At 47.2% G+C, this 142,753-nt stretch overlaps 2 protein-coding genes and 1 gene segment (V, D, J or C); 2 read left to right on the forward strand and 1 right to left on the reverse strand.

The window, feature by feature from the left end:
- The first annotated feature begins 3,685 nt into the window (after positions 1–3,685).
- Positions 3,686–49,371, forward strand: DGCR2 (DiGeorge syndrome critical region gene 2). Its single transcript, XM_059484947.1, has 10 exons — positions 3,686–3,978; positions 23,828–23,950; positions 32,133–32,258; positions 33,300–33,507; positions 34,437–34,516; positions 36,380–36,556; positions 37,916–38,119; positions 42,845–42,997; positions 43,435–43,671; positions 44,453–49,371. The coding sequence occupies exons 1-10, from the start codon at positions 3,900–3,902 to the stop codon at positions 44,692–44,694; spliced, it is 1,629 nt and encodes a 542-aa protein (XP_059340930.1). The 5' UTR covers positions 3,686–3,899; the 3' UTR covers positions 44,695–49,371.
- Positions 49,372–53,236: 3,865 nt separating this feature from the next.
- On the forward strand, positions 53,237–60,000 carry LOC132081517 (carbonic anhydrase 15-like). Its single transcript, XM_059485301.1, has 8 exons — positions 53,237–53,456; positions 55,005–55,040; positions 56,923–57,093; positions 57,298–57,458; positions 58,110–58,202; positions 58,485–58,551; positions 58,758–58,924; positions 59,560–60,000. The coding sequence occupies exons 1-8, from the start codon at positions 53,390–53,392 to the stop codon at positions 59,770–59,772; spliced, it is 975 nt and encodes a 324-aa protein (XP_059341284.1). The 5' UTR covers positions 53,237–53,389; the 3' UTR covers positions 59,773–60,000.
- A 9,272-nt stretch (positions 60,001–69,272) lies between these two features.
- Positions 69,273–90,536, reverse strand: LOC132081621 (Ig lambda chain C region-like). The segment is given in 2 exon segments: positions 69,273–69,808; positions 90,285–90,536. Coding segments are annotated over 2 exon segments (597 nt in total).
- Positions 90,537–142,753: the final 52,217 nt, after the last annotated feature.

Genomic DNA, 142,753 nt, shown 5'->3' on the forward strand with positions numbered 1-142,753 from the left:
AGCAGACCAGGAATGTGGGATTCCGCCCATTGGTGGGTGCAGAAGCTCCTCTGAGTGTGGGATGCACAGAAAGGCTGAGCAGCATTCGAGGGGCTGCAGATGGGACTCCTGACACGTGGATCAGGAGTGGGATGTGGCATCTCTGCCACAGCATTTCAAACTGGCTGTGCTCATACCAAGGAGCAGCTGGAATAATAGGGAAATGTGATATCTGAGCGTGGTTAGCTCCACATTGTGCAGTTCATGCTTAAAAGCAGATTGCATTAAATATTCTGTGGATGGTGTTGGTTTTGTGTTTGCCCTCAAGTGAAATAACCTGGACAGCCACACTAAAATCATAGTCTTGGTTCTGCCACTGATGGCCCTTCACATGTTTGTTGGAAATGGAACTTATTTTCAGTTACATGCTGTAAAACTGGGTCTGTTGAAAGGGCTGGAGTGCTCTTCAGATTGGCTGTTCCTCTAATGCCTGCTGTAATATCTGTTTTCTGCTTCCTGCTGCAGTTCAGCCCCTGCTAGCTGTAATTAGCAAATCACTAAATTCTTCATTGCCAGATATTTTTGCTGCTGTAGCAGTGGCAGATCAAGTTCCTTACAGGGCCAAATCCAGTGTGAAAGAACCTCTTGGTTCTTGATGACTGGTGATTTCTTTTTCTCCCATTTTCAGCACATTATTTTTCTTTTGCTGTTGCAATATATCTCCATTTTCCTATGTGCAAGACCCAAGCACACTTGCTGCCTCAGCCATAAGAGCATGTGGAGCTCTCCTGATGCTGCAGAAGGAGCTGGCAGTGAGCAGTGGTGGCCCCAGGGTGGCCAGGCTGGCTGTGGTGAGTTACTGGATGCTTGGAAGTCCTGGTAAACCTATGTCCATGTGGTGTGAACACCATCACATCCAAGGGCTGCTGGGGCTTGCTCTGTGCAGCCTGGGCCTTGGCTCCTTCCCCCAGGCAGGAAAGACAATGGGAGACCACAGGAGATTGTTGTAAATCTAATCCCTGAGCCCCAAGCTGCTTCTCTGAGCTCTTCACCTTCAGGGCCAGGAGCGTCTCCCTGGCCCAGGGGTAACCTGCTCTGCCCTGGTGCAGGGGCTGCAGCTTCTCACCCTTCCAAAAGCAGGTTCCAGTAAGTGAACTGATTCTTTAGGTCAAAAGGGAAGCTGTGGTTGGAGATTATTTGTTGTTTTGGAGGATTGGGCTATTTCTCTGCAAAAATAAAGGAAATGGGTCCACTCACTCAGGGGAGAGGGAAATGGAGCAATTCTCAGTTCCTCATACTTGCACGTGTTGCCTCAATCCCAGGTCACGGCTGCTGGATTACAGCAGCTGGTTATGGGCCCTGGGTCAGGCCAGGGCCAGGGATGGGTTCAACACCCCTGAGCCCCTTTCCCCACCTCTCCCTGCCCCAGCAGCTGCCCTGGCACAATCTGGGGCACTGGGCACTTGTCACCCTTCACTTTGGTGCTGCTAGACCATTGCCTGTTTGCTCAGGGGTGCTGAGGGCTGCTGGGCACAGGGGTGTGCTCTGGGCCCCCCCTCTTCAGAGCTGGGGTGCTGTGGGACATGACAAGGGGAAACGAGGCCTGCCTTGCCTTGGGACAAAAGCCAGGGGTCAGCACTCTGCTCTCATGGTGGAGGCATCAAAATATATTTATTTATGCATCACCCTGTGTGGTGTAATGCCCTGGCCCTGGGGTGGGTAAGGATACCCTGATCAGGCCTGTGAGGCTGTGCTGCACAAACCAGGCTCAGAACAGTCTGTGCCCACAGCATCCCATGGCAGGGGCAAAGCTGGGCAGTTTGATGCTCACACTTTGTGCTGGAGGATGTTGTCATGTTTCAGGTCCCCACAGGCTCTTGGGTCATGGCATATTTGGCAGCACATGAGAGCTGGGAAAGTGGGTTTTGGCCTGAATGTTCAGGCAGTGCCCTGCTGCTTGTGTCGCACTCCAGCGGGTCCCCAGGCATGTTCCTGGGCACTCAGTGCTCCTGAGCCCCAGGGCTCACAGCTCCAGGCTCCTGCTTGCTGCTCCCCAGCTCTGAGGAGCTCTTGACAGGCACCAATTTCCCCTCCCATGTTAAACTGCACGTTTAGGTTTGAAGGAAGCACCTCCCTGGAGCTACAGACCTGAGCACAGCAACAGCTCCTGGGGGGACAGAGGCAGGGAATGCTCGAGAAATCCCACAGAAACCCCCATTCCCTGCCTGCAGGCTGGCAGCTGGCCCGTGGGGCAGTCAGTGACTGAGGGGGAGCAGGAGCCATGGATGTGGAGCAGGTAGCTCCACATCCATCTGGAAAACACTTGAGAAAAGTTTGCTGCTGGGTATAGTGAGTAATTGGTATTAACTGGGAAACGGGGAGTGGGTAAATTGGGTCAAAATGCACCTTATTGGAATTGCAATGTTTTGTTTGAGAACTATTAGTTGTAGCAAAAGAGTAGAAAACACTTCACTGTAAATATTAAAAATATATAAACATTTCCAAGGCAGCTCCCCAGGTTTTGACTTTGAATAGGTTGTACTAAAAAGCTGGAATTCCCTGCAGAGGAACATGACAGCTCTCTGCTGACCGTGGGCCAGCCATTGTGTCTGGCCCCTGGCTGAGCCTATGTCCTAGTCAGTGAAAATTTCAGATCAATTTGGAAAGTGGATGTTATCTAAAATTGGCTTTTGATCCCAAATGCCACATGGGCTGACCTCCATGCCAGAGAGTTGTGGCATCGGGCCACTGTCTGCGGCCAGGGACAGCCACCACCCTGCCCGGCTGGCAACACCCAGGGTCAAATTCCTACAGGCACCTGTCACTTGTAGGGCCACCAGCAATGACCTGAGCACACGATTAGTTCTCTTTATGCATTTCCTCTCTGACTGGGCCGGGAACTGGGAAGGCAATGTTTCCAGGAGCTGTGGAAACACCTGGCGGGCTGTGGCAATGTCCAGCCCCGGGTGCTGCTTGTCCTTGTCACCCTGCAGACATGAGAACAGGGACTGTCTCATCCACTGTGGGCAGGGGTGACCAGAGTAATGAAGAAGCAAAAGCTGATCAACCTGGGAGCGTGCTGGGCTGGGAAAGGCCAGAGCTCTTTCTGTGCCTCTGCTGCGGGCAGGCACGGTGGTGGCACTGGGGAGTCCCTGCAGGGGCAGGGAAAGGCCATGGCAGCAGAGACGGAGGGGACCTGGAAAGGCTGTCCCGGGGTACAGGGGACACTGGTTGGGGCTGTTCCAGCAGGAATGGGAAAGGCTGTGAGGGAGTGACGGATATGAGCAGGAAAGGACAGGGAAACGCTGTTCTGGAGAGAAGAGGGGACTGACAGAGGCTGCCCGGGGGAGATAGAGCCAACTGAGCAAGACCATCCTGTGGGTAATGGGGTTTCCATTCTGGTGAGGGCGGAGGGGCTGACAGAGGCGGTGCTGGGGGACTGTGGTGCCATCAGCGCCATCCCGGGCACTGAGGGCTCGGGGCGCACTCCGGGGGCCGCCCCGCCACCGCCCCCTGCCGGCGGCCCCGCCCACCGCCGTAAATGGGCGGGGCGTGCACTGATCCGCGCGCTCGGCCCCGCCCCCCTGAGCGCCGATTGGGCGGGCGGCGCGCGGCGGGAGGGGGCGTGGCGGCGCGGGCACGGCGGCGGGGAGGTGCGGCCGCCATCTTGTGCGCCGGCGGAGCCCTGCGAGCCGCCCCAGCGCGGCCGCCCGACCCGCGCCGCTCCCGCCGCTCCCGCCGCAGCCTGGGCCGCCGGCTCCGCCCGGGGCGGCGGCGAACGGCGGAGGGAGGGCAGGGGAAAAGCTCCGTGCGGACCGGGGCCCCCCGCGGGCCCGGCGGCGGCCCCTCCTCCCGCCGCTCCGCGCGTCCCTCCCCGCGGGTTTGTGGCGCTGTGCTGGGGGAGGATGAACGGAGGATAAATGGTGCCCAAGGCGGACAGCGGCACCTTCCTCCTCCTCTTCCTCCTGGTGCTGAGCATCACCGAGCCGCTGCGGCCAGGTAGGGGCGGCGGCGGGGCCGAGGGTGCCGGGCCCGGGCACACGGCAGGGAGAGCCCCGGGGTCAGCCCGGACCGGGGGCCGGAGCGGCCGGAGCCGGGTCCGGGCTGTGCCGCTGCTTTGTGCCTTTGAACAGAGCCGGGACGCGGCCGAGCATCGGTCCCCTGTGCCGGCTGCCGGGATCCGAGAGAGCCTGGATTTACCCTGGGGCTCGGGGTAAAACCTTGGTGCCAAAGTGTGAAAGCTTGGCTAGAAATCTGCAGAACCCTGCGGGTCATGAGCGCAGAAAATGTGGTGCCGAAGTTTTCAGGTGCTTGTTGCTTACCTGTTCCTATGTTGTGGGCCTTGGATGCCTACGCGGCCAGACAAAATGCTTGCTTCGAAGTGCCGTTTAATCCTGCCAGGAAGAGAGAAAAAAAACCTGCCGCACCTGGTCCATCTGTCTGGTTCTGTTTGTGCTTCTTTTAGGGAGATAATTCAGGGATGGAGTTTGTGTGCTAGCTGCTAGGCATGGTGCTTAAAATCCTAAGATGATTAACTTAGGAGAAATGGTTGGTGTTTGCGGGGAGAAAACTACAGTTTTTCTAGGTATATCGCTCAGCTGGAGTTTGTTTTTGGGTGTTGAACTCTCTTGGAGCTTGGCAAAGCCGTCGGCTATCATGGGCACCTCTTGCCAAAGAGCATCCGTAGCAAAAGCATGAGCGTGGCTTTGCAGGTTTGGGAATCGCCCTCTCATCGCACCAGGGGACTGTTCCTGGATGATACGTGCTCTTCGTAAATAGGAGAGTAAGAATCATGGTGTTCTTTGAAACCCCCTTGTTCTGTCTCTTCGAAATAACTTTCATGACCCAGACTAATAAAACGTAACAGTATTAATGAACTGCGTCTAAGTGAGTTCCCAGCAGAGCTGAAAGACAATTGGGTCAGTGTAGGCAGAGTTATTGAAATAACTAACTTGGGTGTTGAAACGTCTCTGTGTCTGCCTTGTTTTGTTTTACCTTGTTTTTTTGGCAGTGCAGTATGTACAGGGCTTATGATATGCACTTCAGTAGCCAAAAAGTCCCCGTTGTGTTGGTAGCCTGGTATTATTACAGCTAGACAGAGGCTTTTATGGCTGAGAATGTACTATGTAAAACTGATTTCAGGCAGCTCCTTTTTGCTGGCACTAAGTGCTACAGGCTGCTGCATTGCTGGGTGAAAAGGTTCAGCTTATTCAGAGCTGTCTTTGTGCTTTTATAGGTGGGTAGACTTGACCCTGAACTCTGCTGGTGTTGAGCTTTGTAGCCTCCTAGAAATTCAAAAATGGCCTTTTTCATATTGTGTCACATTTGTCATTCCAGTTTGATAATGTACCTCTGTCAACAGCTGATGCTTGATGGATGAACACAAGTTTTTCACTTAGATTTACTTTGTTAAGATGAATGATGTTTTCCCTGGTGCTGTACCTGTAATGTGCCTGCTTTAGAGATTTGTGGTGCTGTAGCCTCACTGGCAGAAGTGTCCTTGTGAGCAAACCTTTACTAATCTACTCAGGTTCTACACCACTGGCTTTGAAACTTGGAGTGTTAGAATTCCCCTGTGGCAGCTCCATAAGCATTCCATGACTTTTGCTCAAACCATATGTATTCCTGAGCCCGAGGTGATGCATCTGGATGTGGTGTTGCAGCTGGAATTCCTTGCTGTGTGAGGAGTTTGAGTTCCATGTGGAATAGACTCATCCATCCTGTTTACGTGGTGGCTGAGCTGTCCATGGTGATGCCTCTCCCTCCTCCTCAGAGCAGAGTCCATCACTTCTGGGTGGCCTCAGCTCTCTGCCGATGTCACCTGGCTTGTTTGGTTTGCATAATTTATATCTTGAATCTGCTGTCTCTAACAAATCACCCATTTGATAGATTAGGAGCACATGGTTTGATCCTGAAACCCTGAGGTGCAAGTAGGGAAAACCTGGCTCACACAAGTACAGAGGACACACAGAACCAAATTTACCACTTTAATCACTGGTGAAGAAGTCTCCCATGTCTGCTCTGGGGAGAGACAGCAGAAAGGGAAGAGTTCTTGGACTTAGAATTTATTTCCCAGGTGGTGTTTGCTTTCCTTTTCACTTCTTTAAACCTCTGTGTTGTAGCAACTGTCTTTTTGGTTTAGGAAGGACGCCTGCAGCTTGCTTAGCTTAAATCTGTACTTGGAACTATCAGATGAGTGCTGCAGAGCCCTGGGAGGTTTTATGTACTCAGAGATGAATGCGTAGTCCCTTCACAATTCAGTCCTGGCAGATCAGGCATCTCTTTGTATTTCCATGTTAATTTGACACTAGCTTTGTATCCATGTTCTTGCTGTGCTCTTCAGATAAATAAACCCTTCTTTTAAGCCTCCTCAACTGTAGTATCTTTTCATGCAATCTGAAAGGCAGTGATTTTACATGGATCTTTTTTTTTCTGCATTTAGGGTGAGGTGGGCTTTAGTAAATTAGGAAGAAATTAATTAAAACTTACTTTTTTTTCCTTAGTTTTTTCTCTCTTGGTTACATGAGCCTGTTTTGTGCTACTGCCATCACTAACAGCACAAGGTACTTCCAACATACCATGATAGTGGCCCCAGCTGTGCAGCCTTGGGTTCCTGAAGGACTGTGGGCAGTTGGATTTTTCTGAACCTGTGAACTTGTAATGGTAATTTTGAGCCCCTGAGAATTGCCTCTTAGATTTTTTTTCCAGTGTTTCCATCTTTCCCATTCAGTTTTGACCATATCATTCTTGGTTTGACTAGTTGCTTGCTTTATAGTGCATTTTTGAAAGTGTTCTTTTTTTTCAAAGTAGGGCATTTCTCCTTGAGTTGTGTTACTCGCTGTTTTTGGAATCTGCTAATGTGAATTGAAGCTGAATGTATCCAACTCTTCCAACTGTATGGGTGTAGAGTGAAAGACTAACTTATTGTTTCCTTTAAACACTTGCTGAGTTTACTTGGTCTGTTGCTTTTTGGGGATATTTACCACACTAGGGTTGAATTTAATAAAATCTTTTCCAGGACAACTCAAACCCATCTGCTCCAGGTTATCTGACTAGCTGGCTGAGATAGCTGATGTCTTTGTGTGAAGAAATATTTCGGTGGTGTGTTAAGTGAGTTGCAATAATCTGTTCTAGTGCTAGCTTGGATTTTGCCCGAGTTTCTGAACCAGTGCATTTCTGTTGGTTGTTGGAAGAGCATCAGAGGTGTAAGTTGTTATAAATTCAGTCTTCCACAGTTTGAGAATATTTATAAGTTTCTTTTTCTGTTAACACCCCAGTGCATCCCACTGAGGAGGTTTTGGTGTCTTTCTGTAGTGTTGGGAGCTTAAGCAGTCTGGAATGACCACGCTGACACGTTTCAGAATACTATTTAGAGGATTAATTAAGATCATCATCACTAAAGACAATAACATGTTTTCATATTTCTCTAACAAGATACTGCTGCTTGCTAATGGAAAACACTTAAACATGGTCAGGCTTTATATTGGATTTTGTAATAGTGGTTTAGTGCAGAGCCTTGTGAATGTAGGTCATTGGGCTTTCTTATTAGAGCATTTGCCAGGCAGCTAAAAGCCAATTGAGTTCTTGTTCTTGCAGCATTTCTTCTCCACTTCAAAGCCAGCTAGAGGAAGTAATTTTATTACCCAAGTTCTGTTTCAAAAAAATATTGCACAACGTACTTAATCTGCAGTGCTTAGAAAGACTTGCCAGTGCAAGTGGTCTGGTTAAAACCCCACATCCAGCTCCCAGCTGGAACATCCCATACGCTTTGGAGCCTGCTGGCAGCTGTGGTTGTGCTCTTACAGGTCAGGTGTTGGTGTTTTGACACAGTACAATTGACAAATGTGCTCAAATTGCTAACCCTTCCTTGTCTTTCAGTCAAGGGCTGTTGGTCTTGCATGCAAGGCAGAATTCATCAGAGTAGAGGTCTAAGCAAACCCACGATCATCACAGTTTCAAGGTGATCCACTGGTGTGCTGTGACTGGATGGGTCTGGTTTTGTCCAGTTGAAGTGTATTGATTAATTCAAATGGAGACCCAAATATACGAGTCATAAAATTTGAGGATTTTATGGCCATTGTTCCTCTGCTCTGGAGATGCTTTGTTGGTAGGCAAACATGAACCCTTATTTTGCTCTTTGTTCACTGTCTCCACGTCAGTGAGAGCTGTGGTGAGTGATATTTATTCAGGTTCATGTCGTTGCTAGCTGCAGTTCCTGTCTGTGTATTTAGGTGAATTCCCAAGAGGAAGGTTCTAGGAGTGAGGGGTAGAAGGGTTTTTATCACACCTCCTCAGTTAATTTTGCTAAACGTAGGGCTTGCCCTGTCTTCCAGTCTGGTGTATTTCCCCCTCATCCTTTTGCTTCTTAATCTACTGGTTTTAAGTTTTATTTTTCTTCCTACTGTTACCGTTATTGAGTTTTGTTCTGATGTTCCTTGCTCTGCTGTTTGTTGTTTTTACAGGTGCAGAGCGAGGCTGACGGATGCAAAAAATCTTTTTTGTGGCTGATCTCGGTGTAGCAGGGAGACAAAGCAGAAGGTATCAGACCTTATTAGCAGGTCTGATACTTTAAGACTGGTAATTCCTGATAAAGCAAAATTTTTGAGGTGCGAGTGGATTTGCTGCTAGCTGTGGCTACAAAGTAAAGGAGAAAAAAGGAGTCAGTAGGCAGGGCTGTTTGCACTGCTTTGGCTCTGAGAAGTGATAAACCAGAGGGGCACCTTGGGGGTTTGCAGATACATGACTCCTGTGTCTTACAGTAGGTCTGGGGGCAGGGGAAGGTTGGTCCAGAAGAACAGAAGTAATGGAGGATGAAGCACTGTCACAGCCTCTCTCTGCAGCAGGAGAGAGCAGCTGTGCTTCTTTCTTGGTATGTGAGGGAAAAGGCACAGCTAGACTGAAGAGAGGAATTTCAGATACCAAGTATGAAAGATGTAAAATCCCCTGGTGAATGTCAGAAAACCAGTCAAGACTTCAATGAATCATTCTGTCTCCTGGCATTACCTTTTTTAGGGCTGGTGTTGATGTTGAATTGTAATGTAAGAGTAGTAGGTACCTCTGTGGTCCATCTTTGAGTAATGCCTGGGTCTCTGGGTTTTTACCTGGTGATTTCTTGCAGCTTTTATAAGTTCTTGTTTGATGCTGTGAGGTGCATGTGAATAACTTCTTTTGTGATCAGCAGAACTTCCCATTGTGCAGTGCAGGCCTGTGTACCCTGAGTGCAGCTTCTGATACCTGAAGGTTCTGTCTGGAGCAGAGCCTGGAAGGAATTGAGTGGAATCACAGCTCCTGCCCTTCAAGCCTTAATGTGTGTGCTCAGGATTGTTCTGTATTTTGAAGTGGGGAAGTGCATTGGGTTCTTGCAGTGATAGCTGGACATGGAATAGCTTAGATAAAAAGGGAACAGAGCACAGCTAATGAGAGGCTCTGCAGATCTTTGTGTGATCTGAAGGGTTAACCTGTGATGGGAAGAGCCTTGCTAATCTTTTATTCTGTGTAGGCTGATAGAAAGTTATGGCTGGAAGGAGTGTAAGAGATGGGGTCGTCTGTCCTGTCCCAAAAGAAAACCTGGCAAACCCAGGCAACTGCTGAAGGTGTTTGTCAAGCACATTGTTAATGATTTCCTGTGATAAACTCCAAAGCCAGATTCTTTTGGTAACTCTAGTGACCAGTTTGTTTGTCCTGCAGGTATAGCTCATTATTTGTATAAATGCAGTCTAATGCACAGGTCCCTCATAAGCTGCAGCTTTAAGGAACAGATTCACAGTTTTCCAGGACAGTTCAGGTGCCAGTTTTTCTGCAGCACTGAGTGTGGTGGGTGCCTGCAGTGCCCAGTTCTTCCTGGCTCTCCACACCCTCAAGGGTTTCTGCTTCATGCTGGATCCCTCCATGGCAGGCACAGAGGTGGTTTTGTGGAGGATCCTGAGTCCAAGAGGAAACATGGATTGGGTGGTGAAGTTGTTGATTTGCTGCAGCAGGACTCGAGCAATTTATTTGCTTAAAACCATGAGTTTGGGATTAACCTTTAATCCATATACCCTGAACTGTGAAATCCTCTGGCATCTTGTGGTTTCCTGTGAAACTTTTCCTTTGTGTTAAAGGGTCAGCCTGCTAATTCTGGGTTTCATGAACAGGGTTTACATGGTACTTGCTAAATGGATCTCCTAAGAAAGTTATTTGTAGTATTTTCCTGCCATTCACAGAATTTAGTAATATGGTTTTAAGTTTAATAGCAATTGATAGTTACTTCATTGTCTACAACTAAACTAAGTAACATTCAGCTTCTACTTAAATAAAATTAAAATTGGTTGTCTGACATTATATTTAGCTTCTGTTCTGTTTATTGATTATTGTGCTTGAGAATCATCAGCCAGCTTAGGGGGGAAATGTAGAAGTAGCTTTTGGTGGCTGCTCTTGGGATATTCCCTGCTCTTTTGTCCTTTAACTGATTTTTCTTTGTCATATTTTCATTTGTGTAATTCTTTTTTCCTGTGTTGTCTTTTCTTTCATACACTGCTTCTGTTGTGCTCCCTCATGCCTTTCCCACTATAGGACCAGTTACTTGGGGTGCCCAGTGGATTTATTTGAAAGTCAAAGCTAATAGAAAAATGGGATTAAGTGCCATTTGTAGTAGAATGATGCTGAGTGTTCTGGGCTGGCTGCAGAACTGGGTTGGTGTTGTCCCTTAGCACTTCTGTGTTTGGTTTGTGTTAATATTTCTTTAGCAACATAAATAAAAAGATTTATTCTGACTTAAAAGTAATTTACCATCTTTTATACACTTTAGAAGAAAATAACCCTGCTTCTGACACCTGCTGGGTTTGAGTTTGTGCATGAGTAGTATTTTGCTTTTTTAAGCCTTTAAAACTTACTGGAGCTTGTTTCAGTCTAGGGATGGTTAAAACTGCATTTGTGTTTTGTCTCTGTTGGATTTGTGGGAATTTGATACACTTAAATGACCCTTCACTGGTTAAAATCTGTGACATAAGAGTAGTCTATTAATGAGTTCTGGGAAAATCTGCATGAAATGTTGGGAATCTTGCAGGAGGGAGCTCAGAGATTTAAGTAGGAGCATCATGCCACCTCAATTCTGGCAGTAAGCAGGTTGGAGGAAATGATTCAAGAATGCTGTAGTGCCCATCTTTGTCTTTCTGAGCACTGATGAAATTGAATGTAGTTTTTCTATTGAGGTGGCAGCTAAAAAATGACAAAGATGAAGTTTTGTAGCATAGTACCTGGCACGTGGGAATAACAGATACTGAAGAGTGCTGGCAGTACTTGAGTTGTTAGAAGGTGTGGGGGGTGAGAAAACTGCTCTGAGAGAGTTCTGTGCCTTTTTGCAGCTGGGTTGGATCTGTATTTGCTGACTTCTGGTGGAACTGTTAAACTTAGGAGTTCAATGCGTGGAATTTCTCCTCAGGTGTTTGTTTTGCTGGAGAAGAGGCAAGCACAGGATCTCATCCAGTGTGGACAGACAGAGCTGTGGCTGACACTGGCCACATTCCTGCTGTGTTGGGCTTCAGTGGAGCAGGGGAATGCTATTCAAAGCATGAGCCATTTGCTCCAGCACAGACAGCCACTGCACCAGCTCCTGTGCAAGGATAAAACTGGGTTTCTGTATTTGAGGTCATAATATTTCTGTGTATTGAATTTTTGCTCTAGGTGCTGGCTCATCGAGTCTTGTACAAGATGTGAACAAAAGTGAAACAGGAGCAAAAGCTTTTTTTAGTGTGACCTGCATTTGAATAGTGCTCAGGCACAGCTTTCCTATCTCCCTGAATTGCTAGATTCTTGTTTAAGACCTTTAACTTTCTTAGGGCTCTGTAGAGAACGTCTTCCATGTTCATTTGGTTTTCAAATTAAAAAATTATGTTAGTTTTTGGAGAGTGGTGTAGTTAAAAATACCTGATTTCATAGGTAGAACTTTGTCAGCTATTTGCTTTCAAGACTACTGCAATTCCTCATGTTTTAGTTCAGGAAAGTTTTTAAAGTACATACTTAGCTTTAAGTTGTATATTTTCATTTGATTTGTTAGGATTGCTCATGTGCTGAAAGTTTAAGGAATATGCTTAAATACTGCTGAATCGTGTACTAAAAAAGAAAAAGATGAGATAGGAACTTTTTTTGTTTTCCTGCAAAGACGGAACATGTGTTGTCTTGCTGAAAGTAAATGGGCTTGCTAAGTAATACTGCTGAAATCTGGCAATTCCTACTTTCAGGCTACAAATTAGCCTTGATTGCTCTGACAGTTCCTGAATTGCTGTTATCATGTTTCATCTGGGTCCTCTTCTTGTTGAAATGTGATCTAAAGGCAGTACTAATTCAGTTCATGTAAAATTTTGGATTTGAATTTTTCCTCTGAGGAAAATATGTTTCTGTAGAGTATTTGCTAGCTTTTAGTTGTTTGGTTGGTTTTTTTTTTTTGGGTTTTTTTTTTTTGTGTGTTTTTTTTTTTTTTTTTTTTTTTTTTTTTTGTGGGCTTGGGGTTCATGTTAGTTCTGTTTATTTGTTTGGGGATTTTTTGTTTTTTTTTTTTTTTTTTGTACACCTATAGTTTATTTGGTCAAAGGGAATACAGCCTCCTCCTCTACTGATTCTTGGTGAAACTGTTTTGTATATGAACAAATACTGATCCAAACTGACTTGGTGAGATGTATTAATCTTGAGAATACAGGGAGAGGAGAGGAACCATCTCGCATGCCTGGATTTTTTTGGGAATAGTTCTGGGTGGGCAGCTACCAGGTAACAGCTTCAGATACAGAAGTACTTTGAGCTGTGGAACCCAGGTAGCTGAAGGATTTGTGGTGTGTGTGGGATAATCCATCTGCCCTGACCTGGTGTTTGGATTCTAGGGAGAAAGCACTGCTGTTGTTGGTGCCCTTTTCTGGACACAGCTGATGACTTGCTGAGTATATCAGTGCTGATGTTGTTCTTAATGGACTTTTTCTTTGTTCCTTCATTTCTTGGGAGAATTGGTGTGTTGTGTGTGTGGCTGTATTTAAATTCTGTGTAAGGAATAAAGCTGTTTACCTAGCACTATTTCCTGTGAGCGTGTTTCATAGGCAGTGGGGCTTAATGAAACCTGGACTCCAGTGGGCTTCTCTCTGTCCCTGTGTCCCTCCTGTGCTGCAGCACCCTTGCTTGGCACTGATTTCATAAGGCCTGTGTCCCTCTGCCTGCCCACAGTGTGCTCTCTGGCATGAACAAGCTGGGGTCCTGCAGGGTCTCTTGCAAAGGTTCAGTTACCCCAACTCACCACTTCCTCTGCTGCCAGCTGGGAAACCACCCTGGTGGTGACAGTGTGACACCAGGTGTGCTGGCAGGCTGGCACCTGCTGAGCAGTGCAGCCAGCTGGGGGTTTCCTGCCCTCTGAAGCTCAGGAAGGTCAGAATTTGCTTCTCTTGTGCAAGCTTTCGAAAGACATATGCTGTTTTCCTGGTTTTGACTTCTCTCAAGCTTGCTTGAAATTGTTGAGTGAATTTGTGAGGTGTGATTGGCACTTTCACTGATCAGCTTTCTTTAGGGAAAGGGTTAAAAGTTTGGTGCTGCAGAGGTGTAAGTCACTTGTCACTGTTGTACTAAAACACTGAAATCCTGCCTGAGGCTGTACAAAACACTGGAGGTCCTGAACAAGGTTGTTAGACAGTGGGCTTGAATTTTGAGCCATATTAGAGGCTTCTGGAGTACCAATGGCTTGGGTTTTGTTTGTACTGACTGCTCTTTGTGCCTGTGCTGTATTTTGCTTTTCCCTTCTGCCTCTTTACTTATTATCATAATATAACAGTTTCTTGGGGGGAGAAGTGCAAGGCTGTTGCTTAGCCTGGTATTCTCACTATGAAAATAAACTGGTTTTCAGTCTGGAATGCTTCATTGCCTAATTCACAGTATTCTTTCAGCCTAGTCCAAGTAGCAAGTTTTGTTTTCTCTTTGGTATTAGCAGTGCTGGAGAATTGGGAAATACTTTTTTTCTGTTTCAGTCTTAGGAATAAGTGCCCACTTTCACGGAGCTCAGTCTGTATTTTCTGTCTTAAAAAATTATAGCCAGGATTCCCATTCAAGAAGCTCTAATGTTGTTGCTTTGGCTGAATGCTGTGTCTGTTCCCTGCCTGTGCTTTTTAATTTTTTTGTAGTTATTTTGATTTCTCTTTCTCTTTTCCTTCCTTCCTGGCCTTGAGTTTGCCCTCCAGGCAAAGAGCAGACAATGAATTGCAGTGAATGACACTTGTGAGCAAGGAAAAACTGGGTCAGTTCCAAGCTCGTGCAGGGTGTAGGTATAATAAATACAGAATCATAGGATCACTTCAGTTGGAAAAGACCTTTGAGACTATCTAGTCCAACCATTAACCCAGCACTGCCAAGTCCACTAGCAAAACATGTCCCAAAGTCACATCAACACCTCTTTTACATTCCTCTAGGGATCCTGACTCTCTTTCTATGGACAGCCTGTTCCAATGCTTGGCAACCTTCTTGGTAATGTCCAGTCTAAACCTCCTCTGATGCAATTTAAGGCCAATTGCTCTTGTCCAGCTGCTTCTTACTTGGGAGAAGAGGCTGAGCCCACCTTGCTGTCACCTTCCAGATGGTTCTAGAGGATGGTGAGGTCTCCCTTGGCCTCACTGTCTGAAGGTTTTTTACTGAGTCAAGAGTTTACCCTCTGAACCAGGAGCAGCCAGTGAGAATGCTGCAGCAAGTGCTGTTAAAGATTTACTAAAATCTACCAGGGAAATGAGATCCACAGCCTTTCCCTGGACCACTAAGTGGGTCACCTTGTCCTAGGAGGAGATCAGGTTAGTCAGGCAGGACTTGCCTTTCACAAACCCACGCTGGCTGGGCCGAGCACCTGCCTGTCCTGTGCGTGCCATTCATGGAGGATGATCTGCTCCTCAACCTTCCCTGGCCCTGAGGTCAGGCTGACCAGCCTGAAATTCCCCATATCCACCTTATGACCCTTCTTACAGCAGCTGGCTGTCATTCTTGCTGATTTGCAGGCAGCTGGGACCAGCTGAGCTGGCCAGGACTGCTGTAAATGATAGAAGTGGCTCAGTGAGTGCTTCAGCAGCTCCCTCAGGATCCTTGGGTGGATCCTGTCCAGCCCCATAGCCCTGTGTGTGTCTGAGTGGCCATAGCAGGTCACTGAACGTCTCCCCTTGGATTGTGGGGGCCTCATTCTGCTCCCTGTCCCCAGCTCTGGGGAGTGGGTACCTGCAGAACAAACGAGGGGAAGGGGACTGCTACCATTCCTTACTGTGCTGTAAAATCTTGTGATGGATGTTGAGGTGATGTAGCATAACTTACTATGACAGAACACTGAGTAATACTGAATGTTGATGAGTGTTACTCATTAAGGATTTACAGTTTTCAGCTGGAATGCTGTCACAATTTTAATTACTCCATGGAACAGCATGCTGAGGTTATGAAGAAAATGCCAGTGCCTCTAACATGTATTATTTATTTATTTTTGGAACTGATGCATTCCTATTAGATGGGATTTTAGCTTCAGAATCTCCAATTTTTGGAGCTGGAATTAGATTTGAGAATAAGTGTGGGCTGTGTTTTGGCTATGACATATCCCATGGCCTTTTTTTCCCTCCAGGCTTTGTGCTGTTAGGTGCTGTTGTGCTTTCATACTCTCCTGCACATACTCAGGCCATGATGAACCCACATGCTCTAAGGGTACTTCCTAAGCATGTTTGCAGTATCATGGGTGAATCACCAAGCATTTTATCTTCTATGGAATTGGACATGAAAATGGAATGCTGTTTTTCTTTAGCTTTTATTTTTTCTGAAGGTTTTTAATTTTAATTATTCTGTAGGCTTTTAATTTGAAGAACAGTAAGTAGAACCAGAAATGAATAAACTATCTGTGAAATGGGTAACTGATGGTGACACATTAGCTTCATAAATTGTTTTATTCTCTGGAAAAGATCAGTGTTGTAGTCTGCTTTCCTCCTACCGTGACTTTGTTATAAAGTGCTGTATTTATTTATTCTGCTACACTGAATGCAGCAGTGGGGGGTGTAATGATAAACTCAAAAATACGGAATTGGTGTGAGATTCACCGAGTGACACAAGGACCTGCTGGGAAATGAGTGGTTAGTGGGGACTTCTCTGGAGCTGAGGGAAATACCATTTATGTATGGCTTCTCTTCCCTGAGAGCAGAGCCCTTGTAAGGACTGGGGGTACCTCAGAGACAGGTTAAAGACAAGAGAGCCTCTTTAGGACTGAGTCAGAGCATCCTCAGGTGTGGTTTGCTGTGAGCTGCTCTGTCCCCAAGAGCCAGCAGCTGGCATTGGCCACTGAGAGCAGAGTGGGGCAGCACAGCCCTGCTCCTTCAGGCTGGCAGGGATTTTGTGAGATGTACGCTGTACCTGCTCCAGTGACCTTCACCTGTGGGCTTGGGACACATCCAGGTTAGGGAAACTGCTTTTTAAATACAGATGATTACCTTAAGGACAGTTTTTTCACATATCTGCTGAAGACTACATTATGATAACCACCATTATGTTGTGTTGGAAGTATTAAGAGTATTTTAAAGTTTATGTTACTGCAGTAAATACCAGTGTAGAGCAATATTGATTGTGTTGTGCTTCCTCTTGAACATAAATATTAGATATAGAGTGGTGTGTGTTTGTTTGATGGTGGTGGGTGTGGTGTTCCTTCTGCTGTTTTGTCTCTGGTGCTTGTTTGTAGGCATTTGGTGAGCACTGGTGTTCAACACAATCTCCAGGAGTGAAGGACTTATTGAATTGGGCTTTTTGCTGGCAGAGACTGGGATCTGACCATACTCATGCAGTGTAGCATGGCTCAGGTTATATAGAAACAGTGATTTAAGAAAAAAAAATAATTTTAGTAAACTTATTCCTAAATGTGTTAAAATATGAAAGGATAATGCAACATGTAGGTACAGGTCTTAAGTATGTAGGTTGAGTATTACAAAACATAAGAAAGACCTGTTGGACAAGTTAAAATCTGAATAAGAAGAGTTACTGGTCTAAGCACTTGTAGTTAGAGTTTTTGTTAATGCTTAATCAGCTTTTGATGGCTGTAATTGCCTCTTGAAATCTGAACAGAATATTCCCTTACAGGTTGGTTCAGCTGCTCTGGGACAATGAGTGACTTACACTGGGAAAGGAGGAAGTATTTTTGTCCTTTGTTTTCCTTTGATCTGTAAATAAAAATGATGCCAGAGGATCTACCATGCCCAACCTTGAGAAATGTGATCAAAATAAGCAAAGCAAGTTTGATGTACACAGAAACCTGCCATTGTTCATTGAAAGCTTACGTATAAAACCAACCCATGTACTTCAAGCTTATCTCTTCCAGTACATGAATTTCAGAGTAATAGCTTATAATTGAAATAACATTAAATGCTGAGTGTACATTTAATCAAATCTCAATTTTCATACAAGTGAAGCTCAGCAGACAAGAACAATTAGTGTAGCAAATAAAAAATTACATTTCTTTGTGTTAAAAACTGAAGTAGATTAAAATCTATATTTGCTGTGTAAACAGGAACACCTAGTGCATCTCTAGTCAGCTACTAAAAGACTATCTTATAATGTATCAGACTTTACTAACTTGTGAATCCTTTAATAAAGAAAAGTTCAGTAATTGCAGCCAGAAGTACCCAAACTTCTATAATCAGTGATTGTAGTCACTGAGTTTAATTTCTGTATCAAAGCACTTTGCTGAATTGAGAGTAATATTCTGGAGGTTTTAGTTTCAGCCTCTGGTTTCTCATCTGTACCTCTGAATTTGTGAATTGCTGTGATATCAAGGTTTTTATACTGCAGGAGAGTTTATATTTTAGGGCTAGGAACATAGGTGAGGGGAGTGTTCTGTTTGTCAGGGATGCATTTCTACTTTAGGATCTATTGCTCCTTTTTCCGCAGGTTTCTGTAGTGTTAATCTTTGTTGTCTTGAAAATACAAGGTTGAAATTTAGATTTTGAGAACTTGGATGTGTTCACCTAATGCTTTTCAGCAGCTGTTTATTACACGTGCCTTAGATAGGGCCTCATCATTTTTATTGCATCTAACATTTCTTCCAGCTGAATTTCTCCTGTATCTCTGTCTTCAATTGAAGCAGGATAGATAATCCTGCTAAAACAGTATCAAAGTTTGCCCATTTGCCCAGCAGTTTATCTTTGCAGGAAATGTTTCCAGCTGCTGGCTTTTGCTCATTGCCAGGAGCTGTTTGCACCCCTGCTCCTTGTGTCACCCCAGTGGTGTGGCCTGGGACCAGCCTTTTGTGCCTCAGAGCTGTGACCCTGCTCCTCACCCCAGGCTTTTCTGCTGCTGTGGAGGTGAAGGTCCCAACTGTTTCAGTGTTTGTTGTTAGAACAAATATTTAAAACAACAGACACATTGGGAGATGTTCTGTCTTTGGTGGCAGACAACTGTTATGGTGCCCCAATTCCACATGAATGTTACTGGATTTGTACAGCCTTATTTCTGCTGAGTTAGCTGGAGCATGGAATCTTTCTGATTGCAAGGGGACAAACCAGAGCTGATCTGACTTAATGTGGACAGACAGTAGCTAATTTGATCTAAAGCTTGCTGTTTCAAAGCCAACTGATCACATTCATTCAGGAAACTGAACCAGCAAGGTGAACTTGTTTAGAATCAACATTTTGTCTCATGTGTCTGTTACAGCCTTGCTTTGGTGTTGGAAGCTCTAAAATGAGTTGTACTGTGTTGAAAAAGTAGTTTCACATACTAGATATGGATCCTCGCTACCTGTCTTTAAAATAAAACAATTGTTTTGAGTAACCATTTATCCCTTAGGTCTTGCATAAAAACAGGGAAGATTAATAAAAAATTAGTTGCAGTTTAGATGTGAGCAGGAGGTGTCTTAGTCCAAATGAACTTCAAAAGTCTTTAAAAATGATGCAGAAAATTCAAGTTTCAGGACGTGTAATGCTCAGGGCAGCTCAGTGACCAGAGTGCATCTGCTCAGGAAGGATGCGCTGCAGCTCTCAGTGCTTGGGCTCCAGGAGGAAAATGTTCTCAATTACACAGAGGGAGTGCATGAGGTTGTTAAACCTGAAAGGGCTTCCTGGATCATTCTCTAGTGGTCAAAATCTGTTTGTTTTGTGAAACAGATGAAGCTGGCTGGAAATTAGAGGGAGCATGTGTGTGTGTGTGTTTTATTATCTATCATGAAGTCCTTCCTGTGGATAATGCTTCTTGTAAATGTGTTTGGTTTTTTTTTTTTTTTTTTTTTTGAGTACTTTGCAGAAAATCAGGAAACTATCCTGCTGTAAAGAAAATTCAAAAGCTAGTTGACCCCTGTGTTGAAATACACAATGAGTTCTGTGAAACACCTAGCATTCATGCAGTGGGCAAAATCTTCAGAACAAAAGCTCTCTGTGAGCATGTAAGCAACCAAAAGATGAGGTTTTTCCTGTATGAAACCTCAGTTTTTCTGTTAGTCAAAAATCTTGTTGGTTTTGCTGCTGGCTAACTTAGAAAAATATGTGACAGCTAAAGCAGATGAAGGCCTCTTGTTTGTATGGCAGTGTTTAAATTGATTTATAATCTTGTCATTTCTGGTTTGATGAAATAAATTTCCAACTGTTTCGTAAGTTTTCTTTTAAATTTTGAATTATAAGTCCACAACTAGCCTTGGTAAGACTTCTTTCAGATGAGTGACTTGTGGAGTTATATTATCTAATAACACGTCCAAGCAAGTTGGTATACGTTTTTTTTGGCCATCATTTGACAGTAAGTTTTATCTTGGGTTATATATTTAGCTTGTAGAATTGATGGTCTGAATCTGATTTTCATTTTTTCTTCTCTTTTTATATCAAGTTAAGGAATTTCTTGTTTTCTGTATCCAGTTTATAGTAGAGAAACAGGTGAAGTGTTACCAGAGAACACACTGTTGTTACTTAATATTTCTGGCAGACATTTGTTCAGGTGCAGGTTGCTTGGGGTCCAGGGAATAAACCCAGTGTCATCATGAAAGCACAGAGGCAGCAGTCAGGACAGCTGGCTTCCTGCAGCTTCATCTTGTCTGGAGCCTTTGGCAAACCCTTGAATTGTTCTGTGCTTTGTTGTAACTGTGCCATGAGGATGCACTGGTTGGTTGAGGGTTAATGTTGTAGGAGTGCTCTGAGGTAGTGAAATGAAGAGACTATCATGACACCTCACTGCTTCAAGTGCTTTCATGTTCTCACACTGCCTGAACTTTGTGATGTTTTGTAAGTTTATAATCTGTATAGTGCAAAAACTACAATTGCTGCTATTTTCAGTGTTGTAGTTGTCTCCTTTCTTCCCAGCAGATGCCAGATAAATTTAATTGTTCTGCAGTAAGGTTTCAGTGTACTAAATTTCATCTTGTAACATAGCAAAGACTGCATTTGATACTGAAAAGAAAAAGCAGCCTTTTATGTTAGAATTGCACATGTGAATCATTATAGTGCTGATGTCACTCATCACATCATATGTGAGTGCTGGGGGAGGTTGCATTTCCACATTTTCACCTCGAGGCAATTGTTGATGCCCTTGGCTTAATGTTGTTTTGTGCTTCTGCTCCAACAGCTGCTTGCTCTTAGCTGAACTTGTGCCATTGCATATTTACTAATGATTTTGAAAATATGAAATGTTCCTGCATTTTACAGCTGGTAGAAAGTATGGTTTTAGTGCTGTGTGGAGGTGATAGTTTAAGGTACATTCTTCATCCTTTCTTGCTGTGAGTTACCATCAACAGCGGTGAACTGTGAGGGATATCTGGCTTTAAGGACAGAAATGTACTGATATTTTTGAAATCTTTGCTGTTCTTCAAAAGAACTGAAAATATATGGGTGAAAAAACAGTTTTTATTTACCACACTCCTGGAAAGTACAGAGTCTGACCATGTGTTAAGTGATTACTTGCATTCCAGGAAAGATGGATGGTCACATAATGTTGTACTATTCAGTACTGCTCATCCATCTTCCTGACTCTTGTCCTGCTGCTGGCAGTGTGACTTCCCTTTTCTGTGGTGGAGATGGGCTTGAGATGTTTTCATTTATCTGCTGTTTTAACTGAAAAATAGGCTCCTGACATGAAATGTTTCACAGGGTTCTGGAGACCAGCACGTACCCTGTGCATCCTTGCCTCTCCCAAATATCTCCATTCCTGGGCTAAGTATCTTACAGCTTGGTTGTAGACTTCCATCTATTTTTATGTCTGTATCTTACTGCTGATGACTATTGGTTGGGATGGCTTAGGAGGGCTTATTGACAGAGATTTTAATTTCACAGTGTTTCTTTGTGTCACATTTCCCCCCTCTGCAGCAGAATTGCTTAGCAGTTCATGTTCCTTGGTCTGAAATAATTAGTGCATCTGACAGCGTGATCTCCATTGGGAACAATGGTACAGCTGGTCTGAAAGGTGCTTTACTAGAAATGTTTTGTACTCTTCCATGTATCCACATTCTTCAGAGAGGAGTGTCTCTAGCACAGGAAGTCATGACATTACAGCATGTAGCTGGCATTTTTTTAATGCCCATAATGCTGAGATGGAGTCATCCTTTTATCTGAACCAGTCATATGTAATTGTACATAAAATACTATGTATGAAATTGCAGACAGACAGAAGTATTCTTGACTGTTTCTCCCTTGTGCAGGTTAGCATTCCTGGTGGATGCTGCCTGTGAAGCCAGAAGGCTGCAGAATAACTTTGTTCACAGGGTGTATGTGTGAATTCCATTGAAAATAAGCAGTAAAAGAAAAAGGTTTATTTTAAAGTACTGAATTTTGTCATAACTATGGGTGGATGCAGTGCAAACCTGGAGCTGGGCTGAGAATGGTCTTTGATGTGTTAAAAGATCTCCCACAGGCCCTGGTGTAAATTCTGTACTTGAAACTGTAGTAGCAAGACTTTCTAAGGAACCTCCCACTGTGTGCTGACCTTGTGCAAAAGTGGTGAAAGAAGCTGCAATCATTTACCAAATGGTGTTTTCTGTGGGCTTGGAATCTGAGTGCTTTCCATTTCAGCTTGAGGTTTTGTATTTGTTTGATTTGGTGGTTTCTGTGTTGTGGGGTTTTCCCTCTAAGTTTAGAAGGAGATTTAATTAACTCATAGATATTAGATTTGAAATTATTTAGCTTAAAGATAGATTTTAAATTTTCTCTCTTGCTATATTGGGTGAGTGAAGCTTTTCCTGTTATTTTTTACACAGCTCCCCCCCGCCCCCAACCATTTAATTCCTCTTTCTCTCGTCAGGCTAAATAAATTATGCAATTTTTTTGTCTGAGGGGGAAGTCATTATGACTGGTTATTTTGTTTTTTCTGTTTGGGCTGAGTAAAGCTCTAAATGGGTGAGAACACTCGTTTTGCTGTCAGGTCTGTTGTTGCCCTCGGTAGTCTGGCAGGTCCGTGTGAGTTCTTAGCATCTTGTGACCTGAATGTTTGCTCTGAGTAGGTGGTTGCTAAGAGGATGTGCCTGCTTTTATTTTTCTAGAAGAGCAGGTCTGTGCTTTACAGAGGAACCAGTGGTGGGACTGGATTTTAGTCTAGCATGGAATTAGAAGCCTGTTATCAATATGTTATACCAATTACCAGGTGTATGTGAACAGCTTTTATTCAGAGTGCCTGGTGACTGGGTTATTACACCCAGTCATGTTGTTTGAACATTAGATGTGACCTCTGTCTTGATTTAGCTTAGGCATGTGTTTCAAGAAGAAACAATTGCAATTACAGTCTGCTCTTATGTTGTAAACTGTGGATGAGAGAATGCACACCTGTAGTTTAAATTCTCTTTTAGTGATTTCCTTCTGCAAGACAGTTGCCTACTAGATCCATTCAAAATCAGTGTGTTTTGCATATAAACATTTTTTTTTCTGTTTAAAAAGCTACTTATTCTCTAGACATAAATTACCTGGGATTAGTGCAGCTCACTGAGAGGAAAATGTGCTAAATTGCTCAAAAACAATGGTTGGTAAATTGACAATCACTGTGGAGAAGAAAGATGGACAATGATGGTTAGGTGCAAAAGTGAGCCTATGCATGGTGCTGGCACTGACAGAATGGCTGTGAACAAGCTTAGAATTGTTCAGTTTTGCAGACAGACCTTTTTATTCCCTGCAAAATGTTTTGAGGGACATAAAATGAAGTTGAGTTATTAGGTTCTGGCATTTGATAGATGAAATTGAAAAGAAAAGGTTTTAAAAAAGTTGTACTTTTTATAATGCTAATTAGGTGTGACAGTGTAGTGATGGCAAGTAGGCAGTGAACTCACAGAAGCAGGAGCAACATGTTTGCAGATAGTGACAGTTTCTAGTAAAGGATATATTCACATGGAGAAATTCTACAAAAGAGCCGAAGCTAGAAAGTGAAAACAGGTTCATGGATATAGATATTGTGTTACAAGTAGTTCTGTGAAATGTCTCTAAATCAGATTGGGCATTTGTGCAAGTCTGGTGGGTTCTGGCATACACAGTGATTGGAATGGAAATAGGATTCTGAGGCTGTTGCATAATGCAGTGCTCACCTATCGAAGCATATTTGTGTTGAACTTCAGCTCTGGGAAAATGGAGCAGGCACTCCTCAGTGCCACACAAGAAGCAAATGGGTAATGCTATGGTAATAGCTGCTCACAGGCTATCTTTATCAGGAAGGTTTTACCACAGATGTCTTGAGAGAATGATTTCCCATCCCCTCCTGTCTGTTAAAACCACAAACATGCAGTTTAAGGCATGAAGTGATCTGAGCTGAAGGAGTTTTTAACAGGCTGAGTTAACCAGAGATTTTATCTGTTATGCTTCAGTGATCCATGACATGACAGATGATTAGTATATGTATAAATTTGCAAGAATAGATAGCATTTCAAACACAGCACCATTTTTTCTCTCCTTGCCAGAGCTGCGCTGCACCCCGGGGCAGTTTGCGTGTCGGAGTGGGACCATTCAGTGCATCCCCTCAGACTGGAAGTGTGATGGGCGCCCCACCTGCGAGGATGAGAGTGATGAAGTGGACTGTACAGGTAGGTAAATCTAAGAGACTGCTCAGCCCCGTACCAGCTTACTGTGCAGCAGTACTTTGCCTCTTTCAGGTTGAGAGGAGTAGTGGATTTGTCTTTACAAACAAGCTGTGGGTCTGCTGGTAGATAAAACTAGCACTGGGAGATAAAAGAAATATGGAGAAGGATTCCACTGATTGATGAATGGAAAAAGATATTTGCTTTTGCAAATCAACTTTAGGTTTGCTGATAAATGAAATAAGACATTGAAAGATGAAAGAAACAACGGGGAAGAAAAACCCCTAAATTGAGTAAGAATTAAAAATTAAAAGGAAGGGGTATACATTAGAGGGAAATCTTCTGTATCAGGTGTATTGGGAAGCATGTACCTCTCAAGTACCTCAGCCAATGGGGAAGGAGAGAAGGGAAATGTGGCTGGGAAATTTGGATAAAAAGGAGGCTGCATCCTCCAAAAATCCGAGAGATCCCAGGGGAATGCCCCGTGGCCTCTCCTTTTATTTGAATAAAGCCTGAAAGGACTCCTCTGTCTTCTTTTTGGACATAAACCTCTGGTGTTTGTGGATTAATTTTCCTAACAAGGTTGTTTGGTTCTTTTTATTTGAAACTGGTGATTGCTGGGTAGAACTGTACCCATTATTAACAAAGACTGAGTTGGCTTCTCTTCATCTTGAGCAGCTAATACTGCAAACAGTTTTTTGCTTGTCTGAATTATCCTTCCATTCTTATGGTCAGAGCAGGTATCCTGAAGATGAGGAGAGTTTGTGGTCTAAAAAGAGACTCTCCTGACAAGGAAAAAATGTTGCAGTTAAACTGAAATGACACATAAGCCTGTGGTTAAATTTGGAATTACTGATTTGGTTGTGTATCACTCAGACAGTGCTGGGTGACATTGCTGGACTTGGGTAGAGAGTTGTTTTATTGCTCCCTGTTCTGATTATGCTTCTTGTGCTTAAGTGGAGAACTTTGTTCTGCCAGACAAGCTGGTGTATTTGCACTTCATAAGCTCCTATGACTGGATGCTTTGAGGAGCCTGTCACCAGCAGTGGATCTCTGCTAAAGCTACTGGATACTGAGCTGTGCTGAAAAAGAAGCAAAGAAATATTGTGACTGTACAATCACAATTTGGAATGTTTGCTGTTGTTCTTGAAAAACAGGCTAGTGCAGCTCTTTCTGTGTATGTTAAAAGTGAATTGACCTGTAATTTTTTTTCGGTTAAGAACAATGAGACAGGTATCTGAAAGCATGAATTCAACTGTGGCATGATTGAAAATTTTTTATCTTTACAGCGTGACTAAATTACATTCAAAAACTGTTTTAAGAAGTTCTTTTCCAGTGAACTACTATGTTTTCTTGGCAGAGAATCATGTGAACTCTGTGGCATTGCCATAACAGCATTCATCATTCTGAGTTCTCAGCTGTTTCAGAGTGGTGCTACAAAATAGTAACATTGATGTTTTACAGCAACAAACTGTTTTAAATATCCATATTATTTAAAGGAATTAGAGAAATAAATCTAACATTCAAACTTTGAAACTGTGCTAGAGTTAGCCATCTCCCCAGTGTGTACTATGGACAAATAATTGAAAGAATGTCGGTGCTCTTTCCAGAAAACTTTTTGTGTAAAGGGGAAAAACAGTTGGTAGTTTGTTCTGACACTGAAAATTAAGCTCTGCCATTGATAGTCTATTTAAGGATATTCTTTACAATGTGGATGTCCTAAAGAAAATTGCTTTTATAGCTGTGCTGTTATTCTTCCTTTTTAGCTAACTTTGGCCAAATGTTAAAAAGCTATGGACCTAATGAAATTCTGGAGTATAATGGAATTCAGTGGCTAAGGGAGGACAGAGTCATGTTAGTGTTTGGATTTACTCAAAAAGCACTGAAGACTTTGCTTGTGGGAACATCTGAACTTCCACATTAATAGAAAACTATTTTTATCTTCTCCTGTTCCTAATGTATTAGTCAGCAACTTAAGTTATTGCCTGGAGTATGCACCAGGATGGTGTTGACTAAGGACTGGAGTTCCAAAGAATGTTTGGTATATTGATGGGAGGAGGATTTTATGGGAGTAACACTTCTCAATACGTGGGTTCTGGTGTTGTGTTTGGGGTGTAGACTGTCTAGCCTGACATGATAAGAAGAACTTGAAGGTTAAAGAAATGAAATGTGGGAAAGTCTTGATTTACCACCATGTCTGTGTGCATGAAGAGAAGAATAATGTCTGTAAATACCAGAGGGGAAAATGCTGGACAGCAGAGAGAGGAAAGTATTCCACTTGATGAGAGGAATAATTAGATAAGTAATTGGTGAAAAGGCTGTGCTCAGTAAAACAGCCAGAAAGCAGGTGTGGTGTTTGTGAAAGAACTGAGATATTTGCACAGTAATGTGAGGAGTGCAGCCAGCAAACCAGAGGAACAAGAACTACTTGTGTAGGATGTAGAAACTATTATACCTGTAACAATGAACTTGGTGGGATTGCATGGTGACCTGCAATGGGTGTTGAAGGGCAGGGGTCATTCAGACCTGTCAGCAATAGAAGAGGTTGGTGTACATGGGAGTGCTGTGCTGGAACATAAAGAGGAGTAGCATCAATGAAAGTAAACCTGAGGGCAGAATCGGTTTGGAAGAGCAGTGAGTTTGTGTTGAGGAAAGCAGTACAGATGTGACAGTCACAGGAGAGACTGTCTTGGGACATTGATGGGGAGCTGATGCTCCTAATAATAGTAACACAGTCATACTCAGGAGTGGCAACTTTCTGCTTTGGCCCCTGAATTAACAAGAAATGATGCAGCTTTAAGTGTAGAAAATGCCTTTGGATTAGATGAGCAGTTGTGTGATGATTCAGCTAAATGTAAATACTTTAATTAAAATGTTCTTCCCTTCAATAAAGGCGGTCTGAAGACTAAAAGAACTAGTTAGTGAAGCCACCTGGACTTGTGAAACTTGGAGAATTATAACATCTTTAAATTAAAAGGCATGAAAACTCTCTGAAGCATGAAAAGAAAGCATACAAGAAAGGGCCCTGAATCTGGTTGTGAAGCTTATTAATCTTCAGCCTTTGAGCCACTAATGGCACACTCCAACATGAGCAACTCAGAACAGATCAATGGCAGTGAATTAGGGTTTTGTGGTGGTGTTAAAAGTGTGTTTCAGTGACTCCTTAGTCATGTTGGTGTTTTGAAAGGTTTATTACAAAGCCATTGTAAGTTGTTTGCCACTGTTGGTTCACCTTTTTTAGGCTTAATTTCATTTGTGTTAGTAACAAAGGTCCTATTAAAAGAAGAGCATCCATAATTAATAAATTAGTTTGGTAATCATATACTGGCTGAAGTGCAAGTAACATTCCAAATTGTAAGAATCTTTGTTTGAATTTCTTCTGGCAGTTTTTTCAGAACACAATTAAGTAAGACATTTAATTCATTGACAATCAGAATAAGTGTGTGAGATGCCTATTTTTTGCTGTATTTCTCTGAAGATTGTAATTATAGATGTTTTTATTCTCACTGTCTCTTATCATAATGACCATTTTCCTTTAAAACATGGAATTCCTCTCAGTCACAAATTTTCCATGTGCAAAGTACTGTTCCCCCTGCCCTTCCCACTAGGCACCCATGTGTCAGTGGAATCTGCTGCAGTGATTACCTTCAATCCATCTCTGACAGACTAAAACCACTGTCTGCCTACTCCTGTGAGCAATACTAAAAATTGCTGGGAGGGTTCATTATGTAGCATGTGCCTGTGACTCGCTTCTGCTTAAGCAGTGGAGCTTCAAGAAATTTGTGGACTTTTCCATGTCAACAGTAATCGATCCTAAAAATAGTTTATCCCAAAGTGGTGTATTTTATGAAATAGTAGAAACAGGCATTAATATCTTCAACAAAGACTTTTACAAATGGAATTTATTCTTTCTAATCACTTTCTCTCATGTTTCTACACAAGCAATCAAAGTAGAAACACAACTTTTCCACCTCTATAAAAGTTCTGTATTTAAACCCATAAGAGGGAAGGGATCTGCAGTTTACCTTTTACTGCTTATTGGATTTCCAGCTTTGCTTCTACCAGAATATCAGATCAGCTTCTGCAGATATCCTGCCTTCTTTGCAGGCCTTCTGGTGTAACTCATTTCAGGAAGCTGAGCAGAGCAGGGTTTAGTGTAGCTCTGGTGTGTTTTCCTCCCAAACTGCTGGCTTGATGTTTTTTTCTGTTGCCCATGAATGAAAATTGATGTCTTGAATTCGAGTGCCCTTCATAAATCCTGTCCATATCAGTTTCACATCTTTCCCTTCTGATGAAGCAGCAGCTGCAGCAACCTGTTTTGAAGTGATCAAAAACAGCTTTGTGTTTTGTTTCACCAAGGATGTTTTGTATGCTTGAAGTGACTCTTGACATTTGTGCACTTTTTAGTACATCTCTTTTTTAAAACCTAGGTATTAATGATAAAAACCTCTGAACATTTCCACACCTTTCCTGAGCTCTTGCTGAACTCCTATTTTTTTTTACCCTACCTTGTGGTGTTTAAATTATAAGCTGTTTTCTGCCAGTCCATTACTTTGAATAGCACTCAGCACAGCAGGATGCTGTTCTTGCTTGGCACTGATGTCCTTGCACAATGCAGTTGATAACACACAGCATGGAGCTGCTTGATCTGAGAAGAATCACTCCTCTCTAGGAGCTTCTGAACTATATTTTCAACTACTGAGGCACAAAACTGGATTTAATCTTGAAGTTCTCTCACCTCTCAAATTACCAGATGGAATTAGAAGCTTTCTAAACTTTCAGTAATATGCTGGACAGAAAATTTGAAGCTTTGGGGACAAGGCAGCTTTTATGTAAATTTTGAGAATCTGTGTGTTTAAACAGGAACAACTCAAATCTTGGAACTAATAAGATATGGCAAGACCTGGTTGTTTCCCAGGCAGTTTAATTTTGACATAATTTGACATAGTACATCCATCCTTATGAAGGGATTTGCTTGAGTGACTTGACCTCTGTTACACAGTTTTCCAAAAGGTAAAAGGAGCCATCAGCATGGCAGACTTCCTTTCTGAATTGGTAGCTTTAAGTTTTAAACAACTGGAAATAGCCACAGAATCACCACTGTTAGATGACTTTCTCTTGATGGATAGCCCTATACTTAGACTATAATTGTGCTGGAGTGAATTAGATAGCAACTGTAAATTGGAAGGAGCTGGGTGAATACTAATCATGACTTGATCAATTGGGAAACACATTGGAGGATGCTTGTGCTCACTACTTTAATATTCAAAGGGTGAAAAAAAATAGTGCCCCATGGGTTCTTCCTTGAACCCATTTTTTCATTTTCTGCACCAACTAGCCAGCAAGTGACATTTCTGGAGTAATTATGTAAAGTCAAAGAAACAGATCTCTATCTGTCTTGGCTAGTAAAAATACCACTGTTGCCCGTATTGCCTGTGATTGTAGTATTTAGAAGAATAAAGATCTTGGAAAATAACTGGTCTTCCAAAATTTCATTTCTTTTCAGGATATGAAGTGTAAGTACTGTGGTGTAAGAAAGTGATGGCTTTTCCTTTGTGAAACACTCAGAGTTAGGTTCTGATCTTCTGAGTTGTTGTTATCTGAAGATGAGTCCATGGCACTCTAATTTATTTTTAAAGATAAAATTATTTGTAAAAAGGAAGTAGGAACAGCGCATAAAATTCTTCTGCAGAGTATTGCAGAAGTGGAATAGAAATCCAGTCCAGTTACACCTTTGCCACCAGAATCTGCAACAGCTTTTCATGGCAGTCAAGTGACTTAGAGGCTTGTTAGCATTTCTTTATTGCCCTGGAAAAAGTTGTCATTGTTGCTTTTCTTGGGAGACAGATATTCAGGTCAAATAGAAGCAATTTAATATTTGAAGAGCACCAGTTTATTAAGCAGCTGACAGCGCTGGGCTTGAAGAAGTGGCTTGTGGTGACTGCTTTGTGCCACTTCAGTCCTGTTTTCAGCATGAATCTGCTGACAAGGGCAGATGCTGAGGAAGGAATGAGTTCTGCTTCCTGGGTGGAAGTGATGGAACTCTTTGTGTGGGATCTGTGTAGCTGTTTTTCAAAGCATCTGGCATAAATTCTGTTAATTTAGGATGTTAGCCTGTGTAACCCTTCCTTAACCTTGCATGTTAAAACCTGTGAACTTTGGTTTTATTCCTGGGGGAGATAAATTGTTAAGTCCTCGTGGGCGTTCTGTTTAGCTGCGGAGGGTCAGCCATATGGTGCTGCATCTGCTCGCACTTCTGAGAGGGAACTGATTCTTCATGTGTTTGGTTCTGACTGGTTCTTTGGGTTTAGCTGCTACCATTTAATGCCATGGGAAAATAGAGCTCCCCATGCTGAGCTCAGTAGAATTTGATAAAGATTCTACATTAGTTAGTGTTATTTTTAAAGCCTTGCTATAATTGAAGATTTGCTTTTTCAGTGCCTCAGTATCGCTCTGAAAATCATAGTGTAAACAGTGCTACTGAACCATTAGGATTAAAAACAGATTCTAAAACTAAAAATAGATTAGCCTTTAAAGTAATAAAAAATCAGTAATTTTCACTGTCAAATAATTTTACTGTTTTGTGTCCTTTGAAGTGTATGCTGAGTTTCTTGGCACTGACTTCTTGCCTGTGATAGATAACATATTCTAATACTGAGCACCAGAATTTCTACTTTATTCCTGTAAGGCCATGTGAGTGTATTATGCACAGCCATTCCTTAATGGGTGATCTCTGTAGACATGTAATTCCTAGGATAATGTGATAATTAAATAGCCCTTGCTTATCCCATTAACCCAGGGCCAACTCAGTGTGCTAGGGACAGATGAGTGCAGAGTGACTCTGCTGTTCCTGGGCTCCAGCTAGGGATTTGTTCTGCTCATCAGTGCCTACATTTGTTCCATGGAGTGCACTGTTTGATGTTGGGTCTCGTGGAAGTCTTTCCCCCAGGTAATGCAGTGAACAGCCTGCAGCTCAGGGTTTATATTACCATGAAATTGCTGTGGACCTCTTGCTTTCCAAAGATAGTCCAAAAAGAGAAAGTTTTATTGACATGGTTTCATATATATTTCAAACAGAAGTCTTTAAAACTGTTGAAGAAGACTGTGTAGCTTCTCTTTATTTGGGATCATGTCTTTGTTTGTTTGGTTTAGTGAGGCTAAATGGAGATAATCAGCTGTAAAGGAAAATAAGCAGATTTTTTATACAGAAATGAATGTCTACATAGCACTGTGCTGGTTAAACCCTATTACCTTCAATAACATCTAGCAATATTAAGTAACATACAAGCAGATATTTATAATGCTTATAGTGTTGGGTGTTAATTTCTCTCTTTTCAAGGGTAATCTCTTGTTTCCACATTAATCATTCTTGGTGCCCACCTCCATCTTTCTCTAAGGTTTCTCCCCACCACCATGCCAGCTTTCCTGCTTAGGAACCTGCTAGTTGTGCTGGCTATGGCCCACCCTGCCTCCACCTGAACTGGGTGCTCCTTATTTACTCCTGGTAGGCACATGGAGCCCTCCAGCCCCTTTTCTTGAATAACATCTTACACTGTGTTCTTCCTAAGTTACTGAATCTGGTGGTCATGTACACCTGGTAACCCTGACACTGAGATTAGGGGATGTGGGGGCTTATTTCAGAAGTCACCAACTAACTTTTCCTTTAGAAGCTTGAGAGTGAATAAAAAAAGCCCTGTTCTTCTGGCTGGAGATCAGTCTCCTTTCCTGGTTTTAATTACATCCTACATCTCAGAGCATGTGTTGGAAAATGTATTGGAGGAGTTGTCTTATGTCCTTGAACACACAGCTGAGGAACAAAGCAGCTGGGGAGTGGGTAGTTCTGTAAACAGGAGCAGATACAATGTGCTGGGGGTGATGCATTTGCTGCAGCAGTTGAAATGACGAGCAGCAGGTCCTGTGTGCAATTGCCAGCTGGTGAGAATCTGCCAAACTATTTCATTTACCCTGCACAAGTGTGTAATGGCTTGTTGGTTCTTTTCAGTTGAAGGTATTTCAGTTACCTGCTGAGTAAAATGGCCAAGCTGTTACTGCAGGGACCTGCCATCTTTGCTTGCCCGAGTCAGGTATCACATATGTCTTGAATTAAAACCCAGAGAAAGTTTAATAAAACGAAATCTGCCTTTGCTTGCATCTTTCACCAGTAGTAACTATTCCTCCTGGTCCCCAGGCTTGACAGGGGACCAGAGAACTTACCATGGGAAGGAGAACATGGACTCGAGGCACAGCTGGGGGAGAGGAGCAGACACCACCCGCTTCCACACCGTCAACGTGGCTCAGCCCGTCCGCTTCAGCAGTAAGTTGCAGACTGGGAAATCTGGGCCATCTCTCTGCTAATTAATTTACAAATTTAGGCTATTTTTAAATTAAAAAGTAGTAGTCTTTTCTGTTTCATAGATTTTTGACCAAACTTTGACTTGCAATGCTATTTCAGGTGTTTGTGCATTTCTTTTATATATGTCCTTCTGTTACAACTCATTGCATAGTTGTAACAGAATAAAAATGGATAAAAAAACCAAAAGAAACAAAACAGAATAAAGAGGCTTGAGAACAGAACTGTGAAATGCAATGAACAGAAAACAGTTTCTGAATTTTAAGTTTCTTAGGCAATGCAAAATTAATAGTGCAAGTTTAAATGTCATCCTCCTGTCCTGTGATTCTTTCTGTTAGCCCATGGGCCTGTGTCATCCAGAAATGCCACAAGACTTTTGTTTCAGGTTCCCTTAGTTGAGTTAATTGAGAGAAAGCAGAGACATCAGTTCACACCATCACCTTCTTATTTCCTAAAGATCTGCCTTACAGTGGTGATTTTTACAAAGCAACCAAGAATTTCCCCAGAACTTCTATCACCTTCAATGATTCACTCTGGGGGCAGGATTATATGAATACTATTGAGACTGTAAGAGTAGGTTGAACACTTCACAGCACCTTGAATGTATTGCTAATCATCTTAAAGAAAGACAGTCATTAAATTGGCCACCTCCAGGGTTTTTGTGCTGCTTGTTTTTGCTTGGATTAATCAAATTTATTGGTTTTATAAAGATGTGCAGGGAAATGTGTTCCACAGTAGATGGTCAGTCTTAATTAAAGATTTTAAAGGCTGTGACAATGTGATGGAACTTTACTAGGAGCCTAATCTTTCTAAAAACATGTAAATTATCAGAAACTGTAGTAAAGTAACTCTTCAGGGATCTGTAATGTGTGCACCTCCTCCTCTGGAGGTGAAGTGCAAACACTACTGCGTGTACGTGCCCCAGTGATAATTGATTAGGATGCATTACCTTAAAGATCCTAATTTGGGGGGAATGGTTTCCCTTCTGTTCTTCATGTTTCCTAGGAAAGTGCCCAACAGGATGGCAGCACTATGAGGGCACAGCCAGCTGTTACAGGTTGTATTTAAATGGGGAGAACTACTGGGACGCTGTGCAGACATGTCAGCAGGTGAACGGGTCCCTCGCCACCTTCACTGCAGACCAAGAGCTCAGCTTCATCCTGGCACAGGAGTGGAACTTGGAAGAAAAATTGGGAGAGGAAAACAACCGTAGGTGAGTAGGAAGAAAAGGACAAAGATCTCATGTTTACAGAGAATGGTTTCTGTGTGCTACAAATATTGGTGGTTCGGTTTGTGTAGAAAATCTAATGATAAAATTTACATCAGGTGAATAAGCCACTGTGAACGTGCTGGTTGGCTGTTAGGCAGTGCCCCATCTGTAGTTTATGTTTTAATAATTATTAACAGATAATTCAATTCAGCAGAGTCTTTTTATCAGCAGAGTCTTCTTATCTTCAGCTTGTCTTAGCAAGGGACAGGTATTCTCGAGCTACATCAGGAAAGTGGATTTAACAATGACTGCTGCCGCACTGCTGTGTATAAAAATAATTATTTAAATTTTTCAGCAAAATTTTGATTTCTATTAAGTACTTGTAGCTCTAACAAAGAGCAATTTTGAGATAGGAATGAAGTAAAAAGGCATTTTGAGTTGCAACTACTGTGTTTGGGTGGTTTTAAATATTTCTTTCTGTTAGTTCACAACAAACAATTCCTCCTTTTTCTGTGTATGGGTTTTTTGTCACTCCTGGGCTGCCATGTCAGATCACCAGGAGTGGCTGAGTGGTGGTGTGTTTCTGTCTGTGAAGAGTTAAATGGTTTGATCCAGAACAGTCTGACCTAGGTTGTTTATGTTCAGAAATACTTGACTTCTGGATGCTGCTGTATGATTTTTGGGTTTGAGATACTGAAATGCTGCCATGACAACAGAATAAGGTGGTGTTTATGAGTAGAAATAAAGGACACAGTCAGTTATAATTTGTAAACCTAGAAAACTAATAAGTATTTTATCAAGTATTTTCCTCTGTTCCTCAACTGTAGTCTCTCTACATTGCTTTTACATAGGAAGACATTAGAAGGTTCTGTCTAATTTAATTTGTTAATGTGTTTTTGGCCTGTATCTTTAGAATGTAACTTGATTTGCAGGTTCTGGGTGGGATATCAGTATGTGATCACCTACAGAAATCACTCTGTGATGGAAGGTCACTGGGAAGTTGCTTATAAAGGTGGGTCTCTCAAATCGCTGCTTACTTCAGTGCCCATGAAAATTGTATTAAAGCATGAATATGATTTGAAAGAACAGCATGACTTCTTTGAGTGGTAATGTTGAAATAGTATAGGTGAACTGCTTTGCTTCAGAGGGTAGAAGTGGAAGAGTTTAATACTCAACACACATCTTATTTTGAAGTTTAAGTTTTATGGGTGTTCACGCTGGCATGGAAAGAACATGTCAGTTTTTTGGGTTTTCCCCTTGATTAAATGAGAGAAAGGAATTACTCTGTAATTTCTCATTCTTTGTGGTGAATGTTTAGATGAACTGCTGATTCCCGGTTCTAGTATTTGCAGACTAGTCTAGCATGTTTGGAGGTTTTAGCTTTTTAAAAATTGGTAGAATTTTGTATACTAAAAAATCACACTTGAATTTTGCAGAATTTACTTTTTCTTTTTAAAGTATTTTCAGGTAGTTTACTTAAACCATTTCAGAATTTGTGCAATCCCAGAAATATATCTCCTTTTATATGAAAAACTGAACATTAATTTGATGGGTGTCACTGGCTAAACCCTTTCAATTGCAAAACAAGCAGCTCCCTCTGCTGAAAGTGCAAAGCTATGTTTCTACACCTTTTATTATTAGTTAATTTATTAGTGAGATTAAAATCATAATACAAACTCTTATGTGTACAGTTGTGTGTTTAATTCCTGTACTGGTTTAGGTAATGTAGAAATTATAACAAAGATGTTGTTTTTTAAGCATCAGCACTGTGAATTCCAGTGTAGCATTTGAAAACTAATCTGAATAGGTTTTTTTTCATCCATAGTTTTCAGTATCCATGGATAATCTGGAAGGAAAACTCTCCTTTAGGTACAGACACATAATTATGATCAGAATTTTCAAACAGTTGGGTCTTGAAAAATACTTCCTTTGAGACATGAATGCAAAGATTCTCCTTAAAAGGACCTTTCTTTGCTCCTTGGAAAGCTGACTGCACTGCCATCTGCTGACAGAGTGGTCACAACAGAGAGGCATGAATTACAGAGAAATCATCATAACTTTATCATGAGTTTTATTTAATTTGATGCATTATATTAATTTAAACCTTCTCAATAACATATAATCTTCTGTTTTTAAGCTTTATATTTAACAAAGAGATGCCTCTACAAAGTAAAGTACATAGTAACATTCAGTAGTTTGTGAAAAACTTTTCTTAGGCTTTTATTGATGCAGACTCTGAATTTCTAATACCTGTTTGAAAAGTGATTTAGGCTTCTAAAGCTTGCTAATTTTAATTTATTGTTGTGACATGAGGAACATGAGTCCTCCAGAAAATGCCCTCAACACCTTTTGCGCTGTTTGGAGCCCATCAGGATGCTGTTTCATGATTGAAAGCACCAAACTGTGGATGCCCTAGTGCATCCCCCCAAACATGGAGCAGCTCTGTGAGGGCTGCACAGGTGGATGCACATCTTTGGAAGCACTGGTGGGTGCATGGAGTGCCAGGCACAAAATTGCTGTGTGGGTTCTTGCTCCACTTGGTAGCAGCTGTGACCAAACTCAGCGTGGTTTGAGGAGGTGTATGACTATTGTCAGGCAAACCCCATGGGGCTCTGTGAAGCAGCACTTGTGGAGATGTTGGAGTATCGCTTCTGGTTCAGAGTGACAGAATTACCCAGTACTTTGAAAACAGCAGCCTCTTTTCTATGTGAGTCAGCCCTTCCCTCCCAGCTGTTTGCCCTCCCCCAGAGCAGTGCTGGTAATGGGAGCTGGTGCTGGAGGACTCTTTGTATTGGAGTTGGCGTGCAGGAAATGGGCGATGTTACAGAGCCTTTACATACCCACAGGCTGTTAATGCCAATGTATCTTGTTCCAGGCTCTCCAGAAGTGTTTTTACCCCCTGTCCCTGATTTTGATAAGCGTGTGCCTGAAAAGGAAAACGTTTTCTGTGCCCAGTTCCAGTATTACTCTTCTCATACTCTGCGGCGCGACGGTTACCACGGCTGGTATGTTGAAAGCTGCTATAAGAAAGCTTCATTCCTCTGCAAAAGGAGTAAGTTGGGTTCAGTTCAGTGTTAACTGTATTGTTTGTTTAAATATGCATATAATAAGTAGCTGAAAATTGTTTCATTGCCCTTTCTAATTTTGGCCCAGTGAATTGAGAAAAAAAGGGTGGAGTTATATTTCTGCTTGATTTTAATAAATAAGAGCATTATAATGTGTGGCTGTCACACAGTACAGAGTTCTACTAAAAAGTCATTAGGCAGCTGTATCAGCCCCAAAATAAACTTGGGCAAAAAAAGTTTTTTGTTTTTTTTTCTTAAATGCCTTGTTAGTAAACATTGCTCTTAAGTTATTAATTTCACATTAAAATGAGGAAACACTTATTTTAGAGTATAGCAAATTCTACTAAATTCTTTCCATCTAATTATTAGACCTAGAAGGGAAAGGCAAGTGGAGCTGACTGACTTAAAAGTGGGAAAAAAAAAGGCTTTTGTTCTGTATCTTCTGTATCTGCATTCCTGTACTCCAAAAGCCTTGATACCAGCAGAGATATTTGCAGTATTATCAGGTAATTTTAAACGTTACCTGATCTAGATGGTGCTTCTTTGCAAGGAGAAAAGTTGTTTAACTTGAGGGTTATACAGGGTGCAGCTGACTGCCAGGGAAGTTGTGCAGCATCTGTCGTCAGAGGTTTTTATGACCAGATTAGATAAAATCCTGAGCAACCCATTGGGATGTCATGGCTGACTCTGCTTTGATCAGAGATTGAGCTCCTCAGGTCTTTCCCAGTCTTATCTTCCCTTTGGACCCCAGCAGCTGACTGTGCATAGGCTGGAGGGGACAGGCCATCCTCCCTGAGCAGTCAGTACAGCTGCCAGCTCCCAGCACTGTTGTCTCTGGTTTTGGCACCCGCTTTTAAGTCAGTGGGCAAAAGGCAGCTAAGTTTCCCCTGCTGGGCAGAGATCAGGTGCTTCCACTGATGCTGCTAGCACAGTGGAAGTACTATTGCCTGGCTCCCTTTTTAAGTCCTGGCCTGTTAAAAGGCCTAAAGATTTGGTCTAGAAAAGATACAGCTTTTCCTAATTCCAGGGAAGAGGAAGGGAGCTGCAGCAGGCTTTGGCAGTGAGGTTAAACTTCTCAGACCACTTGCTTTCCTCTGTCTTGGAGGGGATGGTTGGAAGTGTGTCAGTTCCATTAAATACCTAAAACTCCCCTTGTCAATGAGCTGAAAATCATCTCTGTGTCCCTGGGACCATCCATTATCTTTCCCACTCCCTGGCGACCCTTTTTCAAAGTTCTTCAGTGTGATGGCCTGGATTTTAACTGGTGCTCTGCTTATGTTTACAAATCACTTAACACAACAAATGAAGCTGGATTCCATGGACATTGCTGTGCCTGTGTGTTCTAGGCCAGACCTGTGTTGATATCAAAGACAACATTGTGGATGAAGGCTACTACTTCACTCCCAAGGGGAACGATCCCTGTTTGAGCTGCACGTGCCACAACGGGGAGCCCGAGATGTGCGTGGCCGCCCTGTGTGAGCGGCCCCAGGGCTGCCAGCAGTACCGCAAGGACCCCAAGGAGTGCTGCAAATTCACCTGCTTGGACCCAGGTACGACTCTGTTACAGCTTTGTCAGTAAAAATCAGCTGAGTGCTCACCTTTGGGTATAGCTTTGTTTGAAACAACACATCCTTGCAGTGCCTCTGTGGCAGTGTTCCTCACTCGGGGCTCACCAAATGTGGTGGTGTTCCCAGGTGGGGTCCCAGGATGAGGGAAGAGATGAGAATCTTGACTCCATGTTTCAGAAGGCCGATTTATTATGTTATGATATATATTACATTAAAAGAAAATGTTATATTAAAGCTATAATAAAAGAATAGAAGAAAGGATTTCATCAGATGGCTAGCAAAGAAAGGAAAGGAATGGAATGATAATAAAATCTTGTGACTGACCAGAGACTCCGAGATGGCTGGACTGTGATTGGCCATTAATTAAAAACAACCACATGAGACCAATCAAAGATGCACCTGTTGCATTCCACAGCAACAGATAATTATTGTTTACACTTAATTTCTGAGGCCTCTCAGCTTCTCAGGAGAAAAATCCTAGCAAAAGGATTTTTCATAAAATATGTCCATTACATGCCTCTACATTGCTGGGTACAACCATCCCGTGGGGAAGGGTCTCAAATCATGGGAAACACTTCAGGCTGTGGCTGGTTAAAATGAATTATCCCTGATGCTTCTTAGAAAGGAGAAGCAGTAGTTTATTTTCAGTTTGGAGGGGGATGATACTGTGGGTTTTTAGTAGAGCATCTGGTACATTTCCTTTGTCATGTTTAGTTGTCATGAAAACAAAACACTTTTCTCTTGAGCACTAATTAAGCATCTTTTTCTGGTCATGAACATATTTATGTGTGTGAAGTGTTCATGCAGGGATCATGTGGGAAGCAGAGTTTTTAAGATTAAATAGAGTTTCAGTAATAATCAGGACCTACTACCTTAATTATTGGATTTGGCATATCAGTGCAGTTTTTGTTTTGGATTGATTAAGTCGATGTTGACTTTGAACTGTTTGTCAGTCAATGTTTTGGGGTGCAGATTTTGGGGAGGTTATTTTTCTGTACAGAAAAGAAATTTAGCTTGCTTGGAGTTTACTGTGAGAGCTGTCAGATACTGGAGTAGATTGTGGAATTGCCTTCTGTGCAGATATTCAGTGCCTTGTTGGACTCTGTCCTGCACAGCCTGCTCCAGCTGATGCTGCTTGAACAGGGGTTGGACCAGATGATCTCAGGATGTCCCCTTTGACCTCAGCCATTCTGTAATATTGGTTTTATTGGTATTTTAAAAGAACCTAATCTTATCTGAATGCATTAAGAAATTATTTTTCTGAACTCCTGTGGAAAATGTAGAAGGTCAACTCTTCCATCAGACGCTTCTATTTCAATCTGTTACAAATAAAGGGGTGCTTATTGGCTTCCAAATTTGCAGTCTGATTGGTCCTAACTAGAGAGATTAATCATTAAAGGCCACTGTCTCTCCTTGTGTCACATTTGTTCTGAGCTTTAAGCTTGACAGATGTTTGCAGCTAGTGTGGCAGGTCTGCAGTGAAAGAGTGGGGAAAAAGCAGGAGTCTTCCTCCCACTCTTATCAGCTGAGTTAAGACTTAGGCTTCACTTTTTTTATCTGCAGGAACAGTGTCAGCAAAGCATCATCCAGCAGACAGGATCAGATGGCCTGGGATAACCTCGTGTCATGTTCTTTAATCCTTGCTTATTGCTGTGGGTCTTAACTATTTCATGAATACTGATTTGAAGAGTGTATTTTACCACATCCTTTCTCATCCTTAAGCTCTTCTTCTGTATTGATGCTAAATGAGACTCTTTCATTATACTCTTGCTTGAAGTGTTCTGGTGGATTTCTTAGAAACTTAGTTTTCTAGAGAGGAATTATCAAGCAGTCATCCAACTTCTTTCATCATGAAGTTGCTTCAGCTAGTGATAAACACTGAAAATTTTAAATTAAACATTTCAGTTTTCCTTCTGGGTGGTTATAAATGACTATTCCAGATGACAAAAATTAATGAATTACTTTCTTTAATCAGCATGTATTTATCTTTGTCTGATTCTTTCATGTATCTTCCCTAAGTTCTGTTGCAAAGGAAAGAAAACAGTTTACTAATCAACAGTAAGTAAATTAATCACCCAAGGAGAGACCTGGGGGAAATAAATCCTGCTGTTGGGTTGGCAGGTAATCAGCTCTTGCAGTGTGAGTGGGTGAGCAATGATTACAAGTGGTAACAAATATTACTCAAGGACTTGGTAGTAGGGGGATTTTTCAGTGGTAGGAGTAAGCTGAGCAATCCCAGCTATACTCACTTAAAAGATGCTTCTCATTTAGCCAAAGATAAATAGCAGAGGAATATTTTGAAACCAAGGTAGTCTGTCTATTGCTGCTCCATGTTGTGGTAGAAAATAATTTTTCTCTTGTGGCTCTTGTTAAGACAGACCTGCAACTGTGAAAAGGTAGTAGAAGAAATACAATACTTGGAAAGAACTGATGTGATGAAGCTTTTCTAGTGACTGAAGTGGTGCAGTTACAGGGCACTACTGAGGGTAAAAACAAGTTTTCTGAAATAATTAGTTTTGTATTTATGTGGGCTTCAGGCGTCTGTGATGATCTCAATCCCACCGTAGAGTCCATGCCCACTTCCTGCCACGCATTTTTGCTCCTGCACTGTACTGTGATGTGGTTCTTTCTCGCAGAAAAGTGCTGCCCTATCTCCACCTGGCTTCTCTTCTCCAGACAAATCTTGTTCCTTCTCGTGGCATGTTAATACCAATAGTCCTTGGTTATTAACAACAGTTCTTGTCTCTGTTATTACTAACAGTCCTTGGCTGGCTCCGCAGCCACCTGGTTGTTGGTGTTTGAGACATACACGTGAGCCCCTTATCTGGGAATTGAGAGATCAGAAGGATCCCACTTTGGGCTCCTGTTTATAGGGTCACAAGAGAATGGGCTCTAGTTGTAGTAATTTTCCATCCTGGCTACAGTTTGAGTCGGTAACTTTCTTTGAAGGTGCAATAACAAAAATACCGCTTCAAGTGGATTGTTATTCAGGCAAGAAAAATAAGTTTCCAAGGCTGTTCATTAAAAGCCAGATGTTCTTTAGACACCTGTTAGTTCCTGGGAACAGACAGTGTTTCTGATAAACTCAAGAGGGCTTAGCCTAAGTGCAACTCATCAAGGTCTAATGAGCATTTCTCAGATCATGGTGCAGCCTGCAGAGGGGGAATGCACCACCAGAGTCCATCCCATGACTAAAGTCAGATCCTCTGGGCCTCTGCACCTATGAGTGTGTTTTACTAAAGGCATTCCAGTGTTACTGACAGCCCTGAGTATTGTGCAGGGATGATGGAGTCGGTGTGGCTGTGAGATGGAGGAGGAGCAGGGCAGGTCTGTGCTGTTCAGGAGGCTGTGCTGGTTGGAGGTGTGTGACTGCAGCAGTTGAAGCTCTGTCAGTGGTACTTGCTAAAGGGTTTGACAGCACCCAGGCTTTTGTGCTGCACAGCCGGATCTGAGAGGGTGTAATGTTCAAGCTTTATGCGTGGTGCACTATTAAATGGATTTCTTCTTGCCAAGGAGGTGTTATATAATAAATGCCAGCCTGTTAGCCATGGACTGGAATGATACACATTAGGTGGATTTTTCTGTTACTAGCATGTGTAGCAAACTAAACTTAAAATTTTTGTAGAGCTAAAAGCCTTCTTTTATGAGGAATCTTTGCTAAAACTTCAGTTGCTGTTAGTGAAAGGAAAAGTATGGAGTGGGTGTGGAGAGGTGGCCAGGGCCTGGCTGGTTCCTCTGGTCGTGACTGGGAAGAGAGGCCATCCCTGCTAGTGTTGGTGTCCTGTGGCAGCAGGTGACCACGTTGTGAGCCACCTCATCTGTTCCTTACTCACCCCTAACCTGGGTGTGTTTCTCATTCAGAACTCTACAGTGGGAAGTTAGTGCAAAGAGCACAGTACATCATCTTTAGGTCATTTTAGCTTGTGTGGAGTACCTGTGTGTGCATGTGCTGCTTAGGCATAACCAAGGGGGATTAGCTGAATTGTGAGAAATGAATGCCTCTTGTGCCTGGTGCTGGGAGTACAGTGGTAATTCGTTCTCAAGAGCCTTCCCTCTGTGGGTCTGGTTAGCAATGGGTTGGAGCTCTCCAAGTTCTGAGCTCCTGGGCCTGTTTCTTGTTCTGCCACTTGCTTTTGGTATGACTCTAGCAAAGGGTTTAATTCCCATTCACCTTAATCTCTTCAGTTCCTGAGTGATTATTACCATGTTCCAATCACTTAGTGGTGCTGACCAGTGTACTGGTGGCATGTGGAATTTAGATGGCCACATCTGGGTGACAGTGACAATGTTCAGAGATTTTTTTTAGTGGAAATGGAAGGGTTAGGATGTTCAGAAGTTATGTAGTGTATATATATGCCAGTTCTCAAGCCTTTTCCTCTTTAGTATAATACGATCAGCCATGCAAGGGAAACAAGTGGATGTGCAAAATGCCACTAACCTTTTTTCCAATTTTCTGAGGCCCAAAGCCTTCAACCTTTTGCCCCTTTTCCCAAGGAAGATATTCTTAGAAACTTTCAGATCTTCTTGCAGTAAAAAGATAAATCACCTGATGATTCATGATTTTCTTATAGATTTGAAATACGGAGAAGTGTTAAACCAGGCTAATGAATCTCCACTCTACGTTTCTCTCTCCGTTACTGACAGAAGAACATCAAGAGAAATGAAGCTTGAACAAAAATAACAAGCTGTTTTTCTGTGTTTGAACAGATGGCAACAGCCTGTTTGACTCCATGGCCGGTGGAATGCGCCTGATTGTGAGCTGCATCTCCTCCTTCCTCATCCTCTCCCTGCTGCTCTTCATGGTGCACCGGCTGCGCCAGAGGCGGAGAGAGCGCATTGAGTCTCTGATTGGAGCTAACTGTGAGTATCAGCTCTCTCCTTGTGCTGGGTATTGACACATTGGGGTATGGAAAGGGGAGAAATGTCATCGTCTTGCCGGGCTGTGCCTGTGTCTTGGTGGGGTCTTCAAACTTGAACTTTTGTAGTGGATAATGAAAGAATATTTTTGTTTGTATGTGCTCCAAATCTGAAATATCTTCTGTGTGAACAATAGTCTGTAGTTTGAAGAGGTTAGAGTCAAATTTTGATGCAGGACAAACAGACTTGGGAGCAGGTGGGCCTGGGTATTGTGTAATTGCAGCAAGTTGACTTGGATGGGTTATGTAGACTTTTCTAGGTCTTCAGGAGACCTGAGTTCCTGGGGTGTGAAAAGTGGAAAAAAGTGTTGAGATCTGACTTAAACTGAAGAAGACAGCACAAGATAAAGTCACTTACTCCTTTTCCTTCTCTTGAAATAGTGCACCATTTCAACTTGGGCCGCAGGATGCCTGGCTTTGATTACGGCCCCGATGGTTTTGGAACTGGCCTTACTCCACTGCATCTTTCAGATGATGGGGAAGGTGGAGCATTTCATTTTCACGATCCCCCTCCACCCTATACTGCTTACAAGTACCCAGATATTCAACATCCTGATGACCCACCTCCTCCTTATGAGGCTTCTGTCAATCCAGACAGCATCCTTTGTTCCACTCCAGGTACGCAGACAATAATTTCTCTTTTCTCCTGCTTTTCCATTTGGCTAGAGGATGGATTTTTTTAAGCTATAATTATGTGTTTTAGCAATTGTGATGGGAAAAGACATTTTACCAAAAAATCTGCAATTTCTGTGGTGGAAAAGTCTTTTGTTAAAATGTATCATTAAGCTTGGTTTTTCTCAAGGGTTTTTTGAATCACTAAATTAGCAGTGGAATCCAATCTGTAAGCAGTTTACCTCTTAAACCTTATCTATTTTTGAGCCTAACCTTGGATGGATTAGCTGGTTACCTTTTTTCTAACATGCTGCTACCATTTTTGGCCTTTTTAAGATAGGTTGATAGAGTTTGGTATTAAGAAGTAGAACAAATGTCAAATACAAGAGATTCTGGATAAAATGTATCCAGCCTCTTCTCTCCTCCCTGCTTCCCCCACCCACACCCCCCAAAAATTGACCAAAAATACCACTGTCTAATGATTCACCCAGTGCTCTTCAGTTTTGCAGCTGTGATATTCACATACTGTAGAAATCATTCCAATTTGGGATTTTATAGCAGCATATTTCACAGGATAAGTGAGCCTGATTAGTGCAAGCATCTTATTTATATGTCAAAGTTTTATTTTTGTTACACAATTTTCCTCTTTGCAGTTTCATCTTGTTGTGCATTAGCTCAAAACCAGGAAAAACTCAGAGCTCCCAGAAGTATGGATAATAAATCTGTTTGGGAATGTGAAATGGTAAACTTCACGTTCTGATTCTGCTTGGTTTTTTGTCCTTTGCAGATGGAGTTCTTTCTCAGGCTGTGCAAAGCAGTCCTCCATCACTAGGAAACTGTGATGTATCCCCACAGCTGACAGAGGGGTCGCTTCCTCCCTCGGTTGGTCCTTCTCCAGTGGAGCTGGAAGACTCTGCTGACAGCAGCACCTTTCTTGTCCCTCCTGACACACCCACAAATGAAAACACCCCAGCAGAAACTTTGACGGGCAGCCGCCACAGCCACTGTTCCCTCAACACCATTGTATAAAGGAGTGAAGCGCCAGCACCGCTCAGAGTTTTAGCAACTGTTTGCACAGACAAACACTAATCCGTGGCTTGAACTTCAGAAGGAATCTCCACTTTGTTTTTCAAACACTGCTTTTATGTTCTAGATTAGGATCGTGCCTCTCGTTTTTGGCTGTCGTTATTCATTCACTAATCAATTTGTCCTGTAAATATGGATTGTACAACTGCTCTTTTTTTCCATTGGCTATGGAGAGGAGAGCAGAGAATTCCTTTGACTTCTGAGGAGGTGAGAAGTATGGGTAGTTTGGGTTGTTGGTTTTTTTTTCTTAACCTGAGAGGAATCAAAATCTACATCAGAAAAAAGCTGCTTGGATTTGGCTGGATACCACTGGACCCAGGAAACAGACAATGGAAAAGAAGGGTGGGGGCAATCACTGTTCAAGCAGAGAAGATGGAGCTGCAGGGGAGGGGGCTGGAGGCCTGTTTTATGGAGTGGGACACATGCCATCAGGAGTTACACTGTGTAAAACACAGTGCCTTGATCAGAACACCAGAGGAGCTGGAGCAGGAATGGTCTATGCAATATGTGGCAAATGGGTACTGAGAAAAACGGGATCTGCAATGACAGTTACTTGTTGTATTGCTGGATAAACTTCTGGCCCACCAAGAAAACTGGGTGTGTGATGTCCCTTTAGTAGAACCCTCATGTGTGTTAGGAAGTATTTTAGGGAAGAGATGGGGGGCAATTAACTTTGATGCAGCCTGAGTTCACTGTGTAAAGCCCCTGTTTGTTCTAATCCCATAAGTAAGATTGGGGTATTTTCTTTCTGGTTTAACTTCTTTGCAGTGAATGGTTGCACAAAATTGGCCTGGATACAAGACCACTGTTCTTGCTTTTCTTATTGCATGCTATATTTAGCATGTGTGTTCCCTCCCCTTCATTTCACTTCTTTACAGTTCTACAAATACCACTTAAAAATGGTGATCAACATGTACTATAGGTGATGTTTAATTCTAATTGGACACCTCTTCCTTATCTCAGTCCCATAAATAGCCAACCCTGTTCTGGAGATTTCCCCTGTGCCCCTCAAGCCATTTATCCAGGTCCCACAAGGGGTTATAATGAGGTTAGTGTAATTAAATCAATAAAGCAGTTTGCTTCAGTCTGATATGTCAACTTAAATTTCCCCCTTGTATTGAACTCTTTAAACTAAGTTAATTTACAGATGGCAAAGATTCATTCAATCCCTCACGATACCCAAAGTCAAGCACTGTTGGTTTTGATAATGAGTATAAAATAATCTTTACAGGCAATTTAAAATTTAAGTTTGGATTTCAGTGTACAAATAGTTTACCCTTTTCTCCCATACTCCCATTGCCTCTGCTTCTCCTTGACTTACTGTAATAGTCAGCAGATGAGATGAATTTTAAGGAATTTGTAAAGAATGCCTCTTGTGAGTGGTCTCCTGTTACCTTATGAAGGGTACAAGCCTAGAGGGACAGGAAGAAAGCACTGCATGGGGCTGTGTATGTGATCTATTTTTCTAGTAATGATGAGAAATCATACTTGTATGACAAATCCTAACCCACTGTTGTGGATTCCCAGTGCAGCTGACTCTTTCCCCATGGAATACGCTGCTACTTTCTATTCCCTGTCTTGCCTATAGGCTTATACTGTACTTGGGGATTGGTCTTGACAGTTCAACTCGTTTTGCACAGAAAGCTGTGAGTTTGGTTATCGAGGTCGTAGCTGGTGTCTCGCCTTGCAGGCACTGCAGACAGCGCTGACTCCAGCGGGAGCGTGAATCACAGTTCTGGGAGCGCTGCTGCACACGAGTGGGAGGAAGCACTGGTAGGAAGCCTCTCTCTGCCTGGGGCTGTTCCACCACCCCATCCTGCTCTCTGCTGTGCCTGGCTCCAGCAGCAGTGGTACGAAACGAGAGGAGCAGTTCTCCACCCTGTGGGATCTCTGACCGAGTCCTCTCCGAGTTCCAAGTCCTGGTCTAATGAAGTGGATGGATAGCAGTAGTCAGAACCATGCATACAAATTATTGAGCATTTCTGAAGTATGAAAATAAAGCGGGTTTTGTGCATTTTTGAGCACATTCATACGTTTTATACATTGTATGTACTGATTTTTCTTTAGTTTTCTAGGTACGAATGCGTGTGTGCGTGTGTGTGTTTCTGGGTGGTGATATATATATATACACACACATATATATATATATATCTATACATACTGTAGACAGTAACCTTTGTGCTGCGTCCAGCTAGGTGAAGCTAAGCACTGAGATAGAAATTAGGCTCTAGGGTTAATATTTCTCTTGAGCTGGCTACACTCTCTTGTAGGACAGGCTGTGATAGTGTACACTTAAATAGGATGCAAAGTCTATGCTACTACAATCTGTTCCTGAAAAATACTTTGTTAGCAGTGCAAAGTAGAAAATTTCCAATTTCTTTTGAAGCCAGATGGAATATTTGTTCTTTGTACTATCCTAGCGCAATAACAAAAAGCCTTTTGGCTTGGTTCAGTCTCTGAGGCTGTATTTTGTGGCTGAGGTGAACAGATAACCTTACCTCACACTTCTCCTAACACTGCGGGAATCTGTTCAATACTTTTGTATTTTACTTTTGGTTCTGTGGTGAATTTTATTTGCAAATAAGCTCTGTTACAACTGGCAACTTCATTGTGGCTCCTGGTTGTAGCTATTCCAAATGGAGGCTTCTTTGTAGAAGCCTCAGTGTGATATTTTCCCCATTGCTTCTGAGCCTTTCCCACTTGTATATTGGCAGGAGACTGCTATTTTCTGTTTCCCCCTATCCTTCTTCATCTTCAATGTAAACAAGGGAAATTCTGCCTTGAATGGAGCAGCTCACTAAGTACAACTCATTTACCTCTCGGTGAGCTTCTAATTTGGCAATAAAATTGTCATTTCCCCCTCCTTTAATGTAGCTTTTTCACAATGAGTACTTTCTCTTGGAGTAAGAGCCTTTGTAGCAGAAAATGTCTCAACTACTCAGACTGCTGGACCAACTGGGGAAGAGTTAAGAGTTTTCTTGACAGCAGTGGACTCCTCAGCAAACCTTCCTTGCCCTTGCAAGGTGACTGGTGGGCAGTTTGTCCGAGGGCTGATGACAGAGAGTTGGTGCTTGCCCAAGGAAAACCTCTCTGGTTTGATTGCCATTCAGTGATGAGATCTTTGGAGTTACTTTCTGCATTGATTTTTCCCCACTGCCATTCACATCTCTGGATGTTCTTAACATCTGGTGCATCCTGAATGTCCCTGCAGCCCCAGCAGGGAGATGGCATTGCCACATGGTTTCCAGCAGCCTGGGGGAGCCCAGGGTGTGTTTTTCTCGGGCTGCCCTTGACTGCAGTTGTTGTCAAGTCCCAGCACTTGGTTCTGTGCCGGGCTGGTCTTGTCCCACTGTGGCCTCAGACAAAGCTGCTCCTCAGCTTCCCTGTTCTGTGGTGCCATATTGAGGCCTCTGCTGTTCCAGAGCAGCCCCAGACACTCTGGTTTGTCAGTGATGCCCATCCACAGTCCCACAGCAGCCTCTGGCTCTGTACTGGGAGAGTTCAGAGCTGAAATGTTGCAGGGTGGTGGGTTCTGTTGTGCAGGATCAGCACCATCATTCAGGTGTGCAAGGAGCTTGTCTGTGTAGTGTTCAGTCCTGTTTGCTTTGAGCTCAGACTGTTCCTTCAGCCTTGCACAGCAGGACACTGATCTAGATGAAATATGAAGTAGGTGGACATTTTTTTCTGAAGGTTGAATCTTGCAGTTGGTGGGTGCTCTGCCTCCACAGGTGCCATGGGGTGATGGCCTGTTTCAGTACTTGGGAAGAAAATGTTTTTTGTGACCAGTAATTATTACCATTCTTTTCCCATCTCATGTTAAATGAATTTGAACCTGGTACTTAAAGATGGTTTTATCTTTCAGATGTGACTTCTCAGTGGCAAAACACTGATGTTTTAATGTTGCCTCGTACAATCCATAATGTGCATCTCTCTTTTTCAGTTGCTGGAACGTCTTTTTTATCCCTAGCTAAGGAACATGTAATATGCAGAAATTTCTTTTAAGTTTCCCTTGCAAGTTGGGAGCTGGACCATAAAATTAGAGCAGTTGAGTGTAGAAGAGGTGAATCAAAGTTCATGTTTGCTTCTCATGTTCCCCAGTCCCAAGTGAAGTAGGTGTTTCCTTGGAATAGATGCTTTCAGTGATGAAGATGTGCTTCCCCCCAATAACAGTCAGCATTGCCTGCCTGCTACGGTACCACATAGCTTTAATTTTCTAGGATGTGCCCCTCGAGTGTTGTGTGGGTCAGGGTTGCTGCCAGCAGAGGTGGCTGGGCTGCACCATCCATGTGTTGGGCTGAGGGTGCCTGGGAGGCTGTGAGAGAATGAGACACTGCTTTGTACCTTCCTCTGGAAAATCATTTTAGCCAGCGCTGCACTTGCAGGCTTCTCCTGTGTAGTTGGTTTGTGACTGGACTTAACTGTGGCAGTGTATAAAAGATTTTGATATTCTGTGAAATACCATGTAGAATTTAAATTTGATACTATAATAATTGAGTCCCTGTGACACTGGTTTTTGTTTTTAACTTCTTTGGGGTTGGCACTAATCTTTTTTTTTTTTTTCAAGATGCTGTGAGAAACATTTCATCCAAATGCCAAATAAATTGTGTTCTGTAAGAGAAATGCTGTGTTCCAATGTCTCCTGATTCCTGCGTCGATGTGGTTGCCCAGCGTTGTGAAGGAGGGTTTTGTTAAATCACTCTTCTGAGCTGTGATCTTGCAAAAAGATCAATAAATGCATTTAACTTTGAGCAGGTAGTCTGCCAGAGTTCCTGTGTGTACAGGTTCCAGTGGGATTCACCTGTATTAGTGTAATTTTAGGAAGGTCTTGAGTGTATACCCAGGAAAATGAAGTGCAGTGTATTCGTGCTGCTCTCCCCAACCCCATGGGAAGCTGCTGAGTCCAGGGGCGGGGGGTTCTGCAGAATGGAGAGGCTGGTGCAGACTCCCAGCTCGCTGTTTTTCCTCCAGCCGCCGGGCTCGCAGTGTTTGCAGCGGGCGCTGTCGCTGTGGGGCCAGGTAGGGTCCCCTCCTGTCCCGGTGCCTGCAGAGGGCAGCTGCCCCTGCAGCCGCTCCATGGCCAGCGCAGCTCCAGAGAGCTCCACGGCCCTGAGCAGCTCCAGAGAGCTCCATGGCCAGCGCAGCTCCAGAGAGCTCCACGGCCCTGACCGGCTCCAGAGAGCTCCATGGCCCTGACCGGCTCCAGAGAGCTCCATGGCCCTGACCAGCTCGAGAGAGCTCCACGGCCCTGAGCAGCTCCAGAGAGCTCCACGGCCCTGACCAGCTCGAGAGAGCTCCACGGCCCTGAGCAGCTCCAGAGAGCTCCATGGCCAGCGCAGCTCCAGAGAGCTCCATGGCCCTGACCAGCTCCAGAGAGCTCCGTGGCCAGCGCAGCTCCAGAGAGCTCCACGGCCCTGACCGGCTCCAGAGAGCTCCACGGCGGCTCCAGCCGGGCGGTGCTGGCTCAGCTGGGCCCGATGGGCGCAGCCCTTGCCCCGCTGCTGCTCTGGAGCACCCGCGTCTCTCCGCAGCAGCTGCAGCATGAGGGGCTCCTCTTGTAGGGCTCAGTCTAGCCTGGAACCCCATGGCCTCTGCTGCTGCTGGGAGATCCCGTGCAGATACAACCTGACCTTGCCTCCCGCCCCTTGCCTGGGGACAGGACAGCTCCTGTGGGGATTGTCCGAAGCGCAGCCAGGGCTCTTGGGCTCCCGCCCTGACCCAGGACACGCGTGTCCAGAGGCAGCTGTGTGTGCTGACCCTGGCTGCTGTGGCAGGGCATTGCTGGGCAGCCTCCTGCTGTAAGCTCTTAGCAGCTTAAAATGCGTTTTTCTGAGCGAGTGCAGAGCAGCTGTGCTGGGCACGGCGTGTCCGGGGCGCTCAGCCCCTGGGAGCGCGCCAGGGCCGTGTCAGAGCCGCCGGGGCCGGTGCTGGCCCTGACCGGGCGTGCCAGGCCCGGGGGGGAGGTGTCGCTGACCCCGGCGGCGGCGGGAGCGTGGCATGAATGAAGGGGCTGTGCAGCGGCGTGTGGCCAGAGTGCATCTGCGGCCACAGTGCCTCCTTTGTGTGCCCCGGAGGGCCGGGCCCTGCTGCGCTCCCTGCCCCGCTCCTGGCCTTCTTCCTGGGCTAGCACCAGCTTATTATGGGGATCAAAGATCAGAGTATTCACTGCCTGTGAACTTTGCCTCTCTTCGTGCACCCTTCCCTGTGTGATGTGAACCACGCTCTGGAGGCTCAAGTCTTGGTCTTGTCACTGTCTCTCTCTGCCCAGATCCCCGGCCAGGCTCCCGGGTGGCAGTGAAGGATTCACCTCCAGGAGCTGCTGGCACCTCTGCTTTGTGCTGGCACAGGGCTTGCAGATGGTGCACGTGTTGAGGGTTCCCACCAGGGTGGCATCGTGCCCATGATCAATCGATGGTTGCAGCTTAAGTAACTATTTTTATCTTTCAGTGGTATTTTTCCCCTTATCATGGCTCTTGCCCTTGGTGCTGTGTGTGTCTGCAGGGACCTCGCCACCTCCTGGCTCGGTGCAGTAGGCTGATGGACATGGTGTTGTCCTATGAGGATGGCACAAAACTGCAGGATCAGCTGTGAGCTCACCACCACCACATCAGCAAGGCCGTCAGTTTCAAGGCTTGATCTGGTTCCTGTGGAAACTGGAGGTTGCTCCTGCCTGGCACGAGTGCCAGCAGCCAGCCATGCACTCTAGGGAGCAGTGCCGTGGGGATGGGTGGTAGCAGGGTATGGTGGTGGTGCTGCCACTGCCTTTCCACATGCCTTGTAGATCCCACTGCTTCCTCACTCTGCTCCCGCTTCTTGTGGGGGCTATGCAGAGCTCCACACCCTGCTCTTGCTCCTCTTGCTAAAAAACACCACTATAGAAACCTGAAAATCTAAGAAAGTGTCCATGGGGCAATGAGTCTCATCTTTGGACCCCAGGAGTCTCGGGCTTCTGCCCCACTCCTGGCAATATGCGCTGTCCTGCTGTGGGCGTGTAGGAAGAGGGATCGTTTGGTGGGCTCACGTTTCCAAGGGAGGTGCTGATTCCATGAGTGCCGGAGCAGCTCCTCGCTTTCCCGGCAACAATCGGCAGGAGCCCGGGAGCTGGTGCGACCCTCTGCCGCACCTGCCCGCCCCTTGCGGCTCTCCGGAAGGATGACCGCAGCCCTCTGCACACTACCTCATCCCTGGAGCAGGGGCCAAGTGTCAGCCACGGCACAGATCCAGCCCAGCCCAGGGGACACCTGTGCTGCCACCCTCCTCTGTGCCCTGCACCGGGACCCAAACGTGGCTCAGGCTGGTGCTGCCTGGGGGGGAAGAAGGTGCCCCAAAGAATCCCTGCTGAGGATGAGCCCGTTGTAGCATTGGCAGCCGAGCAGCTCTGCTGAGCCAGAGCCCATCCCTGGCCAAGCCGGCAGCAGGGGCTGCTTCCCGCTGGCCAGGAGCTGCTGCCGGGTTTGTTCATCCTGGCAGGGACTCGCCGGTGCTCCCGGCCAGGGCCAGCGAGGGGAGCTGCGGGCTGGGCCCCTTGGCCTCCTTTCCTCTGCTGCGTGAGTGTGGCACGGATATTTAAGGAGAATGTGATAACACCATGCTCCTGTGTTCTCACCCCCTTCCTACCTACCTGCCTACCTGCTGAGATCCTGGCTCCTGTGGGACCTGCCTGGACAGGTGCAATGGGATGGCATATGCTCACTCTGTGCTGAGGAGCTGAACAGCTGCCTCCACCAGCACAGGATACCTGCACTGTGCTGCGGTGCTGCTCGGATGGGTGTGCAAGGCGTGTGCCCCAGCACTGCCCCATGGCTGTGGGAGTGTGAGCCACTGCAGCCTTGGGCCTGCTGGAGAGGAAAGGGCTGAACCTGCCCCAGCACTGTGCAGCTCCTTGGTGACTGCAGGGACTGAGGGTCCCCTATAGCGTGGCTGTCCCGGCTGCCTGGGCCCCGAGGATGGGGCTTCCAGGAGGTGCTCGCTGGGCTTTGTCCAGAGAGGGGCCTGTGCTTGCAGGCAGGAGCTGGGTTTGGACTGTGGGTCCCCATGGCACCGCCTGCCCCTCATCAGGTGGGAACCACCACGCTCAGACATGGGAGATGCAAGACCCGCTGCTGCCTGGGGAGTTCCCAAAGCCGGGGGGAGGATGTGTCCCACAGCCTGTGTCTGCAAGGAATGGGGAGGGGACGGGCCAAAGCGGCTGTCCCCAGCCCGATCTGCCTCCTGGCAGGCCCCTGCAGTCCATCTGCAGTCCCCCACACTGTGCGGGGGCGGGCTGGGGCACGGCGGGGATGCTGCCGCCCTCCAGCTTTGGGGATGGGGAGCGGGGCGGGGAGCGCCGCACCCGTGGGCTCCGGCAGCCCTCGCTCCCCGCCTGTCCCTGTCCGTGTCGCTGTCCCTGTCACGGGGACCCGGCGGGCGCGGGGGGCTGGCCGGGGGCCGGGCTCTCCCCGCTCCCTCCTAGCAGCCGAGGAGTTAAAAACTCAGCCCGGGTGATGAATATGTAAGAGCAGAGCCCAGGCTGGAGCCGAGCATCTCCCGGGCTGCGGGCGCTGCCAGCGCTGCCGCCCGCCCCAGCCCGGCACCGGGCGCGCTGCGGAGGGACGGGACGGGACGGGGAGGTGCGGGGGTCCCCCCGCTGCCCCGCGCCGCCATGGGCCCCACCGGGCTCGGCATAACTTTCCTGACGCTGCCCCTCGTCGTGCGAGCGGCCGCGGGAGGTGAGCTGCGCCCGGGGCGGGGGTCCCGCGGGCGGAGAGGACGGGGGCGCGGGGCTGGGGGGCTTGGGGGGCGCGGGCTTGGGGGGCGCCGCTTTTTCCATTCCCTTCCCACGTGTCGAGGGGTGACGCGGGCTGAGGGGTCGGCAATAGGGGCTGGGGGACCCAGTCTGTCTCAGGACCCTCTCCTGCTCTCCCACCGGCCCCTCCCGCTGCTGGACGGCCCTGAGTGCTCCCGGCTCGGGGGGGCTGGAGATGGTGGGGCCAGGGTCCCCTTGGGACAGTGGGGTCTTGGGCTTCAGCCCATCCGCCCCACAGACCTGCACCACCGGGAAGCAACAATGAGGACGAAAGCTCGGAGCGAACGGGCGCTGCCGTCCCGGGCCGCTGGGTGCTCACCTGCATCCGGGCCAGGCTGGGGCGCCCAGCGCTACCTTGGCTCATGCCGGAGGATGCTCGAGGGCTGCTGCGTGCAGGTCTGAGGATTTCCCAGGAGATTTTCTGCCCCTGGACCCCAAGATCCCTGCTCTGGGAACCGTCAGAGTCCTGCCTGCTCTGTCCCACTCGCAGGTCTCCTCGGGGGCTGGTGTTTCCTGTACCACTCTAGTGAGACTGTGGATGCAGTGCCGCAGGCTGGGGCCTTGAGCAGCACAGGTGGAGGCCGGCGGGGCTGGCAGGGCTGCCTTTGTCCTGCTGCTCCGAGCGGCTGTGGCTGGCACAAGAGCGTGGCTCGGCTCGCCGGCAGCCGGCCCGCTGGCATCGCCCTCCCCACCAGCGGGGACCCTTCCCGTGGGCTGGGCCCGGGCTGCACCGGCTCCTCTGTGCCTCCTGCCAGGCGCAGAGCGGGGAGCTGATGGGGTGCCCTGCATCCCCTCTGCAGAGCTGATGGCCCTGGGCGGGTGTGCAGCCAGCAGAGCAGGAGCGGGGCTTGCTCGGCATCCCCTCGGCGTCCCCGCACCTGCTGCACCAGCCCTTGCCATGGAGCCCGCGGTAGCCAGCGCCACCCGAGCGCTGGTGGGAGCTCGGCAGCTCTGGCTGGGGTGGCCCTGAGTGACGGGGCCGGCCACCATCCCCGCAGCGTGGGCTCGGGCCTGCCCACGGCCCCCTGCTGCCGCTGCCAGCCCCTCGGGAGCCGCGGGACACCGGGCACAGGGGAAAGGGACACCGGGCACGGCAAGTGGGACACCGGGCACGGCTGTGTCTGCTCCCCTCGGCTCCCGCTCGCCCCTGCTGTGGGGTGAGCCTTGGCTGCCCAGGATGGAAAAGGGGGGATGGCTCCTCGAGAGCTGGGGAAGGAGCACAGTAAGCAGGAGGTTTGGCTGCCTTGGAGCAGCGATACTGAGGGAGGTTTCCCTGTGAAGCGTGTGGGGGAGGCAGGGAGGGTGTGAAAACACAAGCGCCAAAAATAACCATGATGAACACAATGTTGGCGGGACCCCGGGCTGCACTGGGGGATGTCCTCATTGTCGGGGGGCTGGGCATGGCCATAGGCGGGTTTGGGAAAGGGTGCCTGTCTCCATCACCTGCCCTGAGCTCTCCTTTCTCCCACAGGGCAGTGGTGTTACGACTCACAGGACCCCCGATGTGGTGAGTGGTGCCGAGTGTGGCTGTGTTGGGGCTGGGCAGGGCTCAGACCCTCGTGTCCCCCCACAGTGCCCAGCTGAGAGCGCCCTGGGCAGCATCAGCAAGGCCCAATGGGGAGTGAGGCATGGAAAAGGGTAAATTCCCCCATGGGAATGGTTAGAGGAGCTTCACTTTCGGGGATGTTTCTGTAGGGACTTGACAAACACCTGAGCCCCTTGGAACAACTCAGCCCCAGCCCTCACCTCAGCCAGGTCCAGGTGCTCCTGGGACAGCACCAGCTTTCCCCCTTGCACCTGAAACAAATTAAGTCCAGGCTTTAGAGGACTCTATTAGAATCCCCATGCCGTGTAGGCAGCATTGGGGCCTGACGGTCCAGGGGCCCGACTGAGGAGGGACAGCTCCCTTTGAGCAGCCCTGCCTGGATGGGGAGGGAAGCATGGCTGGGGGCACTTTGTCTCAAAACACATAAATACAAATTACAAATAGCTTGTAAAAGGTTAATTAAAGATCATCAAGCATTTAATCAGCTGTTACGGCCCAGCTGTTTTATAGCTCTTGGGTTTCCATGCCCTGTGGCTGCTGAGCCTGGATTGCTGGGCTCAGCCTCACCCGGTTCAACGCTGCTGGGCAGGTTTTGGCAGGGCAGAGGGGCTGGTAGGAAGCGGCTGGAGCCACGTGGAGCTGGCTGTGTGCCTGCAGCAGAGCCATGGGGAATGTCCCCCCTCACTGAAGGCACCTGGGAACCTGTGGGTCTGCCCAGTTGATGCCAGGAACCCGCTGGGATGGTGCCATGGCCAGGCTGCAGCTCCCAGGGCTTCCAAGTAATGAGAGGAGAACATAAAGGGTAAGGGCTGAGCCCAGGGGGCAGGAGGTGGGATACAGCCCACCAGCGTCTGTGGTTTTGTCTGCCCAAGAGGAAGTGAATGTCAGAGCTGAGCTATGGGGCACTGCTGGGGGAACAGTTCCCCAAACCCTGGCTGTAGGCAAAGCCATGATGTGTGTGTGAGGAGAGCCAGCAGTGCCTGCTGGGATGTGCTGAGCTCCCCTGGGAATGGAGATGCCCTGGGAGGACAGGGCTGGAGGCACTGAGGGAGCTCCTGCTCCCCAGCTGGGACTGAGTACAGACACTGGCAGTGCCCAGGGCTGACACCTCAGTCCTGGGCTGCACCAGGAGGAGGAGTGGGTGCCATGGCAGCCACACGGGAGCAGTGAACAGCAGGGTGGCTGGCTGGCTGCATCCTACAGCTGTGGGCTGCCACAAGGGTTACAAGAAGAGGTGATGCTGGGGCAATGGGTTGGTTGTGTGGTGTGGCCGTGATGGCAACCATGGGGACCCTGCTCACAGCCCCCAGGCAGCACTGAGGGTTTGCAGTGGGTGCAGTCAGCTGCCAGCACTGCTGTGTCCTCACCCAGCTCCCGCCAAGGTGACCCCCCACCCCAGGAGCTGCTGATGGGCATCGTGAGGTCACTCTGGAACATGTGTAGGATTTGCCCCAGGACGAGTTGTGTGGCCAGGTTGCATTGTCACCTGTCACAGCTGGACAGAACCAGTGTGAGTAGGTTGAACATGTTACAGCAGGCAGAAGGGGCAGCGAGAAAAGCCTGCCCTTCACCAGCGTCAATGTGGACGCTGCTGCCAGGCTAAATATAGCCCCCAGCCCCTCGAGGAAATCCTGCTGAATTATGGATGAGGCTGCAATAAGCCCCTGCTCATCAATAGGAAGGAAACTTAGCCGGGCAGGAGAGCAGTTCCCATGGGATGAAAGGCCAGGTTGGCAGGGATGGCAGGGCTGGTTGGGGACAGAGCCACCCGTGGGCCTGTGTCCCCTTCTGGGGCAGTGGTGGTTTGGTGGCTGCCCGTGGTGCCCCTGCTCCTCCTCTGCAGGGCCCAGGCACTGGAAGGAGCTGAAAGCCACATGTGGTGGCGACAGGCAGTCCCCTGTGAACATTGACAGGCGCCGGCTGCAGCGGGATGGCGGCCTCGGGGACATCCTCTTCGAGGGCTACGACCAGGCTCCCCCTGGCAAGTGGAGGCTGACCAACAACGGGCACACAGGTGCGTGCTGAAGCCGGGCACCTTCCCCTTTCCCAGTTCTCCAGGCACCATCCTGACGGGGGCCTGGCTCTGGCACCACTCCTGCGTGCTGCAGGATCCCATGCAGGTGAATGTTAGTGCTGGGACAAAGCTGGAGGGAAGGAGCTGTGCCAGGGCTGTTCCCCACCCCAAGCCTCCCCTGAGCGTGTCCTGCTGCCCTTGCAGTGATGCTGAGCCTGGCGGGCGAGTCGGCCTCTGAGCACATCGCCGTCAGCGGGGGCGGCCTCCCCGGCCGGTTCCGTGCGCTCCAGCTCCACTTCCACTGGGGCAGCCCGGCTGGGAACGGCTCCGAGCACACCCTTGATGGGCGCCAGCTCCCCATGGAGGTACGTGAGAAAAACCCCAGCACATTCTGGGCTGCCCAAACCCTTGGTGGGATGGGAAGGGGACGTGCTGGCGCACCCCAAGGCTGTTGTGCAGCAGGTGAAGGAGCTCTGTGACTCTGCACTGGTGGCATCAACAGTGCTCCTGCACAGGCACCTGGCTGGTGAAAGCAGCTGAAGTGAGACTCGAGGTGTTTCTTTACCATGCATGGGCCAAGCTGCTTCATCCAAGGCACTCAGTGGGGTTTGGGGGGCTCTGTGCCCTGCTAGGGTCACACACTGAGTTAGTGAACGCAAGTGAGAGCAAGCAGGAGCCTGCTGTGCTAAGCACATTGGGATCCTTCTGGATGAAAGAGGCTCTGCGCCTCTAAAATATTCATTATCTGCCTGAGGAAAGCAGAATTTATGTTCTGTGTCTGGTGAGCACCCCGGGACTGCTGGCCCCCTTTTGCACACCCTTCAAAGGATTCTTGCTTCACTGGGGTGCTTTGATCCTCCAAGCACCCACCCCACAGAAGTGCCAATAGGACAGAAGGGAGAGGCTGGCTCAGAGTCTGGCCAAGCTGGCTGGAAGGATCCATAGCAGAATGTCCTGCTGCCAGGATGTTGGCTGGGAGCAGCTGTGCACACCTGACTCCTCTGTGCTCTCCTCAGATGCACATCGTCCACATGAATGCCAAGTACCAGACACTGGCAGAGGCCAAGGGGCATCCCAATGGGCTGGCTGTCCTCGGCTTCTTCTTTCAGGTGGGTCTGCAGGGGCCCCCTAGAAACTGGGTGCTGGTGGTGCAGCTGGGTGAGCATTGTATGGGTGTCCTGGAGGAGTGGGAAGGGGCAGGAAGGCTGGGTCAAGGCCAGGAGAGGCTGGGGAACCCACTGACTGCAAGGGAACCTGGCTGGGAACCTTCCCCACTGCCCTGCAGCAGGGGAGGCTGGCTCTGCCTGTGGTTGCTTGGCAGGACAGGATGACCCAGCTCTGCCCTGCTTGGGCTCTGCCTGACTTCAACCACTTATTCTCCCCGGACACAGGTCTCTGAAACCACTAACACCAACTACAACACCATCGTGGCAGGGCTGAGGAATGTCTCCCACGCTGGTGAGTCACCTCCTCATTAGGGCAGGAAAGGGGAGACCCTGCACTGGGAGGGCAGGGATGCACCCCAGTGGGTTGGATGGGGGACCCTGCCATTCTCTGAGCTCATCTGGGTTCATCTGCTGAGGGGAAATTGATGGGGGCGGCCCTGCCGTCCCCACCACATCCCCGGCAGGGGACAGGCTGAGTGTCCCTGTGTTGCCCCACAGGGGACTCTGTGGATTTGGCCTCCACGTTCCGCCTGGGCACGCTGCTGCCGCCTGCCGCCCGCCTCTCGGGCTACTACCGCTACCAGGGCTCGCTGACCACCCCCGACTGCAGCGAGGCCGTGCTCTGGACCGTGTTCGAGGAGCCGGTGGAGATCGGCCGGGAGCAGGTACTGCCGTGCACGGCCCCACGTGCTGGGTGCCCAGGGTGACCTCTCTCCTTGTCCTTCCTGACCCTAGAGCAAGAGCACGGGGAAAGTCATCTCTATAATAATGCTCCTGGCAACTTGGCAATTAATTAATTTTATGAAGGTTAAGTAATGGAGATGTGGCCACCTGCCAGTGGGGAGAAATGCCATCCATACTGCACTCCTGCCCAGCCTTGGCATTCAGAAAGAGAAATGGGAGTGAATCCATTGAAGCTCAGTAGAGGCTCCAAGGAGATGGATGGATGCATGGAAGGAAGGAAGGAAGGAGTTTTCCTCTGCTGCTCAAGCATTTTAGTAGATGTATTTTCTTGAGAGAGTCATGGGCCAGCCACTCTCTAAGTGCCCACTGTCGGCACCAAAACACAATTAGCTCCTTGAAAACCCAAGGCCTGATCCTTGTAAGGACCTGCCTCTGTGCTTACCTATGGGTCTGGCTGCAGCAGAGCACTGGGGGTGGTGGGAGGACACGCACCTGTGTGGGGCCATGCCCTGGGTCCTGTGCCATTGGCAGTGGGGCAGTCTGAGGTGGGCTGACAGTGGGCAGGGCCTGGGGTGCCTGGCAATGCAGCTGCCCACCCTCCCTCTCTCCTGCACAGCTGAAGGCGTTCGTCAGCACCCTGCACTTCCCACTCGAGGGATCCACGCTCCTGAAAATGATCAACAACTTCCGCCCGCCGCAGCCGCTCCGCAGCCGCAGGATCTTTGCCTCCCGGGGGGCCACAGCCAGCGGGGTGTCCCTGCACGGGGACCAGCTCCTGTCACCCCTGCTGCCCCTGGCCCTGCTCAGCCTCTTCTCAGCAGCCCCGTAGGGTCTGGCCCCGCTGCAGTGGAGATGCGATGCGTCTTGTTTGTGGAAAATGGGAAACGAGGGAAAAAAAGCACCTTGAAATCTTGGCTGGGTGAAGATTTTGTGAAGCTGAATCTCTGTAGAGGTGAATCTCTGCAAGCCTGGAGCTGCCCTGGGCTGCCCCTGTAGATGGGCAGGGGGAGCTGCTGGGAGGGGGATGTTGTATTGACTGGAATAAAGCCAAGGTCCCGTCAGTAGATTGCTGCCTCTTTTTTGCTGGCTCTGTCCCTTCGCCAGCTGGGACAGGGGTTCGGCATGGCACTGTGGGGTCAGTGGGGAGGAGCTGGGGGAGCTGTCTGGGTGGCATCCAGGGATATCCCCTGCGTGCTGGTGCAGGCAGGCAGGAAAAGCCAAATCCCGGCCCTCGCTCGGGAAGCAGGCCCCGCATGCAGTCCCTGTGCTGCAGACGCTGCCCTGTCACCCTCCCTAGGGCTGGGGCTGCCTGTTGGAAGGGTGGGGGTGTCACCGGGAGCACAGCACCTGCAGTGCCTTTGTGCAGGACACAGGGATCTTTCCACGGAGCTCATTTTGTGCTGGCAGGAATAACTGCATGAGCGGGGTGGTTCATAATTAATGTGCTGGAGCTCCAGGCATGTTCCCATCCTCCCCTGAATTATGGGCGAAGAGCACAGGCCGTTATCCGGGAGAAGAGGGGGCAGGCTGAGGTTTTTCATCATTTCTGGATGGAACCACTGCCAGTGCCAGACTCCAGCCCCCAGCCCCAGCGGTGGCCGCCCCACCCGTGGGTCCCGAGCATCCCCCTGAGCATCCCCCGCGCCAGGCTCCTGGGGCAGGCCCTCCCTGCAAGAGCCTCTTCGTGGGCGGAGGGGCCCCGTCGCAGATCCCTGATGCCCACGCCGGGGGATGTGGCTCTGTGATCCCCCGGAGCTGAGGGCTGGAGCCGCGGGACACGGGGACACGCCGGACACGCGGGGGCGCCGCGGGCACGCTCACGGAGAGGGGCCCGCACGGCTTGGCGGCCGCCAGGGGGCGCCCTCTGCACGGCCCCGACCCCGCCCCCCGTGCCCCGTGTGCTTCTGTCCCCGACCCCGACACTGCCGCCCGTGACTTGTGTGCTTCTGTCCCCATCCCTGACATCGCCACCCGTGCCCCGTGTGCTTCTGTCCCCGACCCCGACACTGCCACCCGTGACTTGTGTGCTTCTGTCCCCATCCCTGACATCGCCACCCGTGCCCCGTGTGCTTCTGTCCCCGACCCCGACACTGCCACCCGTGACTTGTGTGCTTCTGTCCCCATCCCTGACACCGCCACCCGTGCCCCGTGTGCTTCTGTCCCCGACCCCGACACTGCCACCTGTGACTTGTGTGCTTCTGTCCCCATCCCTGTCACTGCCACCTGTGCCGCGTGTGCTTCTGTCCCCATCCCTGACACTGCCACCTGAGCCCCGTGTGCCTGTGCCTCGTGTCCCTGTGTCCCTTGTTCTTGTGTCCCTGTCTCTGCCACCTCCGTCAAGTGTCCGTGTGCCTGTGTCCCTGCGTCATGCCATCGCCGCCTGTGTCCTCCTGTCCCTGTTCCTCATGTCCTTGGGGCCCTTTTCTTTGTGTCCTTTGGCCTCTGCCCCCTGACTCCTGGGCCCATATCCTTTCATGTCCTCATTCACTTTTCCCCTCTGCCCTGTTCCATATGTTCTTGTCCCCCGTGTCCTCATGTCCCTGTACCCCATGTTCTCCTGCTGCTGTCCCTTGTGTCTTCATACAACCATTCCTTGTGTCTCCATGCCCCCAGCCCCTGGCATCCATGGCTTCTTCCCCCTGTCCCCCACATCTGGATACCATTGTGCCCTGTGTCATCATGTCCCTGGCCTCAGTGTTCTACTGCTCCCTCTGCCCTACCACCCTCTCTGCTGTGCCCTCTCTTCCTCCCATGTCCCACCATGCCCCCCTGTGTTCCCTGCCCCTCTATGTTCCCATGTCCTCTATTCTGCCTGTTCCCTCATGTCCACCCATGTCCCACCATTCCCAGCTGCACTGCCCAGCTCCAGCCCCTTGTGCCCAAAGGCCACAGGGCAGCTGCCCCATAGATGTGCCCAGGTCCAGCCCAGGGTGGGCCCAGCCCCAGCTGGTGAGAAAGGGGGGCCCAGTCAGCTGTGGTGAGTCCCAAGTGGCTGCAGCCCCCCAGTCCAGGCCAGTGCCAGGCCAGGGTGTGAGGGGCACCCAGGCATGGGGGACCATGGAGGGCACAGGCTGTGGCTTCCAAAGGCATGGGTGGCCAAAACGTTGGGCAGTGGCTCTGGGAGCAGGGACTCCACCGGGTCCCCATCACCTGGGGACCTGTCCTGGCTGGCTGTGATGACCCCAGCAGAGGACAGTAGTGGCACCAGGCAGGGTCTGGCAGCACAGATCCTCTGTACAGCTGGACACCAAAACCACCCCAAAGGCTCAGCACATCCTGGGCAGCCCTGCTGGGACCTGAAATCTGGGGGGTGCTGTGCCTGTGCTGGGGATGCCGGGCTGCCAGGGAAGGAACAGGCAATGCCCCCTCCATGAGCATTGCTGAGTAGGGGCCAAGCCCCAGCTTTTCCCGCCCTTGTCCTGCCCTGGCACGGCCCGGCAGCGGTGCCCGGGTGCCACGTGCAGGGCAGTTTGTGCCAGGGCAGCAGAGCGTGCGGGGCCGGGGCTATTCCTGGCTCCCAGCTGATGTTTGCCCAAGCGGGCTCTTGCTTTTGGCGGGCTCCTGCTTTTGGCGGGCTGTAATTTTAGCAAGGGCTGTTTGCAGCCTGCGGGGCTGCGGTCAAAACAGCTGTCTGGGAGGGTGCCTGGCTCAGCTGGGGGGCTGTGATGTGCATCAGACCCCTGCCCACAGCCAGCTGGGGGGTCCGGCCAAAAGCGCCCAAAACATGGCAGAAATGTTTAATCCTGGTGGTTTTTCCCTGCAGTGGCTGCAGAGGAAGGGGAAAGGGCTGTGGCTCTGGCGTGGGGCTGGCAGCATGTGCACAGGGTGGGGAGCTGTTGGTGAGGGTGTCACTGCTTGGGGTAGGAACCCAGAAGCCTTAGGGATGGAAAAGCTGCCCAAGATCATACTGACACTGCCAGCTCCAGCCATGTCCCTGCACACCACATCTGCAGGATGCAGGGTCCAGCCCCAGGGTGCACCCAATGTTCTCCTCCACTCTCCATCACACTGTCTGCTCTGCCCACCCTGGCTGTGGAGAGGGAAAAAGGCAAATCTGGCTAAAAGTCCTCCCTAACTGGGTGAGCCTAACCCCGAGGGCCTGGTGTGGACCCTGGCAGCCACCCCCATCACACCCCTCAGCCACCACTGCCACCACCTTGTTGTCACCGTTCCCTACCTAGAAATTTACTAACATTAAACTAAAAAGTCCCACCCAGGGAGTCAGAACAAGGTCTGCAATTCAATGACCATGTTTCTCCAGAGAGGGAGCACCAGCCCCGCAATCAAATCTTTATCAGCACACCTGACTGGGGATCAGCACCTGTTTATCTCGAATATGAGAGAAAACAAAGTTTTGCTGAGTCCCCAGGCCAGGCTGAGGCTCTCCTGGGAATTACATTTTACTGCCACAATAAAATTGAAAAAATAAATATTTTGAAGCAGCTGAAAGGTGTTTATTTTTTAGTTGGTTCAGCTTGTTTACAATCTGCTTACAAGCCTGGGCACTTATCTTTGGGGGGCTGTTTACTGGGCTCTCCCCCAGGCTGTGGTGTGGTTTCATACACATCTAAATAACCCCTAGCTAGGGGCTACCTTCCTGCCAGCTGCATGTCCTGGCAGTTGCTGTTTTGACACAGTTATGCAAATGATTGCTCTCGTCTTCACAAATGGGCTTGAATGCTCAGGTTGTGTTTTCGACCACACCAGCCTGAAACATTTATTTATTTCATTTAATTCTATTCCAATTGCAGGGCAATAAACCCTGGTTTTGCACTCTCTTGCCACCTCCAGCTGGGGCTTTGACCTAGGGCTGCCGAGGGGTATTTGATAGTATTTTGTCATTCATGACTTGTACTTTATAATTTGTATTTTGTATCTTATTAATTTATAAATTTATTTCCCAGACTTGGGGAAACCTGCCCCATATTTTGTGAACCTGGAGGCTGCCCCTGTACCCAGCAACAGGTCAGACTGAGGGGTGACCCCAGAGAAGGGGCTGCCTTGGCAGCAGGCAGAGACAGATTAGTTTAATTAAGTAAATGAGTGGGTAAATTCAGGGTGACCTGAGAGCAGGGTAGCAGCAGGAAACTGTCCACGCTGGTCCCCCAGTGCTGGTGGCACAGGGAGACAAGGCCACAATGTCAGTGTCAGGGTCTCTCCTGGCCTCAAGGCCCACAGGTGTGGGGTCAGTGGTGCCCAGCCCAGGCTGGAAGCACTGGGGTCACTGGAGGGGGATGTGTGTGTACATACGTGTGCAAGGTGTGTGCATACGTGTGTGTGTGTGTGTGTGTGTGTGCGTGTGTACAGCAGCTGGGACATCCCACACCAGGGCAGGGACCACCCTGTCAGGCAAGACCCCACTGGGTGCCTTGTCAGGGACACTCAGGGGACAGGAGGGGTGACCCTGGCCTGGGGACACGTACTCTGCTATGGCACAGAGTCTGCACAGCCTTGGCACCAGCTCCAGTGGGTCCCTGCTCAGCACCACTCACCCTGCAGCAATTTTGGGCAGCATCATGCCACCCCAACCATGACACCCCATCTCAGGGCCGATGTCCCCCACAAGGTGATGATCCCCCATGGTGAGAGCCATGGGGACACAGAGCTGGCCACCATTTCAGGGCTGATGTCCCCTACAGGGTGATGATGGCCACCATCTCAGGGCTGATGTCCCCTACAGGGTGATGATGGCCACCATCTCAGGGCTGATGTCCCCTACCGGGTGATGATGGCCACCATCTCAGGGCTGAGCTGGCTCGGCCGTGTGGCGCTCACTTGCCTTCACACGTCAGCACCCACTGGAGACAGTTTCAGTTCCTTTTTTGGGGCGCCCTTTTCAATTTCTGATTGGGGACTGCAGTGGGTGAGGGTTAAATTTAGCCAGGGGATGCCCCAGTGCTGCACAGCTGCACGGTGGGGCTGGCTGGGGAAAACAGGGGCCCGTGCTGGCGTGGCACAACGTGGGCTCTGCTCAGCCTTTCCCCAAGTCCTTCAGAGAACACGGTGATGTGAGTGCAGGCAGTGCCAGGATGGGGAGCAGGAACCAGCAGCACTCTCCTGGTGCTCAGGGGCTGCAGCCCCCGGCTCAGGCAGGGCAGAGACCCTGGGTGTCACCCGGGCTTGGCACAGCTGTAGCACCAAAGCGAGGGCACTTGTGCCATCCTCCCACTGCTGTCCCGGTACCTCTGGCTCTGCCCCACTCCCCCCAGCCCGGGCTGGGGCTATTCTGGGACGCTGCTCTTGCTTTCGAGTTTCAGCCCCGCTGCCTCCAGGAACGCGGCTTTGTGCGGCTGCAGCTGCCTGGGGGCAGGCGGGACCCGTCCCCTCCTCTCCAGCTCTGCCACGCCGCCCGTGCCTCTCCAGACGAGCTGTTTCATCAGCTCCAGGTGCACTCTCTCTGCTCCTGCCACGTCCCCATAACAGGACCCCACCTCCTCCTGGTACAAGACGTTGGGGCTTGCCTGGCCTGGGGAAATCACCCAGTGATGTACAATAAAAAAATAGCAGGTCAGGGCTGCTTTTTGGGGCACAAATGTGGCCAGAGCTGGTCATCATGGAGGGGACCCAAGGAGGGTTCAGTGACCAGAGCAGAGCTTTGTGCTCGAGGTTTGTGGCGGAGGTTTAGGGACGAGGGTTGCAAGAGCTCCCATGGTCCCGCATTCCTTTGCCAACATTCCTGCATCCTTCACTCTGTTCTCAGCTGTGGGACCCCTCCAAGCCCCTGATGTCCAAACCCCCAGGGTTTATCAAAAGGCCCCTGAAAGGTTTGTTAAGCCCTCACCTGGGAGCCTCAGCCTGAGAGAGCAGTTCTCACCAAGCCCAAACCCTTCATGGGATCCACTGCTTCTCTTTGCAGCTAATTAAAGCCTTCCCGAAGCATCTCATTTACTAAATTAGATCCCCCTCATTTAAAAATTACTGGCAAGCTGGGAAAATGAGCAAATAAATGACTGTTAAAATTGCAGTGCAGGAGCAGGCAGAGTGAGAGCAGGAGCTGCAGCTGGGGAGGGGAGGGAGGTTTCGGTTCTGCTCAGCACATTTGCTCACCAGACACCCCCAGCCAGGGTGGTGATTGCTCTTCCCAGGCACTGCTTCCCTCCCTGCCAGGGGATGCAGCAGGCCCTGCATCCCTCTGTGATTCCCAGCCGAGGCTCTCTGGCCCTGCTGAAGGTTTGTTAAGGGTAAAGCTCTGGCTGGGAATTTGCCAAGTTGCAGGCAGCGGGGGAGGATGGAGCCCTGGAGCGGCCAGGGCCACTGATCTATAATTAATCAGGCTTTTTTCTTGACAGTTGTTGCTTATGGAAAAGATTTAGAAAAATCTTTTAATCAATAATTAGTGAGATTTCCTTCCCCCTGAGCCAGAGATGTGCTGTGCCCTGCCCACACAGACCTGAGCTGAAGCGAGACCCCAGCTCATGCCCCAAATTGAACCCACAAAAGCTGGGGTGGTGTCCTGTGACCAAGGAATGGGCTTTACTCAGGAAATGCCAAGACGAATCTCAGGACCTGGGGAAAGCGTTGCCCTGCCACCAGTGCCCCTCCCCAGAAATGTGGCATTTCTCAGGGTAAAACCTGGCAGCACATCTGGGATGGGGGCCCTGTGTTACCTCTCATTCACTGCAGCCTCAACCAGTACTGAGGTGATTCAGCAACTGCTGGAATTGGTAATTACTGAGGCTTGATCTTTGCAGCAGAAAAGAAGTGAACATCCTCCCTGGCAGCAGGTCTGGGTCATTGGGGCATTTGTGGCTGGCAGAGTCTCAGCTCTCCTGGCAGCACCACAAGGCTGGGGATGAGATGCCAAAGGCAGGGCTTTGCCAGGGAATAACCTTGCTTGAGCAAGGAAGGGGACCAGTGGCAGTGTGGAGGAGCTGCTGCCATCTCTGGGCTCACATCCCCAGCAGTGAGCTGGAATGGATGGATGCATGCCCAGATGTGGCCCTGCTGCAGGGACCCTCACCTTCAGCACCACCTGCCATAGCCCTGTGGCCCTCCAGGAGCCAGCCCTGCACCTCTGCCATGGTGGGTCCTCCCTGCTCAGGAAACTCTATTAAAGAAGCTTATCTTGAAACACAGTGGGACAGAGCTCTCCATCATCTGCCTTTCCTTCCTTTGCCTGGCTCCAGTGCAGGGTGAGCATTGTGCTGCTGCCTCCTTCCTTGAGGCCAGCAGCAGCCCAGGGGTCTGGCCTGCACGTGGGTTTGCTCTGTGGCAATGGGATTTGGGATTTCCTGTGAAAACCATGAGCTTGTGACCCCACACATGGGAAGGGACATTGTGACTGACCCCCTGAGTAGGGTGATGGGAAGGGGGCTTTGCCCTGTGCATGGGGCTGCTCCATGGCAAGGCCTCCTCTGCCCAGCTGAGGAGGATAAAGCCGGGTTAAAGGCAGTGAAACTGTTTTGGAGCATGAGGTGCCCTTTGGCAGCTCAGGTGGGGTCAGGGCCTGCTGCCAGCTCCCTGACAAAAAGCAGGAGGGAAGGGACACTGTGCTCTCATATCAATACAGGCTGGGGCACGAGGGAATTGACAACAGTCCTGCCACAAAGGATTTGAATCAATCAGTGGATAATGGCCTGGCAATGTGCACCTTCAGCCCAAAAAAGCCAGTCATATCCTGGGCTGCATCAAAAGCAGTGAGGGCAGTGGTTTGAGGGAGGGGATTCTCCCCCTGTAACCCACTCTGGTGGGCCCCACCTGCAGTGCTGTGTCCAGCTCTGGATCCCACAACATAAAAAGGACATGGACCTGTTTGAGTTAGTCTAGAGGAGGCCACAAAGATCTCAGAGCACTGGAGCACCTCTGCTATGATGAAAAGATAGGGGAGATGTGGCTGTTCAGCCTGGAGAGGGGAAGGCTCTGGCAAGACCTTATAGCAGCCTTTTAGCAGGCCCTGATGCAATAGGACAAGAGATGTTTCTTAACTAAAGAAAGGTCAATTTAGGATAGGTAAAATTAAGAAATTTTTTACTGTGGGAGTGGTAAGGTGCTGAAACAGGTAGCTGAGGGAAGCTGTGGATGTCCCATCCCTGGAAAGATTCAAGATCAGAATGAAAGGGGCTCTGAGCAACCTGATCTGGTTAATGTCCCTGTTCATTACAGAGAGCTTGGACTGGATGATTTTTAAAGGTTCCTTCCAACCCAACTCCATTCTAGAATTCTATGATTCTGTGTCCCCAGAAGACACTTGCAGGGACATGTGGCAACCCAAAGCCTGGAGCAAGGCAATCCACTAGCACAGCCTGAGGAGGAGGACGTGCTGGGGCCATCCCCCTTTCCCAAGAAGCTGGTGAGGGACACCTCCCCCAGAACTGCACATGGCATGGCTGGCTGCTCCCAGCCCATGTCCCTGGAGTGGCTCCTGGCTGCCCTGATGGGGTGACAACAGCAGAGCACTGGTGCTTTCAGCACAGCAATGGCTGTCAGCCCTTCCATGGGCAGGGCTGCAGGGAAACTCCCCAGGGCTGTGCTGGGGATGGGGACAGGACATGTGGCACGCAGGAGTCCCAGCTGTGGTGGCACAGGGTGTGATGGACAGGCTGGTGTTTGTGCTTAACTGGCAGCTACATTCTGGGAAGCACTGGGATGACAATAAAAGGGGGACAGAGCCTGGTGGCAAAGGGACATGGCTGGCTGTGCCTCCACCACCGGCCACATGTGCCCGCAAGGCAGCTGGCACCCAGAGGCACAGGAGCAAGGGTTGAGGATGGCACAGCCAGGGCTGTGTGTGCAATGAGTGCATGGGGGCTGAGTGCAGGCTGTGCCCCAGGCTGCTCATTCCCTGTCTTGGCAGTGCCAGGGGATTTCATTGGGGTCCCCAGGGTTGAGCAAAAGCTTTGCAGAGGCCCTGCAATATAAGTGTGTGTGTACACATATGTCACGAAGCTGAGAAGCTTCAGCTTCTCCATGTTTTGCTGCTTTGGAATGTGATTTGGAGAATTGTTTATCCAGCATGTGAAATTGTTTTTACTTGATGACCAATGACAGCCACCTGTGTCAAGGCTGTGAGCAGTCACAAGATTTTATTATCATTCCTTTCTATTCCTTGCTAGTCTTCTGATGAAATCCTTTCTCTATTCTTTAAGTGTAGTTTTAATATATAGTTTTCTTTTAATATAATATATATATAATAAAATAATAAATCAGCCTTCTGAAACATGGAGTCAAGATTCTCATCTCTTCCCATGTTGGAGTTGCCTGCAAATTCCACACACATAAGTGTTCCCATCCCACCCTCCCTACTGGTGGAGGTGTTCCCATCCCACCCTCCCTGGGCTGCTGCCAGGCCACGAGGGGAGCGGGCGCGTTGGAAGGACACAGAGCCAGGGATGCTGAGCCAGCGTAGTTCAGTGTCGGTGTTTATTTGTGTGACACTCACAGTGGGGGGACAGGAGCAGGGGACGGGCAGACATGGGCAGAGACACCTGCGGCTGGGGGAGCCGCTGTTCCAGAGGTGGGGCGGAGGGAGGGAGCCAGCGGGGTGGGTTAGTAGCACTCGGATCTGTTCACGGTCTTCTCCACATTTCCAGCATCGTGCCTGACCTTGCACGAGACAGAATTGTAACTCTGCCACGTGCTGGCCTGCAGGGACAGGTAACTGCTGGCCATGTACTGGTTGTTGCTCTGCCGCTGGGCCTGGCTGGTCTCCACGCCAGTGGTGATGGTATTGCCGTCAGCCACCCATTCCACTGTCACCTTGCCTGGGTAGAAGTTCTCCATCAGGCACACCAGGGTGGCTTTGCCCTGTGACTCCATCTCCTCGGTGGATGGCGCGAAGAGGTGCACGGTGGGAGCGACCTTAGGCTGGCCTGTGAGGGACAAGAGTGGTATGGGGTCAGAGATGGCCCTGTCCCCCACCACAGCCCCTGCCTGCCCTGCTGACACAACCCAGAAACTCCCCACTTTCCCCACAGCCAGAGCTTATCACTCCTAACTGCAATGCATTTAAATTTGGGATATATATATATATATATATATATATATATATATATATATATATAAAAAATATATGCACATATGTGTGTGTGCAATACACATACATCTCATACATGCTTGTATATATGTTCTATATACACTATGTGCACATATATGTGCATATATGTATTAGATATGATAGAATATACAGTTAATATGCATAATATATATACAGTGTACAATATACATACATTGGTCGGCCATGTCATATGAATAGATGTATAATTCTATAAAATGCATATAACATGGATATTTATACATTTCTGTATCTCATATATATAAAAGACTAATTTTATATATATTTATATATTTATGTATATTTTAGGTATATATATATAAAATTAAATATTAATTTCTTTGCCATAAAGCCATTTCTTTCCTTTTACAGGGCTTTTTTTTTTTAAACCCCAAAATTTCACAGACAAACCATCCTGTTTTCTGCCTAGTTCTGCTTTCAGACATTTTCTTGTCTCTGGAAACTACTACTAAAAATCACACAAAGGAAGATGGAAAAAAGATGTCTGGTCTTTCTGGCGTGGTTCTGCTGCCTCCTCCAATGTGCAATGTTTCCATTTCTATCTTCACCTCTATTTCTATCTCTATCTCCATTTAAAAACCAGGATGACTCCATTAAATACTTTTTGATTAAAAAAATACCCAAATAACATTTTTCTTGGTCTTAGCCCTGCGTAATTTGGTTCAAATTGGGATTTTTCAACAAACTCTTTTAAAAATTACAGACAAAGACAGACAAACGACATTTCCGGCAGCATTTTCAGTCCAATAATCTCCATTTTTGACATGTCTTACCTGGACAATGGGCTCTCTAAGACACCCCTGGAATCTTTTGTCTAAGATTCCAGGGACATTTTAACACAAAGTCAGGATGACTGTGGGCTGATGTAGCCGAGGACAGGCTGCCCTTTCACAGCACCTGCACCCCTGGACCCCGCAGAAGAGCCCCTGCCTCTCACCAGGGGTGACAGAGACTTAGTCCTCAGGACTAAGAATTGAAGACATCGACTTTAGACTGACAAATTTCTTTGACAAAGACAAAAATCACATCTTTTAGGGACCTAAATTTGAGTTTCCTTCCCCCTCAGACCTCAGACACATTTCCTGGACGAATTTTAAGACTTTTTGACTAAGAAAATACGCCCCGAATCTCCGTGGCACGCACAGAGTCGTCAGAGTCCGCAGGGACGAGGCAGAGCCCCCAAGCCCGGGCTTAGTGCCCGGCCCCAAATGGGCGGCAGACCCCAGCCCGGCGCCAAGTCCGAGAAAATACCCCAAATCGCCCAAAATTGACAAAATGTCAAAATTCCGCGGTGGGAGAGGAAAGACCGAGGGGAAGTCGGTGACTCACCTTCGACGGTCAACATGGTCCCGGCCCCGAATACACCACACAGTGACACAGGGCCACACAAAAACCTCCTGCCTCATGGCTGAGCGGTCCTGGAGCCCACGGATGTGGGAGGGTGGGGAGGATGGTCTGGAAATACCCCAATGGGTGCAGTGGAATGGAGGTGATGGGATGGGGACGCCCCGATGGACGCAGAAGGATGAAGGCGTGGGCACAGCTGTACCTGTGGAGTTTTGGTCCTGGCTGGGCTCTTTCAGTGCAGCTCCCACCACCAGCAATGGAGATAATAGCTGAAGGTCTCTGCAGGCAACTTATTTTTATTCATATTTACCCTAAAAATATGAAAAGGCAAGAGGTGGAGATGCCTTCATAAAGCTGAGATAGCCAAGGAAGGGGTGAGACAAAATGAGTTTCAGCTAAAACCAATTAACTTCAAATTTCCCTGTAAAGGCTCGGCTGCTTCTTTGAAAAATATTTTCCCAATGTGGTGCCAATCCCACAGATTGGCACATTCAGTGCTCATCTTGGACCACTGAATGCCAACAGCACCAATGTAAATTGAACCCACAGATTTTCAAATGATGTGGTTTGTGCAAGTAGTTATAGAAAGAGGCAGTGAACTTCCTGAGTCACAGGAACTCTATAAATAGTTCACTGTAGAACAGGTAACACTTTGAAGATTCTGTGGTTTGAGACACTTTCTCTTTCAGAGGTTTGCTTTGCCTCTGGGAAGGTTTATGCTTTTGTGCAAAGTCTGAAACTATCCGAAAAGAAAAGACATCACTGAAATTGTATATGCAAAGCATTTAGCTGAAGCCACTGCCCTCTATTGTGGATGATCATTTTCTGAGCATTTCTCAGGCTTCAATGGGGTTTCGGTTTCATTTTGTGGGAGGACAAGAAGGGGACAATGCTCCTATCTTCAGTTCTGCTCTCCTTGCAGGGAGGCATGGAGGAGGACAGAGGCTGTGCTGCATGCAGCAGGGTGCTGCTGAAGTAGCTTTTGGCATTGCCACCAGAGCAGGAGATCACCAGTCTCTCCCATGTTGGCTGACACCTTGGAGAGCTGACTCAGAGATGCTGCCTGGACCAGGGAATGTAGAGAAGGAGAGGGGAGAAGAGAGGTGTCAGTCAGTGCCCCAGGACAGCCCTCTCTGACCTGCTGGACAGGGCTGCTGTCCTGAAAAGTCCTGATGGAACAGAGGGGTCACTGCCTCAGACAGAGCTCACGGCCTGAGCTCAAGGCCAGGGCCCCATGAAGAGCCCTGGCAGAGCTAGAGGACGTGGCTGGCAGCAGAATGAGGTGGTGGGGCTGAGGACAATGCCAGGCACTGCAGAGCCCCAGGTCTCCTCGTGCCCAGCATGAGGCAAGGAGGAGGCCATTCAGAGCCAGAGGTGATGGAGGGGGGACTTGAAGCTGCATCAAGCCCTCAGGTCTACTCAGCCCTGAGAGAGAGAGGGCAGAGAAACTCCATCTTTAACTCCTTTGTTTCCAGAGGTGGTGATGGTCCAGAGGGTCCTGGCACAGCAGGGCTGGGAGGCATCAGCAGGGCTCTGGGTGCTTGCTAGGGAGATCAGAAGAATCTTGGCTCTGGGGCACAGGCAGGCACAGGAGGTTATCCCAGCGTTTCTTTATTGAGAGTGTGGGCAAATATTGGACAGGTTTCCTAGAGAGCTGGATGGTATCCCAGGCCTGCAAGTGTTTTATACAGGCACTTGGTCAATGCCCTACATTTTTGTCATGCCTGAAGTGGCCACGCAGTTGGACTATGTGATCATTGAAGGCCTCTTCCATCTGAAATTGTCCGTTCAGTTCTATCCTATCTGCTCTTATCCACCAATGACAAGGAAAGGGCTGTGAGGGTGGAGCTGTGTCACTGGAAACAGCGCAGGGCAGAAAAAAGACAGGGTTGTTCCAGGGACCTGCCCCACCAAACAGGGACAGCAGAGTCTCCTAACAGGCCCCTGCCATGGCAGGAAGACTTTGTATCCCATGCCCATTGCTCCATTTCACCATGGTAACATCATCACTGCCATTTTGGTAGCTACCACATCAACAGACAGCCTTGTCCTGGGCTTGGACCCCAGAGATGGTTACTGTGCTCATGGCGCCAGGCTGGCATCCCCAGAGGGATGTCTGGTGGTCCCAGGTCATTGCAGCAGATCCCAATGACAGGGGCACAGCCAGGAAACTTAGGATGGTACCAGTCACAGCTGCTGCCATCCCTGGAGCAGATGACTTTGGTGGTTTGTCCAACAATGCTGACACCGAGTAGAGGTGAAAGAGCACTGCCTGGACCAGGGAACATGGAGAGGGAGAGGAGAGAGAAAAGATGAAGGTGAGCCAGTGACTTGGAGCATGGCCCTCTCTGATCAAGGGAACAGTGACAGGACAAATCTGCCTGCGGTCACACACATGGGACACCCTGGGCCATGACAGCACTGCTGGGAGGTCATAACTTCCTCAAGTGACAGAGGATGGGTACAGTCTTGGGGCTCCAAGGGTAAGCTGAGGCAGGAGGTTTTTGTACCACTTCCCCATTGCTCTGTATCACGGTGCAGCAGTACTGCTGCTGTCATAGCTACCACAGAAATAGACAGCCTCGTCCTCGGCTTGGACCCCAGTGATGGTTAACGTGCCCGTGGAGCCGGACTTGGATCCGGAGAATCGCGAAGGGATGCCCGAGGGTCTCTTGTCATTGTAGTAGATCACAGTGACAGGGGCAGTGCCAGGGACCTTCTGCTGGTACCAGCCATAGCTGTAGCTGCTACCAGAGCAGGTGATCCTGACGGTGTCGCCCACCTTGGCCGTCATCTCGGATGGCTGAGTCAGTGCTGCCTGGACCAGGGAACCTGGAGAGGGAGAGAAGAGAGGGGAGAAGACAGGGGTCAGTCAGTGTCCCGGGAGCACAGGCCTGCCTGGGCAGCAGGATGGGGTCCCTGTGCCCAAAGGCCCAGTGCTGGCACAGCGAGTCTGGCCATGGTACCTGTGCTGTGGGCGAGCACCACGAAGAGAAGAGGGGCCCAGGCCATGGTTCAGTCCCACCGGCTCAGCGTCCCCAGAATAATGGAGCTGTGCCGTGGACCCTGACTCCCTTTTAAGCCCCCGCCCGCCCAGGACACGTCCCCTCCATGCAAATCCGACCCTGCGGTCACGGCCGGATCCTGCCCGCGCCTCTCTCCGCACATCCCTCCCTGCTTCACACCCAACCCCACCACCCCAGAGGTAGCAGGGCTTGTCCACAGACACAAAGCGGAGACACCCCCCAGTTCTGAGCCTGAAACCCACCAGTATTGACCCCCCCTGCCCCCACACCAGGCTGAGTGGCTGCAGTGCCTAAGAAGGGAGAGCTGGGCACTGTGGCAAGGGCAAACAGAAGTATCTGCAGCTCCCAGTAATGGGACATGAATGATACCAAGCTCTACCATTCCTCAACTAATTTTTGGCATTTTTCCCTCCCACAGGTGTTCCAGGCCTGTAAAGTACCCTCTTGATCTCCTGCTTTTGTGCCCGAGCCCTTCCTCTGATCCACCACTCAAGACCAAGACCTTTGCTCTTCCCAGGCATTCACACCCCAGAACAATGGGAGTGGGCCAGCACTGAGCCCCAGGGTCCAGCTATGCCTCCCCATTATCTGATCATGAGCCCAGTGTGCTGGTGCTCAGCGGCGAGAGCTGGGGCAGCTCCTGGTCAGTGCTGCTTCAACTCAGGGCACAGGGATCATAGCTGCCTCTGGCAGTCTCAACCCATACAAAGAGTGGCTGCACACAGGAAATTCCCTCTCCCCCAGGATCCTCCCTGTACCTGACTATGCTGTTCCCAGGGTGCCCAGGGCACCAGGAGCCTGGCTGGCATGGGCAGGGCAGGGCTGCAGGGCTGTCTCCCTGTGAGCAGCATGGAGGGGACCTGCTGGAGCACAGCATGTGTCCCATAGCAGGAACTGCCACACAGGCACAGATGCTGCTCCATGTTGTGCCTGGGCAGCTGCAGGCAGCACGCGAGGGTGTCCTACTGGGGCAAGAGTGGGCCTGTGTCTCCCTTTTCCTGTGCTGGGAGTTACCGTGGCCCTGATCACCACTGGTGTCCCAACCAGAAGAGTGAGAGCCTCCTCCCGCTTCTCCTCCTCCTCTGCCTGGACCCAGCCATGGATAATGTGGCCATGGAGGTGAGTGTGTTTCCAAGTGCTATATATCCCCTCCCAGAGTGCCAGGGAATGGGCAGGGACCTGGGGCTTTAAGGGAGTGCCAGGCTGAGACATCAGGGACAGCCACATTCAGTGCAGGGCAGCAAGGGCAGGGCCATGGTGAGGGCCTGACCCTCCATCAAGCAAGCACAGCAGAGACTCCTGACTGATATCTGCAATAGCAGGACGTTCTTGCATCACTTCCCCAATTGCTGCATGCCACTGTCTAAGCACTGCTGCTGCTGTCCTCACCACCACAGAAATAGACAGCCTCGTCCTCGGCTTGGACCCCAGTGATGGTTAACGTGTTCGTGGAGCCGGATGTGGATCCGGAGAATCGCGAAGGGATGCCCGAGGGTCTGCTGCTATCAGCATAGATCACAGTGACAGGGGCAGTGCCAGGGACCTTCTGCTGGTACCAGCCATAAGCATTGTTGCTGCCCCTGCAGCAGATCAAGGTGTTCTGCTGCAGAGACATGGACACTGGGGACAGCTATGCCAGAGCCATGTGAGAGCCGGGGCTGAGGCAGAAGCTCTCCATGCCCAGCCAGTGCACCCAGGGGTGGCAAATGCCCACACTCCCAGTCTGAGCTGCCAGGGCAGCTGCAATGCTGCCAGGCCCTGGGCAGGACTCAGACTGTGGAGCAGGTATGTGGCAAAGGTGTTCTTGGGCAGCTCCACTGTCTGCAGCTCCTAACATTGTCCCAGTCTCCTCTGCCCCTCACATGGCTATTGGGCAGTGAGGATGAGCCCAGGTCAGGGCTTCTGCAGCACCTGGGACCAGTCACTGGGAACACAGTTGTAGAATCATGGAATGGTTTGAGTTGGGACATTAAATACCATCAACATTCCTGCCTTGGGCAGGGACACCTTTCACTAGACCAGATTGCTCCAATCCTCATCCAACCTTGCCCTGAACACTTCCAGGGATGGGTCATCCACAAGTTCTCTGAGAAACCAGCTTCAGTGCCACATCATGCTCAGAGTCACAGCCCTGGAACACTCAGAGAAGGGAATGGAAAAGTCCCAAAGCTGGAGAGGTGGTCATGCCTGGTGGAGTGGAATGAGGCACCAAAACCAGTCTTTTTGACACTCAAGATCTTGCTTGCCTGTGGGACAGGTGTCACCATGAGATCAGCACTGCTGCTGTCAAAGCTACAACAATAGTAGACAGCCTTGCCCTCAGCTTGAACACCAGTGACCCTCTGGAGCCAGATACAAAACCAGAGAATCACAAAGGAATGTCTGAGGGTCTTGGGTCATCCCAGTAGATCACAGTGACAGGGGCACTGCCAGGGACCTTCTGCTGGTACCAGCCATAGCCACTGTTGCTCCCAGAGCATATAGCCCAGGCAGTTTGTCCCAGGCTGGCTGGCACCGAGGATGACTGACTGGACCAGGAAGCCTGGAGAGGGAGAGGTGAAAGGCAATGAGATGGTGTGAGCACTGGGAGCACATCCTTGCCCAGGCAGTAAGATAGGCCTCCTGTGCCCATGGTCCTCATGCCACAGTGACATATACAGCCTCAAGACAAAGAGGAAGTGTTACAGAGCTTGCAAGGGTTTTCAGGGCAAAGAGAGAGGCGAGAATGTTGATTCCATGTTTAGAAGGTTTGATTTATTATTTTATGATATATAATACATTATTACTATACTAAAAAGAATAGAGGGAAAAGTTCTCAGAAGCTAGCTAAGATAAGAATAGAAAAGGAATGAATAACAAAGTTCTGTGTCCAGGCAGAAAGCAAGAACAGCTCTGCTGTGAGTGGTCAGTAAATCTAAACATCCACCTGAGACCAATCACGAATCTACCTGTTGCATTCCACAGCAGCAGATAACCATTGTTTACATTTTGTTGCTGAAGCCACAGCTTCTCAGAAGGGAGAAAAATCCTAAAAAAAGGATTTTTCACAAAAGAGGAAACACTGTGATCTATCTTGTCTGTGACAAGGAAGATTAGAGACCCGTGGTCCTGGAAGAAGAGCTGGCAGCAGCAGAGCGGTAGAACATCACCCTCTGAGGGCAAGGGACCTGGTCATGGGTACAGAAACATGGGGCAATCAGGGCCCAGCCTGGCCCAGGGCAATGCAGCAGAGGCAGCTTCAGCAGCAGCAGCTGCAGCAGGAGGGAGCAGCCTGAAGCAGAAGGCAACAGGGCTGGGAATGAGGCAGTGCTCTTCCTATTATGGGAACAGGGGCAAGAGTCCCCTCCTGTGCCTTGTCATGCACATTCATGTCCTTAGGCAGGGGACAGGAACCTGCCTCAACTCCACTATCACAGCTTTGTTTGTCCATGAGAAAAAAATGGCTGAAAAGCTTCTTCTCTTGACATTAGCTTCTGTGTCTCACTTCCCCATTACTCATCTCCAGTACTGCTGCTGTCAGCACTACCACAGAAATAGACAGCCTCGTCCTCGGCTTGGACCCCAGTGATGGTTAACGTGCCCGTGTAGCTGGACCAAGATCCGGAGAATCGCGAAGGGATGCCTGAGGGTCTGTTGTTGCTGCCATAGATCAGAGTGACACAGCCCCAGGCACCCCAGCACAGAGGCAGCAGGAGGAGGACATGGTCACCAGTAACAAGATGTGATGGGTTGGGGGACAAAGCCACACTGATCTTTGTAGGAACAAGGACAATGACCTTCAGACTTGGTGGAGAACAAGAGAACCTCCAGTTCTGTGGGACAGCAAAAGCAGGGCATTCGTAGCCATTGCTGTACAGAGGGGACAGGAACCTACCCCACAGCCAGCCAAGTGGGAGGAGGGCTGAAATATTTTCTTTCATTTTGGAGTTTGGAAATCCTTGGAATTCTCACTTCCTACTTCTTGTTGCCACTATACACCATAGCCACCACTGCTGCCGTCCCAGTTACCACAGAAATAGACAGCCTCGTCCTCGGCTTGGACCCCAGTGATGGTTAATGTGCCCCCAGAGCTGGAGAATCGTGAAGGAATGCCTGAAAGTCTATGTTCCTTCCAGTAGATCACAGTGACAGGGCCAGTGCCAGGGACCTTCTGCTGGTACCAGCTATGGTGGTTCTCACCCCCAGAGCAGGTGATCCTGACAGTGTCTCCACCTTGGCTGATACTGAGGATGGCTGAGTCACTGCTGCTGCCTGGACCAGGGAACCTGGAGAGGGAGAGGAGAGAGGGGAGAAGAGGCAGTCAGTGAGTGGCACAGGAGCACAGCCCTCCCCAGGCAGGGGAACAGTAATGGGACCATTCTGCCTTCAGGGACACATGTGGGACACCCTAGGTGCGATGCCCACCCTGGGCACTCCTGAGGGATTGCTGTAGCCAGAACCTGAAACCTCTCCCTGCCCACTGCCCCTCAGGGCACTCCTCATCCCAGGCACTGAGGCCAGACAGCCTGGGGACATGGCCTGCTATGGATACCCAGTGTCTGGAGCAGTTGGAGACAGCCCTGCCCATGGGCTGAGGGGAACCACGTCCAGGCCAGCAGCCAGGTACTGCAAAGCAGGGGGTCCCTAGGCAGTGAGAAGCTCTGTGTGGTTATAATGCATGACAAAGTAATGGGGACATCTTCAACACACTATGGCCACCAGATGAGATGTGGCACGAGGACAGAATTGCAGACAAGACCTGGTAAAACAAGAGCCAAAATAGCTGCAGGCACCAAGGATAGGAACTGCCAATGCTCAGAAACTCTTCCCCATACAGGGAAAAGTTCTGCAACCAAGCGGAGCGAAAAAATTACCCCACCATAACCAAAAGCCTGGGCAACACTGCCATCATAGCTACCACAGAAATAGACAGCCTCGTCCTCGGCTTGGACCCCAGTGATGGTTAACGTGGCCGTGGAGCCGGACTGGGATCCGGAGAATCGTGAAGGGATGCCCGAGGGTCTGTTGGTATTATTGTAGATCACAGTGACAGGGGCAGTGCCAGGGACCTTCTGCTGGAACCAGCCATACCAGTTGTTGCTAGCTCCAGAGCAGGTGATCCTGACAGTCCCTCCCACATTGGCTGACATCGAGGATGGCTGAGTCACTGCTCCTGCCTGGACCAGGAGAGGGAGAAGAGAAAGGGGAGGAGAGGAGGTCAGTCAGTGCCCAAGGAGAACAGATCTTCCTGGGGAGGAGGTTTACAGGGAATGCCACAGTCAGAGGAGAATGAACCCAGACACAGTCACCAGCATATTTAAGAAGTAGAACCCAGGCCAAGGCATCTGAGCAGAGAGTCAGCCAGCTCTGGCAGATGAAGGTGGACATGGTTATCATTAGCAAGAGGCAGTGAGGTGTGGAACACAGCTATAACATGAGTTTTGTTAGAGGTGAGGACAATGGTCCCCAGCCTCCTGTTCAATAAAAAAAATGGCATTCATAGTGATGGTCATGCAGAGAAGACATATGCCCACCCCAGCCCCACATCTACAACACTGCTTGGCCATGAGAAGGACTGAAAATCTATGCTTTTATTTCCTCTGTCTTTGTAACTTCATCAGCATAGCTGCTGCTGTCCTGGCCACCACAGAAATAGACAGCCTCGTCCTCGGCTTGGACCCCAGTGATGGTTAACGTGGCCGTGGAGCCGGAGGCAGATCCGGAGAATCGCGAAGGGATGCCCGAGGGTCTGTTGGTATCCCGATAGATCACAGTGACAGGGGCAGTGCCAGGGACCTTCTGCTGGAACCAGCCATAATAGTTGCTGCTACCCCCAGAGCAGGTGATCCTGACAGTGTCTCCCACCTTGGCCTTAATCTCGGGTGGCTGCTGAGTCAGCGCTGCCTGGACCAGGGAACCTGGAGAGGGAGAGAAGAGAGAGGAGAAGAAGGAGATCAATCTGTGCCCCAGGAACACAGCTTTCCTAGAGCAGCAGGATGTGCCCTGCATGCAGAAGCCCTTCCCAGGCACAGTGAGTTTGGCCATGGCATCTGAGCCGTAGGTGAACACTGTGAGGAGGGGAGGGGCCCAGGCCATGATGCAATACCACCAGCTCCATGTCCTCATCCTTGTTTGGGCTGTGCTGTGGTCCTTGTCTAGCTTTTAAGCCACCACATGTCATGGCTCCTCCATGAAATTAAGACTCCATTCACAAGGCAGGAACCTGCCAATATATCTTTCCCCAGCACCTGCTCACCTCACTCATTAGAGGATACTTCCCATACCATATTTCAACTGCTGAGAAAAACTGCCAGATTTATGATGAGTTACACGTGACATGGTGATGGCCAAACGTCCAAATGGCAGAACAGGGTGTTGGTCCCACCAGGGATCCCTAAATCCAAGGGCCTCTGATGTACTATCCATCTGCATAACCATTCCTGTAAACTGCAGTTCTCAAACCTCAGTCATTCCACAGAAACAGCATCCCCCAGCATCCATGGTCAACAACAACCATCCTGCAGGGGGCTTCAATCCTGACCAACACTGCTGTCCCAGCCACCACAGAAATAGACAGCCTCGTCCTTGGCTTGGACCCCAGTGATGGTTAACGTGCCCCCAGAGCCGGAGAATCGCGAAGGGATGTCTGAGGGTCTCTTGTCATTGTTGTAGATCACAGTGAAAGGGCCAGTGCCAGGGACCTTCTGCTGGTACCAGCCATAGCCATAGTAGCTGCTACTCCCAGAGCAGGAGATCCGGACAGTCTCTTCCACGCTGGCTGGCAGCAAGGATGGTTGCTGACTCAGTGCTGCCTGGACCAGGGAATGTGGAAGAGGAGAGAAGAGAGGGGAGAGGAGGGGAGCCAGTCAGTGTCCCAGGAGCACAGACCTGCCTGGACAAGATTACAGGGAATGCAACAGTCAAGGACAGAATAGACAGAGACAAGGTCACAGGCACATTTGAGGAGAAGAGCCCAGCCCATTGCAAATGGCTGCACAGAAGAAGTTCTCGCAGCACAGGAGGAGATGGTCGTCAGTATCAGGAGGCTGTGGGGGACACAGCTACACCAAGAGCTGCTAGGAGGGAGAAGGATCAAAATCTTTCCTCTGCATTTTGAGTCTCAGTCTCTTTCTGTTATTCATGGTCGCCACACACCATAGCTGCCACTGCTGCTGTCATAGCCACCACAGAAATAGACAGCCTCGTCCTCGGCTTGGACCCCAGTGATGGTTAACGTGCCCGTGGAGCCGGATCTGGATCCGGAGAATCGCGAAGGGATGTCCGCGGGTCTCTTGTCACTGTAGTAGATCACAGTGACAGGAGCAGTGCCAGGGATATTTGTTAGTGACAGCTATAGCTGTAGCTGCTACCAGAGCAGGTGATCTTGACGGTGTCTCCCACCTTGGCTGTAATCTCGGGTGGTTGCTGAGTCACCGCTGCCTGGACCAGGGAACCTGGAGAGGGAGAGAAGAGATGGGAGAAGACGGGGGTCAGTCAGTGTCCCGGGAGCACAGGCCTGCTTGGGCAGCAGGATGGGGTCCCTGTGCCCAAAGGCCCAGTGCTGGCACAGCGAGTCTGGCCATGGCACCTGAGCTGTGGGCGAGCAGTGCGAGGAGGAGAAGGGCCCAGGCTAAGGTGCAATCTCACCAGCTCCATGTCCTCACAGTGATGGGGCTGTGCTGCGGCCCTCGATCCACTTTTAAGCCCCTATCTGACCAGGCACAGGCTCTTTATGGATACATGGCAACCAATGTTCCCTGGAGCTCTTGTCCCACAGATCTCTCCACTGCAGGCACCTCTGTCCCACCAAAAGGCAGCAGGATTGGTCTGGGTTGCCTGCTCCTTCCTCACCATGCCTGCTGAGCTCTCAGACCGGCCAGGGACCATCCTGACCCTATTCCTGCCCAATAGGACCATGGCCTTGGTGCACACATTCTGCTTCAACCGAGGGTAACACCCTGGGCCTCTCTGAATTGCCACAAGAGAAGAGCAGAGCAGAGAAAAGGGGCTTTGAAAGGGAATGGGAACCACACCAAGACCAGGAGCTTCCAGGCTCAACACCACAAAGGAAAATCACGACCGGCCGGGGACAGCCCCTCTGCCGCCTGTGCGCAGCACGGCCCAGGGCAGCCGCCACAGGAGCCGGCGGGGCTGCTCTGAACCTCGCTGGCACCTGGCTGCCCACAGCCCCTTTGCCTCCCGCCGGGCCCGTGAGCCTCCTGCCTGTGCAGCGGAGCCACACTGACACCGTGTGGGGACAAGCAGGGCCTCAGGGACAGCAGTGCAGGAACTGAGAGCAGAGCCAGAGCCAGGACTCTGCCCTTGCTGCCTCTCACCCCTGCCACGGCTTCCACCAGGTCCAGGGATTGCTCCGGCCCTGGCCACAACCATCAGGGTTTCTGCATGGCACCGTGGCTACTCAGCACCCAGGGGAGAGCCTCTCACACAGACACAGGGTCCTTTGGCACAGTTGCTGTGACCAGAGATGAGTGTGCATCAGCCCTGAACTGGCAGGGACCCGCACCACTGTGGATCTCCTGCTGCTATCACAGATGACAGTGACAGGGACTTGTGCTGGGAGCAGGCACAGCCACTGCTACTGATCTTGAAAGTCTCTCCCATGTTGGCTGACACCTTGGAGAGCCAACTCAGAGATGCTGCTTGGACCAGGGAATGTAGAGAGGGAGAGAAGGGAGAAGAGAGGTGTCAGTCAGTGCCCCAGGACAGCCCTCTCTGACCTGCTGGACAGGGCTGCTGTGCCGAAAAGTCCTGATGGAACAGAGGGGTCACTGCCTCAGACAGAGCTCATGGCCTGAGCTCAAGGTCAGGGCCCCATGAAGAGCCCTGGCAGAGCTAGAGGATGTGGCTGGCAGCAGAATGAGGTGGTGGGGCTGAGGACAATGCCATGCACTGCAGAGCCCCTGGACTCCCGTGCCCAGCATGAGGAAAGGAGGAGGCCATTCAGAGCCAGTGGTGATGGAGGGAGGAAAAGAAGCTGCACCAAGCCCAGAGCCCTGCTCAGCCCTGAGAAAGAGGGCAGAGAAGCTCCATCTTTAGCTCCTTTGTACCTCATTTCCACATCTCTATCACCATACCAACTGCCACTGCTGCTGTCCCAGCCACCACAGAAATAGAAGCCTCGTCCTAGGCTTGGACCCCAGTGATGGTTAACATGGCCGTGGAGCCGGACTGGGATCCGGAGAATCGTGAAGGGATGTCCGAGGGTCTGTTAGTGCTCTCATAGATCAGAGTGGCAGGGGCAGTGCCAGGGACCTTCTGCTGGTACCAGCCATACCAGTTCCCATTGCTAGCCCCAGAGCAGGTGATCCTGACAGTCTCTCCCACATTGGCTGACATTGTGGATGGCTGAGTCACTGCTGCTGCCTGGACCTGGGAACGTTGTGTGGGAAAAAATAGAGGGGAAGAGAGGAGGTCAGTCAGTGTCCCAGGTACACAGACCTGCCTGGACAAGATTACAGGGAATCCAACGGATAAGGACATGGTCACAGACCTTTGAGAGGCAGAGCCCAGCCAATTGCTGAATGGCTGCACAAGTAGCTTTGGCAGCACAGAAGGACCTGGCCATCAGTACCAAGTGTCTGTGGGGGACACAGCTACACCATGAGCTGCCAGGAAGGAGAAGGCCAAAATCTTTCCCCTGTTTTTTGACTCTGTCACTTTCTGTTACTCACCGTTATCTCACACCATAGTAGCTGCCACTGCTGCCTTCATAGCTACCACAGAAATAGACAGCCTCGTCCTCGGCTTGGACCCCAGTGATGGTTAACGTGCCCGTGGAGCCGGATCTGGATCCGGAGAATCGCGAAGGGATGCCCGAGGGTCTGCTGTTATCCCAATAGATCACAGTGACAGGGCCACTGCCAGGGACCTTCTGCTGGAACCAGGCATAGTTGCTGCCACTGCTACCCCCAGAGCAGGTGATCCTGACGGTGTCTCCCACCTTGGCTGACATCTCAGGTGGCTGAGTCAGCGCTGCCTGGACCAGGGAACCTGGAGAGGGAGAGAAGAGAGGGGAGAAGTTGGGGATCAGTCAGTGTCCCAGGAGCACAGATAAGCCTGGGCAGGGGAATGTGGCCCCTCTGCCCTCCAGGCACAATGACTCTGGCCATGGCACCTGAGCTGTGGGTGAGCACTGCAGAGGAGGAAGAGCCCAGGCTATGGTGCAATCCCACCAGTTCCATGACCTCACACTGATAGGGCTGTGCCATGGACCTTGACCAGGAGAGCTGCTGCTGTCCTGGCCACCACAGAAATAGACAGCCTCGTCCTTGGCTTGGACCCCAGTGATGGTTAACGTGCCCGTGGAGCCGGATATGGATCCAGAGAATCGTGAAGGGATGTCTGAGGGTCTCTTATCATTAAGATAGATCACAGTGACAGGGGCACTGCCAGGGACCTTCTGTTGGTGCCAGCCATAGTTGTTGCTGCTCCCAGAGCAGGGGATCTTCATAGTTTCACCCATGTTTAATTACACTGAGTATGGCTGACTCAGTGATCCTGCCTAGTCCAGGGACCCTAGAGAGGGAGAGGGGTAATACTAGAAGGATCAATTATTTCTCCCCAGGAATACAGCCCTGCCCAGGCAGTGTGGCAGTCCGCTGTGCCCAATGGTTCTGATGCCACATTGGGAAAGACAGCCTCAAGACAGAGAGGAAGATTAGAGACCCATGGCCTTGGAAGGAGAGCTGGCAGAAGCAGAACAGTAGAACAACACCCTCTGAGGGCAAGGGACCTGGTCATGGGTACAGAAACATGGGACAATCAGGGCCCAGCCTGGCCCAGGGCAATGCAGCAGAGGCAGCTTCAGCAGCAGCAGCTGCAGCAGGAGGGAGCAGCCTGACGCAGAAGGCAACAGGGCTGGGGATGAGGCAGTGCTCTTCCTATTATGGGAACAGGGGCAAGAGTCCCCTCCTGTGCCTTGTCATGCACATTCATGTCCTTAGGCAGGGGACAGGAACCTGCCTCAACTCCACTATCACAGCTTTGTTTGTCCATGAGAAAAAAATGGCTGAAAAGCTTCTCTTGACATTAGCTTCTGTGTCTCCTTCCCCATTACTCACTGGCTTCATCATCCCCACCAGTACTGCTGTCGTCCCAGCTACCACAGAAGTAGACAGCCTCATCCTCTGCTTGGACCCCAGAGATGGTTAACGTGTTCGTGGAGCCGGATGTGGATGCGGAGAATCGCGAAGGGATGTCTGAGGGTCTCTTGTCATTAGCATAGATCACAGTGACAGGGCCACTGCCAGGGACCTTCTGCTGGTACCAGCCATAAGCATAGCTGCTGCTGCTAAGCCTAGAGCAGGTGATCCTGACAGTGTCTCTAGTCTCTCCCACCTTGGCTGACATCTCAGGTGGCTGAGTCACCGCTGCCTGGACCAGGGAACCTGGAGAGAGAGAGAAGAGAGGGGAGAAGCTGGGTGTCAGTCAGTGTTCCAGGTGCACAGGCCTGCCAGGGCAGCAGGGTGGGGCCCCTGTGCCCAAAGGCCCCATTCTGGCTCAGCAAGTCTGGCCATGGCACCTGAGCTGTGGTGAGCACCGTGAGGAGAGGAGGGGCCCAGGCCACAGTGTGATCCCACCAGCTCCATGTCCTCACACTGTGGCACCCAACACCCTCTTATGTGCCTGCCTACCTGGCCCTCCATAGAAATGTGTCTCCCAACATCTCCTGCTGGCTTCTGTGCCACTGCTTCTTCTCTTTCTTGCCCACCAATGCAGCAAGATAACTTCATGCCACCTGCTCCCTTGGGTACTCAGCTGGGAAAAAGAGGTCCTGGTGCAAGCACAGGTGGTGGATCTTAGAAGCTGGTGTGCTTCAGGAGCTACAGGACTATGCTCAGCTGGATTGAGTTGTGTGAGCAAAGGCCCCTCAATCTTAGCAAAGATCAGCTGTTCTAGCCACTTTCTTCTCATGCAGGGGCTTCTGCGCCAAGCTCTGCACCTGCAGCTGCCCCAGCCAAGCCCATGGCCCCCACAAGTGCTGAGGTGCCATATCACCCCTACTGCAGGCACTGCCCCAGCACCAGTGACTCTCCCCCTTGTCAGCAGCACCAGAGGGAACAGAAGGGCTCTGCATCCTGAAGCCCCTGGAGCACAAGGTCAAGTGCCCGGCCTGGCCAGCCCCACACACCTGCACAGACCTCTCTGCCCCACCTCTCCCCAACCTGCCTCTGCCTTTCCATGCTGCTCCTTTGGCTGTGGAGGCAGACAAGGAAAATTGCAAAGGCATGCTCGGGAGTATGTTGTTGCTCTAGTGACAGGGACCCCCTCTGGGAACAGCCACCATAAGACAAGATACTGCTAAGGCCAGAGAGGCTGATCTTTGTGGTTTCTTTGAGATTAGCTGAAAGCAAGGATGGCTAAATAGCAATACTTCCAGGACCAGGGGAGCTGGAGAAGGAGACAAGAAAAGAGATTGTTCAGTAAGGCAGGGAGCTCTACCCTGATGCTTGATACTGGAATGTAGGGAATCCTCACAGAACTCTGCCATGGTAGGTTTTGTATCACATCAACAATCTGCTGCACAACTGTAGCAGCATCACTGCTGCTGTCCCAGTTACCACAGAAATAGACAGCCTCGTCCTCGGCTTGGACCCCAGTGATGGTTAACGTGTTCGAGGAACCAGACCCAGATCCGGAGAATCGCGAAGGGATATCTGAGGGTCTCTTGTCATTCTGGTAGATCACAGTGACAGGGGCACTGCCAGGGACCTTCTGCTGGAACCAGCCATAGTTGCTGTAGCTACTCCCAGAGCAGGTGATTTTCATGTACACTCCCACAGTGGCTGACACCAGGGATGGCTGAGTCAGTGATGCTGCCTGGACCAGGGAACCTGGAGAGAGAGAGAGGAGAGGGGAGGACAGGAGGTGAGTCAGTGAGCTGGGAGCACAGATCTTTCCAGGCCTTGGGACAATGATTGGACCCCCATGCTCAAATTCCCCAGCAGGTCACACTGAGTTTGGCCAGGATATCTACACCAGAGATGAATAACAATGCAAGGAAGGGGACAAGGTCAGGCAGGTGCCAGCTGCTCAGACATCACAGGATGGGGATGGGCTCAGGCTCCTTGCTGTTGTGGGGTCATAGCGGGATGCTGTCCTTGGTTGGGGGTTCCCTGAGGGCCAGAGGTGCTTGGGGGCTCCTGCAGAGGCTGAAAGTGAGCCCAGTGGACTGGCACTGAGTACACACAGCCAATGCAGCCTTAGCCCAGCAGCTGCCCTTGAACACAACAGAGCATTCCCTGATGAGCCCTGGTCTGCCCTGGCTGCCTCATGAATGATGCCAGAGCTCCAGCACCCATGGGAAATATTCCTTCCTAGGCTTTGAAGGCAAAGATTTGGCCCATCCCCCTGGCACTCGGTGTTGGGGCCACAAGGCTAAACTGTCTTGGGTGATGTCGAGGGGCTCCTGTTGCAGTTTGGCTGGGGGCTGGGCAGGGAGGCAGCCAGCAGGGCCCTGGACACCAGCTGAGGAGCACAGGGGGACTTTGGCCCTGGCTCAGTGCACAGGGATAGGGCTGCAGGGAGGTCATCCCTTCCCCAAATGACAGAGGATGGGCACAGCGATGGGACTGTAAGAGACAGCTGAAGCGGGAGGGTTTTGTATCACTTCCCCATTGTTCAGTGTCACTGTGCAGCATCACTGCTGCTGTCCCTGCCACCACAGAAATAGACAGCCTCGTCCTTGGCTTGGACCCCAGTGATGGTTAACGTGGCCGTGGTGCCGGATGCAGAACCGGAGAATCGCGAAGGGATGCCCGAGGGTCTGTTGTTATCCTGATAGATCACAGTGGCAGGGGCACTGCCGGGAACCTTCTGCTGATGCCAGCCAGCATAGCTCCAGCTGCTAATCCCAGAGCAGGTGATCTTGATAGTGTCTCCCATAATGGCTAACAGTGAAGATGGCTGAGTCAGTGCTGCCTGGACCAGGGAACCTGGTGAGGGAGAGAAGAGAGGGGAGAAGACGAGGGTCAGTCAGTGTCCCAGGAGCTCAGACCTCCCAATGGAAGATCATGTGGCCCCTGTGTCCAGAAACCCTGTTCAGGCACGGCAAGTCTGGCCATGGCACCTGAGCTGTGGGCAAGCACTGAGAGTAGAAGTGCCCAGGCAATGGTGCAATCCCACCAGCTCCATGTCCTCACAGTGATGGTGCTGTGCTGTGGGTCTTGACCCTCTTTTAAGTCCCTATCTGCCCAGGCACAGGTTCTCCATGGATATGTAGCACCGCATGTTCCCTGGAGGTCCTGTCCCAGTGCTACCACAGCGTGCTGCAGGCACCTCTGTCCCACCAAAGATGGCTCGGGTTGCCTGCTCCTTCCCCAGTATGGCTGATGTACTCTCAGATCATCTGGGGACCACTCCGTGCCTGTTCCTGCCCAGTAGGACCATTGCCTCTATGCACCAGGAGCTCTGTGCACAGAGCAGGGAACAGCACCACCTGGCCGTGGGGACACATCCACCTGCCCTTGAGCGCCCAAGGCTGGTTGGTGCCTCCTAGTCCCAGGGCACTGCACTCCCTGGGTGTTGATCATCAGCAGGGACAGAGCAACTGGGAAAACCACATCCTGCTTCAACCAAGGGTGCCACCCTGGGCCTCTCTGAATTGCCACAAGAGAAGAGCAGAGCAGAGAAAAGGGGCTTTGAAAGGGAATGGGAACCACACCAAGACCAGGAGCTTCCAGGCTCAACAACACAAAGGAAAATCACGTCCGGCCGGGGGCAGCCCCTCTGCCGCCCACGCACAGCACGGCCCAGGGCAGCCGCCACAGGAGCCGGCGGGGCTGCTCTGAACCTCGCTGGCACCTGGCTGCCCACAGCCCCTTTGCCTCCCGCCGGGCCCGTGAGCCTCCTGCCTGTGCAGCGGAGCCACACTGACACCGTGTGGGGACAAGCAGGGCCTCAGGGACAGCAGTGCAGGAACTGAGAGCAGAGCCAGAGCCAGGACTCTGCCCTTGCTGCCTCTCACCCCTGCCACGGCTTCCACCAGGTGCAGGGATTGCTCCGGCCCTGGCCACAACCATCAGGGTTTCTGCATGGCACCGTGGCCACTCAGCACCCAGGGGAGAGCCTCTCACACAGACACAGGGTCCTTTGGCACAGTTGCTGTGACCAGAGATGAGTGTGCATCAGCCCTGAACTGGCAGGGACTGGCAGGTTACCTGAATGTCCATAAATCATGACAGGGATTGTCCCAGCTCCTCTGAGCAACCATAGCACAGGACATTTTGAGGGCAGGGACTAGTAGCCCCACCACAGATCTTTACTTCCATGAGCCATGTCATTTCAATGTCTTCCAGCACCACTGAGGGTCTCTTCGAGCTTATCACAAAGACACCATCAGAGGCCTTCTGCTGGGACCAGGTACAGCCACTGCTACCCTGGGACCAGAAGGTCTTGATGGTTTCTCCCAGACTGGCCGACACTGAGGATGGCTGACTCAGAGATGCTGCCTGGGTCAGGGGCTGTGGAGAAGGACAAGAGAGGGCAGTAGAGGGGTTTCACCCAGTGTTCCAGGAACATGGTCATCTCCTGGGCAGGGGGATGGGGAATACAACACTCAAAGGAGAATAGGTGCAACCACAGCCCCTAGTGAATCTGAGGAACAGAGCCAAGCCAAATGTACCCCAAGGCATCCCAGCTTGGGGGCACCTCTGGCAATAGCAGGAGAATGTGGTCATCAGAGGCAGTGGGATGGGGGGAAAAGCCACACCATGGGTATTGTAGGGACTAGGATAATGATCCCAAGCTCCAAGTTTGCTTCCAGTGTGCTAGGACACAAAACGGGGGACATTTGTAGCCATGGTCATGCAGAGGAGACAAAAACCTGCCCCAGCCTCAGATTCATCACTCTGCTTTGCAACGAGAAGAACTGTAAAATGCCATTTTTATTTCCTCTGTATATAATTTGAAAATCTGTCATTTTTATTACACCAACATAGCTGCTGTCCAAGCCACCACAGAAATAGACAGCCTCGTCCTCGGCTTGGACCCCAGTGATGGTTAACGTGCCCCCAGAGCCGGAGAATCGCGAAGGGATGTCTGAGGGTCTCTTGTCATTGCTGTAGATCACAGTGACAGGGCCAGTGCCAGGGACCTTCTGCTGATACCAGCCATAGTAGCTGTTGCTGCTACTGGAGCAGGTGATCTTGACAGTGTCGCCCACCTTGGCTGACATCTCGGGTGGCTGAGTCACTGCTGCCTGGACCAGGGAACCTGGAGAGGGAGAGAAGAGAGGGGAGAACCTGGGGGTCAGTCAGTGTCCCAGGAGCACAAACCTGCATGGCAGCAGGATGAGGTCCCTGTGCTCAATTGCCACAAAGATACCATGAAGTGGACTAGAGACACACACAGAACACAGGGCCTGAGGGTGCCTCCGCCGTGCTGACCAGCATTGCTTCCATCATTGCTACCACAGAAATAGACAGCCTCGTCCTTGGCTTGGACCCCAGTGATGGTCAAGGTGGTTATGGAGCCGAATGTGGATTCAGAGAATCGTGAAGGAGTGCCTGAGGGTCTCTTGTTGTCATTATAGATCACAGTGAAAGGGCCACTGCCAGGAACCTTCTGCTGGAACCAGCCAAAGCGAAAGATGCTGGTAAACCCCAGAGTAGGTGATCCTGATTGTGCCTTCCACCTTGGCTGACAAAGAAGACAGCTGACTCAATGGTGGAGAGGGAGAGAACAGAAGGGAGAAGAGGGGAGTCAGTCAGTGTCCAAGGGGCACAGACTGGGCAGCAGGGTGGTGTGGTGCCCCTGTGCCCAAAGGCCCCAAGATGCAATGGAGGGGCCCAGAGCCATACACAGAACCCAAGGCATGAGGGTCTTGCAGGGAGAAAAGGCAGCAGCAAGAGGAAAGAGAATGCTGGAGTCAGGGCTTCCACGGTGCTGACCACTGCTGCTGCTGTCATTGTTACCACAGAAATAGACAGCTTTGTCCTCGGCTTGCACCCCAGTGATGGTTAACGTGCCTGTGAAGCTGGACTGGGATCCGGAGAATCGCGAAGGGATACCTGAAGGTCTCCTGTCATTCCAGTAGATCACAGTGACAGGGCCACTGCCAGGGACCTTCTGCTGATACCAGCCATAGCTGCCGCTACTCCCAGAGCAGGTGATCCTGACGGTGTCTCCCACTTTGGCTGATACTGAGGATGGCTGAGTCACTGCTGCTGCCTGGACCAGGGAACCTGGAGAGGGAGAGGAGAGAGAGGAGAAGGACAGGGGTCAGTCAGTGTTCCAGGAGCACAGGATTGGTCTGATAAGGTTATGGGGAATGCAGCAGTTAAAGGAGAACAGACATGGAAAATGGCCACAGGCACAAGTCAGGAGCAGAGCTCAGCCCTAGGTATCCCAGCACACAGGCACCAACAGGATGACATGGTCATTACTGTTTGTCTTAGTGGAGTGGGAGACAAAGACATTAGTTTTGTAGGAAGTAGAACAATGATCCCCAGCAGCAAAGGCACTTTCTAATATTTTGGACATTAAATGAGCCAAATTAAGAGCTATGGTAGTGCAGACGAGACAAAAACTTGCCCCAGTACCACATCCACAACTCGGCTTAATTATGAGAATGACAGAAAATCGCCATTTTCACTTCCTCTGTTACCTTACTTGAAAATCTCTTTGTCACTTTAACCAGCACCACTGCTGTCCCTGCCACCACAGAAATAGACAGCCTCGTCCTCGGCTTGGACCCCAGTGATGGTTAATGTGCCCGTGGTCCTGGATGTGGATCCAGAGAATCACTAAGGGATGCCTGAGGGTCTGTTGTCATTCCGGTAGATGACAGTGACAGGGCCACTGCCAGGGACCTTCTGCTGGAACCAGCCATAGTCGTTGTAGCTACTCCCAGAGCAGGTGATTTTCATGTACACTCCCACAGTGGCTGACGCCAAGGATGGCTGAGTCAGTGATGCTGCCTGGACCAGGGAACCTGGAGAGACAGAGAGGAGAGGGGAGGACAGGAGGTGAGTCAGTGAGCTGGGAGCACAGATCTTTCCAGGCCTTGGGACAATGATTGGACCCCCATGCTCAAATTCCCCAGCAGGTCACACTGAGTTTGGCCAGGATATCTACACCAGAGATGAATAACAATGCAAGGAAGGGGACAAGGTCAGGCAGGTGCCAGCTGCTCAGACATCACAGGATGGGGATGGGCTCAGGCTCCTTGCTGTTGTGGGGTCATAGCGGGATGCTGTCCTTGGTTGGGGGTTCCCTGAGGGCCAGAGGTGCTTGGGGGCTCCTGCAGAGGCTGAAAGTGAGCCCAGTGGACTGGCACTGAGTACACACAGCCAATGCAGCCTTAGCCCAGCAGCTGCCCTTGAACACAACAGAGCATTCCCTGATGAGCCCTGGTCTGCCCTGGCTGCCTCATGAATGATGCCAGAGCTCCAGCACCCATGGGAAATATTCCTTCCTAGGCTTTGAAGGCAAAGATTTGGCCCATCCCCCTGGCACTCGGTGTTGGGGCCACAAGGCTGAATCCCCTTGGGTGATGTTGAGAGGCTCCTGATGCAGCTGGGCAGGGAGGCAGCCAGTAGGGCCCTGGACACCAGCTGAGGAGCACAGGGGGACATTGGCCCTGGCTCAGTGCACAGGGATAGGGCTGCAGGGAGGTCATCCCTTCCCCAAATGACAGGAAAAGGGCACAGTCATAAGACTCTTCAGAGGCAGCTGAGGCTGGAGGGTTTTGTATCACTTCCCCATTGTTCAGTGTCACTGTGCAGCATCACTGCTGCTGTCAGAACCACCACAGAAATAGACAGCCTCATCCTCGGCTTGGACCCCAGTGATGGTTAACGTGGCCGTGGAGCCGGACTTGGATCCGGAGAATCGCGAAGGGATGCCCGAGGGTCTGCTGTTACTGTTGTAGATCACAGTGACAGGGGCAGTGCCAGGGACCTTCTGCTGGTACCAGCCATAGTTGCTGTTGATACCAGCCATAGTTGTCACTGCCACCAGAGGTGGTGATCCTGGTGGTGTCTCCCATGTTGGCTGACACTGAGGATGATTCACTACTGCTGCCTGGACTACAGAATGTGGAGAGGGAGAGGGTAGAGGAGGATGAGCCAGCCTCCCAGGAGCACAGACCTTCCTGGACAAGGTTACAGGGAATGCAACAGTCAAGGACAGAATATCCAGAGACAAGGTCACAGGCACATTTGAGGAGAAGAGCCCAGCCCATTGCAAATGGCTGCACAGAAGAAGTTCTTGCAGCACAGTAGGAGATGGTCATCAGTATCAGGAGGCTGTGGGGGACACAGCTACACCAAGATCTTTGTAGGGAACAGGACAATGGGCCCCATCTGCACAGTAACTTTCTAATCTTTTCAACAGCAAAGAGAGGACATCCCATGCTGTGGCCATGCAGAAGTGACAGGAATATGCCTCATCTGCACATCCAGCCAGGATGGAGAAGGACCAGAATTTTTCCTCTGGTTTTGGAATCTCTCTGACTTCCTGGTACTCACTGTCACCATAGACCATAGCTGCCACTGCTGCCGTCAACACTACCACAGAAATAGACAGCCTCGTCCTTGGCTTGGACCCCAGAGATGGTTAATGTGTTCGTGGAGCCGGATAAGGATCCGGAGAATCGCGAAGGGATGCCCGAGGGTCTCTTGTTACTATCGTAGATCACAGTGACAGGGCCACTGCCAGGGACCTTCTGCTGGAACCAGCCATACCAGCTGCTGCTAGCCCCAGAGCAGGTGATCAAGACAGTCTCTCACATGTTTGCTGACATCTCGGGTGGCTGAGTCACTGCTGCTGCCTGGACCAGGGAACCTGGAGAGGGAGAGGATAGAGAGGAGAAGGACAGGGGTCAGTCAGTGTTCCAGGAGCACAGACCTGCCACATTAAGGTTATGGGGAATGCAACAGTCAAAGGAGAACAGACATGGAAAATGGCCACAGGCACAAGTCAGGTGCAGAGCCCAGCCCCAGGTATCCCAGCACACAGGCACCAACAGGAGGACATGGTCATTAGTAGTAGGTCAGAGAAAAGGGGGAGACAAAGCAACACTATGGATTTTGTAGGGAGCAAAACAAAGATCACCAGCCACAAAGTCACGTCCTAGACTCTAGTACACAAAATGGGCAAAATTCAGGGCCAGGATCATGTAGAAGAGACAAAAACTTGCTCCACTCCCACATCCACAGCTCTGCTTGGTAATGAAAAGGACTGAAAATCGATGCTTTTAGTTCCTCCGTACCTCACTTGAAAATCTCTGTCACCATAACCAGCACCACTGCTGTCCCAGCTACCACAGAAATAGACAGCCTCATCCTTGGCTTGGACCCCAGTGATGGTTAACGTGCCCGTGGAGCCGGATCTGGATCCGGAGAATCGTGAAGGGATGTCTGAGGGTCTCCTGTCATCGTAGTAGATCCTGTCATTGTAGTAGATCACAGTGACAGGGCCACTGCCATAGCTGCTGCTACTACCAGAGCAGGTGATCGTGACGGTGTCTCGCACCTTGGCTGTAATCTCGGGTGGCTGCTGAGTCACCGCTGCCTGGACCAGGGAACCTGGAGAGGGAGAGAAGAGAGGGGAGAAGATGGGGGTCAGTCAGTGTCCCAGGAGCACAGGCCTGCCTGGGCAGCAGGATGGGGTCCCTGTGCCCAAAGGCCCAGTGCTGGCACAGCGAGTCTGGCCATGGCACCTGAGCTGTGGGCGAGCAGTGCGAGGAGGAGAAGGGCCCAGGCTAAGGTGCAATCTCACCAGCTCCATGTCCCCACAGTGATGGGGCTGTGCTGTGGGCCTTGGTCCACTTTTAAGCCCCTATCTGACCAGGCACAGGCTCTTCATGGATACATGGCAACCAATGTTCCCTGGAGCTCCCTCCACTGCAGGCACCTCTGTCCCACCAAAAGGCAGCAGGATTGGTCTGGGTTGCCTGCTCCTTCTTCACCATGCCTGCTGAGCTCTCAGATCAGCCAGGGACCGTCCTGACCCTATTCCTGCCCAGTAGGACCATGGCCTTGGTGCACACATTCTGCTTCAACCGAGGGTGCCACCCTGGGCCTCTCTGAATTGCCACAAGAGAAGTGCAGAGCAGAGAAATGGGGCTTTGAAAGGGAATGGGAACCACACCAAGACCAGGAGCTTCCAGGCTCAACACCACAAAGGAAAATCACGACCGGCCGGGGGCAGCCCCTCTGCCGCCCGCGCACAGCACGGCCCAGGGCAGCCGCCACAGGAGCCGGCGGGGCTGCTCTGAACCTCGCTGGCACCTGGCTGCCCACAGCCCCTTTGCCTCCCGCCGGGCCCGTGAGCCTCCTGCCTGTGCAGCGGAGCCACACTGACACCGTGTGGGGACAAGCAGGGCCTCAGGGACAGCAGTGCAGGAACTGAGAGCAGAGCCAGGGCCAGGACTCTGCCCTTGCTGCCTCTCACCCCTGCCACGGCTTCCACCAGGTCCAGAGATTGCTCCGGCCCTGGCCACAACCATCAGGGTTTCTGCATGGCACCGTGGCTACTCAGCACCCAGGGGAGAGCCTCTCACACAGACACAGGGCCCTCTGGCACAGTTGCTGTGACCAGAGATGAGTGTGCATCAGCCCTGAACTGGCAGGGACCAGCACCACTATGGATCTCCTGCCGCTATCACAGATGACAGTGACAGGGACTTGTGCTGGGAGCAGGCACAGCCACTGCTACTGATCTTGAAAGTCTCTCCCATGTTGTCTGAAACCTTGGAGAGTTGACTCAGAGATGCTGCTTGGACCAGGGAATGTAGAGAAGGAGAGGGGAGAAGAGAGGTGTCAGTCAGTGCCCCAGGACAGCCCTCTCTGACCTGCTGGACAGGGCTGCTGTCCTGAAAAGTCCTGATGGAACAGAGGGGTCTCTGTCTCAGACAGAGCTCACGGCCTGAGCTCAAGGTCAGGTCCCCATGAAGAGCCCTGGCAGAGCTAGAGGATGTGGTTGGCAGCAGAATGAGGTGGTGGGGCTGAGGACAATGCCAGGCACTGCCGAGCCCCAGGTGTCTTCGTGCCCAGCATGAGGCATGGAGGAGGCCATTCAGAGCCAGTGGTGATGGAGAGGGGGATTGAAGCAGCATCAAGCCCTCAGGTCTACTCAGCCCTGAGAAAGAGGGCAGAGAAGCTCCATCTTTAACTCCTTTGTACCTCATTTTCACCTCTCTCTTTATCCCCATACCAACTGCCGCTGCTGCTGTCAGCACCACCACAGAAATAGACAGCCTCGTCCTCGGCTTGGACCCCAGTGATGGTTAATATGGCCGTGGAGCCGGACAAGGATCTGGAGAATCATGAAGGGATGCCCGAGGGTCTTTTGGTATCACCGTAGATCACAGTGACAGGGGCAGTGCCAGGGACCTTCTGTTGATACCAGCCATAGTTGCTGTTGATACCAGCCATAGTTGTCACTGCTAGCAGAGGTGGTGATCCTGGTGGTGTCTCCCATGTTGGCTGACACTGAGGATGATTCACTACTGCTGCCTGGATTACAGAATGTGGAGAGGGAGAGGGTAGAGGAGGATGAGCCAGCCTCCCAGGAGCACAGACCTTCCTGGACAAGGTTACAGGGAATGCAACAGTCAAGGACAGAATAGCCAGAGACAAGGTCACAGGCACATTTGAGGAGAAGAGCCCAGCCCATTGCAAATGGCTGCACAGAAGAAGTTCTTGCAGCACAGTAGGAGATGGTCATCAGTATCAGGAGGCTGTGGGGGACACAGCTACACCAAGATCTTTGTAGGGAACAGGACAATGGGCCCCATCTGCACAGTAACTTTCTAATCTTTTCAACAGCAAAGAGAGGACATCCCATGCTGTGGCCATGCAGAAGTGACAGGAATATGCCTCATCTGCACATCCAGCCAGGATGGAGAAGGACCAGAATTTTTCCTCTGGTTTTGGAATCTCTCTGACTTCCTGGTACTCACTGTCACCATAGACCATAGCTGCCACTGCTGCCGTCAACACTACCACAGAAATAGACAGCCTCGTCCTCGGCTTGGACCCCAGTGATGGTTAACGTGTTCGTGGAGCCGGACTTGGATCCGGAGAATCGCGAAGGGATGCCCGAGGGTCTCTGGTTATTGTTGTAGATAACAGTGACAGGGCCACTGCCAGGGACCTTCTGCTGATACCAGCCAGCATAAGGATAGCTGCTGCTAAGCCCAGAGCAGGTGATCCTGACAGTGTCTCTAGTCTCTCCCACCTTGGCTGACATCTCAGGTGGCTGAGTCACTGCTGCCTGGACCAGGGAACCTGGAGAGAGAGAGAAGAGAGGGGAGAAGCTGGTGTCAGTCAGTGTCCCAGGAGCACAGGCCTGCCAGGGCAGCAGGGTGGGGCCCCTGTGCCCAAAGGCCCCATTCTGGCTCAGCAAGTCTGGCCATGGCACCTGAGCTGTGGTGAGCATTGTGAGGAGAGGAGGGGCCCAGGCCACAGTGTGATCCCACCAGCTCCATGTCCTCACACTGTGGCACCCAACACCCTCTTATGTGCCTGCCTACCTGGCACAAGCCCTCCATAGAAATGTGTCTCCCAACATCTCCTGCTGGCTTCTGTGCCACTGCTTCTTCTCTTTCTTGCCCACCAATGCAGCAAGATAACTTCAGGCCACCTGCTCCCTTGGGCACTCAGCTGGGAAAAGAGGTCCTGGTGCAAGCCAGGACACCAGAAGCTGGTGTGCTTCAGGAGCCACAGGACTACACTCAGTTGATTGAGGTGTGTGGGCAAAGGCCCCTTAACCTCAGCCAAGTTCCATGTCAAGGGATGGCAGGAACATTTCCTACCCTACCTTGCCATTGCATCCTCTGCTGCCACCTTCATCAGGCCTGTGACCCTGTTGTCATTCATTCACTGTGCATCCCCTGAGACAGCTTAGCCATTCCAACCACTCTCTTCTCATGCAGGGGCTCTGCGCTGAGCTCTGCACCTGCAGCTGCCCCAGCCAAGCCCATGGCCCCCACCAGTGCTGAGGTGCCACATCACCCCTAGTGCAGGCACTGCCCCAGCACCAGTGACTCTCCCCCTTGTCAGCAGCACCAGAGGGAACAGAAGGGCTCTGCATCTTGAAGCCCCTGGAGCACAAGGGCAAGTGCCCAGCCTGCCCAGCCCCACACACCTGTTTAATGATGTCCTTGTGCATGAAGTAATTAGAACATCAGAACATGGTGCAAACCCTCCTTTGTGGTCAATGTGTTGCATGAGCTCAGCTAAAGTCAGGATGGTTTTGATATGCTGTTGGTCATACTTGACATACTCTGGAATCGTGGCCTGATCAGAATGACTACAACAGCCTTGGTTCTCCCACAGTTGCTCTTAGCTCTCTAAAGCTGCAATTTCAACTCTCTCCCTCTAAATACCATACAACACAGAAAAGGTGGGTAGAGGATTTGTGAAATGCTGACTTAATTTCTGCTCTCCCAGACTAAACAGCGCTGTTCCTTTCTATATACAGAGCCTCATTTCTCTTTGTTGTGTCCCATTCATCTTCCCCATATTTTTGACTTTGTGTATGCTTGCCTAAACTGCATAAAATAAAAATTAAACAAAAATATAGATGAAAGTCTGTCTACAGAGGTGCTGAAGATAAAAACCACAAAAACCAAACAATGGTGGAGTATCCTGCTGCAAAATATCTGTAGAATGCTATTGCAATCATAAATGATATACACAAGTAGTACCAGTTATCAGATAAAATCTACTTGCATTGTTTTCATTGTTCTTTCCCAGAAGTCATCAAGTGAAATAATGGCTCCATCAGCAGATTGTCTTGGAAATCTTGTTTTTCCAAAAGCTTGAGAGCTTTAGCCTTAGCAATTTATCCAACTGAAAGTCTGCCTCCCCTTTGCTGCCATCTTATGGCAACTTGCGGCAACAGAGTGCTGCAGCAGAGTGAGGATGCAGTGTGAAATGCTGTCTTCAGAGGGTAGCAGAGGTTGCTTCTCTTTTCAGTGTTAAACAGATTCTTCACCCCTTTTCAGCACTTCATAATAATTTTCCCTAAGGAAGGCCATCAGCTTGGTCTATCATATCATTCCTGCTGAGACATATTCCAGCACTTCATGTGTTTGCACCATGGCTGATGAGGTCACGATGCTGATGGCTTGCTCTTGCTTTTTTTTTTCCAACTTGGTACTAATTCTTTAGCAGGTGATACCACTGCATGAAGCCATAATTGTAAGAATTCATAAGAACCGATGTGATTTGGACAACTTTGTGGGAATTCCTGGCTCTTTTCTCTCCTAGAAAAACAGGATGTGTTCAGAAGTGCATTGTGACCTTTGTCCATTGAATGGGACAGAAATCGCATCCTCCTTCCTTGGTAGTACTGTTCAAACAGTGTCTGTACATGTTAAGTCATTAAAAATTTGTGTTCCAAAATATTGCCTCTTCTCATGTCTTTCTTTGAACTACAAAGCAGCTGTATCAAAATGTAAGTTTGAAGAATGTCGTGGAGCAGAGAAGGATTTGAATATGTGTAAAAAAGGCAAGCAAGTAGAGGCAAACAGAAAATTTATTTCATTTTATCATAAGACAAGAGCATGCTTCTATCAATGATTAACAGAAAGATCAGACCCTTTGCAAAAGTGGATCAAGCAGGGGAAGGAATGCAAATGATTGCTTCATGTTGGGAAGATATGATGAGAAATGTCAAAATCTGTGCTTCCTGATAATACTTCTGTGTGGTTTAAGTGATGTCCATCCCTCTTGCAAAAAGCCTCGTAATTCTGTGGGTGTCTGACATCTCCTTTTTATTTGTCAGCTGAGAGACTGGGCTGTTTGATGTGTGTTTGGCAGCAGATTTAATGAGAGCACCTGATGGAGAAGTAGCTCTGCTTATCTACACTGAGGTCAGTGCTGGGGATAATTGGATGGGTTCTATACTGCCTGATTTCTGTAGTTTACAAGAATATTAATGCTAGTGAAAAATGGTAGCAGTTGACATGTAATGAGGAACAGATATAGAATTTAGCTGTACCAATTTGGAAACAGCTGTCTGTGGCAGAAGGGGAGGTTCTAACTGCCAGCTTTGCTGAATTTTAACTTGAGCCACTGGCCTTGAAAGAACCCACTAGTGCTTAACTAGGATGTTACATGGAGAACTGGATAAAAATCCTTCCTGTCAGGGGCTGGAGTGCTGAAATGCATACCTCTGAGTTGAGCCTACCACTGAACAGTTGATGAGTTGGCCTCATGTTCTCTGCATTCTCAGAATCTCTCTCATTTCAGTGGCAATTCTTTATCTCCAGGCTTGTAAAACTTTCTAACAAACTATACTGGGAGTCAATTTCTGAATATAAAGAACTAAAGCACAGCAAATCCTAAACACGAGTCTTTGTTCTGATATTCTTTTAAAAAGCAAATGCTTTTATTATTTCCCTCATCATTTAGCTGGACAGGTTTGAGCTGCAGGATTTGTTCTGTCTTGTGCTAGTCACTTAACTGCAAACACAGTTGATCCTTTTACCTAGCACCATAATGTGATATTTGTTCTTCAGTTCAATTCTAGTCAAGGAGGGGTGGGGGAGGAGGTGAAAAGGAATTTTCTAACTCAGCAAGTTCCACAAAAGATGGAGTTCAGCAAATTATCAGTGCTTTAATAACAGCCCTCTGCATTTCTTTACAACCCGAGGCAAACAACTAACTATATGCAGAGGGGGGAAATGCCAACTTCAAAACCTGCAGGGAATGATGGGAAAGTACTTAGTTCTTAATTTTTGATCCATGTCTAATTAAACAGACAGCTCTATCTAATATTTTTGGTCAATTAAGGTCTGACTTGTAGCAACATGCACATTGTCTACACGATGTTTTCCATTTTGAGGCAGTTGTGTGGCCACAGATTTTTCTTAGAAATCATGGTTTTGGTAGATTAGAAGTATGTGTCTTAAGCAGAAATTCTCAGGATGCCTTTAGATTGAAGCATGTTTGTTGCTGTGGGCTGCTATTTCAGATATGGTAAAATAACAGAAACCTGCAGAGTAGAGAAAATGAAATTAATTCTGGCTGAAATCTTATGTCATAGAAGCTTTTCTATTAAGTATTTCAGTTAAGGAGATTGAAGACCACTATAGTTGCAAATAGAATGGGAGGCAAGTGTTAGGTTTTCCATGGATGAGGTGACAATCTGTTTCTACTGGTAATAGTTGAAATGAAGACTAGCACCTGATTCCTTGCCAATGTGATAGAAGCTTCCAGTAAAAACCAGCTCTCATTTATCCCATATGTATTCCATCTCTCTGCAGGCATCTACAGAGTAAGGCAAGCTAATAGGAATCCAGATAAATCAGAATCCTATATCCATTGCCTGCATTTTGTTCCCATCCTGCCCAAAATCTGTTTAGATTTTAAACTTCTCAGAGCAAAAAGACAACATTTGTAGTTCCAACAACTTATGACATGCCCTCACCTTTAATGTACCTATTGATGTGAATAGTACCTGTCTTACACAGATATGAAATATCACCATTTGAAGAAGTGGGACAGGGTTGGATATAAGTCACAAGTGTGACATGTTTGTTTAAACACTGAAGAAAAAGTAGCATTATTGACATTATCCTATGCATAAAAGGCATCCCTCAGGTATGTCAGATGGTGCATCCACATCTTCAAACAGAATAATGTAGATTAGCTGCAAACTACAGTTACAGACCTGCTTGGTAATAAAAGCTGCATTGTCTGAGGAAATAAACATGTTCATACTTGGATGAACAGGGTCCTAATTTATCTAAATCACTGATGCTTTAAAAATATACATTCAAATAAAAAGTTCCAATCCTCTGTAGTAGCAAATGCATACAAAAGTATGAAAAAGCAGATGTGAAATACCTCTTCTGATGTCTTTTTGTCTGCTTAAGTACAAGCTCACCGCTAAGAACATCTTAGCCCATGTAGCAGCCAGGAGCTGCCAGCAGAGGCTACCACAGCCTTTGGAGAAAGGCTGGTCCCTTTCCACGGAACTTGGCTGGCACATGGCCCCTAGAGCTGGATTCCCTTTGGTGAAAGGCAGGCAAACCTATGACTACAGGACATGAATCATTGCACTGTTCCACCAAAAAACATGGAGTGTGTGTCTGGAATTCCTCCTGCTACTTTGGCCTGGCTACCTAAAATAACCTACAAAATAAACTTCTCTGTGAGGACTGCCTGGGTTTTAAACCTCTTGGGTGATCCTGGGTGCTAATGTGAGAAAAGAGACATGACAGAGGGGTAACCTCATTAATAACTGAGTAATAATAATAATAATAATAATAATCATCATCATCATCATCATCATCTCGGCCCAAGTGAGGCTGTATCTGGAGTATTGTGTTCTATTCTGTTCTCCACAGCTCAAGAAAGGCAAGGAACTACTGGAGAGGGTACAGAGGAGGCCACAAAGATGAAGAGGGGTCTGAAGCAACTTCCTTATGATGATACACTGAGGAAGCTGGGCCTGTTTAGTCTACAGAAGACTAAGAGGGGATCTCATTAATGCATATAATTGTCTCCAAGGGATGTCAGAGGATGGTGCCAGACTCTTTTCAGTGGTGAGTGGTGCACAGTTATAGGAAAGGAAGCAATGGCCATAAAATAAAACACAAGAGGTTCCATCTCAACATGAGGAAAGAGTTCTTTCCACAGAAGGTGGCAAAGCGCTGGAACAGCTGCCCAGGGAGGCCCTGGAGCCTTCCTCTCTGGAGACATTCCAAACCCACCTGGACACCTTCTTGTGTCACCTGCTCCCGGTGACCCTGGCTGGGCAGGAGGGTTGGACTGGGTGATGTCCTCCCAGATTGTTATTCAGTGATTCTGTGAACAGCAATAATAATACTAATAATTATTATAATACCCCTGACTGTCACAGTAGGGGTAGGAATTGGATAGATTTGCCCAGCAGCTGCTGTCTGGGCTGTGATGGTAGTTCTCCTCACACCTGATGGTTCACTGCAGTGCACTCTGAGGGTACTAGAGGACCTTCCCGCCTTTTTCCCCTCAGGTACTTCTGGGTCCATTTCCCGCCTTTTTCCTCTCATGTGCCCCTGATCCTATTTCCTGCTTTTTTCCCCCTCTTGCACTCCCAGCCCTGTTTCCCATCTTTTCCCCCGTCACGCATCCCCAGTCAAACTAGTTTCCCGCCTTTTCCCCCTCACGCACTCCTGGGTCCGTTTCCCGCCTTTTTCCCCTCACGCACCCACAGCCCCCATGATCCTTCTGGCATGGGGCTGCTGTGACAAATTCATCGTGGGATGAAGCTGTCAGACAGGATGGAGTGTGTCACCCTCACAGAGGTGTCCTGTGGCTCATGGAATTCCATGACCATGGCCGGACTGTGGCCAGGGACTGAAGCGGCCCAGGGCCCACCAGGGAATGCCGAGGTGAGGCTGAGGGACGTGGTGGCCATGCCATGTTGAAGTGTTACCTTTTCCCTATCCCAGCTGTAGCTTTGCTTACACTTCCCCTCACTGCCTGCAGCCCAACAAGCTTGCTGCAGGTTTATGTTTAGTTTTAAGACCACATTTTAGTGTGTATTTAAGTGTTAACCTCCGTGTGGGGCTCAGAACCGGCCCTGCCCTATGGGACTGGCCCAGCCCCTTAGCCTAACTTTACTTTTCTCAGCCCCTCATTGATGTAAATTTGCTTTTAAACCTCCTGCCACCCCTAAACCTGCTTTCATTTTTATCCACTCAGCTAATTGAATGCTTTTGTTTCTCTTTTTCTTTTCTCCTTTCCTCAAGCCCCTTTGTTTGTTCTCCCTTCCCCTGCTTTGCCTTAGCTCTGTCTCAGCTGTTGTTACTGAAGGCTGAAACAGGATAGTGGGAATTCTCCCTCCTAAAGATAAAGTTGTTTTTTAAAGAAAAGCACTCCTTGTTCTTGATAAAAGAGGGCATATCTCCTTTTTTCCCCCCCTCCTCAATTTCTCTCCACCTCCATATGGATCTGGTGCTACCTGTGGCTTTCCATTGTCTCAGTCCACCTTTACTTTGTATATTTTTGCATAATTTCATGCTGTCATGGTTGCAATCTGTGTAAAAGGCACACCCATCCAAAATTTCAGGAGAGAAAACTTGTTTCTTCACACCTGTGCCATTCACTGGGCTGTGAAACAGAGTATGAATTTTCCCATTTATGTTACATTTGTCCCTAAAAACAGATCTTGGACCTGGATCCCACTGAGAAAAGCATCTCAAATATATGGATTTTGCTTTGATAAACATGCATACTTTTTCAGCCATAAGAGTTGTAAACTTGCTTGAAAGTCACTGAAAACCCCAATGTTGCTAAAGAAAGCATTTGTCCTCATTCCAATATCCCATCCTGCTGCCAGCAGCAGATGAGGTTTGCTTGCAGGAGATAAATTATTTATGGAAAGGTGTACATGCTATCTGATCTGGATCTTTACTCTGATAAGTTTATATTTAGAACCTTTTATAATATCAAAATAGCACCAACATCAGTTAAGCTTTTTTTTCTTTAGTAGGAACACGAAATTTTGCTGTTATCTCTAAATGAGCCCAGGTAAGCTGTGCTCATGAACCTTCATCTCGATGCACGGAAACCCAGTCCTATGCTGAAAAGTAATTATTTTATATATATATAAATATATAAATGATGTTCTCCTGCTTTGCTTAATGATGTCTGGGAAGACTAGTTCTCAGTGCTCAACAGGCTTTTATCCTGTCCTGCCATTTTTTAAATTCAGGCTGGGTTCTCCCTGTATCTTGTATGTTCCTGTTTTTAAAAGCTTGTCAGTTGGAAGTGAAATGATTTACAGATGATACATGAACTCAAACAGCAATGTCAAATATTCAGAGTTCTAACACTAAGTATTCAGCAATTGTGTGCCAGGTCCACTCCTAAAATCATACTAAATTTAAAAATAACTGAGAATGTGCTTGTTTATAATCTGGAGATGGACCAAAGAAGCCTCAAAGTTCTGAGTTCCTCTTTACAATTGCAGAGGTTGAATTCTTACTTCTTGTGTAAAAACTACATAACTATCTTACTCCAGCAGCTCAAAAAAAAAAAGCCACAAATGTTTTCAGACCCATGAAAACATTCTGGGAGTTGGCGACAGACAGTGACTGCAAGACAAGGGAAATAAAAATCAAACTTCAACCTGTGTTGTCTCAGTTGTTTCTGATTATGAAATGGAAATGCATTCAGGTTTGAGGGTGTTTTTGGTACACAAGCAATACTCAGCTACAGGGGATGTATTAAGACGCTGTAATTTTTTAAAGTCAATATTTCAGATCTTGAGTCCTGCAACTTAAAAATGGTGCAGCTGGGGGTGAGTGGAATTCCTTTGGAATTGATTAAGTGCTGTAAGCTGGGTAAAGACTGAGAGCTTTGGACCTCTCAGGATTCTCCTTGGCTTCCTGCCAGCTGGCTTGCAGGTAAGCTCCATGTAAAGAGCTGATATATTCTGTCCTCAAACCCGGAGTTTGCTGCTGAAATGCTGCAAGGGACTGGGCTATTAAAACAAATTAAGCTATCTATTTGTGAACATTTTGTGATGTTACACTGTATGCACTTGTCACAGTGCTGCCACATCAAGGTTAGAGTGAGAAGGTGACTAGCTGGCAGTCACTTAATCAAAGGGAGCTGTTGATGTCTCAGGTAGCCCAGGCAGGGTGAGGCTTGCATGCTCCATTGCTTTTAACAGCCAGATAATGAATATGCTTTCCAGAATCTGTGTTCCTCATAGGGGAAGCAGCAGCTGCCTGTGATCTGTGTCGCTGTCAAAGGAAAGTGAGATGTAGTTAATTCAGGGCTACACAACAAAGACATATTGATCAGGGTTCTTTTGGCTCTGGTTGGATTTCTGCAATAACAATGACTAGGACAATGAAGTAAGCCAGGATGGCAAACCCAGATATGCCTTGTCTTACCCCAAAAAGCATGAGTTCTTACCACCAAGATCTGCTGCTGGGCATCAGCATGTTCAGAGCAATTCCACTCCAGAGGGACAGTCAGACACTGAAACCAAGTGAAAAGGGCACATCTTGTTCACGTCCTTATAAATGCACTTCATTTGTAGCTCTAAGTTAAATTCATAGATTCGGTACAAACAGCTTGCAGTGTATAAGTTCCACATGATTTACAGAAAAAACAAACAACTTTGTGTTTATGGTATCTGGATAAAGTCATACAGAGCTGCTTCCAGAGGTAATGAATGTTGCAAGAATTATATAGAGTGAATGTATACATTATGTTTCCTCTGTTCCTGCTCTACTAGTAGGACTTGGCTGTGGATGATTATGTGCTGTATATTTTTTAGAGTATTACAGTGTATTTTTTATTGCAAAGCTAAAAATTCTTGTGTACTGGTTTTGTAATATAAATATGTAATTACTATTTTTATTTCTGCAGAGTTACCCAACTCATTGCCTGTCTTCCCACCTTTTTTTCCCTGTTACTTTCCCTTAATAGCTGCATCTGCTTTTCTTTTGTTCAAGTGTTGTGCAGAAGAAAAATGGGCACTAACAGGTTTGCTAATTACTATAAAAATCTTCCCAGCCTTGTTCAGTTCAGATCATTCTATTAGCTAAAGTAATGGAGTGCAGTGGCACGACGGTGCTCTCACTTTTCATTGTCTGAGGTCTTTAGGTGCAATATATTACTGGGATTGTATTCTGGGGCTGTCACAATAGCTTTTGATTTCCCATACCTGCTGTTTTGTTTTATCTCAACATTCCTTTTTTTACTGCTACTTAATTCTCCTTATCCTTCCTAAATAACTTTTAAGGGCACAGGACATTTTGCCCCCTGCTTCCTCAGTTTTTTTTTTTTGGAATCAGTAAGGCTGAGGATTGTTGTGCTCAGTCCCTTCAGATGGACCTGTGACCAGTGTCAGGGTGCTCACATCACTGCAACAGCTCCTGGCAGTTTTCAGCTGTACTATTTTACCTAAAGGCATGGTCTTTACCCTCACTGCATCATTTTGCTCCTGACATCTATTTTTCCTTGCCTATCAGCATTGTCAATGTCATATTCCTTAGCAGTATTTGCAGCAGCAGACTTTTGTCTCATCACTCTGATTGTATTAGCTCCAGTGATTGTACTTTCACCTCATTACTGAAATAAAGTTAACATTAATGAGAGTCATGCAGCTAAACCTCTGCTCACCTCTCCGGAAATTTATTCTAATGATGAAAAGAAGATGCATGTGGATCTATTTGAAAGCAAGCCAGCTTTTTTCCCCACCCCCACCTAGATACCTACCAAACTCAGTGGTAAATAAAGTCTTTTGTTATTAAGAGCCGATGATGCAAAAGAAACCAAATACATTATACAACACTAACAAGGAAAAATGTGATTGGCTGAACACTGATTTATGAACTAGTCTGCTACAGAGTTCCTTTATGACCCAAATTTCTTTGTTCCTGCTGCTTCAGGAAAGGGTTTTCTCATGTCTGACTCTCAGTGTAAATTAGCCATGAAGTACTTGGAGGTTCTAAGGGAAAGTTGTGTGCTAAGAAAGTTCAGGATATTATCAGGGGTAACAGTAATTGCACTTGTAAACATGATGAAGTATTGAGAGGTAGAAATTTTCTATAGAAACACAGCAGGGCTTTGAGCCTAAAGAAGAAATATAATTTAGAAAAGCAAAGTTAATTAGATAAATGTACATGCTACATGTGCCAAGCAAGGGGGTTCAAGAGGTCTTCTACGGATCAGAATTTGGATTTACATTAGAAGCAGTCCTTTTGCTACTGGTCACTGCTAGGGAAGCCATATGAATAGACAGAGTTTGTTTGTGTTTTCCTTTGTTTACTTGTTAGTTAAGGTTAGAGAATAAAAATTCACTTTTTATTAAATCTTCTTAGAAGCACCTGTTGTGACATGGCTTTAGTTCTGTCTGAGGCCACTGCCTGCTCCAGCAACACAGATTACCTAGAAGGATATAGACTGAAAGGAATACAGCTTTGGAGTCAATCTGATTGTTTGATGTTTTCCTTAAATTTTACCTCTTCATGTATGAAACTAGGCTGGGCCTGGTGTGGTGGAACGGGGCCAATATTTTTCTTGCTAAATATTTGCATATATTTAGGATAAGATACAAAGAAGGATGTTGACTCTTTACAATATTGTGAGCAAACAAACCTTTGTGTTCAAAAAGACAAAGTTATGTTTTACTAGAAAATACCACTGGCCAGTACAGTAAGTGTAATATTTTAAGTACTAAGTGTTCTAAAATGTTTCCTTAGGCTTTCAAGGAAAAAAGTAATTCAAGAATTAATAAAGCATGATTAACTCAGAAAAGGGAGTGAAATATGACTGTACTGATAATCACATTTTGACCTATTTTAGATTCTGGGCTGTGGAAATATCTTCTCTCCTGTGAAGGCTTGTGATTTTGACCATGAAGTTTACAAGGAAGAATATCTAGACTTGTCACCAGAAGAAAAGCTTTCTAAGAGGAAGGCTGTTTAAGTTAGCCTTTTCAAATGTCAAAATCCTAAACAAAATAGATTAAGTTGGATAAAGGTAACCCTCTACAAAGGTTGATGAAATAACATTATCGCCCTTTGGCAGAGAGAGAAATTGTAACACAGTGTTTAGGAGACATCGGTCTTGCCAGGCGGTGCAGCAGGAGTGGGCTGGGGCACCGCATCTGAAACTGGTCCCTGGATCACGGTCCTGCTCTGCCTTCTGGACATTTCTGCCTTCTCTTTCTGAGCTTGCTGCTGTTGTGCCTGAAGCACAATAGCACTGACTCATGTCTGGAGCCATAAACTGAGTGTGTCAGGTTGAAATGTGCCTTATGGAATAATAGTACGTACTATGTTTAGTTTGAGAGGATTTTACAAAACTATCCTAAAGCAGCTTTTCTTAAAGATGCAGATTAAATGAACAAACAACATGAATTAACTAATTTTTAGCTCATGTTTCATGTCATTCCCACAGCTCCTGCAGCATTCTTTTTCAAAAATAGTCCATTGGTTGCAGGTATTTATTTCACAATTTGTTCTTTTTCCTTTATGTGCACATCTCCTCTTCTCCCACCTGCTTCCCAGCTTGGCTTTTCCTCATCTTGGTGCCCAGGAAATGCCAGTGTCTGGTTGAATGAGCTCTGCTATAAATCAAAGTGTCATCACTTAGCTGGTAGAAGTGATTTAATTAATGCATCGTGCCTTCCCCAGAGCCTCTCCTCACCTGACTGCTAATCAACCTTCATCAGCAGGAGGAAAACGCGGCCCTTCTTACAACTGTGCAGGAGAGACTGAAGGAAAGACAGTTAATTGCAGCTGCCGAGATCAGCCTTGTCACTTGTCTGTAATCTGTTGGCTGCTTCTTGAAATATTGCTGTCTTAGTCCCTTACAAACCATGCTTAACTCCATTCATACAGATATGATCCAGTATCATCCCAGGGATCACTTTCTGTCAGAAAACATATTTGGCAGATGACATGTTTAAAAGCACCCTATCGTGCATAGCAGTACTGGAGCAACTTTTACAGCCTGAGTGCTCTTTTAACTGGAAGGAGCAGTCTATGTGTGAACATTTCTGCACTTCCAAGGTGGTGCTGTGCAGTTAGCACTGCAGATTCTGAGCCAAAAAATTGTTGTGCCAGTATGGAATTACAGGGCAGGTGTTGTTAGCAAGCGGTCCCCTTTGTCAGCTGCTGAATAAATACTAGATGATTTTATCTCAGGTAAATATGTACCAAAATGATAAACTCTGTACAAGCCAGAGCACTTGTCCATTTCAGTTTGGTGCCTCCACCATTCAAGGCAGCATCTGTGGTAATGGGAATCTCAGATTCCATCTGCTGGATAATATGAGCAGAAGAATTTAGTTTGCGACTATTCATAGTTATATAGGCAATCAAGGTAAATATGGGGAATAGCACTTGTGAGAAGCAGTGTTTTTTTTCTGGCAGCTGGAATAGGAAACTGAGTCAAGATTCCTGCTTTCTAGGTGTGACCACACCCAGGTTGCCAAATGACCATGAGAAAAACACTTGACTAGTTTTTATCTGGGTTTGCCCCAAATATAATATTTGTTGGAAAAGGACATACTGTGCTTAGGACAGGACACACTCTCTTCTCCCTTCAAACAGCTGGTGCTATGGAAGCAGATGGGCCAGGGCCACCTCCTGTGGAGAGCAAGGAGGCTCATCAGTGAGATGGACTGCTGCGCACCCAGAGGTGCTTTAAGGCCCATGGGCCATTTGGATGACAGAAGTGCAATAATGATAATTTCAGCTGTAATACTGCAGGTACTGGGGAGTACTTTTCTGCTTGTGGAGCCCGAGATAATGTCTCAGTGTGGGTTTGGGGTCACCTTCACACACCAGTGGGAGAAGGACTTGGCCCCCACTACCTCTCAGTGTGAGCTAAAGGCTCCCACAAGCTGTACAGGATGTGTAAGTTGGGCCACAGTGGGTCACTTCTGATATCCCACCACCTCCTGATGGTGCCCCATGGCCTGTATCAAGCACAGCCAGCCTTTAGTCCTCCCTGGGAGGACCTGTCACAGCCAGCCAGATGCACTGGCCTGGTCCTGGTCCTCAGCCTACACTGTGACAAAGGGCACACACGAGTCAGCGCCGAGCTCTGGACAGTGGCACCAGTCAGTCCCAGCTCTGTGTCCTGTGTTGCACCAATCGGGTGCCCTGAGCCGCAGCTCAAGGTTGGGTGCTCTCAGTCTGACCAGGGTAATTACCATTATGGGCAAGCAGCTGTTTCCTTTGTAAGTCCATAATTTTGAGGGTTCATTACATGGACATAAAAGTCCTCTCCAGGCAGAGATTTGGCAGACAAAACCCAGCCAGGGAGCTGTTTCATCATTTGTTAGTTTGTTTATTTTTGCATCTGTTGGGCATTTCTTTGGGTATTTTGTATACAAGGCTGCAAAAGATACAGCTGCAATAATTTTCAATGGCTTACCATTAGGGTCTTCATTGGTCTTTATTCTTCTATTGGTCACTTAGGATTCAATTGAGGAAACAAATTTGTATTTCTGTATTAAAAGAAATAACATAATTTCCAGATACTATGCTGATTCCCTTGTTCCATAGGTGCATTGTTTTACTTATTCCCACTCCACCGCTCTGATTATTTATTGCTGGTTCTGTTGTTTTATACTACAGTAGTCGACAAAGAGAGTGTTCACTGCATAACTTTGCTGCTATTTTTATTCTTTCCCCAGTTTTGTTTTTTTTTTTTTTACAGAAGTGAAAATCTGGAACCAAGCTGCTTAAGTATCTATCTTTTTGGGGATTTAATTGAGAAGAACTTCTAAAGTAGTGATATTACTGTAATTTTATCCCAATGCAACTTGTAATAGAGTTTGTGCCTATTGAGGAATTATTTTTTAGGGAATGCTTTTGAATATAACATCTTTAAATAGGATCACTGAAGGGAACTGCATCCTCAGGCTTTCTCAAATTCCTCAGCATCCCCTATTTCTATTGTTTAAACCACACCTGAGCTAATTTAAAAGCACTGATATCCACAGCAACCCATGCCAAATAATACTGCCTCCTTTGTAGGATTTTGATGAGGGCACAAGACTGAATTAGTTGCCTTGTTGTAAGTTCTGTGCTGCAGGTGAGTGAATGGAGCTGTTCTTTAGCAGATATTTGGATGCTAGGGAATCCTGTAGCTGACAAGATGCTGAGCTTGTAAGTGCTACATCTATGTTTTTTCTTCTCTTTTTTTCCTTCTTAAGAAGCCTTGACACTACCTGATGACTTAAATCAGAGTTGTCATCTGGCCAGTTTTCATCTTGCATTGAAAAATATTGCAATGACTTCTTTCAGACAGGGGAAAGGAGCTGCGACTGTGTTTTCATTTCACACTTGTAGTTCATTTTAGCACTCTAATGAGTGCTGTCTGTGAGTGAGCAGGTCACAGAATCGCTGTGCTGCCCTCTAAACCAGGAATGTCATTTTTTGTGAGCATTGTGAGCTCAAGCAGTGTCAGAAGGAAGGGCTGTACTCTCTGTCTGTGTGCGAGGTGCTGAGGAGGGACAAAGTCAATAATTCCTGTACATCGTTACATCACTGCCTTTGGACTGGGACAGCGTGACCTGCAGACAGTGGCCAGGGAGAGCAGAGCCCTGTGCCCTGTCAGACCCCTTCAGCTGGGTCTGTTTCTCCTCTGTTCATGCCTCAGGAAAACTGACTATTTTGCAGGAGAGCAAAGCTTGTGTTCTCAAAACAGGCCAAAATTCTGTTTCTGCTCTCATGACAAATGCAGTACTAACCAGCCCCTAAGTTTGTAAGGACTTACTAATTCACTTGGTTTACATAAAAATGTTTTGCCAAAGACCTTCAATCCTTTTCCCCCAGAAATATTGCTTTTTGATAAAATTAAAAAGTAACTTTTGATTTAAGAGTATTAATTTCTTGGGGGGGGGGGGGGAGAAAACAGTAGCCAGATGTTTGACAGAATCACAGAATATTCTGAGCTGGAAGGATCAAGCCCAACTCTTAAGTGAATGGCCCATACAGGCACCAAACTGCTGCACCTGGTGTCATTAGAATCTTGCTGTAACCAACAGAGCTAATCTTAGGGTCACCAATTCAATTGATTTCAATTAAAAACCTAAACCTTGAAAATATTTGGTTTTTTTCCTTAAAATTCTTGGGTGATACAATTTTTTTAATGTAATAATAAACAAGCAAAAAATGATTCCCTTCTAATGAAAGCAACCCAGATTAGTGGATAATGTGTCAGAGTGTTGGACTGGGAGCCTGGTGAGAAGGCTACCTTTTTGTGGGGAGTGAAGGAGAAGAAGACTGTCATTTCTGAAGGTATCAGAAATGCAAGGGGTTTATTCTCTTCTGTGTTCTGCCTCTCATTCTCATTTTTGTGTGTGTATTAAGTGGCTCTGGCTGAGACTGGTGTTGAGATGTCATTGTGATAAATCACCTTTTACTAGAGATTATATTTTTTCTTCAAATGAAGCTGCCAGCAAGACACATTTTAACAGTTGCAAGTGACTGCAATATTTTCTGTCGCCTTTTCTCTTTCTCTCCTCAAAATTTTATACAATAAATTCTGACTTAATTCTGTTGATGACCACGTTTTCCAATGGGAGAGAAAAAATGGCAGAGGTGGCAATTAACAACTGTCAGCCCTATTGAAGGATCTTTATATGGGTATGAAAATTGGATTTCCTCTCATGCTGCTTATACTTGAGGAATCCCAGCTGTTGTAGTATTATCCAATGAATCTCCCCAAGATCCCCATGGAGCCGTAGAAAAGTTCAGAGTTTCCTGGGATCAAATTTCAGAATCATGGTGTGTCTGTAAAGAATAATCATCAGGTGTTTTTGTGTAGCCAAATGAATCCATGTTGTTGGGTTTAGACATTGGGTACCAAAGTCATACAGTGTTTTCAGTAAATTTACTTACTTTTAACAAAAGTGCCATTTTGTCTTCCCTTCAGAGCTGCAGAACTTTGTTGTTGAGCTAATGTCATTGTTCTTACCCCCTAAAAATTCAGAATGAATGTAGGAAATAGTGGATCATATTTGTAGCAAAAAAGGAGTAAAATTATTTCATTAATATAAAAATACAAATGATTTAATTAATATAAAAATACTATTTAATTAATATAAAAATAATTTATAGAACACTTGTTTTTCAGAGCTAGCAACTGGGAGACAGGATATATGCAAAATTATCTTGAAAAGTCTTATCAAGGTCATCAAAAGATTACGTTTGTTTTGGTTTTGTCAAATTGTTAATTGGTTTTGACATTTTTGCAGAAATAATTTTGGCAGTCCAAGTCACAAATAATAAGTTGTACACTCTTAAAGCCTTTTGGTGTGCTTGACAGTCACTTCAAAGGTTACAGTCTTATTCTTCAGGAAACAGCTGTTTGAATCCCAGCTGGAACCTCAAGGCTAATCAGAGAAACAAATTAATTCCTCAGAGTTATGTAAAGTAAAACATCACCTCCTTCCAAAGGTGTCTGGGTTACTCCAGTGTGAGATTAAGTCACTCTGTTGGTGGAATGAATTGTGACACTCGGTGGGATGCAAGTTGTCCAGGGTGACCCCAGCTGGTCCCTCTCTCTCAGGCTGTCTCTGCTTGGTGACCAGCTTTGGCTTCGTTGCTCTAAAATTTCTGAACTTACTTCCACTTTTTTTCCCTCCAATTGGTACTTTCAAATGAATTCCACATCATTTTGCCCTTGAAGTCCATTTATAGCAGTGGTTGTGAGTGAAAAATCTGTGGTGTGATATATTACCCCGTGAAAATCAACCCATTTGATAGTTGTCTTAGTACTTCATGCAGTTCTTCCACCTTTTTAAACTTTACATTGCTGGTGGATACTCTCTAATTTTTGTGAGATTTTGGGTTTTGTTTTCTCTTGAAACAGATCTGAGAAAACACCAACATTACAGGAGGCCCCATAGAAGATTCCCTTCTGCATATGACCTGGCTAGACATTCTCTTCTGTTTTTCCAGCTGAAACTCTCATATTTCAAAAATTAATTTTTTTAGAAAAGGAGGGGGATACAGGTTAAATTTCCAGAGCTAATTTCCATGTGTTAAATGCCAAATTACAAATGCCAGACACCGTATTTTGTCAATATCCTATAAAGGTCAGTCATATCCTAGTCAAACAGTGAGTGTGTGCTGGTGTCTTGGATAACTCCTGAGGCAGTTGTAGCAAAGATAACAGATAGGCACATTAAATAGTCCTACCACAATGAGGAGTGCAGCTTGGTCATGGAGAAGAGCCCCATTCCTCTGTGGTTACTTGATAAACACTTTTAATTATCAGTATTGTCATTTGCATAATGGAATTGTACAGCTGGCCACACGCAGTGAGTGGAGTTGCCACATGGTCTCCCAGTACCCAGGCACAGGCAGAATTCCTGGAAGAATGCTGGCTCTGTCAGACGGAGGTGAGCAATTGCCCAGCACAAATGTAGGGGCTGCCTGCTCGGGAGGAACGGGTTAACTGGGCTGGACTGGGAGCTCCTTGGGCACCCCTCAGGCAGAAATTTGCTGGCCTGTATCGAGAACCACTTGCTGTTGGTTGCAGGAAGCTACTTTAGGGCAGACAGTCTTTTTTTCTTTGCCACGGTTCAAGCTGTAATTCTGGGGAACAGCTTTTTGACAGAGATCCAAGAAACTAATGCAATGGTCAGCTGTGCTTTGATATCCCGTGGTTTTGTCTTTGGCTCCAGCTGGAGTGTGGCAGAGCTGAGCAGACCCTGCATTTCAGACTCTCCTGCAGCACTGCTGAAATCAGAGCAGGCTGTGAGCAGAGATGGATGGCTGCCTTACCGTCAAGGCTCCAACACAGCTGTGTGGATCAGCAGATGGCAGTGCTGCCAGCCATGGGCCACAGACAATAGGAACTGCTCCTCTTCCTGTGCTATTCCAGATGGGAGGCCTCTGAAGGGAAAATGGAATATGCTTATTTTGCAGTGGTCTTTCCAGCTCTGCCATCCCTGCACTTGGTTTGCTCTTCCCTTCTGGGAGACACTTTCCCACTGTGACATGTGCTTGAAGATGACAACAGCCAGCCTTAGTGTGTTGTTTTATGATTCACTCTGACCTTGTGATATATACAACCCTACTCTTTAAACTACCACCGATCTCAAATGTAGAATGAGATTTTGTAAATACCGTGATTTCTGACACTTCATGGAGTTACAAGTGAAGCTTTTGGGCTACAGAGCCACAATCAGTGGATAACATTCAGAGAGAAGGAATGCATCAGAATTAATCTGCTCCATCTGGGGCAGTCAGAGCTTGGCTGCCAGTGCAATAAGTAAACAGGATTGCATCTTTGAGAATGACACAGTACTTGGCATAAATAAGTTTTAATTTCATCCCATTGCTGAGGCAGTTAACGCTGTCCATCACAAAAGCTTGATGGTGCTGCTCCTCTGTGAGAGTGCGTGGTTATAGAGCGTTCTGTACATGGAGAAGTATTGGCTGCTTAAGATGATGGAGCTTAAGAGAAAGAAATTGATTTTTTGGTTATAAAAATCAACTTTTTACTTGTGTCTTCATGTTCCAAGCAGGAATACTTTCCTTAGTGATGTGATTAAAGAGAAGTGCTGTGTGTCAGCTTGTGCCAACCTCTGCCATGAGCAGCCCCAGGGTGATCCACCTTGGTGATTCCCTGCTAGTGCTGTGCTAGAAACAGAATGAGTTGTCAGAGTACCTCCAGTTCTGACTGAGGGCTTACAGATAAGAATCATGAATTCTGAGGAAGGATTTGGGAAGTCAGTCAGCTCAACAACAAATCCCTTTCCCAAAGAGCTGCTGTTATTTTCCAGATACAACATTTTTATAGGACTATCAGAGTATTTTACAGAAAGATTTTCCTCTCACACATGAAATATTAGGAATTGGTTTTGGTTTACATTTTTTCTCTGATTCCCAAGTGCTTACTAAATGAAACAAGCAGCAGAGGATGAATATTCTCATCAATCATCTTTTGTTGGTATATGCTAGTCAAGGCCTAAGAATCCTCTTTAGGAGGGAAAGGAGAAAAACTCTGGAAGCTTTTGTTAATCTTAGTTCAAAACTAAAGGCTTCCAATTTAAGCTCCAAGCCCCATAAAGTTATTTTGTCTACTGCCTGCATAGTGGCAGAAGCCCAAGAGAGACGGCTTGGGAAGGTTGTCCCTTCCACAGACACAGCTCTGATGTGGCAGTGTGGACTGGCCCCTGGAGCACTCAGTTTGGGGCTCCCTCACATGTTTTGGAGGGAATGTTCTGCAGACCTGAGGGCTGTTTAGAGTTTTCATGTCACATTAGCAATTGCATACATCCTATTTCTAACCACAGCCCTGAAGATTCTCTGAGGAAAGAATGCTGCAGCAGACCCCTCAAGGTATTCTTTTCCACAGAAAATTTCCTGCTAATCCTCCCTTGCTAGATAAAAATTCCAGTATATCAGGGTTTTCTTTTTCTTAAATGATTGCCAAGTTTAACCAAAAGTATTTTTTTGTGAGCACATCTTCAGATGACCTCTTGGGATCAGAAACTCAACAATTACTGAGGAGGCCTCTATAATATGAATTTACACATTGTCTGGAATATCCACTGTTTTGACACAAAAATAACACCTATATGAATCCATTTAGAACAGGAGGTTAATTGTGTGGTTTCATTGCAAATTGCAGCATTAAGGAAAAGAGTTGTTAAGATTGGCTGCACCTCACAGTGAAACAAAACCAGTAATTGAGTATTCCAGGGTTTGCTGTTGAGGCTGACATCCTAAATTTATTAATGACCTGGAAAAAATAGACCATAAGCTTTCAAAATTTGTGGTTAAAAGCTATGGAGCTTGTAATGTCCGTTCAAAGATAAGTAAATCACTGGGACAATCATTATTACAGTAGATGAATTTTCAGTTGGCTACGTGTCAAGTGCTATGTGCAGGCCAAAATAAGGCATTTTCTTGGTAACATGCTGGTGGACTTCAAGCTTCCCATCTCCTCTAAGGAAATATTGAGCAGTCTGTGTAAATATTTAATTCAAAAAATGTCCTCCCAATGAGCAGAAGCTATAGCAGAACAGCTGGGACATCTTGTAACATTGTACCTGTGCCAGGGGGGAGAGAACAGGTGTGCTGCCACATTGAATGTTTATTTTAATATTCTGTGACCTAAGATTTCCCATAAGCCTGGCATTTATTTCTTATTCAACCCATATATTACAGTACAGTTGCTCAGCCTACTCTCTCTTTTACACTGCCAGAGTTTTTGTCACCTGTGTAGCCATAAATGCCACAGAAATTTTAGTTGTAAATGGGCAAAGGGATGTATCACAGCAAATGGAGGTTTGACACTTGCTTTTGTGGCCTTCAGTTCCTGCCTTGTGCATAAAAAACAACTGATTTCTGACCAGCACAGCAAGGCTCTGCCTCGTTAGGTTGATTTCCCAGCTCAAGGTCTTTTTCTCATATTCAGTACATTTTATATTACGCCTTGGCTACTGGTCATCACCTTTATAGGACAACAGCATCTCACTGTCCCAGTGACATGGGGCCATTCTGGAATTATATGGGAAACCAACCTTTCTCAGAAGCTGGGGAAAATCAGATTTGTTCCTGCTGAGATGATTCTGAGCTTTCAGTTTTTTATAACACAGTAAAAAAATGGTTTACATTGCTCAATTTGTCATCAGTTGCTCATCTACACTTGCTTTTCTCTTTCCCTTACAGGCTGCAGAAACACAGATTTTAGCCTTTTAGGGATGTGGGGGTTGCATAAGAGACAACCCAAAATCAGTTAACACTTCATTAAATACAATCCAGCATCATCCGAGAGTTTCCATAGATAGTTTGTGTAAATCTTCTGGGAACACAAAAGTGTCCTTTCTGTGGTGTTACTTTATCAAAGATTATGAAATACATGTTTTGAAAATGTGTTTGTGTACCAATATCACAAATAACTTTGGCTTCATAACTAGTGATCTACTACTTGTGAAAAAGTATTAAGAAAAACACAAAATTCAAAATGAAAAAGAGTTTGTGGCTTCCTCATTTCCTTTAGTTTGTTCACCCTGGCTTAAAGCAGTCTGGCTTTTTAGCAGTATCTCAGGTAAGCAGAAGTAGCAGTGCCTCTGTAGCAGTACTAAAGTTGTAAGCATGAGAATGGCTCAGAGCACCAAAAATTCATGATCTGTGCTGTCTAGATTAGCAAACCCTCTGAAATATTTCTAGGCCTTGATAGCATTTTTCAGTCTAATCAAAGAAGAGAAGAAATGCAAGTTTTCCTATAGTCACTTTGAAAACCATCTATAATATCCAAAAAGTCACAAAAGGAACCTGAGAGAAGTATTTGGTATGTGCCTAAAGACATTATTATATCCACTGGGGAGTAAATGGTGGAAAGAAAAGGAAAGGACGTGGATACTGCTGGATGTTATCTTTGCAAGATGCAACAATATTAAATAGAGGGGACACCAGAGTGCCAGGAAGGAGTCTGAAACCAGAGCAGCCATCCTTATTGCTAAACTGGCCTTGCAATAAGCATGGCTGTACAGTCCTATAACTTCAGAGTCACTATTTGTTACAAACCCATACCTTAGCACTTAGAAAGACATCTTCAATCACTCAGTTTCAGGAATACTTATAAAATTGCATGCAAGACACCAGTAAAACCTGCCAATGTTGCCCAAGTGCACCAGATAAATCCCTTTAAAGCACTGAGGCAGCTAACGATGGCTTAACACAGCATGTAACAGCAAGGGTGAGGCATTCCTAAGGCAAAGACTGCTTTAAAGTAACTGAAAACTGAGCTTGCTTTGCATTGCTCACAATTTGACCATTGATTTGCAGAACCCAGAAATACAATATAAAATAGGATTAATTTTAATTTCAATTTCTGTAAATAGGCTAAATTTAGGAAAGTAATTGAGGGACTTGGCTTGAAGTTTTATAGCTGCTTATAGCCAGCCAGATGTGGTTTAGGAATCTGCAGATCTGCAGCTACAGGTTTAGCTACACGCTTATTGATTTTGGGAAAGATCCCAAGCGAGTTCATAGCTGTAGGAGTTCCTGCTCAGGCCATGCCTGATGGCAGATGATCATCCCAAAGTTTCCTACCAGCTGGCAGCCTGAAGCTGAACCAGCTCCTCTGTGAGCAGCCATCTGACAGCAGCCAGGAAGGAGGGCATGAGATCTGCTCTCATTATCAATTAGCACTTGGGATACTTGCGGCATTATTTCCTGCAAACAGCTGGAATGTCTCCTAGTTAAGGAGTCTTCCTAGAAATCCCTGTTCAGCCACTGTGGATGAACTGATATTGCTGTAAGTGTGTTTATCATGAACCTGAGGCTCAGCTTCCTCAGCAATCTCCCCCTCCCCTGTTCAGCCAGCAGCAAGCACGTAATTTCCCCATAGGAATCTCGCTACACTTAATCCAGTGTCCTGGTTTATTTTGTGCCGCTCAACTTCAAGTGCTCTTAGCTTTGCTGAACGTGTCTGTACTGTTTTAAGTGTCTGCTAAATTCCAAAAGCTGTTGTGCTGTGCCTGCTGCAAATGCCTGGATATGATCCAAGTCCTAGTCTGGCATTTAAAAGGGATTTTCCAGGATGTTACAATTCACCCAGCACTGTAACTGTGCCAATCCAAAAGCTTTGCTGCCTTCAAAGATACACTCCTGCATGCAGTAAAAGTGTGTTCCAAGGCACACAAAGCAATAAAAAGACGAGCTCAACCAGTGGCTTTATTGGCATAGACATTGAGCTCTCCAGAACGGCTTTCTCTAAGCCACTCTCAGGCTGTGAGAGCTGTTCAAAGCTCTCATGCTGCTGTGTCTATGGAAGTTTCTGTGACAGAGCACATCCTTGAGTCCGTTCCTGCATGCATGTGCCTGCCTAGAGAATTCCACACGAAGGAGGAATGCCCACTTCCTTTTTCTCCAGTAGATCACATTATCCAAACCCAAATCTACAGATCCTCTCTACACTCTCAATGTTTCCATGGAAGAGAGGGGCAAGAAAATGTGTAGGTGCGACTCTTTGAGCAAACTGTGGGTCTGTTTATTCTGAAAATGGACAAGTCTGTAGCAGCAGTGACATGACACTGTTAGAAACAAAATTACTAAATGCTTAAAAGTCAGGGTGAGTGTGAAATAGTATATTTAGCAATAATTTAAGTATTGCTGCACTGGACTGAGTGCTCAACTCTGTCTAATATGAACTGAACTGTAATGAACAAATTGACCCTATATCTGCATACAGTATGAAACTGCCAAAAGTGAAGTAAAATACTGCTGAAAAGTTAAAAAACCCAAACAAGAATAATTATTCAAAGTTACATTCATGATTTAAACCATGCTGTTGAAGCCAATGAAAATTTAACTTTATTCAAATGAAGTTGCCTTGTACAGGTTCTTCAGATCCCAAAGCTGCCCTTTGTTATGAATCTAAATTACAAGTTTTAAGCAAATACAAGTTCTATGATCAAATCTAAAATGAGTGGCTGAATTATGACTGCCTGATACTAAAAGATCATATAAAGGTGCATAAAGGAATATGCCAGACTCAAATTATCATGGAATGATTTAGGATGGAAGGGAGCTTAAACTCATCTCATTCCATCCTCTGCCATGGGCAGGGACACCTTCCACTATCCCAGATTGCTCCAAGCCCCATCCAACCTGGCCTTGGGCACTTCCAGGGATGGGGCAGCCACAGCTTCTCTGGGCAACCTGTGCCAGGGCCTCCCCACCCTCACAGAGGACAATTTCTTCTCAATATCCCATCCAAACTACCCTCTGACAGCTTAAAGCAAATCCCATTGTCGTGGCACTGCTTGCCCTCGCACAGTCCCTCCCAAGCCTTTCTCCCTGCCCACACTACATGAATTCTGGTGAGCCTGAGTGTTTTAAACATGTTGAGTACAGTGCTCAGGGTGATGGCCAGGAGTGGGTTTTCCTGGCTGGCTGAGCCATTGCCTAAGCTGAAGGCTCAGGTCCCAAGTTATTCCAGAATGCTGGAAGAGGTTGTAGAGACCAGGGCTCCTGCTCCATTTGGAAGGCACAGCCCAGCCCTGGCTTACAGAGAACTGCAGCCCATCCCAGGCTCATTTGCCCTGGTCTTGCTGGTTTTTTACAGTTAATCTACAAGTGTTCTGTGTCCTGATACCAGCAGCACGGACAGCAGTGGTTTGCTAGGACAGATGAGCTGGTTCTCTAGGATATAATTAAAGTGCTGACAAGCTCAGACATAAGACACATAATAAATTAGCTATAGGACCTGAGTAAGAAGGATGAACTCTGCCGCAAAGGCAATTAGACGGAATTTCAGCCATGGGACCACTTCCACATGTTCTTGTATGTTGGAAAATCCCATATAAATTTCATGTGTCTTTAGCAAAACTGAGAAATTATTAACATAATATTAACATAAACAGATATAAATTTTTAAGTCCAAGTGAAATCTAGGAAGGTTGTTGCAATAGCACCTGGTTTTGATGGTGCTGTCATCCTTCTGGCTTTAGAAGAAAGCAGCAAGTATGGAAATGCTCCTAATCCGCTGTTATATAGAACAACTGGACTTTTAATTACTGAACTGATATTTAAACCATTCATCAATCTGCTATTAAAAACCTACCAGACCTGGGTTTCACAGATTGCTTCTTCAGAGGTGATAAACATGCTGGCTGTATTCAAGTGGTTTTCAAGACTTGCAATCACCACAGGAACTATTTTAAATGCTGTATTTGCTAGTTTTTCCATTTTGCCATTTGCTCTTATTTTAATTTTTTCTGTGTTTTTCATCCCTTCTGGCCACATTCAGCTTGTATTTAGCATGCCCATTTGTTTATGGTGGAGGATAAATTTACTCATACAAGGCAGACAAATTACTGGATTTTTATATCTTCTGTTTTAAAATCCATTTCATGGCAGGTGGAGAGGGCTGGGCAGAGTCCTAGAAGAGCTGCTGACCCTTAAAGAATAGTTATCATTTCACTAGCAATAACTCGCCCCTTGTCTTCTGAAAGGAATTGCCTACTGTGCTTCAAATAACGAGGGGCATTGTTGTGTTTGCTTTTATACAGGCTGCTGAGCAGCTAAGACACCAAATAATTTATTTTTTTCTTACTATACAAGGACTAAAGCTATTTTCCCAATTGGCTTACACTGCAGTTCAGCTTGGTTATTAGTATTTAAGTAAAGAAGTCATGTAAATTTTAGACCTAAAAGAACAAGAATAGAAGATGTGTCAAGAATAGAAGTATTTCATGTTTGATAGTGTCACTGAAATGCATCAACGTCTAGGGGAAAGAAGGTGATGATGGAACAGCCATGCTGTGAACATTATCCATGGGCAGAATCTTAACCAGGCTTCTGGGGCAAGCAGCTATTGAAAATTAAATGTACCAGTGGATCTTCAGTGTCAGAGCAGATGGGGCTTCAGCTTCTCAAATCTCAGCCAGATAATTTACAAGCTAAGCAAAAGTGTAAGTGGCAGAAGAAGATTCAAGATGGAGAAAGACAATATCAGACAGAAGGCACTTATTTGTAAACCTGAGCAGTGAACAATTTGACTGAGGAAAAACAATGATGTAATCAAAATTAAATAGAGTCCAGGACATTATTAGGATTAACATCTCCATTGATTAAATGAGCTGCTGACAGCAGCAGCAGTGTTGCTGGGCTATCAGTCTTGCGCTCTTGTTTGACATTTCAAAAGCAAATGATGGATGTCATAAAGATTTTTGCCTTTATTTGTATGATGTAAGAGATTCTGTTTGATGGATTTCAGATTCATCAGATACTTCTAGTTTAGTAGGATCCTGAGCACATCAAAATATTTACCTCGTCTTCATTGTAGGCAAGTTTAATATGTTTCTTCTGCTGTGTTTCCAAAAGCAAGGGCTTGTCTACTTGCACTTTGAACTAAATTAACAAAAATCTATTTTGATTTCTTCTGACAATTATATCAATGTGAGCCTGCACATACATATATTCTTTAACCATAGTATCTTAAAACAGAATTCATCCTAGTTAGAGTGTAGATGAGCTTTAATTGCCATCCTCCACAGTGCTTTTGCAGTGCTCCATGTTTTCCATGCATTTTGAAGGCAGTGCAGCTGGACACTTGGCTGTAGCTTGCCTTTCAGGAAGTTGTCTTCTGCTCTGTGCCTGGCACAACCATCCTTCTTCTGGTGCCAAAGTGGAGGCAGCAGCTGCGTGGCTGCGTCCTGGCACAGGGCACAGATTGTCACTGACCTCTTGTGGAATGCAGTAATCGCCATAGAGCAGGGCCAGTCAGACAAGGGTATGCTCCATCCCCTTTGGCCCTGGCTCTTCTAAGCTGTTCTCAAACCTCTTAGAAAGAAAATAGTCAGCTGAGAATGAAGGTAGGTATGGCTGCCTCTAATTTGGCCTGGTTTCCCACACTTCCAGTATGGCAAGTGCCCTGTGAGCCTTAACAATTAGGAGAAATTAGCATTTACTAAAGTTTATATTGACAGCCACAGCTCAGTTTTGGAGTGCCTGAGTATCCTTAGGGAGGTCTGCTGAAGGATACCTGCCTACCTAGCAGCTATGCCTGCCTAGCTGCTGGGAAATGACTGCATCCTCACAGACATCCATGTGCTGCACAAAGTCTCTGGGTAATGCTTCCTACTAGCTTTCCATAATATATCAATGTCATTTGTGTTCTGTGCTGCAGGATGATGAGAGCCTTGTCCTAATTGCTGCTGCTTTTCCTGGCTCTGGTGGAGGCTCTGGTCACAGGGTTCATGAGGAGTATGAAAATGGGCTTCCACATGAGCCAAGTCCTTATACTGGCAAGTTTCTGTGCATGGAAATCTCACCTGTTTAATGGAAGTTAGAGGTGTACTAACCAGGTAGAAATCATAACACTGTGTATGTATATACCCCAAAGATTAAGGCAGATTTGGAGTTAGATCCTGTGTTCCACTGACCATTGAAGCACTGGGTCACTGCTTTCTCTCTTGGAATATCATCCACAGCCTTTTTACCCATGCCAGTTCCTCCTGCTCTTCCATTCTTGCCCATTAGAGTCCCATTTTTTAAATCTGCCTTCCCAGAGAAGACTGTTTGGCAGAGATGGTCAGAGGACTCAGTCCATCCTTGTCTGAGCCTCCCTTCTTCCAGTTAAGTACCTGTCACAGAAATATTCCCTCTGAGGTGTGCTCTGTGTGAGGCTCCTGCCGCCTGCAACCCTGTCAGCAAAGCAGGATGTGCAGCAGCCAGGTGACATGTGCACAGTGCCTCTTGTTCCCAAGGCTGAGGAGTTGGTGGTGTCATCCCTATTGCTTTGAACAGCTTTGCCTCGCTGAGGCTACAAGTTGCTCTTTTGTCCAGAGACCTCAAAAGCCAGGCTAGAAGCAAAAACGTTTCCAAAGATAGGAACATGGCATCACTAGAGGGCATTCCATACCTCATCCCAGCCACAGCCGACAGTGATCCAGGGTCAGTGGAGGGCAGCCCAGCGAGGTCCCTCAGCTCTGTTCTGCTCCCTGGCTTTGTCTGCATGGAGGTTTTCTATAGATAAAACTGATTGATAAGGGTGCAGATTTTTCTTATAAATTACTCATGTTATGTCCAGTCTGCACTGCAAATATTATTCTGTTACAGACTGTTTCTGTTTCTCTTCAGAAACACTTGTGGGTACAATTTTTCAGTGTTATACCAATGGAATCAGATCCGTGTTCATGTACACATGTATAGGAGGGCAGGAGTGTTATCATTTTAACTGGAATAAAATAAATAAAGCAATACAATATTTGGTCTGTAAAAAAGATGACATGGAATAAAAGCAGCCAGGTCAGTGTTTACTCAGCTTCCTAAAACTGAAAAGAGTGGAATTTGTAAGTCGAGGAGAACCCTTTCTGATTCCAGCTTTCAGTGAAAGGTGCTGCATCCTGAGCACAGAGGTCTCGAGCACTGTGGCAAAGAACACAGAGAAATGTTCGAAGTGGAACACTTTAAAAAAGCCAAACCAAAAATAGATACCAGTAATACAGCAAGAGAGAAGGGGGAGGGTGAAGACAGCTTCATTTTACAAATGTCTTTGCTGAGACAGTAACTGGATACAGAAATCCAAGTCACAGTGGGATTCCAAGACTGCACATCTGCCTCCCAGCTCTTGTGTTTCCCAGAGCAGTGGTGTTTAGCTGAGATCTTTAGAAAGAGCTTATATGGTTCTGCCTGTGAAGGCAGATTTTAAGGTTCACTTTCGGGTGCCTGAAGGAAATGAATGTCTGTTTGCTGATATTGAGCAGACTATGCTCCAGTGTGGACCTATTTCCACACCTTATTGTTCTAGAAGAGAAATACTAAATTAACTTTTACCACAGAACTTTAGGAAGACCTGCTCTAAAAAGAACCAGAATCTAGTTCTGATAAGAACCAGAATCTAGTTCTGATATCAGTGAGACAGCCAGGTGGGGCCACTGCCTGTGGTAGCAGCTACTCACCAAAAGAGTTAGAAAAGTAGAGAATCTTCAGCAGAAATTAATGAAAAAACCCTAATTTATGTGTCCCTCAAACCTACCACTCAGCTGGTGTTAGATGGGAATCTAAAACTTGAGTAACCTGCCTCTGGGAAACCAATAATGCTGCTGTCCTAGGCTCCCCAGAATTTCTTCACTGTAAATCCCCACAAAGTCTAATTCTTTCATACCATGTAACCCTATGGTATCATGCCAAGGTTTCTCATAAGTACAAGTTTGCTTTTAAAAAAACAGTCAAAAAGGAGTACTTTCCCCCAACAGTTATATGTGGATATCTATGTCAAATAAGTTGCAGCAGGCAAATATTTTCACACTAGGCAAAAAAATGCCTTTTTTTTTTTGCACAGGTTTGGTTCTCACATGAAGCCTCATGACAACTGTATCTGCTTTCTTTCTGTTCTGTCTTTTCCATTTTTATATAGTGGTCAGAGCACCGTATGAAAGGAACACAGAGAACTTTCCTATCATGTTCATTGACGCCATATCCATGGGTACCCTCCCTCATGGACTCTCACGTTCTTCAAGGCTTCTCTGTAGCATTTCCTACCCACAAACAGGGGCTGCCCCCAGTTTTGCACAGATTTTCCAGTCTTGGGATCCCTTGCTTTTGCATCCTCTGTTCTCCAGATCGTACAGTTCAACTCCACTTATTTCTGGAGGAAGCCTTAACAAAGGCAAAGGCTGAAAAATCTGTGGCACTTCTTGGCAGAAAGCTTTTAACATAAAGACCATTAGGGCAGCACCAGCTGAGCTTCTCCCTTAACAACTTGCAGAAGAAGATTGAAACAAATTGTACTTGTGGTTAGCTATTTTTTTAAAAAAAACACATTTTGAGGACTCAGAGCAATTATTAGACAAAGATGCTTCTGGAGCAGCACAGGCACAACACATTCTCTCACCCATCTGTGTCTATCCCCAGGTTAACAGATCTAGGTGTGAAACCTGAAATGCAGGTGTATCCTGCATTCAGAGGTATTTTCTCTTAAGTGAGATTTTTTAAAATCTCACTTAAGAGAAAATACATGCTTTCACACTCTGTGGATATGGGAAGTGATAGGTAAAAATTTGGTGGTTCCTAGGCAGATTTTTTGGATATAGAGGCAGCTAAGTCATTTGCACAGGCCAGAGCTCAGGCACGCTCTATATCTGTTCTGTGCCTGGGGAAGTGTTATGTTTTTTAGGTTCCATGTATCAATGGTGAGATTTCTTCTTTCTCTAACAATTTGATATTACAGGTGAGTGTATTCAGAGCCAGGATTTTCTGCAAGTTATCTGTGTAGTCCTGCGTGTGTGTGTGAATGGGGACATCACCATAACAATGCCCTGGAAGGCATTTGAAACAAAGGCATTGTGTAAACGATTGTATAAATCTGTACATCCCATTAGAACAAAAACAAAACAAACAAAACAAACAAAAAAACAAACAAAAAAATCCCAAACCAAAACAACATACCCCAGACTACGAGATGTTCTGGTGGAGTGGCAAAGGTTCTGGAGAAATTAGGTGCTTCCCTGTTTAGATGGTGGAAGGCCATGTCCAGGGAATATGTAATAACCGACATAGCAACAAGCAGTTTGGGATAATAAACACATCCTGCTGTCCAGACACTTCACACACACAGGGTACCAAAAGGGTTAAAGATAGTTGTTCTCAGCAGTGTTTGGCCTGGCTGAGGATAAGAGCTTATTTTAGCTGTTCTTCCTAAACATAGCAAAGGTCACGAGGGACCAAGCTTTGTTGCTGAGTCTTATTGGCCTTGCTCCTTGTAGGGGTTTTGCAGGAGGACAGGATTGTCTCACTTACAAGGATAATAGATGACAAGCCCAGTGCTGATTAACCTAATTTTAATTGATAATTAATTTTAAACCCTATTTACTTTCCCTGGAACAGCTGAGACTTCAAGGGAATCACAACAGAAGTGAGCAAGAACTGAGATCTCCCCCAAGGAAATGATACAGGCAGGAAGGAGAAAAGACAAAGCTAGATGTGTATTCAGATTGTCAGTTTGGATCTTCATTAAATTTATTGCTTCTGCAAATGGAGGCCTCTCACCTTGTGCTTGCTATTGCACTTACTTCTTCTGCAAAGGCATTCCAGTCTTGTAGTGCAGAGACCTCTGCACTCCAAAATCTGGGTCCTGCTTGCCAGTTAGCCCTCTTTGTTTTATTAGAACTCCTTTTGCCTTATTTCGAAGCCTGCTAGCCATGTGGGAGCATGATTTCCTATTGTACTTGAAATATATGTGATGCTCCATAGTTTTTCAGTAGTGAAAGCTTGAGAATGTGTGTAAAGGTCATTTTTATTCACAACCAAACTGTTTACTCATTCTGGACTTCATTCTGCAAATCAGAGCCTTTGGGGATTATCAGCTGTATTAAGTTTTCTAGCAGCACATTCCTGTAGGAGCATTCCTTATCATAGTTAAAATCTGAAAGCCACAATGTCTGCAGTCTGCCCTTCACAGCACCGCCTGGAGAGGGCTCACAAATCATTCTACAAATATTAAGGAGTTAATTCTTTAAACACCTTTGAGATGCATGTCATCCTTATGGCATAGGCTGATAAAATGGAAGTCTGAGTAATTTATTCAGGGTCACATAACATCTATGGCAGAGGCAGCAACTCCTCCTGGCACTCAGAACTGCTCTGAACTTATTTCCAGGACAACCTTCCAACATGAGCTGCATTCTGAATTACGTTTTATATCAGGATGCAGTTCATCCCTCTGTAGCGGCTGTGGCATTGCAGAATGTCTGCTCAGGGGAATTACCAACACCATTTTCTTGCTTATGTTGGTAGCCTATTCAGTACCTTCATCCTCCATCGTAGAGCTGTTTAAAATAATGCAGATAATTTAGTCTGAATTTACATAATCTCACTTGATAGGTATAATCAAGATCTATTCTCACAGTAACATTCTGAGGTATTCACACACCCAGAATATGAAATGCCACCTGTGACGTCTCCCCTGCCTTTACTGAGCAGAGCACCCCTCTGCTGAGCAGAGTACTTCTCATTCAGGTGACAGGAAAACCCACCACTCTTCTGAGTCCTGACCCGAGCTCCCAGAGCGACTGAGGTCTTAGACTGGGCAGTTCTAGATGGCTTGTTTGAGCCCGAACTTCATGAGTTTTTTGCATCTGTCACACCACATAAAATGGGCATATTTTCCTGCTGTCAGCTCTTACAGTAAAGCTCAGTGTTTGTTGATAGAGGACACTGGGATACATGCACAGAAGGAATGTGGAAATTCTATTAATGAGGGCAATTTAGTTTTAATAGCTGCTATGTGAGCACTGGATCTGCTCAGGCAGAGACAAGTTATTAAAGGTGATAGTACAATGATGATTAGACCAAGCCCCTGGCTACAATCTTTCCTGCATTTAAAGTCATTTCAAGTATCAGGATCTCACTGTTACAACTGGCAGCACAGGTGGTTTACCTGCTTGCTTCCACATGTGTTGGATTTCCCCAAGCTACACCTTCCATGGGGGTTTTCATAACCTTTTCTCTCCTTCCTTTGCTCCCCTCCCCTTTGCACTGGAAGGGGAAAGATATTTCCCCTTTGCTTTCTTCCTAAAGGCTGCAATGTATTTTTAGCTGCTCAGGATGTCTCCAAATAATGCAGTGACTCTGAACCTGCATTGTCAGCCTTCCCTGTAAAGCCCCTCCTGGGAGGTTTATGGCTCACTCTCCACAGCTTTGCTGATGCAGCGTGTAATGTTTATACCTGCAATCAAGCATTGGCTGAGCTGCAGCCCAGTGCTGGCAGCTCTTTCTTTCTCCCTCTGCCCCCTCTCTTCCCTTGCAACTCCCCTCTGGTGATACTGGGCTGATAAAGTGCATACAGTAGTGATTGCCTGTAGAAAAGTAAAAAAAGAAGAAAAAATGCATTTCTCAATAGTCAGAAAAACTTGTATATGCTCTGGCCAGCCTGGATGAGATGGACTTGGGGGTCTATATTTCTTTTTCTAGATGATTTATAACACCTTCCTCCACTGCACTGCTGTTTTCCAAGCCATTTAATGGATTTTGAGATTTACCAGATAAGAGGTTCATCTACAGTTTAGAAACTGTTTTTCTTTCAAACAGAACACAAAGGTTAGTTTCTTTTTTTTTTTTTTTTTTAGGGTGGAACTTAATAGATCTTTTCCCCAAAGTATCTCATGGCCTTTGATTGCCTCAGAATGGCTCATCAGAATTTTTACCAACCCACAAAACTACTTTTTACTCAAGAGGCAAAAAGAAACACCTTTGAAACAGGGGCCTCATCTAGAGGGGAAAGTGAGGCTGATTCAACTGGAGCAGGATTCTAAAATAACTTACTTAAGCATTCACAATGCAGACAACTTCATTTCAGTGTAAGAGGGTGTTACTCATGCTTAGCTTTGGTTTATTGTGTATTCCCAGTCCATGTTAGCTAAACCAAAATAAACATATCTTACAGGCTTTCGCCAGCATTTGACTAAATGGGTTTGAAGTCAATCTTTACTTAAATCAGTGCAGCTGTGGTTGAAAATAAGGCCAAATGCATTCAGTTAATCATGAAGACCGTGCCAACAAAATGCATGAAATAAAGCATCATGCACATTTTTCATGATTAATGTATCTGCAAGTTCTCAGTTACAGGCACAGAGATCCAAGTGGAGCTGATTCTTGAATAGCATGGAATTAAGGATGTCACTGTTGTGTGCATTTGTATTTATGTTAAGTCTCCCTGAAGTGAAGAGCACTTTATATGTCACAGTTTGCCTATGTTCAGTCTAAGAAAATTGTAGCTACCAGGCAGCTGTCCATCTGGAAGTGTCCCTCCCTTTTTCTTTCTGGAATATAGTGTAGAATCTTAAAATCAGGTTCTGCTGGCACATGTATCTTGTGATGTTTGAGTATAGATTTTCACTTGAAAATATATTCAGGACTATATGAATCTCTTTCAAGGTCTCAAGAACCTCTTCTGACCACCCTGTGATCCCACCCAGATTCCCTCTGGAAGTGTCTCTCTTGGGGTAACTCCCACCTATCAGTGAAGTTCACTATGTAGTTAAAACTGCTCCAAACTGAGCTAATTTTGTTCATTTATCCTTGAGGATTCTTGCTTAATTAAAATGGGCCTGAGGGAAATATGACTATCTTAATTTATCTTTTACCAGAGAAAATGTTTGAAGGCCATGATTTTATGCAGATCCAGACTTACTTATATTAACAGATGATACTTTTGGTTACCCAACTCTTTTTTAGCCTGATATCTGGGACTCTTCTGCTGCTTCATTGAATTTACAAAGTAGCAGCAGAGGTACTGAATTGAAGAGGCATCACTGCAAAAGGAAAAAGTAGTTAAGTGTATCTTCATAGCAGAACAACAGGCTGCTGTTTTTATTCTTCAAGTCAATACACCTGTGCTGTTTCTAGAGCTGAAATCAACATACAAAGGAGGGTTTTGACCCTTATTCACTCATAGCAGCTTGTGTCTTATCTCTGGCTTGGATTTTCACGGTTCAGTCAGCCTCCAGCTTCTTGAGTTTCCATTTTATTTTTATTTATTGCAATAACTCAACTGGAATATGAATTTCATCTATGAATTCTTTTGTTCCTTGGCTCTAAATAATGTTATTCAGTTGTTCCTAACTAGGATAGGTGGTTAAAAGATTGCTACTTTGCAAGTGTGACAAATGTCTGCTACATGCCTATTTTCTCTTACATTTTAACTCCCTTGAAAGTAGAACCACCAACAGGCTGTGAGACTTAGCCACCCAACCCCATCATCCACTTGGGATCTAAGTAGGGCTCAGAATAATCTTTTCCCAAGACAGAAAATATTATTATGTGGTTTCTTCAATTAGAGTTTAGAATTGTGTTCTTTCCTAGTAGTGCTGGAGCAACTGTTCTTCGCTGAAGTTGCTTTTCAGCATGGTGAGTGTTGATCATCAGTTGCTGCATTTTAAATATGTGAAGGACAGACATATGGTTTTAGTTCAGAAATGCTTGTTAAAAGCTTCCTTCTAATCTAAGGTTAAATAGAGAGTTCAGTATGTATGTCTTAGAACGAGCTATAACAGCTGTGAAAATGAAATAACTATTTCTCTAACAGACTTATTGAGCAAAATTAGCTTTCTAAAGCACATAAATAAGCTGGTAAGTTGCTTTCTTACTGATCAGACTCAGAATAATGAATTAGTAAGTTATACTTCTGTGTTTGAACAGCAAGGCCTTGAAGAAGAAAGAACTTTTGTCTCCTGAAAATATTACTTTCAGGTAAGAGAGAGCTGTCGTAAGGCATCTTCTCTTCTGTTCACATTTTCAGACAATTACTTTTTTCTTTTTTTTTATTTGTCCCTATTCCATCTCTCAGTAATATGGCCTATTTATCTTGAGACATATTTTAATTACAATAGGATTTTTGCCTAATGCTGTGTAGCTTCCTCAGAGTTGACAAATTTGGAGAGAAGCTTGAAGGTGAATCACATTGTAGGTCATCACTTTGAATTTGCCATTGGGGAATGAAGGAATGTGCTGTCTAGGTAGAGCCTGTCTCAAATACTCTGTGGCTGCATCAGGAAGTTTTGAAAACCTTTCCAAGCAGCGACTGCACAGCCAGAGACGTTTTGTTGTGAGGAGCCGGTGTATGGGCAAAATGTCAAAGGTGTGGCTTGCTCTGCCCTCCTTGCCTTCAAGCACTGAAGCTTCATTATGTGACTCAGGAGCTACGTGTGTTACTGCTCACATCAAAGCTGCTCGCAAAAACCACACAGCACTGACTCCAGCTCCCAGCTGCTGGCAAACTCACTGTCAGCTTGTGTACAAGACTATTCTAAAGTGAACCTTCCTTTTTTTGAGTTAGGAAGTGCTGTACAAGAATCCAGAAATTTTGATCTCAAACAACAAGAAGAAAAGATGCTGCCAGAGACGGATCCTTTGAAACTCTGGCTTTGTAGAAGTAAGGGTAGAAGTGTCAGTTTAAGAACCTAAATCAAGTTTAATCCCATCCATGTGTCTGACAGGACACACTTCGAGGTGCTGCATGGGAGAGTGTCCCACCACCAGCAGCTCTGTTCTTCCTTCCATCAGCCTTCAATCGGTCAATGCAGCAGAACCTGTGACTTTTAAATAAATTTACACACTTATCTTCTGTGTGTGGGTGCAAAAAATAAAATATTGGCAAATACTGGGACAAGTTCTTACCACCCTGCTCATATTTTGAAACGACATGAAACAGGTCAGTGCCTAGACTCAGTTCCTTCCCAGGATTTGGCTGCAGCAAAATACAGAGCAAAAAAACCCAACCTCTCTTACAACACAGGTGCTGGTGTCCCAATACCACGTGGTCATCTGGATTCCATGGATTCCCTCTGTGCAGACCAGCTACCTTAAAGTGGAGGAAGAAATCCTTCAACTGTTGGCAACAATCACAAATCTGATTGATCTGGCAAGTTGCACAGACTGGCCATATCTCCTCAAATCTCCTACCTCTTTGATTTCTTCTTTAAAAAAATATTCAAAAGTATGTATATTTCTGGAGGGCTATTCAAGTGGCTGTCAGGGAATCAATTTAAATAATGTTTTTATTGTGTTTTCTTCTGTAGTTTTATGAGTGTTTATTTGTGGGCTTGGCTAAGAGATGTGAGGTCAGATAATACACTCAAAGTACTGTAAATGCAAAGCTTTGTGCTGAAAACCATGAGTGACTCCAGACTTTTCTCACTGTTTTTACAGACAATTTACTCACAATGCCATCTGCAGTGTTTTGAGAACTAAGTAGGCAAGGACATTGTTCTGAACAGAGCCTGAAAAAACAAAATGCCTATCTCAAATGTTACATTTTAGACCCTGCCCTGACTTCACACACAGTGCTTAAGCCTGCAAAACTGTATCATAGGTGCCACATTTTGGATTTTGGTTCCCAAGACACTTTAACACAGTAAGGACAAAGCCCATTAATCCAAATATAGCACAGTGTTACAACAAAACAGAGCTGAGCTGTAATCCTGAAGATTATAATTTCAGGAGAAAGATTTAATGTCACCTCAGGGTGGTTGCTTTTTTTTCCTTGGTTCTGTTTTGTTTTCAGGCAAACTTCAAAGTACCTCATTAGATGCCTTCAGAAGTCATGAAGATGAAATGAATAAGAAGCGATTCAGGCAAATTGTTGACTCTGGAGAAGGGTTTTAAAAAACAACAACACAAAAGCAAAACCCCTAGGGATGGCTGTAATTGCATATCTGAAGAGTATTTCAGCGCTGGTCTGCCAGCCCCACTTAGCTCAGGCACCTTTTCTTCATCCTGAGAAGAGCTGATCCTTTTTGTCCTGGCTTCTCAAACATCAGACTAAATTTTCCTTGACTGTCTAAATTTCCCTTGACTGTGTCATAGCGATTGAGCCTCACAGACTTCCTGTGGGGAATTCTTTATGCTACAGAGTAGATTTGCTGAGGAGAGAGATATTCAATATCTGTTTTTTAAAGTGTGTAGCAATCTAGACAATTTGATAGCTGTGGAGGAAAAAGGAATTTTTTTTAAATTTATGTTTGTTACTTTAACAATGCTGGGATAGGGTGAGAGATAGAAAAGGAACAGGAGAAAGGCTCTCAGTGACGGACTGTTTCCATATGGTGAGGATGTAAATCCTTGGGTCACGCTGAGCAGTCCCTTAGAGCCCCCACTTTGGTGTATCAGGTTGAGCCCAGCCCAGCCCTCCTTGGCGCACCCATTCCTTTGTAACCCGGAGCTCCCGCAGCGAGGCTCCGCTGCCGGACCATGCTGCTTGGGGCAAGTGCCGGCAGATGCTCGCTGAGTCAGCGGGGGAGCTCTGTCTGCCCTGCCAGCTGCCGGCTTCGGAGCACGGAGCGGGGAAGGGTTCCCAGGGCAGGCTCCGTTTGCAGCGCCCGAGTGCTGCTCCAGGGAACATCGGGGGTTGCTGGGCTCACTGGAGTGGGGACACCAAGGGTTGGGTGGGATGCACTTCATGGCTCTTGCTGGCATTTCCTGATTTGGTGTGTCTCTCCTAGAGGAGTCAGCAGGGGTGTGTTGGACCTAAGAGGGCAGATATTTTCCTTTCCTGGTCTGGGTCACACTGGCACCCACCTGCGCTGGTCCTTCCTGACCACCGTATTACTGTGGTGAGAGTCCCCCCTTTTTACATCTGCTGCTTTGGAGTCTTTGAAACGCAAGAAGCACAAGAAAAGTAGGGACGCTGAAAAAGCTGTTGTAGATGTGGGGATTTTTCCTTTTTTTCCCCTTGGTGCAGTGCCCTTGTCATATACACAAGGACCATGTGAAACTTAATATTGGCTGAGGACAGATGTTCTGCACATCACACACATACACACAAGCTTTTCTAGACTTCTTTTTATTTTTAGTAGAAAAGTATTTGTGCTGCAGACATAATGGTCCATAAATAGAATAAAAGACTGCAAGTTTAGTAGGGAGAGTTTGCTAAATGATATTGTTGCAAAAAGCCAGACGAGCTTTCAGTCTCGGACCCCTTGTTAGGTCACTCCCTCCAGCCCGTAATTGTGGGTGAAGCTGGGAGTGCCACTACCAGAGACAGCCAGACGGTGCTGCTCTGGCCCTGGGATTATGGGGGAAGTGCAAGAGAGAAACCAGTGGAAAACAGGCGCCAGGGAGAGAACCATTTGTTCCAAAACATTTGCTTTGTAACAGGGTCATCTATAAATTCTGGGATTTCCTGTTTGCTGAATGGCAGGCTTTCTCTTTTCAGGTTACAGACTGGAATAATTTTATTACAGCACACTGTAAGCTTTTTTCCTTTCCAAGTTCAGATTTGCAGCCTTTGCACAGAAATTTCCCAGCTTTTTTGGGGTTGTAAGTTGTATCCCTCAGCGTCATGCTCTAGAGCTGTGCTTTAATTTTCTTTGGGCTTTGGAAGTGGTGAGATCATAGTAGTTTTAGGGGAAAAGCATTAGACATATTAATGGGTTCTTTTCATGCTGATGTATGTTTTTTCTGGATACTGGAAAAGCAAAACTTAAATAAAGAAAACTGTAAAGAAACTCCTGTAATTTTAACTACAAGGAGCTTGATCCTGTGTCTTGTCCATCTTGTGAATTCATCAACTTGACTGGGAGTTGTCAGTGTTCAGGAAATGCAGGGTTTGGGCTACAGCTGCTCAGGATGTTGCTTGGATTTTTGAACATTTTCTTTCAGAAAAACCCGTTAATGGGTTGTCTTTGTCAAGAATGGGGTTAGGAAACCTGTCAGGGTAGTCCCTTAGGTCAGACCCTTCTTACTAAAACCAGAGGGACCTGTGCCAGCGAATTACCTGATAATGATGCAGCCTCTTGCTGGGAGAAGTCGCCTGTGCTGGTAAAGATCTTGGCAGGTCACAGGTCTGAAACAGCCAGTGACAATTTTCCACACGAGTGCCTTGAGTACCTGGGTATCTTAGTCCCTTTCTGCGTTATGTAAAGGATGGGAAACAATAAAAAAATGGATCATTTGAGAGCTGATGATAAATGAGGAGAGGAAGAGAATGTTAATTGCAAGTTTTGTGAGATAAAGTTTGTGTGCTGCAGCAGGAGATGCTCTCTGGGGTCTGATCCCAGTACTGAGGTCTTTGGCCAGAGCTTTGTCCATGGCTGTGTTGCACAGGACTGAAAACAGCCAGGGAGAGAGCCCTGTCTGCCTGGGAGCCTTCAATGATTACACTTATAATGAAAGAGTAATTTTTTTGTGACTGAGGAGCAAATCTGCTAACTCAGCTTGAATTGTTATTAATGGGAGAAAGTTTAGAAGCTCTGAGTGTATGATTTTAAAGATGTCTGTTGTTGAACGTGCTGGGAGCATTTTGTTTTTATGCTGAGTTTAGCAAATGAGATTCTAGTCCTTGACTGACATTATTAGGCACCATTGTAACAATAATGAAAAGAAGATGATTAGAATCTGCCTACTAGTGGCAGGGGTTGATGTTACTATACAGCAATAGAACGAAGATGGATTCTGAGCTTCTTGCATTCTCCACTGATGTGAGCACAGCTTTATCTGCATCTCTGTTGTAAGGTAAAATGGAATTTTCAGAAGAGATAAACTGGGTAATTGTTGTTTTTATTTTAACTGATTGAAAAGCTAATTTTTTTCACATGGAACTGATGCCTTCCATGGAAATTTTGTCTGTGTTAACTTTGGTGAAAGCTTCAGGCTATTTTTGGCAGCAATTAAAAGCATTCAAGAGATGCTTGTCACTTCAGCTCACATATTTCCACAGGGTACTTTATTTGTGCTTTATGAAAGAAATAGAAAACACAACAATATGGCTTCTGCTTAACTTGAACTATCTTGCATCTTGTGGCAGCAAGTGACAAGCAATTTTTCTTCATTGGAAGCTGCTCTTCCGGATATCACAGCATGGAGTTGCTGATAGGATTTTCACAAGAAAAATAATAACATCTAGCATTCACTAACACCTGCTGTCCAGTGATCTTAGACTGCTTTGGAGAAATATTTATTACGATTCATGACTATGAAATTGGTAGCATTTTATTGAACTGGATTTACAAGAAAAGCTGATTGTTGTCTCTCTAATACTCAAAAGTGCCACTGATTCAAAATGGCAGTGTTTTTCAAGGCTTAATTTGAGGGAACCAGGTCCTGATGTTCAGAGCAGATTAGTTCCCACTTTCTTCAGAAGGGGTTAAATGTGAAGAAATTGAAGAGTTGGGTCAACAGTTTCCCAAAATTAAGAACCAGCTGTGAAGATGCTGCTGCAGAAAATCTGTCTAGTAATTGCTTAAAGGGTCAACAGTATAGTAGTCAGGCTGAGAATAAAACTAAGAGCTATTTTATTTGCAGGATCCTCTTCTCATTCAAATATTTATGAAGCTTGTTGAATACTTCTCTGTGTGGATTCTGTGGGAGGAAGTATGAAATGTATGTGTGGTATCTCTGATAGAATTTAGCTCGCTGTGTGGGTATAATCTAAAAAAACATTAGATGAAGGGTACAACTGTGTTGAGCTCATCTGATGTATGACATACCCAGCTTCTAAAAGTGGCTCTACTGCAACACCTAATGCTTGGAGCTTTCACCAAAATTCTTCCCTTCACTGCATTCTGAATTTTAAAGTCTGTAATAGAGTTATTTGCCAGCAGTCCCTAATTAATACAGCGTTGAGCCAGCTGGAATCACAAGAGCAAATGGCTCTCCTGGCACACCACAGAGCAGCTTCTGAGGAGTCCCACTGCCTGTGTGCAGTGCCCATCACACTGCACACAGACTTCATATGCTGGGGCAATTCTTGCCCCAATTAAAAGTCACTTCACAGTCACATTGGCAGCTAGACATCTCTGTGTTGTTTCCTGTTATGCCCAAGTGGAAAAGCAGGTGGAAGAAATACAGTGGGATTTTTAGGAATGCCTCAGCCATGCTGTATTAAAACATTGGTGTTTGGAACTCTTCAGAGTGCTGGGCACCAAGGCTGCTGTCCACGATGAGGGTGCAAATGTATGGGCACGGGGTGGTAATGGGGGGGTAATCACCACTGGGAATGAGAATGTGTGGTATGAGTAGAGAGGGTTATTGATGTAGCAGCTGATTTCCTCATAGCTCATGGCTTGTTTGTAACTCTGCAACCTGGGGAGCTTGTCTGGAAGTCAAGACAGTTCTGTAGAGGAAAGAGTTGGATGCTGGGAGTAATTTTCTACCATCCTTATTCCTTGGTGTTTGTGTTCATGGTGCTGAGGCTACAGTGATATGGGCAGTAAAATTCTTCCTTGCCCCACCTTTGGGCTTTGTGTGACTATAGGACTCCCCAGAGTTCAGCTGTGAAAAGGAACAGAACAGTTTCCCTAAACACTGTACAGACAGGGAAAAAGCCACCCCAAGAGTTCCTATATTCACTTATTTCTGGTTCATCACATTGCTACTAGTCCAGACTAGGGGAAGGATAAAAATCCCAAGAGGAAATGATTCATGTCTGAGCAGGGAAATTCTCTTCAGAATTACAACTGGCTGCCAGAGTTTAGAATAAAGTTCCCTGCATGACAAGGCTGTGTGCCAGTTTTGTAAAATATATAAGTATAATTCATGCAGTATTTCTGTTAATCGCACTCTCTGCTTAAGATATCCATTAAAGCCCATCATATTAATTCAATTGAAAAATTCTCTGGGAATTGTATTAGATATTTGCCCCATTAAATTAATATTACAGTCTTTAAATAGAATTTCTAGGCACTCATTGTTGTTCTCAGAACTATCATGCAAATTGAGATCTGCTCTCTGCCTTTTTGGGGTTTGACCACTACCTCTTTCTCCTTTTTTCTCCTTTTTTGCCTCCTGTCTTCTCCTTCCTCCTCAGCCTACATTTAATTATCCTCTTCCTTTTGATTTTTGGAGTCATTAACATGATGTGTTCTGGGGCTTGTCACAGGACATTCGGTGTTTGTCTGTCAGTTTGGGCCTCTCTGAATTAATCTGCTAATTAATTAAGGTATGGAACTGTGAAGTGAAATTCCCCAGGTGGCAGCCTGGCCTTATGGTGAGGGAAAGGGCAGCTCGTGTCTCAGTGGCTGGGAGAGGGGAAAGATGATTAAGGTTGTTCAGGACTGACTTTTATGGGCCATTTCAGAGCCAAGGAGAGCTCTGGGCCAAGGGCTGGAGTGGCAGCTCTGCTTGGATCCCAGGATGGTCCAAGGGTTTAGTGCATCCCCAGTATCAACCATGTGAGAACCACACTGTGGGCACTGCCTGCTCTGGTTTTTAAGGAATGAAGCTGGGAGCCACTGTCCTTCTATCCCCACACCCAGGTGATAGATGAGTGGGCTGTTCACTTCCTTGGGAATTGCTGCCCTTTTTGCATCCTAGGGAGCCTTGATAAATGCTGCCATGTCTCAATGCCGATCACATTCAGGATCATCAAAATCCTTGCAGTTCTTTCCTAAAAAATAATGCAGCTCCTTTTTTGCTTGTGAGCCCTCAGCTTCCCCCACATTGCATTTTGCCTTCTCCCAGACTTTGTTGGAGCTGTTTCTGTGTGGGGTGTCGTGTGAACCAGTAGCAATGAGGTCAGAGCCCTTTAAGAAGTTGGGGCATTATCCAAGTAGCTGCTGAATCTGGGAGTTGTGACTGCTCTGTGCTGGAGCACTGGGAACAGCTTGTGCTCAGTGGAGAGGAACAGGTGCCACTGCACAACTGGGGATGGCTGGACACAAGCACAAGAAAACAGCACCTTGTTCAGCACTGATGCTGCTCCACAGCCTGACACAGGCCATGGGCTGCTGCAGGGGCTTGTGGTTATGAGCTGTTCACCTACCTGACACATCCCCTGGCCTTTCCTGATCCAACAGTGAGCTCACATTTCCCACTGAGGTTCAGGACAGGAGATGGCCCTGGCTCCTGTCCTGTCACCCAGGCCCAGCCCACAGCGAGCAGCACAGAACTCAGTACAGCCTCTGGCCCAGGAGTGGAGAATGCAAGAAGAGGGATTTCCTCTAATCAAGTAGCTCCAGGAGGCTGTTGTTGAGTTAGTGGGTCAATGTGTTTATCTATCTTTTTTCTTTAGGAAAATGCAAGTCCTTGCCCCCGTGGTTATTTTTGCCTAACAGCTGTGCTTCCGGTGAGCAGCTGGGAGAGCTGCCTGACTCAGCACATCTCCAGCCTCAGCACTTCCCAAGTGCACTCGAGCAGGACTAGGAGTGCTGTGGGCAAAGCAGGGGGTCCCCTCCTCTGCCTCACAGCCAGTGGAGAGAGATGCTCAGTCACATGGATAGAGGTGTTTGGAGTGATAGGAATCACTTGCTCTGAAGAGTGTGCCCACAGATAGGACAAGCATGTGGTCTTTATTTGATCTTTTTTTCAAAACTATAAACATGTGGAAGTTACTGTCTGTGAAAGTACACAGTGAAGTACAAAGAACCTGACACATAGGTGGTGTTCTGTAAGGAATGAAAGCCTCTTCCAGAATTTGGTCCTTGCCAGATCTGCCCTATAGAACACACCAAGCTATTTCCATGCTTCTGTCCTATGACAACATGTAGTGTCTCACAAGCATCTTGAGTCACATTTTCCAGAAAGGTTCATGACATCCTTGGAGTGAGGCAACATTTGACCACTCCACACGTGTTACTGAATTTGTAGGATGTTTGCATGCTGCAGGATTTTGTGGGATTTTGAGAAGGCAGATAAGGACTGGCGAGGGAGGAGTCTGGGAAGATACCTTTAACTGGTGATTTGAGTAACAGAGTAAGAATATGAAGATTGTGTTACCAGACTGGGGCAAGAGAACTGCCTCTCAGTGTTCTGCCCTTTGCCTCCATTGTATCTTTTGACTATAATTTTTGATATAAATGTGGTCCCTCTACATATGACTGTATAGTGTCTTACAGCTTAAAACAGCTTGAGGAGAACTTTTTGGGACTATTGTGCTACAGGTTTGTAACAAAAATAATGTAAAAATCAATTTGTTCAGTAAAATGCAGAGCAACTTGCATGAACAGCAAAATGCTAGCAGGAATGAGGAGGAATTATAATGTGTGATATAATTTGAGTCCACTGTAAAAAAAAAAAAACAAACCAAAACCAAAAAAACTCCACCAAACAAACTAAAATTCCAGTTCCTGTGAGGTTGTTTGTTGGGGGCAGCAGAAAAGGAACTTTCCCTGTTAGCATGGGAATTATATTGCTTCACAGGGTGAAGGAAATTATATTGCTTAACAGTTTTATCATTTGCCTGTATAGGAAGAAAGGTTCTTTAACTATAATGATTTTCTGGCAGCATATCTGATTGGAATTGAGTCTTGTGGAAGCTCTCAAGTTTGAAGTTTGATGGAGAAGAGCAAGAAAACTCTTTTTCTCCCCTGGGAGCATATACACCTTCCCTGAGCCAGGTAGCTGTGTTTGTCTTTGGGTATCGTGCCTGTGGTAGAGGCAGGCTGTACTTCCCATTCCAAACAGAACAGACTGAGCTATGGGTCTGGCACAGAAGGACTGTTGTGTGTCCTAAGGCAAGCACTGACTCTGGTGAGGATCTTACCTTGTCCTGCCTCAGAACCAGACACAGAGGTCACAGCTGTCCAGGCCAAGCTGCACTTTTCACCAGGTCTGGGAAGTGCTATATCCTCATTAGAACACACCTTGGTGTACCGAGCCCATCTGGAGATCTTGTTCCACCAACCCCTGCACACAGGCCACACCGCTTTGCTCCTCACAGCCTCACACCTGGTCAGGCAGTGAAGATGACACAGCCCTACTTAAGAAAGCTTCAGCTGCACACCCCCCGTGGAAAGCATCAGAGGAGGCCTTCCTTCTTTCAGACTGTCTGCATGGTACAATTAGGATTTCATAGCAACAAGAGCTAATCCTTGTTTACTTATTTTGAAAATTGTAACTAAGGCATCTTTCTGAAGACAGTACTAGGGAAAAAAAAAAAAAAAGAAAAAAGCCCAGAGAAACAAGTTTGAGGCTTCAATTTTACTCACTTCAGCCAGCTTCAGAATTTGCCTCCGTGGACAGCAGTGACTCCTTACACACTTGATTGCTCCATTTCCTCCCTTCCCCCTCAACAGACTTTTTAATGCCAACTCATACA

Source organism: Ammospiza nelsoni, chromosome 18, assembly GCF_027579445.1.
Source record: "Ammospiza nelsoni isolate bAmmNel1 chromosome 18, bAmmNel1.pri, whole genome shotgun sequence".
Taxonomy (NCBI): domain Eukaryota; kingdom Metazoa; phylum Chordata; class Aves; order Passeriformes; family Passerellidae; genus Ammospiza; species Ammospiza nelsoni.

Bases quoted from the DNA above. Each gene is read 5' to 3' on its own strand.
- LOC132081517 (XM_059485301.1), top strand. From the start codon at position 53,390: ATGGGCCCCACCGGGCTCGGCATAACTTTCCTGACGCTGCCCCTCGTC. The intron at 53,457-55,004 runs GTGAGCTGCGCC...TTTCTCCCACAG, and splicing joins CGTGCGAGCGGCCGCGGGAG to GGCAGTGGTGTTACGACTCA. The intron at 55,041-56,922 runs GTGAGTGGTGCC...CCTCCTCTGCAG, and splicing joins CTCACAGGACCCCCGATGTG to GGCCCAGGCACTGGAAGGAG.
- DGCR2 (XM_059484947.1), top strand. From the start codon at position 3,900: ATGGTGCCCAAGGCGGACAGCGGCACCTTCCTCCTCCTCTTCCTCCTG. The intron at 36,557-37,915 runs GTAAGTTGGGTT...TGTGTGTTCTAG, and splicing joins TTCATTCCTCTGCAAAAGGA to GCCAGACCTGTGTTGATATC. The intron at 42,998-43,434 runs GTGAGTATCAGC...CTCTTGAAATAG, and splicing joins GTCTCTGATTGGAGCTAACT to TGCACCATTTCAACTTGGGC.